This window comes from Dama dama, chromosome 17, assembly GCF_033118175.1.
Source record: "Dama dama isolate Ldn47 chromosome 17, ASM3311817v1, whole genome shotgun sequence".
NCBI lineage: Eukaryota > Metazoa > Chordata > Mammalia > Artiodactyla > Cervidae > Dama > Dama dama.
The window spans coordinates 30,666,968-30,811,146 of NC_083697.1; the positions used below are offsets into that span (position 1 = coordinate 30,666,968).

The window sequence follows — 144,179 nt, forward strand, 5'->3', positions numbered from 1 at the left end:
TGTATATATGTAGATAGCTATATATATATTGTGTTTGTACTTTCTGTTTTATGCCATTGATCTCTGTAACTTGTTGCAATCACCACTGCTTCAACAAATTATTTTACTTTAAAAGTACTTTCTCATCAATTTAAATGAAACTGGCCCACCACATTACTCCTAGTTTTCCAATTTTTTTTTTTTGGCCAAGCCATTTAAAAATGTATTTCTCAGATTTTGTCTTTATTTTTCTCAACTACAGGATTTATCTTTTAAATATACCTAATTTTCTATTATTAAGCTTTCTTGTCATAAGCATCTAATTTTTTTCATGGAAATGCCTTGCAGTCAGGCATCAAAATCAAAAAAATAAAAATATTGTTGCATCCCTGCAGCAATGATTTTAACCAACAGAATCAACCATCAGAATTGACCATGTGTGCTAAAAACGCCAGAGTTAAAACAGAGCAAGGAGCAGGAAGTGAGGTAATGTGAAGTCTCCACTGTGAGTTCTTGGCCACACCCAATTTATTTCTGGAAAGTGCATGTGACATCTATTCATATACATTGCTATCTTTATACTGTCCAGGATATGCTAAATTGAGTAACAACTCCAAAGGCAGTCTGTTTTAGAAAATTACTTAGAAGGGAGAGTAAAATTAGGTTTTATACACAAAATAGACACTTGGAGGCTCTTCTGGGACTTGGTGTAGCTTAGGATAAAATAAGCTAGTGTTTTATGGTGTTTTGATCAGTGACTTGTTCTAACCACTCTTGTCATGAGTCCTGCCCAGCACCGTGCATCAGTGAAATGTGTGTTCTCCTTATGAACAGGTAGAGTTGTAATCTGGGAATAGTTTTATTGGTGGAGCAGATGAATTAGTATTGATCCATTGACACTCTTTTGTCCACAGGGCTTCATGCCTGAAGATATATAAAAGGATGATTGGCTGAGATTAGATGTGCAGCCTGTGACTGGGAAGAAGTGTAGAATTACTTGGCACACACAGGGATTTTAGCCAGGACTGTGACTGCATTACATGTTTTAATCAATTGCTGCTAACATCAAAGAGATCCCTGATACACTGAAGATCTTGCCTGATTGGTATTCTGGTCCAAGGACTCCATCTCTCTCAACCTCACTGATTTGTTACAAGAGCATTCTACCCACCCCAATGCCTTTTCAATCACATTTCCTAGAGAAGAGTATCTGTGGAGTATTATAAGTAATTTTTCCTTTTCCTTCATCAGATTCCAACAATAAGACTAGGAATGACCAGTGGGCTTTCACATGATTTTACTTAATTCTATGAGAAATATCCTGAAAAACCTCCTTGGCCATTAAATAAGAAGTCTTTTCCCTTACTCAGAGCATGATCTACTTTCATAACGTTTTGCGTTTATCTCCAGAAGGTGGTCTTTACTAATTTGGCTTTCAAGTTGGGAAAAGAGAAGTCGATTCCTTGTGAATTCTGTTTTAAAATTTAACCCTCAGGCAGTTAAAGCCTCTTTATCCAAACCTAGTCACTGTTTAATGAGGCCCCTTTATAATCACTCCAAAACACACTTTCAAAACAAAAGTTAGAAAGCCTGTATGATCCATTCTCAAGAAAGATCTCTTTCTGTTCAAAACCCGTCCTGACCTTTTTGTTGAAGAAGAACAAAATAATGTAGTAACAAAAACACAAATGGCTGCCAAAGGAAGAGGAAAAAAAAAAAAAGAGTTCCTGTAAGGGACTGAAACAATAAATCTCCTCTCTGTTGAACTCCCAAAGGGAGTGTGCGCATTTCCTCCCGTTCTTTATCAGAGCCCCCGAAATAAGTAGGAATGGGCAGCGGCTGTTCACATCCAGCACACCTTTTCCATTTGCTAAGAAGGCCCTGCCAGGCTGGGAGGGTGTTGTCCCTGCCTGACTCTGGAGAGAGGAGCTGCTGTGACCATCCTCGGGCACTATGAAGCTGCTTCAAGGCCCCATCTTTTGTCTTCTTCTGGCCAGTATTTCTAGAAGTGCGCAAAACACAGGTACGGATTTCTCTTGTTTTTCTGATGGTGTGGATTAGAAATCACCTGTCAGGCACTCTGAGCCTCAGTTTACCTTCAGGGAGTTTGCCCTGAAATGCAGATGCAGCAGTGCATGTGCTGAACTGAGCGTGTGCGTGTGGCTGGAGAGTGCATGGAAAAGGCACCACAGAGAGGATGCTTGTTTTCACTGGAGGAAAACGTTTGCTGCGGCAGCGGCCTTCCAGTGTGTTCCATGGCATCCAAAAGGTGCTGGGAATGTACAGTAGCCTTTTTGGAAAGTCACAATCTGAGGATTATATGCTGGTTAAAAATGGGCTATTTCTCAAAAATGTACTCTTTTCAGATGTAAGTCTACATACAAGAAGGTTGTCATGTATGGGTGAAAGGCTATAATAATCAGAAATGTTGTGTTGCAGTTGCTGGTCAATTATTTGTCCCAACTGTTTTCTGCCTCTGATAGAGAGGTTGGATAAAGTTCCCTGGGGAGGTGAATCTTAAAATCTTGAGAGGGGAGGGTGAGAAAGGAGGAGAATCACTTTAAAGTGTAGAGATGCTTGCTTTAGAAATAAGCACATTTCTACACATATATGTACAAAATTTTGTGTAACATTTCAGGGAATTTATAGACATAAAAACCCTACTGATTGACTGCAGGTTCTGAAACTTAGATAAAGGATATATATACACCTATATAAGCCCTGACTATATTAATAACTATTTGCAAGTAATGATTACATTTGACTTTTAACCCTTCCAGAGAGATATACTGTAAGTAATTAAATTTAATCAATTTTTATTAGGCTCCCACCATGTACTCAGCGTACAAGGTATGCACAAATGAGTAAGACATTGTCCTTGCCCATAGTGGTAAATACACCACTGGGAGAAATAAACATGCAATTCTAACACAAGACAGATTTAATAAGTGCAAAAACCAAAATACAAAATACTATCATAAAAGAACACAGTTGGGACACATTAATTCTGACTCTGAGGAGCCCTGGAAGAAAAACAATTCTAATTTTATTTTTCCATGCCCTTCTCTAGGGGATCTTCCCAACCCAGGGATTGAACCCAGGTCTCCCACATTGCATGTGGATTCTTTACCATCTAAGCTACCAGCACAGCCCCTAATTTTATTTTGCATGTTCTCTTTTCAAAAGTCCACTGATTACAAAATTCCAATTTGCAGTGATTATGTAAGAAAAAATAAACACACTCCTTTTTGAACAATATTTATCATTAATTTCTCAAAATATGTGTATACATTTAGGACAAATATCCAAACACTACAAAATCAAATTGATTACAACCCATCTGGGAGCTTCCAGATTTAAGTTGCAGTGGGTATTAAAATCAAAAGTTAGCTTAGATGATTTACAAAGTTCTGATTTTTTCAGAACAAAAATTATTCATGAGGTGACACAGAAATCAATGTACTAGCTTATAAATAACTCTGCAGTTCGCATGGGGGAGATTGATCAGAATTGGTGCTATGAGAAACACTGCTCATAAACACGTGTCAAGTCAATATAAATTCTGAATGTCTGAGTTCAATTGTTTGGCATCCCAGGTCTGCAAGCATCAATAAGTATACTACTTCCCTTGCATTGTTAAACTCTGAATGGATTACATGTATTTCTGAAAGCAAATTGGAATAGAATCCATAGAATCAGGCTGCAAAACCTGACTGTAAGGAAGATGGAAAGGTGAAGAATAACCCAGAGATGACCTGGCAGATTTTTTCTGTTATGGTCATGTTAAGAAAATACCGAGGTCCGTTAGCTCACTGGCAATGATCCCAAACTCTCTGTTAGTAGTATCTTCTTTCTAAGGAACTTTTAACCCAGCTGAAATAATTTCTCATTTGAGCAGAGACAACAGTTACATAATGACTATCTGCTTCAGCCTCTGTCAATGAGCCTTTGTTAATTTAAGGCAAGTGTCTGTAAAATCCACCCCATTTATCCTAGAAAAAGGAGCATTAGCTCCAGAGAGCATAAATTGACCAGCTGAGTGAGGTCCAGAAGGAATTGGAAGAGATTTTCCCATCCACGTATATGATTTTGCTGCACCTGGTTCTGCCTGTTTTATGTTTTCCTTCCCAGATATGGTACAGGAAATGAAGCATTTCCTAAGCTGATTTATTAAGTTCTTTTCCTAATCCCCTGTACCGGAAACACATTGATTTCAAAGCTTTATCCAATGTTCCCCAAGCTTAGAATACTTAACATACTTCATCAGCAGAGTTGATTATAGGGGTACTGTGGGAGGCATTTCATCTGCCTTAAATTCACAAGTTGTCAAGAAGGTCCATGCTTTTTTTTTTTTTTTGGCATGGTAATTTATTCCTAAATAATGATCTTTTAGAGAAATTACTACTTTTTCTTTCTGATTTTTTTGTCAGTCTCAGATTTAAATAAATACAATATAGTCTTTTGTACTCTTCATGAAAATCAAGGAAATCTTTCTGCATGGCAGTGAGTGACTTTTTCTATTACTTTGTTGGTGGTATAATATTTTATAATCTGTAATTTGGAGAGTTGTTCTATTGAAATATGTATGGGAGCTTCCTGAAAAGGAACTGTCATTCTTTCTCAAGGTTTTCTAAATTGTATTTAAAACTGAACAGACCCCTACAGTGACTTTTAAGCTCCTCAGGCTTTTATGTCTAGATCGATGAGTTTTTGACTGTCAGGAATGAGAAAAATTAAATGAAGAAGGATTCCAAGAAAAAGGAGGCCCTGGAAGTAATTTATTTCTCCAGTGTCATTTGCCTCTTTGAACTTTGCATTAACTTAAGAAAGATTAAAATGTTTAAGGCTTTTGCAAGCAGGAGCAAACATCACATTATTGGTATCTGAAGATGAATTTAACTGCTTGTTGAAATTTATTTGTTAGGGGTTGAACATTCTATTTCACAGGGAAAAAATAGATTGAATACACTATAAGACAGATACTATGCTAGACACTGTAGGTTTATAGAGATCAATAAGACTCAATTCTTACCCTAGAAGAGGGGAAAAGGAGGATTAGTCAAATAATTGGCTCATCCTCCAACCTTAACTCTAACCCCAATTTATAAGTTTGATTATATTGGAAGTCTTAAGTAGTAGTAATGTTTATGGAGAATTCACAACTAGCTTAGTTTGGAGTGTAGCAATATCAACAAAGCCTTCATATAAAAATGGAAATTATGATAAACTTTGAGACTTGAAAAACTGGAGATCCTGGATGGATGAAATGTCTTGAGTAGGAACTTTAAAGCACTATGTTCTAGTCTAGAAATATAAGGAGGTGACAGGTTGGACAGAGGTTAAGTGTTGGAAATATAGTCTCAGAATATGTTGAATGCCAAGGTTAGAAACACTGACTCAGATAGTTAACTATTTTGAAGACTCTAAATGTGTTTGAGCATGGGAATTATGTATTTGGGGCTATCAATTGAGAAGATTAATCTGTCAGGAGGATAAAGATTAGACTATTATAGTCAGGAGAAATAAAAACTAAAGAAAATGGTGCAAATGTTATTACAAATCAATAAAATGAAAAGAAGGGCCAGTGAAGAGCTTTAAGGAGGCAGGCAGTTTGTGATTTGACATATTATTGACTGATTATGAGAGAGAAAATAACTGAGATGTAGAGAAAATGTTATTTGAATAACAAATAGGGAAATAGATTGGCACCAGGGCTGGGGAAAGATAGGAGGAAACGGTTTAGGTGAATTTGATTTTGGACATGGTGAGTTTGAAATCCTAATAAAATACTCAAATAGAGATGTCCAATGATAGATTAAATTTGTCTGGTGCATAGTTGCCCACCTGTGCCTGGAGGTGATGGTGAGGAATGAGTGTTCTTTACACTTGTTTCCCAAGAGTTTTTAGTCTTGTCCTGCCCAATGGAAGATTAGTAACGTAGAGAAGCAATTTATTTCTCTTCTGGATGTTGATATTTATAACTGACTTGTGGCAATTATTTTCATAGTCATTTGTGTGCATATCTCCTCTACCAGACTATAAGCACCTTGAAAGTAAAGGTCACATTTATTATAATTTGTGTAGTAACAGTTCTAAATATAATAAGGATATAATAAGCTGAATGAATACATAAATGCATGACATATTATTCCTTTTTTTTTTTTTTCATTTTTAATGTCTTCATTGGATAATCACATTGTTTACTACCTTATCTTTGAGAAAGGTAGTAAAGGCTCAGATGGTAAAGAATCTGCCTCCAATGTGGGAGACCTGGGTTTGATCCCTGGGTTGGGAAGATTCCCTTGGAGGAGGGCATGGCAACTCATTCCAGTATTCTTGCCTGGAGAATCCCCAGGGACAGAGGAGCTTGGCGGGCTACAGTCCATGGGTTCACAGAGTCGGACATGACTGAGCAACTAACCACACATCTTATCCTTGTGAAAAGATTATGGACAGGTATGAATCATAGAACATAACATGGAAACAAGTGAATTATTTTGATTCCTGGCTATGGAAGTGAGCACCAAATATAAGGAAAGGGGCTTCTCATCAAAGTAAGTCTTTTCCAAACTGTAGCAGAGTAGATGATAGGGATAGGTAGATGACCTAGTATCAGGTGATAGTAATTTACAACAAATCTGGAAGGATAAGCTATTCTGACCATAATCACTGGGAGAAAGAATATCTAAATAGAATTGATTCTGTTGGGTGGGCCAGAAACTTCATTTGGATTTTTCTGTAAGATGTTATAGAAAAACCCAAATGAATTTTGGGCCAATTGAATACTTTGTCCCTTTTTTGGATGTCAAATATTTTATGTAATATTTTCTTAAAGTTATACATATTCAAGGAGAAACCTTGCTCCTCACTTCTCAAGCCATTACAAAATGGCTTTCTTTTTTCTTAAAGCAAAGTTCACAAAAGAGAATTTGGAAGAAAATCAAATAAATATCATACATCATTAATTCATATGTTATTTTAGGTAATATATGAGTTACTTCAGAGCAGATTATCTTACTTATTACCTTCTCTTAGACACTTACCGATAGAACTTACCTGAGATGGGTGACCTACTGTAAAAAGAGTGAACCAGTGTGGAAACAAATTAAATGGGAAAAGTATTCAGTTTCCAAGCCATTTATTTTGCATTTTTTCTTTACTCCACTTTTTTTTTTCATCAGTGATCTCTGTCTAAAAATAGAAGTGGTCATTCTAGAATTTTTATTTTCAAGAGATTCATAACAGTTGTTAGCAAATTGTCTGGCAGTTTTATCTTGCTGATCGTAATTATTTATATATTGAGGGTAAAAAGATAAACATTTGAAGGTTTCAGAGAGCTTCTAATTTACTGGATAATTGCCCATCCTTTCCTTTTCATTGATGAAGTTGTATTTCAAGCTTCAGGGAAATACTTTAACTTGCGAATAATTGTCTAACCCAAGTTCTTTATATTCTTTTTGTCTTGGTCATTACTTTCCAACTTCCTCTTCACCTTTGAGAACAATTTGAGATATGCTTTTCTAAACACTGAATGTCAAAGCAGGAATTTACTCTAAGCGACATTCCATTCAATTCCAGTGTAATGAGTGTCTCCTTTCCTGTTACTGAATTCCTGTGGGTCACTATAGCTCTATCAGGTTAGGATGATAATGCCTGTTGAGTGTTTAAAGAAGTTCTTTTAGTTGACAAATAAGATCTTTTTGCACCCACATCAGCAGTAGCAAGGGGAACAGTAGTGATGTCAGTTACATTTAGAGAGGCCACTATATGATTCCCCAATTTCAGCAACCATAAAAAAGTAGTTTTCTAGACATCAATAGAGGTTTTGTGTCTTGTAGCATACATATCAGTAGGGATAATCACAACCAGTCTCTAAATAGAAGCAGCCACCTACATCCTCTCCAGATGTGTTTAGTCTAACCATTGCTATGGCAACCTGTCAGGTGTAGCTTGACAGTATCTTGTCTCACATGAATGAGTATCTCTTGCTTTCCTGTCTGATGTTGTTCTGATCCTAAGGCATGCTTCACTTACAGAACCGTGCATGGCACAGTTATGTATCTGAGCTAGACGTATAAGAGCCTTAGCACTCTGCTGCTGCTGCTAAGTCTCTTCAATCTACACTTTACCAAAAAGAAGAATGGGACCAGTGAATAAATGCTTTCCTCTTCTATGGCTGCTCCGATTTCACTGTTTTAGTCCTCTACTCCTTTTCCTGTGAGTACTTTCCTCTACAAATTGCACACAAACCCTTGTTTGGCCCTGCTTTTTGAGAAAGCCAGGATTTATAATTTTTTAATGGGAACATTTTGGTTTGGATAGTAATGTATATAAATTATACCAGAATTTCTCTGATACTCTAATTAATATTCACTATTTTCTTCCTCTTCACTTCAAGAAAAAAAAAATCTAAAAAGCTTTTGTTGAATAAGTTAAACAGTATTCCAAGCAGGTCCTTTTCTAAGGCTATCATCTGTCTGTATTTGAGTTAGTAATGAATTATATTGTAAGGTCGATAGTCAAAATGTCAATGACATTGATTTTACTCAGAATGTGCTGCTCATCTGAAATGTGGCTACCCACTCCAGTATTCTTGCCTGGAGAATTCCATGGACAGAGGAGCCTGGTGGGCTACAGTCCATGGGGTCACAAAGAGTTGGACACGACTGAGTGACTAACACTTTCACTTTCATCTGAAATGTAAAGTGATTTGTATTCTGTTTAATCAGTCATATTCTGACCCCAACCTAAATTAGTTGTGTCAAAACCCAGAGAATGGCAATCACAACTGGGTCTGGTCTAAGTTAACCCAGATAAATATTGTCACAACATCTACTGACATCTACTGTTTGTGACGGCTGGCACTTTACATGCCTTACTTCTTCTATCACAACATTTCAAGGCCTATTTTATCATTTCCACTTTACTGATTAGAACACTGAGGCTTGAAAGTTATCATAGAGTGATCGTGCTTAAAATCAGAGAACACTGTTCTTCAAAATTTCCCTTCTAGCTTGCTATCCTCCAGTGTAGTGGAACTGCAGTAAGTTGAGTTTCTCTGACTGAAAAGATTAAGGGTAGAGACTCACTACTTGAGTAATTTAGAAGCACTGCTGCCTCTCCTAGTGCCTTCAGTACCTATAAACATCAAACTAAGACTGCAATGCAGTGAATGAATTTCTACTTGGTGATAATTAGCCTCTGAATATCTTGAATTCAATTAATTATTAATGATTGAGTTGAAAGAAATTTTAGGCATTTCCCTACCTACCCACTATTGTGTTGGTTGAAAAAAAAATGTTCTTTGTTCTAGTATAAATGTCAGTGAAGCTAATACAGGACTTAAAAGAGAAGGAAAGAAGTGAAGAGGAAATAACTATTGGTAATTAATTACCTAGTGTCACATTTATAATTCTCCTGGAGCCAGACAGTCTGGATTCAAATTCCAGCTCTGCCACTTACTATCTGTGTGAACTTGGGCAAGTTACTTAACCTTCAACTTTTTCAGCCATAAAACATGGATGAATACAGTCTTACCTCATGGGGACATTAGAAAGATCATGTGAGGTAATATATATAAACACCAAGAATGCTATCCCAGCATATAGTGACTCTATGTTTTGCTGAACTTGAGAACTCAGAATCCTACAGTTTATAATATCCCATTCCTTAGATAAACTACTTCATTGCCAAGTTGATTTCAATCTAGGATCAGCAAATATTTAAATAATTACAATGTGGATTCTCACAAAGAGAAAAATCAGCACACAAAAAATGTTCACAATAGAACTCATGTTGGATTGGAATATGATTGCCAGTTCTGTTCTTAGCCACATTATATACAGGCATAATTTGACATATACAGAGTAGTGTATTATCTAGTATCCCTTTAAGGTTTGTAAGTTATTTAACTCCATGTACAAACTAATCACTCAAATTAATAAGCAAAATTGTATATGTATTTAATGAAAAGTCTAACTTTTCAGACTGAGATTGTCAACTTCCTCAAATATGATTTCCTGTTTTAAAGCATTGAGCATTGCTTACTCTGAGAGGTGGGATATGTTAGTGGAAGGAACTTTGGTCTTAATGTGAGAACCAACTTTGAATCCAGCTTCTTAGTACGCTAAAGTTGGCCAAGATCCTATATGCTTGTTATCCTCAGTTTCTATATCTAAAAATGAGAAAAACAATCATTTGCTGACAGAATACAGGTGTTAAATGCTAAGTGGAAAACAGATTTTAGATGCTCTGTAGGTCATATATCACTATTAAAATTTAGTTATTAATATGCAACCTAATATTTAACTCATGGAATCAACAGATGAAGAACACATTTAATAAATTTGAGAATTCTTTCTAACTGGCTGGGCCTTTAACTGCCAACCCATTATAACTGTTTGACTCATATATCTTTAAATATGTTTATGGCTGCTACACATTCAAATTACCATGTGTTGAAATCATACCCGAGTTATAAAAATCACACACACAAAACACAGGAAATCATTTGTATCACACATTGAACTTATTTTTAACTGAAGTGGGAAAAGAAATGATTTTGTGTGTGTATGTGTGTGTGTTTGTATATGTGTGGTTTGAACTGTGAAGTAGGCCCTCCAGGGAATTTAGAAAGTGTCAGGACATACATACTGAACTCTTGGACACTTTCCCTGGGGAACTGAGGCCACTCCTGCAGTTGTCAGCTCAAGGCTATTGTGACTATCCCTCTATCCCACAATGAGGCATCCCCTAATTATCCCTCCTTCCAAAACTCCAGTGTTTTTTTTTTTTTAATTTATTTTTTATTGAAAGATAATTGCTTTACAGAATTTTGCTGTTTTCTGTCAAACCTCAACATGAATCAGCCATAGGTATACATATATCACCTCCCTTTTGAACCTCCCTCCCATCTCCCTTTCCATTCCACGCCTCTGGTTTATACAGAGCCCCTATTTGAGTTTCTGAGATATACAGCAACTTCCTGTTGCTATCTATTTTACATATGGTAGTGTAAGTTTCCATGTTACACTTTCCAAACATCTCACCCTCTCCTTCCCTCTCCGCATGTCCATAAGTCTATTCTCTATGTCGGTTTCTCCATTGTTTCCCTGTAAATAAATTCTTCAGTACCATTGTTCTAGATTCCGTATATATGCGTTAGAATACAATATTTCTCTTTTCTCTTTCTGACTTGCTTCACTCTGTATAATAGGTTCTAGGTTCATCCACCTCATCAGAACTGACTCAAATGTGTTCCTTTTTATGGCTGAGTAACATTCCATTGTGTATATGTACCACATTTCTTTATCCATTCATCTGTTGATGGACATCTAGGTTGCTTCCATATTCTAGCTATTGTAAATAGTGCTGCAATGAACAATGGGATACATGTGTCCCTTTCAATTTTGGTTTACAGGGTATATGCCTAGGAGTGGGATTGCTGGGTCATATGGTGGTTTTATTCCTAGTTTTTTAAGGGATCTCCATACTGTCTTCCATAGTTGGCTGTATTAATTTACACTCCCACCAACAGTGCAAAAGTGTTCTCTTTTCTCCACACCCTCTCCAGTATTTATTGTTTGTAGACTTTTTGATGATGACCATTCTGACTGGTGTGAGGTGATACCTCATTGTAGTTTTTTTTTTTTTTTTTTTCATTGTAGTTTTTATTTTCATTTCTTTAATAATGAGCACTGTTGAGCATCTTTTCATGTCTTTGTTAACCATCCGTATGTCTTCTTTGGAGAAATGTCTCTTTAGGTCTTTTTCCTACTTTTTGATTGGCTTGTTTGTTTTTCTGGCATTGAGTTGGATGAGCTGCTTGTATATATTGGAAATTAATTGTTTGTCAGTTGTTTCATTTGCTGTTATTTTCTCCCATTCTGAGGGTTGTCTTTTCATCTTGCTTACAGTTTTCTTTGCTGTGCAAAAACTTTTAAGTTTAATCAGGCCCCACTTGTTTACTTTTGCTTTAATTCCTATAATTCAAAACTAGGAGGTGGGTCATAGAGGATCATGCTTTGTTTTATGTCATTGAATGTTCTGCCTATGTTTTCCTCTAAGAATTTTATAGTTTCTGGTCTTACATTTAGGTCTTTAACCCTAAATTTTGAGTTTATTTTTGTGTATGGTGTTAGGAAGTGTTCTAATTTCATTCTTTTACATATGGCTGTCCAGTTTTCCCAGCACCATTTATTGAAGAGGCTGTCTTTGCCCCATCGAATACTCTTGCCACCTTTGTCAAAAATAAGGTACCCATAGGTGCATGGGTTTATTTCTGGGTTTTCTATCTTGTTCCATTTGTTCACATTTCTGTCTTTGTGCCTGTACCATGCTGTCTTGATGACTGTAGTTTTGTAGTATAATCTAAGGTCAGGAAGGTTGGTTCCTCCAGCTCCATTCTTCTTTCTCAAGACTGCTTTGGCTATTTGTGGTCTTTTATGTTTCCATATGAATTGTGAAATTTTTTGTTCTAGTTCTGTGAAAAATGCCATTGGTAATTTGATAGGGATTGCATTGAATCTGTAGATTGCATTTGGTAGTATAGTCACTTTTGCAGAATTGATTCTTCCTACCCAGGAACATGGAATATATATCTCCCTATCTATTTATGTCATCTTTTATTTCTTTCATTGGGGTCTGATAATTTTCTGTGTACAGTTCTTTTGTTTCCTTAGGTAAGTTTATTCCTAGATATTTAATCCTTTTTGTTGCAATGGTGAATGAGATTTATTCCTTAATTTCTCATTCTGATTTTTCATTGTTAGTATATAGAAATGCAAGTGACTTCTTTGTATTAATTTTGTATCCTGCAACTTTACTAAATTCACTGATTAGCTCTAGTAATTTTCTGATAGTGTCTTTAGGGTTTTCTATGTACAGTATCATGTCATCTGCAAACAGTGAGAGCTTTACTTCTACTTTTCCAACCTGGATTCATTTTCTTTCTTTTTTCTTCTCTTATTGCTATAGCTAGGACTTCTAAAGCTATGTTGAATAATAGTGGTGAAAGTGCACACTATTGACTTATTCCTGATCTTAGGAGAATGCTTTCAGTTTTTCACCATTGAGAATAATGTTTTCTATAGGCTTATCATGTATGACCCTTAGTATGTTGAGGTAGGTTCCTTCTATGCCCATTTTTTGAAGAGTTTTAATCATAAATGGGTGCTGAATTTTGTCAAAGGCTTTTTCTGCATCTATTGAGATTATCATATGGTTTTTATCTTTCAATTTGTTAATATGGTATATCACATTTATTTATTTGCATATATTGAAGAATCCTTGCATCCCTGGAATAAACTCAACTTGATCATGGTGTGTGCACTTTTTGATGTGTTGCTGAATTGTGTTTGCTAAAAGTTTGTTGAGGATTTTTGCATCTATGTTCATCATTGATATTGGCCTGTGGTTTTCTCTTTTTTGGGGGGTGTCTTTGTCTGGTTTTGGTATCAGGGTAATGGTGGCCTCTTAGAATGAGTTTGGAAGTGTCCCTTCCTCTGCAATTTTTTGAAAGAGTTTTAGAAGGATAGGCATTAACTCTTCTCTAAATGTTTGATAGAATTCTCCTGTGAATTCCATCTGATCAAGATGGAATCTGATCCATCTGATCCAGGGCTTTTGTTTTTTGGGAGATTTTTGATCATAGCTTCAATTTCAGTGCTTGTAAATGGGTTGTTCATAATTTCTATTTCTTCCTGGTTTAGTCTTGGAAATTTGAACTTTTCTAAGAATCTGTCCATTTCTTCCAGGTTATCTGTTTTATTGCTGTATAGTTGCTCATAACAGTTTCTTATAATCCTTTGTATTTCTGTATTGTCTGTTGTAACCTCCCCTTTTTCATTTCTAATTTTGTTTATTTGATTCTTCTCTCTTTTTTTCTTGATGAGCCTGGCTAAAGGCTTGTCAATTTTGTTTATCTTCTCAAAGAACCAGCTTTTAGTTTTATTAATCTACTATTGCTTCTTTCTTTTCTTTTTCATTTATTGCTGCTCAGATCTTTATGATTTGTTTCCTTCTACTAATTTTGGGGTTTTTTTGTTCTTATTTTTCCAGTTGTTTTAGATGTAAAGTTAGGTTGTCTATTCAATGTTTTTCTTGTTTCTTGAGATAGGATTCTATTGCTATAAACTTCCCTCTTAGAACTGCTTTTGTGGCATCCCATAGGTTTTGAGTTGCCATGTTTCCATTGTTATTTGTTTCTAGACATTTTTTTAATTTCCTTTTTGATTTCTTCACTAAACTGTTGGTTGTTTAGAAACATGTCATTTAATTTCTATGTGTCTGTGTTTCTTACAGCTTTTTTTCTCATAGCATTGTGGTCAAAAGAAGGTGTTTGATATGATTTCAATTTTCTTAAATTTACTGAAGTTTGATTTGTGACCCAATATGTGGTCTATCCTGGAGAATGTTCCATGCGCACTTGAGAAGGTGTATTCTTCTGCATTTGGATGGAATGTCCTGAAGATATCAATGAGATCCATCTCATCTAAGTATCATTTAAGACTTGTGTTTAGTTATTAATTTTCTGTTTTGATGATCTGTCCATTGGTGTGAGTGGAGTATTAAAGTCCCCTACAATTATTATATTACTGTCAACTTCTCCTTTTATGTCTGTTAGTGTTTTATGTATTGGGGGTTTCCTATGTTGGATGCATAGACATTTACAATTGTTATGTCTTTCTCTTGGATTGATCCTTGATCCTTATGTAGTGTCCTTCCTTATCTCTTGTAATATTCTTTATTTTAAGGTCTATTTTGTCTGATATGAGGATTGCTACTCCAGCCTTCTTTTGCTTTCCATTTGCATGGAATATATTTTCCATTCTATCACTTTCAATCTGTAGGTGTCTTTAGGTCTGAAGTGGGTTTCTTGTAAACAGCATATATATGGGTCTTGTTTTTGTATCCATTTAACCAGTCTGTGTCTTTTGGTTGGAGCATTTAATCCATTTACATTTAAAGTAATTACTGATATATATGTTTCTATTGCCATTTTCTTAATTTAGGGGGTTTGATTTTGTAGATGTTTTTTCTTCTCTTGTATTTCTTGACTATATAAGTCCCTTTAACATTTGTTGTAAAGCTGGTTTGGTGGTACTGAATTCTCTTAACTTTTGCTTGTCTGAAAAGATTTTTATTTCTCCATCAATTTTGAAGGAGATACTTGCCGGGTATAGTGATCTTCATTGTAGATTTTTTCCTTTCAGTACTTTAAATATATCCTGGCATTCTCTTCTGGCCTGCAGAGTTCTGCTGAAAGATCAGCTGTTAAGCATATGGGGTTTCCTTGTATGTTACTTGTTGCTTCTCCCTTGCTGCTTTTAATAATCTTTCTTTGTGTTTAGTCTTTGTTAGTTTGATTAGTATGTGTCTTGGCATGTTTCTCCTTATGTTTATCCTGTATGGGACTCTTTGTGCCTCTTGGACTTGATTGACTATTTCCTTTTCCATGCTGGGGATATTTTCAACTATAATCTCTTCAAAAATTTTCTCAGACCCTTTCTTCTCTTCTTTCTGGGACCCCTATAATTTGAATGTTGCCATGTTTGATATACTCCCAGGGGTCTCTGAGACTTTCTTCAGTTCTTTTCATTCTTTTTACTTTATCCTGCTTTTCAGAAGTTATTTCCACCATTTTATCTTCCGGCTCACTGATTTGTTCTTCTGCTTGGGATGTTCTTCTATTGAGTCCTTCTAGAGTATTTTTAATTTCAGTAATTGTGTTGTTTGTCTCTCTATGTTTATTCTTTAATTCTTCTAGGTGTTTGTTAATTGATTCTTGCATTTTCTCCATTTTGCTCTCAAGGTTTTTGAGCATCTTTACCATCACTATTCTGAATTCTTTTTCATGTAGTCTGCCTATTTCCTGTTCATTTATTTGGACTTCTGTGTTTCTAGTTTGTTCCTTCATTTGTGTAGTATTTCTCAGCTTTTTCATTATTTGTTTTTTAACTTATTATGTTTGAGGTCTCCTTTTCCCAGGCTTTAAGGAAAATTGAATTCTTTCCTTGAAGAAGGTTGAATTCTTTCTTCCTTTTGGTTTTTGCCCTCCTAAGGTTAGCACAGTGGTTTGTGTAAGCTTTGTATAGGGTGAAATTTGTGTTGAGTTTTTGTTTGTTTGTTTGTTTTTCCTCTGCTGGGCAAGGCTGAGTGAGGTGGTAATCCTGTCTGCTGATGACTGGGTTTGTATTTTTGTGTTTGTTGTTTAGGTGAGGCATCCTGCACAGGGTGCTATTGGTGGTTGGGTGATGCTGGGTCTTGTATTCAAGTGGTTTCCTCTGTGAGAGTTCTCACTATTTGATACTCCCTGGCACCCCAGTCCAGTACTCTTGCCTGGAAAATCCCATGGACGGAAGAACCTGGTAGGCTACAGTCCATGGGGTCATGAAGAGTCGGACACGACTGAGCGACTGCACTTTCACTTTTCACTTTCCACTTTCATGCATTGGAGAAGAAAATGGCAACCCACTCCAGTGTTCTTGCCTGGAGAATCCCAGGGACGGGGGAGCCGGGTGGGCTGCCGTCTATGGGGTCGCACAGAGTCGGACACAACTGAAGTGACTTAGCAGCAGCAGCAGCAGCAGGGTTAGTTCTTTGGTAGTGTTGGATCTTGGAATCAGTGCTCCTCCTCCAAAGGCTCAGGCTTGATCTCTGGTCAGGAATGAAGATTCCACGAGTGGTTTGTTATGGTATTAAGTGAGATTAGAACAAATATTCAAAAACGAGAAACCAAAGATGAACCCCAGACAAATGGCAGTTACAAAATCAGGCAAATGATAATTAAAATAATGAAATATACACATATACATATACACCCATGAGCAAAGTCAAAATAGTCCAACAAAAATAAAGTACAGTAGATAGACCAGGCAAACAAAGAAATAAAAAATTATATTTACAAGTTAAGAACAAAACTAACTAAAGCACAAACTGGAAAACAAAACTAAACAAGGTTCCAAGTGGGGAATAAAACAATGAAAACAATCTAACAAATATGTTGAGAGGAAAGAAAAGAAAGAATAGATATCCAAAGTTAAGTAGAGGTAGATGAAGAAGGTTTATCTACATTAAAGATTAACTGCAAGGGGGAAAGAACAGTAGGAAAGGCAAATAAAGGAATAAATGTAGAAAAAAATAGGTTTAAAAAAATTAAAGTTATAAAGAAAAAAGAAAAAAAAGGAGAGGAAAGAGAAAAGCGGAAAAAAAGGAAAACTCCACAGAACTGCAGAGTGCAACGTAGAGGCAGAGGTTTATAACAACAATAAAAAGTGTTGACTGAATGTACACAGATACATATATACCCATAAGGAAAATCAAAACAGTCCAGCAAAATTAAAGTATAATAGATTGACCCAGTGAACAAAGGAAACTAAAAATTATATCTACAAGGGCAAAATTGACTAACGCACAAACTGGAAAACAAAACCAAAGCAAGGTACCAATTGGAGAATAAAGCAATGGAAATAAAAGTAATAAATATATTGAGAGGAAAGGAGAGAAAGAAAAGAAAGAATAGATATGCAAAGTTAAATAGATGTAGATAAAGAAGATTTATATACATTAAAGATTAACTGCAAGGGGAAAACAACAGTAGGAAAAGAAAACAAAGGAATAAATGTAGAAAAAGTAATAGTAGGCTTAAAAAATTAAAATTAGAAAAAGAAAAAAAGGGAAAACTCTGCAGAACTGCCAAAGTCCAACATAGAGGCAGAGGTTTATAAGAAGTATAGAAATTGTGACTAAGGAGAAAACAAAAAAAGCTCAAAAACGTAACTGGATTTCTCAGTGCCAATAAAATTGACAACTACAATGGGCGGGGGGTGGTGAAGGGGGAGAAAATGCAAAATAAGCTACACAATAAGTCAAAAAATAAGAATAATAAATGTTTTTCTTGAGTCACTGTTTTCAGAGTCCTTTTGCTTGCTGGGAGTCAGAGTCCACCTCACCTCCCTTGGATGCCCTCCAACACTGTGCTGATCTCTGGACCTGCTGTGGGGGCAGCTCAGATTCTAATCTGGTCCTACCCCTGTGTGTTCTTGCCTCCAACGTCTGCAGCTATCAGAACCAGGGTGTTTTCTTTTGTGGGAGCTCTCAATGCCCTTTTATATGTTCCATAGGCACAGAGTCTGCCCAGTTCATCGTGTGGATTTAATCTGCAGCTTGTACAGCTGGTGGGAAGGTTTTGGGTCTTCTTCCTTAGCCACACTGCCCCTGGGTTTCAACTGTGGATTTATTTCCACCTCTGCATGTGGGTCTTCCACTGGGGTTTGCTCCTGAGGCTGCCCTGGAGGACTTGGGTTTGCCCCTGAGGGCCAAGCATGGAGGTGGTGCAGCTGCTTGGGTCACAGGGGTTCTGGCAGCACCAGGTACTCAGGGGATTGGAGGCTGGGGCGGCAGGAAATATAGTGCTCTAGAAGGGTGTGATGACCATAATTGGCCAATACACTCCTATATTCTTGCCTGGAGAACCCCCTCTCTGACAGAGAAGCCTGGCAGTCCACAGTCTACAGGGTCGCAGAGTTGGACATGACCAAAGTAACCCTGTGCACATATACCCAAGACTTTTTTGCCTGTGCAGCTCTGCCCCAGTGGGAGTTGAGTGTGAAGGTGGCACAGCTGCTTGGCTTGCGGGGACCCTGGTGGCGCCAAGTGTGCAGGGACATGGACTGCCTCTGCTGCAGGAGTTGTGTCCCTATCAGAGTCTTTATTAGAGCCTCTTGTAGCTGGTGATCAGAAGGCCTCTTTGGCCAGTCTTTCTCAGTAGCTCTGCCCGTTCATGCACTTAGAGGGCTCCCTTGCCTGGGGTCTTTCTCTGTTGTTTGGCATGTCAGACACATAGAGGAGGCCCTCCAGACTGGGGTCCTACTCTGTAGATCAGCGCGTCAGCCATTTAAAGGGGCACCCTGGTGGGGTCTTGCTCTGTAGTTCAGTGCATCAGGCGTTTGATGGGCCAGCCTCTCTATTGTTCAGCTGCCAATGCTGGCGTGTGGGGAGAGAGAAGCTGTGGTGATGGCTCCACCCCTTACGTGTGATTCAGCAGTACTGCCTTGCTTCCATGGCTGCTTGGCTTTCCTCCACTGGTATTCCCCACCACAGTCTCCTCCCTCACATCCCCTCAATCTGTCTCTCTGTAGTCAACAGCAGCCCTCACCCTGGGATTGCTCCACAATCCCTAAACTCCAGCTCCCAGCCACTGCACCTTCCAGGGAACCAGGGTTCCTGATCCCGGTACATATGGCTGCAGCAAAGACTGTCTGATTCTCATTCCATTTAGGCTGCCACAGATCAGTTTTTTCACTCTCAGCCTTAAATGTTTCTCCTCTGACTCAGACAGTTGCCCCTTTGTGGGGATCATACCCCTACTTCAGTTTCCCCACCCACCCTGGGCAGGTCCAATCCAACTAATGCTCCTGTTTTTTCCCCCTAGTTCCTTTGTCCTACTGAATATTGGGTGGTTCTATATATTCTTTTCCACTGGTCAGGTACTCATTTCTGCTCAGCTGGTGTTCTGCATGCACTTCTGTGTCTGAAGGTGTATACATCAGATGTATCCATAGAGAGAGATGTACTCCACGTCCACCTACTCCTCCACCATCTTTGTGTATCTGCAAATCCAGTTTTAAAAGTGAGAATCATCTTTTTAAATGCATAGAATCAACTACTTTAAAGGTTTAGTAATAGTAATTGCATTATTGGGATGAAGATAATTAAATTATATAAGTCAATAAGCTTTTCCTTATTTTTAATTTTCTAACAGCCTCATTTGTTGGGTACAAGTTTTATATCAAAGTTTAAAACTCTATAGCTTTGCAAAATAGAAAAAAGAAAAATGACAGTGCTATTTCTTAAAAACCTGTTAATAGACTTTATTATTACAACCCAACAGAATATAGATCTCTTGAAAGCAAAGACAGCATCTACTGATTATGTTCTTTTCTGAATATCTGTCTTTGGGCACATGGGTGATGTTTACTAAGTGGTTCTTGCTTTAATTTGAAAACCTATATTTCTTAAAAAATCAGCAGAGTTGAAAATACTAAGGCATTCCTGGATTTGTTTTCAGTGACTGAAGGACTGCGTTTTTTATAATCCTTGGCCTGTGTTGGGGAGAAGCTGTGAGTGTCATTTTGGGATACTCTCTTGGTTGGCTGAATGTGTTTGATTTGCTTTATGAAGCTGACCTTCTGTATTTTTGTTGTATAAATAGCAGAAAGCGCCTGCCTTTAGTTTATATTGACTGTCCAAATCACAAAAGAATGGAGTGATTATCTGAATGCAAGTATTGAATCATTCCTTTGTCTTGCTCGCAAGAAAAAATTGATATCCAATTACTCTGGGCACCGTTCATCAGGTAATCCTGATTCATTTAGGTCAGACTTATCCTCAACCCCACTATAAAATTATAGAAATTCAAGACACACTAGTTACAGATTTCACCTTTCCATCTCTGAAGGCTTCGTTCAGAATGCTGAATAAATAACTGTCCTAACTAATCTGGTTCAAAAATAAAGTCATCCAATAATTCAGTTATCCCTAGGTTTTAAAATTATCACCGATCAATAAATAATCAAAACGCTCTGAGGGCACTTGACATAGGACTAACAGCTTTTTATTTTGTCAAGTAAAGACACAGAAGTCCTACAATGTATATACTATTTATGAGCGTATTTCATAAGGAAAGGCTGGTTGTTGTCCCATCCCTCAGTCATGCCTGACTCTTTGAGACCCCATGGACTGCAGCATGCAAGGTTTCCCTATGCTTCACTGTCTCCCAGAATTTGCTCAGATTCATGTTCATTGAATTGGTGATGCTACCTAGCCATCTCATCCTCTGCTGCCCTCTTCTTCTTTTGACTTCAATCTTTAGAAAAGACACTTTCTTCATTAGAAAAGACCCTGATAGTGGGAAAGATTGAAAGCAAAAGAATGCCTACTTTATATATAAGTCCATATACTTGGAATATAATACTGTTCTTATCCTTTTTTCTCATTGAACCCTGGCTGGTGTCACAGGCTAACTCTGTGCAGTCATGAGGGGTGCACTGTCCTCTGAACCAAGACTCACTGGTTTTAGTCACCAGTGACTATGAGTTCGCTGCATGACTGAGCCAAGCAATCTTTCAACCTATCAATGCTTTCATTTCTCCATCTATAGAATGTTTGCAGTTTGACTGAATGATACTGAAGTTCTCTTTCAGATCTCCAATTGCATGATCTTACTATAACATGCAATTTCTGTATATTTAGCCTCAAGTTATCTTGCTTCATTTGCATTCTGTTATTGCTAGATATGTTCATTCTGGAGCAAGCTGTCCAATTCTGTTCCTTAATGTTTACCTCCTTTGGGAATTTTCAGCTAGGGCTGTTCTAACAGATCTGCTTTGCATGGAGAAGAGTCAATTCTCTGCCATGAGCAACATTTCTCAGCATGCACAACATAAAAGACATTACCCCCACCATGTTTTTCTACATGGCATTATTTGTATTTGGTTTGGATGAGGGAGGGATAGAAAAAAAAAAAAAAAGGACTGAGAGAAACAGAGAGGGAAACTCAAATCAGAGAAAGATTCAGAGTAAAAAATAAGGTTAAAAGAAATTGAGAAAGTGATTGAGACTGAGAAAGAGAGCCTTTTTGAAAGAGCCTCTTCTCCTTGGAATGAAAATAAAGGTCAAGAATGACATGATTGAGAAGGAAGTTCAAAAGGGAGGAGTTATATGTATACGTAAAAATATCTACTTCTGCTTTATTGACTACACCAAAGCCTTTAAGTGTGTTAATCACAACAAACTGTGGAAAATTATTAAAGACATGAGAGTATCAGATCACCTTACTTGCCTCCTGAGGAACCTGTATGCATATCAAAAAGCAACAGTTAGAACTGGACATGGAAAAACGGACTGCTTCCAAATTCGGGAAGGAGTACGTCAAGGCTGTATATTGTCACCATGTTTATTTAACTTACATGCAGAGTACATCACGAAAAATGCTGAACTGAATGAAGCACAAACTGGAATCAAGATTTGTGGGAGAAATATCAGTAACCTCAGGTATGCAGATGACACCACCCTTATGGCAGAAAGTGAAGAGAAACTAAAGAGCCTATCAATGAAAGTGAAAGAGGAGAGTGAATAAGCTGGCTTAAAACTCAAATTTCAAAAAACAAAGATCATGGCAACTGGTCCTATCACTTCATGCCAAATAGATGGGGAAAAAAATGGAAACAGTAACAGACTTTATTTTCTTGGGCTCCAAAATGACTGCAGATGGTGGCTGCAGCCACAAAATTAAAAGATGCTTGTTCCTTGAAAGAAAAACTATGACCAACCTAGACAGCATATTAAAAAGCAGGGACAATACTTTGCCAACAAAGGTCCATCTAGTTAAAGTTATGATTTTCCCAGTAGTCATGTGTGGATGTGAGAGCTGAACCATAAAGAAAGCCGAGTGTTGAAGAATTGATGCTTTTGAACTGTGGTGTTGGAGAAGACTCTTGAGAGTCTCTTGGACTCCAAGGAGATCCAACCAGTCATCCTAAAGAAAATCAGTCCTAAATATTCATTGGAAGGACTGATGCTGAAGCTGAAGCTCCAATACTTTGGCCACTTGATGTGAAGAGCTGACTCATTTTAAAAGACCCTGATGCTGGGAAAGATTGAAGGCAGGAGGAGAAGGGGATGACAGAGGATGAGATGGTCGGATGGCATCACCGACTCAATGGACATGATTTTGAGTAAACTCTGGGAGATGGTGATGGACAGGGAAGCCTGGCGTGCTGCAGTCCATGGGGCCACAAAGAGTCAGACATGATGAGTGACTGTACTGAACTAATATGTATATGTATGGCTGATTCACTTTGCTGTATAGTAGAAACTAACACAACATTGTTTTTTTTTTTTCCATTTATTTTTAATAGTTGGAGGCTAATTACTTTACAATATTGTAGTGGTTTTTGTCATACATTGACATGAATCAGCCATGGATTTACATGTATTCCCCATCCCGATCCGCCCTCCCACCTCCCTCTCCACCCGATTCCTCTGGGTCTTCCCAGCGCACCAGGCCGGAGCACTTGTCTCATGCATCCAGCCTGGGCTGGCTAACACAACATTGTAAAACAACTATACTCCAATAAAAATTCGTTTAAAGAAAGAATGAAAATGGGGAGGGAGGTTGATGGAGAGATGGGGAGACATTCTCAATACTCTTAATGATTTGGGAAGAACTTCTCCCATAGGCCCTCTAGCCATTCTTAAGACCTGAGACTTTGTACAGAAATCTTTCTTGTCATTAAATCTCTTGCCAGGTATTCATTCCTCCACCCATTGCTTCTTTTGAGTGCTGAATTTTTCAAAACATTTTCATTGATGAAATATCTCATTTAATCCTTACCATTACCCAGGGGATTGGACAAAGCCAGTATTATTTGTGCTCATTATCAGAGGAGAAAAGCCTAAGGACATGTGCTTTGTGACTCAAACCTCAATGTTTATTACTCATAAGAATCACCTAAAGTATCTATTAAAATATTTTTTTCCTAATGCTCACTCCCAGTAATATCCAGGCTACCCCCTTTCAGTAACACCCAGAAAAATATGTTTCCAGTGATTAACTGCAGATCATTTTGGCACACTCATACATTGACACACACACTGGGAAATCCTGGAGTAGACTCAAGTTTGTGACTAGTCATCTGAACTCTTTTCACTGTCGCTTACCAGCAGGATAACCAAAAGTGTTTATCTTTCAGAAAAGTGCTAGAGTGTAGTGCCCTCAGGGAAAATTTTGGTATTAATTCAGTGTAATCTACTTTTTTTTTTTTTTTTGCTTATGCTACTTTAGGATAACAGGAAATTTGACTTGGCCAAGACAAATATTAGTGGAAACATTGAGATCTCCCTAGTCACACAGACTCAAATTTCAGCTTTTTTGGAGTATCTCTTTATAAGGAGATACTCTTCATTCTCAATTAATTGTAAGATCTTATTGCTTTCAATTCTACTATTCATCTCGCTTCTGTTTTCATTGACACCAAAAGACTATGAGCCTCTGCTGAATAGGCTGCTCAAGAAAATTAGCCTTTGAATAATGGTTTGATTACAGAAACAGATACAGTAATCCTATCGAAGTTTCAAGTGGGGTCAGGATGTGTTTGATAATCCATAGAGCCAGAGGAGTTTGAGAAAGTAGGGAGGATGAAATGACTAGCATTGGAGCATGAAGAGAAATGGAGAAGCTGTGAGGTTATGAATCTGGCCTAATTATACAGAAAAAATTCTAGCATTAGAAAATGACAAACTGAAATCTGTAAACTGGTCATTATCCTGCTGTTACTTTATAAATTAGGATAGGAAGAAGTCAACAGCCTCTCCTCCAGAGTTTCACAAACTAGAAACATCTAATATCTAACCAGCAGACGTGTGTTGTTTGGCCACACCATGTTTTGTGGCTGCATGCATGTCTGCTAAGTTGCTTTGGTCATGTCTGAATCTTTGCGACATTATGGACTGTAGCCTGCCAGGCTCCTCTGTTCATGGAATTCTCCAGGCAAGAATACTGGAGTGGGTTGCCATGCCCTCCTTCAGGCGATCTCCCAAACCCAGGGATCGAACCCGCTTCTCTTATGTCTGTGCATTGACAGGAGTGTTCTTTGCCACTAGCACCACTTGGGAAGCCTGTTTTATGACTACAGGATACTGTTTAAAAATCAACAAGTTTTACAAAACAACAAAGAAAGAAAGAGAAAGTCTTTTGGCAACTCTGGGTCTCACATTTCCTCACAGCAACATTTGGCTAAACCTGAGTCACAAGTGCCTTTTTTTAAGTTGGAAGATAGTCTCATTCCTACATACCTACATGTGCCTACAGCCAACCTGAGCCTCTCATTTGCTGCCCTGCCAAACCCCTGTGAGCACCAGGTTAATCCCTTCACTTGTTTCCTGAACCTGTAGGATTTCATCTAAGTGCTAGGTGTGCAAAGTTATCACTGTGTGTATGGTTGTTCAACGGATTTTAAAAGGACAGGGTTCTGGGACAATTTTCTACAACTAACTAGACTTGCCAATTCAGCCTCAGAATTTTAAAGACATTCTAGTCATCATTTTTAAAATTTTCAGTAAGGAATAATGCTTTTGTTACTATATGCTGTAAATAATTAACCTAATGCTGATTGCTATTTGTTTCATAGTGTTAAGAAAACATAAAATTTAGAAAATAATTTAAAGAATTTAGAAACCACAATTCATAGTATATGATTAAAATGCTACTTTATTTTTTTTCCTATCCCATCTTTACAATTTATTTGATGAACATAAAATTCCTGCCCTTGATAAAAATACTGAAGGTCCATGATTTTTTGCAAGTATATGGTTGACATCAAAACCTGCTAGGAATATTATAGGAAAGGAATACTGTACCAGTTTCATTATTTGAAAAAGATTTTAAAATCCAGTAAAATATTTTAAGAGTCCCTAACTGTCCCCAAGTTGGGATTATATCAGCAATATGAAATTGGTTTAACACTAGGACATCAATCAACATAATTTACCACACTGAGACAATGTGTAAAAAAATATATGATCATCTGAACACACACAGGAAAAGCACTTTTAAGAATTCAATATTCTTTCTTTATTAAAAAAAAAATTTAGGAAACAAGACTACAGGGGATTTTCTTAATCCGATACGGTAGCTTCAAAAGCTACAACAATTACCATGTGTAATGGAGAAATGTTAGCTTTCCCTTTGAGAATGAGAAGGAAACAATCTAGTCCAGCAATGCTACTTTTATGAAATGTTGTACTAAAGATGCTAGCTAGTGCAGTAAAATCAGAAAAATATCAATGTATGACAAAACCCACTGGGAAAAAAAAATAATAATAATAAAAATTAAAAAAGAAAAAAAAAAAAAAAAAAACCAATAATTAGAAAAATAAAGGCAGCTATTATGTATGTGTGTGTGTGTGTGTGAATCACTTTGCTGTACGCTTGAAACTAATTGAATTGAACTGAAAGTCACTCAGTTGTGTCTGAGTCTTTGCGACTCCTTGGAATTCTCTAGGCCAGAATACTAGAGTGGGTAGCCTTTCCCTTCTCCAGGGGATCTTCCCAACCCAGGGAAAGAGCCCAAGTCTTCTGCATTGCAGGCAGATTCTTTACCAGCTGAGCCACAAGGGAAATCCACTGAAACTAATACAACATTATAAATCAGTTATATTTTAATTTAAATAAATAAACAAAAGAATGACTATCCTTTGTAAATCATTCTTTCAAGTAAAAATGGTGATCTGTAGAAAAAGCATCAAGTTCAGTTTGTAACTCACATTGCATTAAGTGCTTTTCCTTGAGACACGATTGTACTTGGTATTCTGACGAAGAGTTTTATGAATACTTCTCATTTTGTCACAAATAACAATAAAAAGATGTGTATTTAACTAATAATTAATAACTTTTACTGTTCATTAAAGAGATTCTTAAGTGGGAAAAATAAAGAGAAAACCTTAAGAAGTACCAAGAAAAAGACTATGGAGAGAAATGTCAGCAACCTTCTAAAGCATTTTGTGAGAAGCACAACCTTGTTTTAGCAAATAAATCTCTGTTGTCATTAATCATACACTATTTGTGGGTTCTCCATTTCCCCTGAAACTCTGGAACACATCCCTTTATGAATAGGGAAGACAATGGATACTTGAAGTTCTAATTTAGCTGTTACTGATTTCCTCTCGGTCTCATTCTGTTACACTCTTAATGCAGGCTGTCATTCACCTTTACTTATTTAGGGCCAGAGGCCTTCCAAGTAAGACTTGCCTTTGCTCAGGTTTGTCCTCTTGAATTGAAGTAGCTTTTTGTAAAATGTTTCTACCTGGTATTATTGGGTTGGCCAAAAAACTCATTTGGGTTTTTCCCATGATATCTTACAGAAAACCCTGAAGGAGTTTTTGGCCAACCCACTATTTAGTAGTCAGAGGCATTCATCACATTTAATTGAATATGAGCGTTGATTTGTAAATCTGCCCCACTAGACTGAAGGCTGACTTGACCCGCATGTCAGTGCCCCTCAAGACCTCTGGTCTCCCCAGGCCTCTTTGTGAGGTTAGAACTGTGCTTCTGAAATCTAGATTGAAGCTTGCTCTTTATGCCTTTCGGTGATTCAGACGGGCTGTCATGAGATGAAACAATGTTTAATCCTCTTTAGGACTTAATTTCATTCAAATTCACCTTTCTCTTGTATTCATCTAATTCAGTGTAAAAGAAGTACTTTAAAAAATTTAACCATTTTGAAAAACTGATAAAACATTTATTAAAAGTACTTATGAGTAAAGTCATGTGCTTTGTTTTCTATAAAATTATTTCAGCATAGTACCACATCTGACTATATAATTTAACAACAATAATGCCGTATTTGCTTATTAATTAAGATTTTACAAAGTACTTTTTATATACGTAATCTCTATAAAACCCTAAAAGGCAGGCAAAATGATAAATGTTATTTTCAATTTATGAATAGAGTTTTAAATACTTAAGAGTTTTGTTATTGTTGTTGTTGTTGTTTAGTCACTAAGTCGTGTCTGATTCTTTGGGACCCCATGGACTGTAGCCCACCAGGCTCCTCTGTGCATTAGATTTCCCCTGCAAGAATACTGGAGTGGGTTGCCATTTCCTTCTCCAGGGGATCTTCCTGACCCAAGGATCAAACCTGTGTCTCCTGCATTGCAGGCAGATTCTTTACCACTGCATCACTGGGGAAGCCCCTAGTCATCTTTGTACTTGTAAGTAATCCAGCACATTTTGAGTAGTTTGGTAGCCAACCTCCATGATGGCCTCCAATAATCCTTCCCTCTTGTATTCAAGTGCTTGGATGGCCCAGTCTCACACTTACTTAAGATTGAATTGTGTGACTCTTGGAAGTCAGTGGAAATGTTGTGTAATTTCCAGGACAAGGAAGTAAAAGACATATGACTTTTGCCAGGGTCTCTCAGATTGCTCTCCCAGGGAGAAGCCAGCCATCATGTTGTGTTGTGGGAACAGCCAGGCAGAAATTCCCAGTGGAGAAAACCTGACCTTCCACTGACAGCCAGCACCAAGTCGTCAGCAAGGGGAGTGAAGCCACCATGTAAATGGATCTTCCAGATCCATCAAGCCTCGAGCTGATGGCAGAAACTGTGAGAGACAGTAAATAATTGTTGTTTTAAGAGTTGTGCTTAGGAATAATTTGTTGCACAGCAATGAATAGCTAATTCAAGTGTTATCCAATAAAATTTGTAATACATTCAAGGTTTTGACATAAATTTGATATTTATATGAACAGAATGAACACCCTGTATCAGGTGAATTTTTCCCAATTAGCAAGGTAAATTCTTTTCTCTTAAGCAACATTCACAGTAAATGTTTGATTAATATTGGCTGAATTTATTTATATGATTCATTATTTACTTGCTTCATAAAGCCAGAAACATGTTTAGGATTATATGCCTTGACTATTAAATTCATTAAGTCAGAGCTTTAATTTACCATTGAATAAATGGTACAGATAGAATGATGCTTTATTACCATTTTACAATACTATATTACTGCTAACAAAAATAATAGTAGTAAATTTTATAAGCATATAGTTTTTTCTATTTTTCCAGCATAGATAATTAAAAAATTATGCATTGTTAATTATGGAAGTTATCATGTTTTTTCATGGCAGATATATTTTACTAATTAATTTAGTTTATAGTTATCATTGTGTTTCCAGAGGTACTTACATGAAAATTAATTTGTTAATGAATTGCATTTTACTAACTGAATATTAGTAAAAGAATTACTGATTTTTTTCATCTAGTGAAACAAAAAAGTGAAATTTTAAGGTGAAATTCTTTTAACTTTCATTTGCCTATTGGGAAATTAAGTTAAAGAGACAAACAATATTAAAGAAATAAATTTGAAAAAGATTAAGTTAGTTTCAGATATTATTTCCTCAGATTAAACAGTGTATCATTCCAACTCCTTTTTCTTCTCCTCCCAGAATTCAGTTTACTTCTCTACTCACATTAGTTTCTGTTCTTTGACAATTTTGCTCCTACTTGTTTAGACTGCAGGGATGGAAATTGAATTTGTGTTGTAATGAGAATCTAACCACTCTTCAGCAAAATAACGATAGTTACTACTTAGTTGTATATAATGATCTCACCACACAGTTTTATTTGCAAGTATAATTTTAAGATAAAATATCATACTAATTATTCACTTCTTGCTTGGGATTTCCTTTGCCTTTACACCTTTTCTTGATGTATTTATTCTGTACTGTTTTACTAAATTTGTACATTTTTGCTTTTGCTGTTTTGTTATTCATTTTATATTTATTCCTACTAAACTTTGTCCTATAAATGAATAATAATTTACCTAGTTATTTTTCACTGTAAATTTCCTTACTATTATCTAAGATATTAAAATGTAGCTCAACACACTGTCCTTTAAAAACCTGATTTTGATTCTAACTGGATTGTGATGGGCTATACGGCTCCTTTTTTATATACAGTTGATCCTTAAACAACAAAGGTTTGAATTATGCAGATTCACTTATATGTGGATTTTTTTAAATAGTAAATACTATAGTCCTACAAGGCTTCCCTTGTGGCCCTAGTTGTAAAGAACCTGCCTGCCAATGCAGGAGACTTAAGAGATGCGGGTTTGATCCCTGGGTTGGGAAGTTTACTTGGAGGAGGGCATGGCAACCCACTCCAGTATTCTTGCCTGCAGAATCCCATGGAGCCTGGTGTGCTATAGTCTCACAAAGAGTTAGATACAAATGAAGCAGCTTAGCAGGAACGCTTGCATAGTCCTACACAATTGGAACGAACGCTTGCATAGTCCTACACAATTGGAGGTCAGTTGAATTGGCGGATGCAAATCCTCAAATACAGAGGTGAAGGAGGAACTGCAGATCAGGAGGGAAGACTATAAATTATGTGCAAACAGTACAAGGGATCAGGACCCCTAACCTCCTAATGGTTTAAGGATCAGCTGTACGGCATTTTTTCCGCATAGGCTTTGGGGACATTAGCGAATTGTTGATCACCGATTCAGTCCTTCATTTATACCTATATTATCAGTAATCAGCTTTGGGCTCTTTTGACCTTGATTCTTAAATAAAGATGGGAATAATATATGGTGGCATGAGGTTAAAAAAGGAAGGATAAAAATGGAGTCAAGGCTGACTTTCTGTCATATGGAAAAGCTAAAATTTTGTACATTCAAAATAATTCAAGACTTATTTAGTGGCCTTAAAAAACTTTCACCTACAGCAGTATTTCCAGGTACTTCAGATAATTTTAGGCATCATTGGAATTAAACAATGTTAACTCAAATCTCTATGATACTTATAGTTATGTAGGTGTATGTTTGGTGTTATGTCTTTACCGTCCAGTAACACTCACAAATTTCACTTTTCAATATAAGGAGAGCAGGACTCAAGCATAGAGACATCATAATCAATGATATCTTTATGGAATATGACTTTTGTTATGCTACTTATTTTTATAGTTAAGTTTTAAATGATTTGATTTTAAGGAAAAAGAGTAAAGAAATAATAGTAGATAAACAGTATGAATAAGCTCATAAAGGTGGTAGAGGAGTGAGTGAAATTTTGGACACAGTTTCCAAAAGATTAAAACTTAGGAGACTGCTACAGCCATTTCCTTTTGCCAGTTTCTTTTTCTCACTAGAAACCTGCTAAAATGGACAAGAGTTTTGAAGACACTTTGAAAGTTGGTAAGTGACTCTTTTGAATTTAGCAAACACATTTCCCTTCAACCTTTATCACCCATGAGAATAGGAAGTGTAATACTTTCAAATGTTACAGAAGTCTCACTGCAAATAATAAAAATGCCAAGAACATAGAAAATGCCCTACAAATTCTTCCCAGATTTTGAAGTGACCCTGTATCAGAAAAAAAACTCATAAATCCCAGTTTATGAACCATAAATTCAACACTTGAATTCACACAAAAAGCAAAGACATGTTTACAAATAGTAATAAAGCATAAAGGAATAATGATTTCCCAATAAATTTAAACTCAGAAATTTTATTTCAATGTGAAGTTTCAATAGTAGATCATATGTTCAATATAAATACAACCCAAGTTTTACTTTCTTTTTTAACTAATGGTAATCTATTTAAAGTGATAGATTATTTATAATATTCTGAAGATTCTGGCTATTCAGGTAAAACTTAAAGTTAGCATAAAAAAAAACAGCTAATAAGCACCTACTGTCAAGTACGAGTAGCAGGAGATACACAGATAAATGTTAATGTTATCTATTAGAATTGCTTGAGAATTGATTTTTCTGGTATATTTCACATAATGATTCTAAACTAATAAAAATGTTTAGTTATACCGAGCACCATATTTCTTAAGCATGTTGGCTAAACTAAGCTAATTATATATTTATAATAATGCAACATTACATCTATTGGTTTTCTTTTATTAATATTGCTGTTAGGAAAGTAAAATTTAATTGTTCTGGCATGAAGTCATCTTTAAAACTGGAAAAAATCAGTTTACAATAAATTCAACTGTAATATAATGGTAACTTTCATGCTTAGAAAACACTTTATACTTAAATACTGGTGGTATCTCAGATCTAGATAATTATCACTGCTGCACTGAAGTGCTTGCTCTATAGCTCCAAAGTCTATTCATTCTGATTATCCATCCTGCCATATTTGGGAAGCAAACGATTTATAGCCAACCTTGGATTGATTTGCTATAGAATAAATTTACAATTATCTTCTGCCATAAACACATAATTGTGACTCAGCAAATTTGATTCTGAGTCTCGTAAACAGCATTTAACAAAATAAGAATAATTTTTTATAAGAAGGATGGCTCCTGGATATATCCACCTTTAATATAAAAACATGCTCAGACTAAAGACTTACTTGCTGCTCTGGGAAAAAGTCCATTGCCCCACATTTCCTCAAATACTTCTTGTTGGAGAAAGAATTAAGTTTTCATGTTCATCTTTATTTCCACCTTCCTGCATCCTTTGAATCTTGTACTCTATTTGGTTCCTTGTGACATTTTCTTCATCTTCGCACTGGCAACAACCAAAATGTAATTCCTCATGCTTTCCTGCAGGCCCAGAAAGATCCACGTAACTAGAGTCTTGCTGGATATTTGCAGACTTCATGTGGAGTGCATTCCTGCGTGCTGCATGCGTAGGTGACATTATGCGTAGGGAGGGGGGCTTTACAACAGAGAGGTGCAAAGTTAAGGATGATTTTTAGATACCATCATTCTTAAAACGTTTTAGATGCTTCAGCTTCTTTCTTGGCCTATTCTCTCTTCTCTTCCTCTACATGTTCTGCTCTCTCACCCTCGAGGATTAAAAATAACAAATCACTTCTGCTTTCTTGGGAAGAGCAATTAAGTTCTTGCTTACATCTCTTTCAGTTTTGGGCATGCTTCTGAATTTCCAAAATCACTTCTTGCAAGTGTACCCATGAATATTTGTTCCTGTGCTAATGCTAAGTCGCCTCAGTCGTGTCTGACTCTTTGCGACCCTATGGACCCGTAGCCTGCCAGGCTTCTCTGTCTAAGGCCTTCTCCAGGCAAGAATACTGGAGTGGGTTGCCATTGCCTCCTTCTCACCCCAGGGATCGAACCCACCTCTCTTATGTTTCTTGCAGTGGCAGGTGGGTTCCTTAGTACTAGTGCCGCCTGGCAAGCCTAAATAAGATAAGAAAAACTTTTCCATCCCAGTCTTCATCTTGGCACTTGGGAAAGGAATTTGGAGAGGTTCATTCTTCTTGCTAAATTTTAATGATATTATACAAAGGGGTACTACTTTTAAATAATAAGGCAAATGTGAGTTGATTGAGAAAAAAATATATATACTTTACGTCTTGCTGTCCTACTCTTTAAATATGGATGTCCTGATTTCTTCCACTGTCAGCAAAGCAGATACTTCCCAACCAAGCTTTGAAAACATATTCTGTAAACGTGTCTGTTGCACACTATTAAATAACAAAAATCTGTTGCAGCATTCAGTGTAAGCTCTCTCTTTTTCCAAAGGCTGCATCTGTCCCACAACATGCAGAGTTATTTTTAAATGTGTTAGATTTAATTAACCCACCACAAGGGACTCCTTTGATGGCATCCTGAAGGAGTGTTCAAAATATTTTTAATTTGGAAAATATACCATATAAAAGCTAGAAAGCTAGTCTCCAAAACAAGAAAGTAGACACCATGACTTCTCCTCTGTTCTTATATAAATACATGATGGGCATCTACTGGGTATGTGGTTCCATATGAGCAAAACTGAGCAATTTTTCCATCTCCAGTGTGGAAAACTGGAGAAACAGATTCACAGAAGGAAAGATAGGCTTTTATTCTAGCACTTGGAACTGGTATGTATTGGAAACAAAGGGCTGTAAATCCCCTGCTCTATTAAGTCTTTGCTCATCTGTTTCTGATTAAAAGTATGTCATGAGTGTTTAAAGACTGTCCTTCACTATTTGCAGGGAATGAAAAGGCAAGGTATCAAATTCTGGCTCAGCTTGTAATGCTATATAAAGCCATTAGTCAAATGAACAAGATTATACTGTTATTGATACACCATGATCCACAAAGTAGTGGTCCTCCAATGTTTTGAAAATAAATCCTTCATTTACATGAAAATTGTGAACTACCTTCCCAACAAGATAATAAATGGCACCCACTAGTTGAGAAAACAGAATGCTACTAAATATCAGCATGCATGTGTCTGACTCTTTGCAACCCCATTTGTGCATGCTAAGTTTGCAACCACAGACATAACATTGCAGTTCTAAGACTAGCCAATGTAGAGGAACAGAACATGAAAGATGGGATTAGAACATCTGACTAAACTAGACTAGACTCTCACACCTTCTACTCTGAGTCTTGACAAGTCACAATCAGACCTCTATTTCTTCATCTATAAAATGGAAGTAATAGTAGTGTCTGTTCTACTGTTCTATGAAATTGTTAAAATCAAGTGATATGAAAGCAATTATTACATATGCTTAATTCTTGGAATGCCTATTATTTAAAGTTGTTTGTCTATTCAAATCATTCTTTTTAGGGCAAGAAAAGGTTGTCTTTGATTTTTCAGAAGATAGAAATAACTTTTGTCCTCTTATTTTACCCTTAATAACTGAAAATACCATCTCTCAACAGATACAAATTAAAAAGCATTTAAAATCAGCTAGAGAGTTTTTCTTTACATTTAGAGAAGACAAAAGTAAGAGTTAATGAAATAATAAATATGACGTCTCAAATTCAAGCAAATATCATTTTCTAGCTTCAAATGCAATACTGTAGACTTTTTATAAACTCAGCTGTCACTGATCAAAATTAGACATGAACACACATACACAGACCTATACATATACATTGTTGAGAAGGAGTTGTGTAGCTTATTGTATATGAGCTCTTTTCATTCATGTTGGTATTAGTTTTACCTATGTAAAATAGTCCATCATTTGCTCTTCTATGTTAAAAAAAAAAAGAACATTCCAATGCAAAGTAATCCAAATATCTATTTAAAATTTTGTCTTTCACATCTTCTGTATTTCCAGGTAGACTAACACCTAAAGGGAAATATATTTTGACCAGATAACATTTTCAGATTGCATATAGGGGTAGTCATTTTGTCCCTTGTAATATAGAATTTCTTTGGGGACTTAAATTTCTCCCAGGTGATGAGTTTATAACCCCATGAAGCCTTTGTATATAACTGCTGAAGTACAAACCTCCTTCTTGGTATGTAGAAATGCAACTTATATTTTATTATTTGCCGTAATGGGTATTTGCATTGTAATTTAATCTTAGAAGTAATATAATTTTGTAGCTGAAGAAACTCTATTCAATAGACACTTTTCACAGACAGGAAACCAAGGCCCAAAGCAGTGAAGTGGCTCACGCAGTTACATCGTTAGCTGATGTCACAACTGCAGTCTCTGTGTCCTTCTACTTTCCATGGTGTCATTTCTTGTAAGTCACTCTTCTAAACTAATGTCACCTGCTGGAGGAGAGTGTCTAGGGAGACCTTCCCTGTTCCCAAGGAAATGCCAGGAGAGCCTGTATCACAGACCCAGGATTTCAAGTGGTGACAGTCTAAGCTCAGAGGAAAGCTGGGGGTGCCATTAGGGAGAGAGAGAAGGTGCTCTCCACGGTGATTGCTGCCCCTGAGTGGAGCCCAGAGCGGGGACAGAGCAGCGCTGTTCCTCCCAGGACTGAGGGCGTCTGTGGTTTTTCCCCTTCCCAAGACAAGCCCAAGAGACTTGCTTGTAATGTTTGCTGGAGGTGACCAGAGCCTGCGTGTGAAGCCTAAGCATCGGGTTTCCCTGGGAGATTTCAGAATCACAGAATCACATGTCTTCTCTGGAGTCTGAGCAGAGCACGGCTGGAGGGGTCTCGGGATGGTTGTCTTAGAGCCCAGGAGGATGGCCAGGTCCCTCCTGTCCCTGAATACTCCCATTCTTATTAATGTTAAAATACAACCTTTGTCTTTTTATACCTCAAAGAGCTGACACACCTCAAACCTGGTACAGTATACAAAAATCCCCTTATAATAGAGTCCACGATTATGGAGCCTGATCTTTAAAGAATCACAGTTGTCTCATGAAGGAAAAATACCGGCACACTCCCATAATTTCAAACCTGACACCTGGATGAATGGAGAAAATTTGCCTTGGGAGCCTCCGTCCGTTTGTCAGCCAAAGCACCTTGGGTCCGCGGGTCCGTTTTGCAGATATTATTGTTTTCTGTTTAAGAAACTCACCAGTGCAGTGCTGCCTTCCTGTCCTCCCCAGAGGGCCAGGTGGCTGAGACACCTGTCCACGCCGGGACCTGCCGGGCCTGGCGCTCCCGCCCTCCTCACAGATGGCTGGCCACCTGAGGAGAGTCCCCTGTGGGGCAGAGCTCTCGCCCACTTATCCGCATGTTTTCTTCCTGTCAGAGATGAGATTCTCTTCTCAGCCCCCAAATTCATTCCACCTACGAAAGAGAAGCATTCTCAAACCCTTTGTGTTCGCTATAATATTTTGTTAGCCTTAATTGAAAAAATACTTTAAACTTCAAATCCCTTTTTTAAGAGTTCCCACTAGTTCTAATGCTTTCATTTAAAATGAAATTTCCCTGTTTTCCTCTCCCAAAAGATTCTACTTTTAAGTATGTAATACCCTCAATGCCCCATTTCAGGCCTTTTATTGTATAGTCTCTTTATTACTTGGCACTATTGACGTTCCCCTTCTTTTTGAATATCCTAACTGCTTTTTCTGCCATGAAACAATTTTTTTTTCTTTCCTTCTCGTGCAAAATTATCTGATTCCTCTTGAAATCTGTTCCACCAGGGGAAGGATTCTGTTTATCCCAGACACATAGAGACATAACCTTATTTTGATTTCACTGAACTGGCATACAACCAACTAAACACAGTATTAATTATAGCACCACTAAGAAATAAGTTTATTGATTTATTTTTGGCTGTGCTGGGCCTTCATTGCTGTGTGGGCTTTTCTCTAGCTGTGGAGAGTAGGGGCTACTCTTTTGTTGCAGAACACCGGAACTAGGGCACACAGGCTTCCGTAGTCGTGACCCCCCCCAGGCTCTAGAGCGCAGGCTCAGTAGTTGTGGCGCATGGGCTTAGCTACTCCATGACATGTGGGATCTTCCTGGGCCAGGGACTGAACCTGTGCCCCCTGCATTGGCAGGTGGATTCTTTACCACTGAGCCACCTGGGAAGCTCCAGCAACATTTGTATACAGCACCTTGACATAACCTTACAGTTGTTTCGTATATGTGTAGCTTGGGTATCAAAATAAAGTCTAAATTCTTCTAGGAAAAACATATTTTTAATTTGCTTAGCTTCTATTAAAATAGACAAATGTTTGTTGAGGTGAAAGTCTCATTGGCTAGTAGCTTACTTATGCACTTCATATAGAAAATCTTGAAATTATCAGACCAACGCAGATAGAAGAAATCATCATGAATACATCATCACGTAATAATTGTTTTCTTTAAATTGAGGGAAAAAATTTACTGTATTTCATTTGGTTGGAAGTAAGCCAAAGTGACCTTTGCTGGGCCAAAGGGCAATGTGTTGATATGACACTGATAATTAAAAGGAATCAGTCCCTTATCTTTCATGAAGGTTCTGTTTTGATGGGAATATAGAAAGTGGTATCATATTTCACTTATTTATTGTTGTTATATTAATATACAAATATATTTTACTTATCCATGTATAAATTTATAGTATACTATATTATATAATTAATATTTTAACATATTTTCATGTGTGAGGGAAAATTGAAATTTTCCACTTAAACTTTATTAATTCTTTGTTACTTCTTTTCAGACAAAGAAGATATAGGGTACAATACTGAGCAAAAGTTATTCTAGCCATTACTGACAAAGTACTACAAAAAAGGACCTTCTTACTATTTATAACATCCAGGTTTATGCATTTCCATCACATATAAATATAAGAAGTGGATCTGTATTCATTATAAGCTGCAATACATAGTGGAGAAGCAGTTGCAAGTGATAAATGAAAATTGACAACCACTTTATTTCAATATATAATTTGTAAAAGTTTCTAAAAGTCTAAGGGATGGTATTTATAGGAAGTGGCATTGCATGAAGACAATATAAAATAGTGGAAGCAATACAGTCTAAGTTTTTGAAATATAAAATCTATTTTACCTTCAGTTCCATAAAGCAATTAATCTAGTTTGTGAAGTTATTGCCTAATAATGGTACTTTGAAGGTTTATAAAGAAACCATTCTGTTTCCTTAAAGAACTTAAAACCTTCTGAAGTTGTCTTTATGGTTAAAATTGGCTAAAAAATATGTTTTCTCAGATAGTTCAAAGGAAAACTTCAGCAGTGTCTCTGCCACAAGTGCATTCCACATACACAAATAGTAGAATTAGAGAAGGAATTTAACTAATTGGTGCCGTGATCTTTGAAACTCCCTTAAACTCATACATTTTCTAAGTTGTAAAATGTATGGATTCTATTACATTAGGGTATTTTTGAAAAGTTCTTTCCAGGTTTCAAGTTCTAGAATTTTAAGTTATTGTCATTCAGTGTTTGTGCTGATTTAGAAGAAGCAAGATCAATCATCTTTAGTAGTGGATTTTTGGTGGACTTTAGATACAAACTTGGTAGGGGAGAAGGTAGATGGGGAAATAGTTTTGAAACAGAGCAGAACCCTATGGTCCTTACTCCCCCACCCCCACCCACTGGCCTGCCTTTTGTCTGTGGAAAAACTTTAACCAAACAATAAGTTCAATCAGAGAAGTGAGAACATGAAGAAACAAAGGAAAGCAGTCCAATAAAACTAAATAATAACAGTTTAGTCATTAAGCATAGTTAAGGACCTCTGGTTCCTCCTCAAGGGCCATAGATAATATTCTGAGCCATATCCTGTGAGCTGTCTTATAGATACTGAAACCCCCACCAGGTAGGAGAAGTTAATTACATTATGACCAGATTGTAGCCATGGTGTAAGGTGCCACACTCTTGAGAACTGGCCTCAAAGAAATCAGAACAAACAGACCCTGGAACTGAAGAGTACCTGTACTTAAAACAGTCAAGATGACACTGCTCAGACCACCAATGACCAATTTCAAGATGACTGTCAGAGTCAGCCATGCTGTTTCTGTGCGTAGCACATTTCTTCTGTCTATAAAAGCACTTCCCCATTGACTGTCAGTGTGCAGGGGGGTGGAGGGGGTAGTCGACCTTTGGACAGGAGTCCACCTTCCCCTCACTGAAGGTTGCCAGCATCCGAGATAAAGCAAACTTTCCACCAACCTTGCGTCTTTATTGGCTTTTGAGCGGCAAGCCACTGGACCCCCTTACTTCTGGTTACAGCTGCTCATTATGAGGATGGATGAAATTCTAACTCTCAGAGATGATTTGTGAGTTACCTATAAATGTAATTACAAAACATGTTAAGAAGATTGGAGTCAATGACTTGATCATTTGAAAACAGGAGAAAATATGATACCTGGTTTCTAGCCATAAACTGAATTCTCAAAGTTCTTATTTCATAATTAAAACAGTGATTGTCATTAAAATCCCAATAATGCTTCATTCTTTCATAATGTAGGAAGCTGGTGCTTTGCATCCCTTCTGCTCTCTCAGCGTAAGCATAATGGTATAGGAACTAAAGAGTCTCTTGATAAAGAGGAAAGAGGAGAGTGAAAAAGCTGGCTTGAAACTCAACATTCAAATGCTAAGATCATGGCATCCAGTCCCATCACTTCATGGCAAATAGATTGAAGTCCATGTAGTCAGTCAATCTTAAAGGAAATCAACCCTGAATATTCATTGGAAGAACTGATGATGAAGCTCTAGTACATTGGCTACCTGGTGTGAAGAGCTGACTCAATGGAAAACACCCTGATTCTGGGAAAGACTGAGAACAGGAAGAGAAGGGGGAAGCAGATGATGAGATGGTTAGATAGCATCACCGGCTCAATGGTCATGAATTTGAGCAAATTTCAGGGGATAGTGGAGGACAGAGGACCCTAGCATGCAGCAGTCCATGGGTTCACATAGAGTCACTTAGTGACTTAGTGACTTAACAGCTCAAATATCTCAATCTTACTATGTTAATTATGTGGTAGAAATTTGTGGCTAGAAATTTGCCTACTAGTTTGCCTCAAACTATACATGTGAACTTACTGATTTCACATGATGACTTCAAGAGGGCCAACGACATTGGAAAACATAAAAATGGGAGCTTTTAGTTCAAGCTCAACTAGTGGCTTCTCATTCTCTGCCCTTCTCATTCCCCAGTCATGCTTTCTACAGTTGAATTTCCTTTTGGTCTCTTCCCATTGCTGCAAACAGACTTATAGGTAAAGTCCCATGTCTCTGGGTTGGTATTCAAAGTTCTTTGTAATCTGGTCTCCAGAATTTTACCAGATACATCCACCATGTCTTGTCATAGCAATAGCAGTTCAGCCAAACAGAACTCTTTGCCATGCCCTCAAATCCCTCTCATTCCCCCATTTCACACCTTCACTCATCTTCTTTCTTCTTTCGGTGTGAACACTCTTCAAGTTCCAGCCCCTGTCAACTCTCTCATGAAGTATTCCTTACTCATGCCAGAAGAGTGGTCATCTTTGATAAATTCTTGCCTCAATTTTTTCTTGCCCCACAGTTTTCAAATTTTTAGCTGGAATCACTGTTAAGAAATACATTTTGCATTGACACACATTTCATTCAGACATACACACCACACACACACACACACACACACACACACACACACACACACTCCTAAGCAAAAGCTTCATGAAACAATACTTACTCTCATTATTTACAAAACTACACTACAATATTGTAAAGTAATTAGCCTCCAACTAATAAAAATAAATGAGAAAAAAAAAGAACTTTTCAAACTTAAAAAAAAAAAAAAAAAAACTACTCTAATGTTGTCTCTTTTCTCTTTCATTTGGGGAAAAAGCTCTGACTGCAACGCATTAAATAGATTTAAATTTCTCTTTAATTGTTAATAACCCAAAGTTTGAGAAACACTGTTATACACATCTCAGAGTATTCTTTGTTGTTTATTGTGTACAGACATATTCCCTACCATATAAAAAGCTCCTTAAGTGTGATACTGTTTGGTGCAACATAAAGTCTTCCACTGTATTTAACTGTGCTTTTCATATTAGCTACCAGTAAGTGTGTGGAAGCAAAAAGGAAAGAATGAAGTAAGGAAGGGAGAAAAGAAATATGAAAAATATCTCTGGAGTTGTGGCTTATACTCAGAAATTAAGGCTGTTTTCTATTTAGCAAGTCAAAGATAGAAATCATTCAAGCTATTTACAGATGAAGTTCCCATCCAAGTAGTATTCTTTGAATAACTTCTTCAATCTCAATTTAAACTTAGAAATTAGTATTAAATCATGGACTCTAGGACACAAAGAAAGATAGCAAAAACAAAATGACTAATTAATAGAGTGAAGGTAACTTCATATGTGCTGTGTTCCTTTTATCTGCTAGATATTGTAAGGCAGGAGGGGAAGGTAGTAAGACCAAGGGTGTGAATGTATCTCCAGAGGTGAAAAAACCTTTGATTTGGTTTAGGTAAAGCCTGTGAAAAGGCAATGCTGTTCCTGTGTGCGCAGAACAGGTCAGTATATGCTGAACATGTCAAGCAATTTCTGTGAGCTCTTTGTAAACAAAGACAGAGCTAAGCGCTGACTCTCCCAAGCCTCTCAAATCTACAAAATGAAGCGTGAAGACACGCTTATCTCATGACATCTCAAATATTGCTTTTCACTGACTTTCAAGATTAGTGTTTTTTCCTCAAATTCAAAGAGGAAAATTTTGGACGAAATTTAAATTTGACAAATTATACGAATGACATACATTTACTGTGATGACATACCCAATTTGACTGGAGTTTGAACATAAATTTTTGTTATTCAGAGTGCACCCTCTTATCAACATGTGTTTCTCTGACTCTATATACAACTGACCTTTGAACAAAATGTGTCTGAACTACTTGGATCCACTTATATGATTGTATGTTTGTGTGTATGTGTGCTCACTCATGTCCTACTCTTTGTGACTCCATGGACTGTAGCCCACCAGGCTCCTCTGTCCATGGGATTCTCCAGGCAAGAATACTGGAGTGGGTTGCCATTTCCCTCTCCAGGGGATCTTCCCGACCAAGGGATCAAACTCACATCTCTTGTGTCTCCTTCATTGGCAGGCAGATTATTTACCACTGTGCCACCTGGGAAACCCCATATGCTTGTATAAATGTTAAAAAATTACAATAATATTATGTGAAACAAATCTTTCCATAGATCACTGAGAAGTCCTACATGTTTCCCTTTAAAAAATAATATTGCAATGGAAGTTTTAAGAGTTACTGTAAGATAGTGACTTTCTATTGCCAAAAAATAATTATTAAAAATAAATATATAATATATATAATGTTGTATTGTCTTCACTTCTGTGCTTTTGATTATTACAACTGAGAAAAATAAATCACTTTAAAAGGCAGATTTATGGTGGCTCTATTGCCAAGAATTTAGGCTTGTAGCAATTGTTGAATTTTTTAATCTATTGTCTACTAATATATTCCAAAGAGACAATAAATTTACATATATAGTTAGACACACACACATATATCTATATCTATATATAGAGAGAGAGAAAAGGAGGGAGGAGAGAAAGAAAGAAGAATGTATGTCCCAGGTAGAAATGAATTAATACTGAGATTTTAGTATTTAGTAACAATAACTTGCTATAAAAACACTTGGTAAAATATTCACTGTCCAGAGAGTATTTGTTTAATTATTTCACCTGACAATGTTACTTTAGTTGCTTAATTAATTGTCAAACTTACACATGTATTCCTCACTAGTTTTGTAGGCTATTATTTTCTTTCAGAACCACAGACTGCTCCTGCAACCATCTTAAAAATTCATGCCATCAGTGAGAAGCTGATGGAGTTAATGAATGAATACTGAACTCAAGGTTGAGTTCTTTTACAATTAGAAAATTAATTCCAAAATCATACATACAGTTTATTTTGTTTAAATATACTATAATGTTGATTAGCAAAATAAATGTAAATTTTAATGAAGCTACTTTAATGCAATTTATTTTTTTCTGAAGGCCCAACTGCATCCACTCCACTATCAACAACTAATGAAAGAAGCACAACTGCACCAGCAATAAACTCAACAGCATCACCAAGTGTTGAGAAATCAACAGTTGGAATATCTATTAAAGGTAGGATTAATTTTTCATGAACTTTATTCTAACTTAAACAATAAAATTATCACTCATATAATTTAATCACAGGAAACTAATTTGGGAATCTTGTATCTATGGTATGAAAGTCTGGGTTATTTCCTTATTTTGAAATGTATGTGTTATTTTGGGTTGAATACAGAACTCTGAGATCATAGTGGACTTCTTTTTGTGGCTCACGTTTTGTTTGAGAATGATCTTATTGTAAGGGTTATGCATACAAAGTTTATTTTTAGAGAATAAAAAATTATCATTTCTCAGTCACAAAAATATCTTTCTAACTATTCCAGTTCCCCAGTTAAGCAGCACAGCTAACATGGTGGAACTGTATTAATAATAGACTGATTTTATTAGTTACATTGGGCTGATAGTAGATTTAATCAGTAAATTTCAGTAGCAGTGTCATCATTATGGTTACTGGACTGAGTGACACCTGTATCATGTTTTATGGCTCTTGGTATTAAAGAGAATTACCTTATCATCCATGAAAAATAAAATGAGCCATTAGTATCATTCAGCTAAAAACTCAAGAGATTATTAACCCAGCACATAATGCATTTCCCATCCTGAAAAAAAACATAAAATGAGGCATATCATTCAGGTCCAGTAATCAGTGGAGCAGGGGAAATAGAAGTGTTTGTTGATTATCTATGGGCAGAAATATGATTAGCATGCTAAGGTCACAGAAATACCTAAAAATCATGTACCCTAATGAACTGAAATCTCCACTACTGTCTTTCTTGCCCTCCTATTCCTCATTTAACTTCCATTCGAAGACATACAGAAGATTGATAAAGGCTAGTTCACTGGACTTGAATGTGATGTTGATACTCAAGAGAAAAGGAGTATTGTGAATATAGTTCATTGTTTCCAAACTGTCTAATTCTAATGTGAAACCAAACCAACCCTTAGAACTTCTTTACCAAACTGAGAGCATTACATTGTACCTTGAGGGCAGCACAGGGGATTTATTCTCAAAATGTGGTACAATCTACATTACCAACTAGGGGAAACTCCAAATGACCGTCAGCGAGCCAGGGACCATGAAACCTTCAACCAACACTCCACAGGTTGAATTATTTCATTGTTTATTTTAATTTTTACAAAGCATATCTCTTTCTCTCTCTCTCTCTCTCTCTCCCTCCCTCTCTCTCTCTCTGTATATATATATATATACACATTTATATATATATGTATATATATATACATATATATAAAAATGTGTATATTTTTATATAAAGGTATATAATATAATATCTCTATCTCTATCTCCCTTCAATCTCTGTGAGTTGCCAAATGAGTCCTTAGCATAAAATTATTTGATTTTGATAAAACATATTACTTTTGCAAACGATAGTGTGAAAATGTTAGTCACTCAGTCATATCCAACTCTTTGCAGTGCCATGAACTACACCCCGCCAGGCTCCTCTGTCCAGGCTAGAATACTGGAGTGGGTAGCCATTCCCTTCTCCAGGGGATCTTCCTGACCCAGGGATCAAACCTGCACCTCCCACATTGCAGACAGATTCTTTCCCATCTGAGTCACCAGGAAAGCCCTTGTAATCAATTATATCACCCCCAAAGAACCAGAAAACAGAGAAGGCAAGTGTGGATGTTACATGAAGCCCCAAAGAGTTAAAGTTCCACAGTTTTTCTGTTAACTACTTGGAACGTATGCTTTCTAAGTGGGACGATCCCTAGCCTGCCTACAATGGTCTATGATGAATAACACTGTCTAAATAATAACACAAGTCCTGACCACTATGGTAAATGATCATGAAAGGGTGGAGGTGGAGGTTTCACTGAAAAAAATCCAGAGTTGTAGTTTGTGATACCAAGAATTCATCTTACCTTTTTCACTTGAAAGAGAAATTTTATACCTACTCTTGTGAAACATAATGGGGGAGACCTTTACATCAACTTTACCTTTGGTGGCTCCTGTTGAGGGACACTTGATAGAACAGTTGAAATCATGTGTACACACACACACACACACACACACACATTTCTCCTAATTCCTTTTGAGGGACATTTTTACTGTTTTATATTACCTATGTAAAAAAAACTAAGCTACTCTGTCTGTGTTTTTCAAAATTTGTCCAAGTAAGTTTTAAACTATTCACATCCAATTATAAAAATGGTAATAGACCAGAATAGTTTTTCTTTTTTTTAATTTTCATTATAAAGATGTCCATATGTACCCACAAATAAAGAATACTGTAATTCATCTCAGAATCAATAATCATCAAGCTTTTACCCCATTTGCTTCATTTTTCTTTTTCTTTCTCCTTCTTTCCATCCTCCTGCCGTCCCTTCTTTCCCTCTTTCCTACTTTGTACCTCCCTATTTTCCTTCCTTCCTGCTTCTTTTCTTCCTTTATTCTCTCTCTCTCTCTCTCTGTATTTTGCTTTTGGAAATTTTTTAAATATAAATTTATTTATTTTAATTAGAGGCTAATTACTTTACAATATTGTAGTGGTTTTGCCATCAGACTTTATTCCATTTTACCTCTGCACACTAAGAGTGCATCACAAAAAATAAGAATAATTTATTACAAAGCTACAGTGTCATTATTAAATTTTCTGAATTAATAGTAACGAATTAGTATCATTTAAAATCCATTTCAAAGGGCTTTAAGGGTTAAAATCTAGTAACCATGTATAGAACAGTGGGAGAAAGAAGGAAATGAGCACATTCTGGGGTCATGATGAATGAACGATGATGGAGAATGATGAAGATTGATGGTGGAGAAAAGATGAAAAAGAAAAAACAGCTTCTGATGTCCACAAACTCCTTGGATCCAGGATGAGAAACAGAGAGTCTGGCATGGTGGAAGAGATGGGTGAAGACATCAGGCAGCCGGGGGTCCATTGCACTTGAAGGAAAACGAGGGAACAACAGTGGAGGAGAGAAAGGAACTCCTTATCTGATTTACTTGATCACCACTTATATATTAAGGGCATAAGTTAGTTGAACTTAATATATGGATATTGCCTGTGTTCCTGAAAACAATATACTTAATACACAGATGAGGAATATACATCAGAAGGACTGATGCTGAAGCTGAAGCTCCAATACTTTGGCCACCTGATGTGAAAAGCCGACTCATTGGAAAAGACTGATGCTGGGAAAGATCGAAGGCAAAAGGAGCAGGGGGCAACTGAGGATGAGATGGTTAGATAGCATCCGTGACTCAGTGGATGTGAATTTGAGCAAACTTTGGTAACTAGAGAAGGACAGAGAAGCCTGGCGTACTATAGTCCATGAAGTCTCAAAGATTGGGACACAACTTAGTGACTAAACAACAACAAAGAAGACCATGGAAAATTTGCCTCAAATTCTCATACTCTAACCAGTGTATCAGGATATATGGCTTTCTCTTTTCAGGCTTGTGAGGAGTTTTATATGTTGTCTCATTCTTCAAAGTAACCACTTTTAAATTATATAATAATACCATAAAAATATATCTATAGTGAAATCATTTTTATTCCCCATTCCTCATGGCCACCAAGGTCATTTTAGACATAAAGGATTTACCAAAAAATACAACATGGAGAAATATTTTTATTTTCATTTTAAGTTGTCCCAGTCAGATTTTCTTCTTAAAGGTCAATAGATAGTTGATTTAAGTGTTCATGTTTATCTAAAATATGTACATTTTCCTCCTTATGACAATGGCAGAAATTTTATCATCAGAAAAATGGAAAATATGCAGCCAAGATGGGAATCCTTGCAGTGATGTAGTCACGGTGGCACAGGTGCTGGTAGAACTTTGCCCAGAGCAGGCTTGTTTTTAGAAGTTTACTCAATTAGAGAGATGGGATTTGATCCATCTCTAGATGTGTATCACATGCTCTGCCCATTTTGTTCAAAGGCCAAATGGCTAGGGTTAAAATCAACATTTGGTCAACACTGAATGTCATCATTATAAACGGAACTTTTAAAAATAAACCTGCAATTTCATTATTAAAATGTAACTATTATTCAACATTTTAAAAACACTTTATAGTCAGATATGTAAGCTGAATCATAGTGCAGAAATAAAAATTCTCAGCACAGATACTTCAAATTTTTGATTCTAAATAAACATTCAGTTTGAACTGAGGTCAGTAGAAAGACCAGGGATTTTTGGCCATTTCTTCCCTATAGGAGGCCAGTTGTGGTGGTGTTTAAGATGCATTTTCACTCTAGAAACAAAGATAAAACTATAAAGAACAGACTTTTAAAAGGCATTCTTGTAAATTTTCTTGTATGATTAATGGGGAAAAAATAGGCTTGGGGACCACATTTTCCTCCATATCCTTCTCCTTTATCCATAGTCTTTGTATTCTTTGTGAAGTTTGAATTTAACTTGAACTACTTGGGATATCTCTGTTACCTTTTTTTTTCCTTTTTATAAAATTTCAAAGTGGTAAAAGTGACATTTTGCTTGTAGTTTATCTTCACAAGTTATGACATGTTCCAAAATTAGACAGTTTCTTGAAACCCTTGTGTTCTAAATGGAATTAAATACAACTCTAAAAGGTTATTTTGGAAAATATTATGGATGATGATTTACTAAACCACTTTTCACAGAGTAGAATTATATTCTTACGATTTAATCTTTTATAAACATTTGTTGACTCAAAATGATGTATCTCTAAAAGATATATATAGCTATGTGTGTTAAGTCATTTCAGTCATGTCTGACTCTGCTACCCTGTGGACTGTAGCTGACCAGGCTCCTCTGTCCATGGAATTCTCCAGGCAAGAATATTGGAGTGGGTTGCCTTGTCTTCCTCCAGAGGATCTTCCAGGGAATCTTCCTGACCCAGGGATCAAGCCCATGTCTCCTGCATCTTCTATACTGCAGGCAGATTCTTTACCCACTGAGTCATCTGGGAAGCCCCAAATATAGATATAATCTGTTAATGTTCATATTAAATTCAGTCTATTTCTTTGGTTAACTATTATATAGTATTATTAATTTTGTGCATGTAATTGACAGACATAACAATCCTCATTAGATATTGCAACACTTCAATTTTGCAATAGTAAAGATGCATCTGTACTTCAGGATTTTAACATTCTTAGCACAGGAAAAGAATTTTACCTAAAATGCTTACCCATATTTGAAAATGAATATTTATGTGTTAATAATAAATCTAAAATACACTAAGCTTTTTTATATCATGGCTATTGTTACAGTGACTGTATTTAGAGATCATCAGCTTCATTACAAGATCACTGTTCACACACAAACAAGTCCAGGAACATCAGAAATGTACAACCACTTAGCTCTCCTATTTTCTAAAGACCAAGATGAAACAGAAGCCGAATAGATTTCTGATGAATACTTGAGCCAAAGCTCAAATTTGTTCCATCTCTCCCCACTATCAAACATGATAGGTATAAAATGAAAAGATCCAGAACTTCAGAAACTCAAAGATGATACACATTTTTTCTATTTACCATTATGTGTCCTAATTATTTCCTATAATCATCTCTATGTCTTGGATTTTCAAGCAGTAAATGAAATATATGCCAATAAAACATAATGACACAATGATAATCATTGTATAAAAATTAATTACAAAAAAAATTAATTACAGGAGTTTGCAGATTCCTTTATTATTTATGGTAAGAATTTAATTAAGGTTATTATTGGTACCAAGAATAGTGATGAAGTGAAAACAAAGGTACTATGTTTGGCTGGAGGGGACACTTAATTTATATTTTTAACATCTTTACCTTAAAAAACACACTAACAAAAAATCTTTACCTTAAGATATTGAGATCATGTGAGTGGACAATGCAAAATCTCAAACCTAACTTTCAGCGATAACATTTCTGTTGTTGGTTTCTTCTTTTACAGTTATAACCACATATGAGTGTAGAAAACTTTTAGATAGTCTCAGTTGCTCTCCACATTATAATGCACAGAATCTGCGTATTACAGTCACCTTCCGTTGCTGCTGCTGCTGCTGCTGCTAAGTTGCTTCAGTCATGTCCGACTCTGTGTGACCCCATAGACGGCAGCCCACCAGACACCCCCCGTCCCTGGGATTCTCCAGGCAAGAACACTGGGGTTGCCATTACCTTCTCCAATGCATGAAAGTGAACAGTGAAAGTGAAGTCGCTCAGTCGTGTCCGACTCTTCACAACCCCATGGCCTGCAGCCCACCAGGCTCCTCCATCCATGGGATTTTCCAGGCAAGAGTACTGGAGTGGGTTGCCATTGCCTTCTCTGTTTCCATTGCTAGAATAACCTATATCCCCTAATAAGCAGTGAAGAAAGAGGAATGAGCAATAAACCAAACCTTCACCACCTTCATAGAAGTGTTTGTCCTCAGCAACCCTCCCAAGATCTTATCCTCCTCTTATGGTTCCCTTGCGTATTCCAATATACAGCTCCAGCCAGCTTAGCCCTGAAAACTTTCCCCTGACCAGGGTTGTAAAGTATCATGTAAACTGTGCAGAGCTAAATAATTCCTCACTCAAACACATCATGCATATATAAATAAGAACCAAGATTTTATATATGTCACATAGTAAAAGTAGAGCCTGTGCCCTATTTGCAAAAGGACATTCTAACATGCTTTAAGAAAAAAGGGAATGCTATTATGAATAGCAAATCAGTCAGTTGTGTTCACTACTTAAAGGGGATCTTTATCCTTTGGTTAGTCCCTCTATCCTGTATAAGTGCCATCTTCCCTGAAACAGCATTTACTACATGCCTATTCTGTGCCAGGAATTGTTCTTCATGGTAACACAGATTACAAAGATGACTAATGGCCTGCTAGAGCACGTGGTGGCTGCAGGGAGTGGGAGGAGGAGCACGGAAAAAACCAAAATGACTAAGAGTCAGATACTGCCCTCCAAAGCCTTGGAGATGGCCTTGAACAGAGTGGGAATTCAATGTTTCATAAATGAAAAAAAATTAATTACAGGAGTTTTCATATCCCTTTATTATTTATGGTTATTAGAAGTTTCAAAGTCACAACTAAGTCAATAAAATTAAATCTTATTTTGGAGAAAAAAATCACATTACTCCTAGGTCCTATTGACCAAGAAGTTTTTCTCACAAGGAAAAATAAAATTATTTTAAATCATTTAATTTTACAACTTTGTTGCATGTTTCAAAATACCCAGGTAGCAATCTGCAATAGAAATCTGCTTTGGAGGCCTGTCATACAAAAATGTGTGTGAAATGTGTGTGTGTGTGTGTCTGTGTGTCTGTGTGTGTCTGTGTATATGTGTGTATGTGTCTGTGTGTGTTTACTGGGCCACCTAAGCATTCAGTAATTGTATTCCTTATGGTGGACAAAAATGGGAAAAAGTAAAGCAACACAGAAGTTTCAGTTCTGTTCAGTCATTCAGTCGTGTCCAACTCTTTGCGACCCCATGGACTCCAGGGCATGCCAGGCCTCCCTGTCCATCACCAACTCCCGGAGTTTACTCAAACTCATGTCCATTGAGTCAGTGATACCATCCAGCCATCTCATCCTCTGTTGTCCCCTTCTTCTCCTGCCTTCAATCTTTCCCAGCATCAGGGTCTTTTCCAAGGAGTCAGTTCTTCGCATCAGGTGACCAAAGTATTGGAGTTTCAGCTTTGGCATCAGTCCTTCCAATGAACACCTAGGACTGATCTCCTTTAGGATGGGCTGGTTGGATCTCCTTGCAGTCCAAGGGACTCTCAAGAGTCTTCTCCAACACCACAGTTCAAAAGCATCAATTCTTCAGTGCTCAGCTTTCTTTATAGTCCAACTCTCACATCCATACATGACTACTGGAAAAACCATAGTTTTGACTAGATGGACCTTTGTTGGCAAAGTAATGTCTCTGATTTTTAATATGCTGTCTAGGTTGGTCATAGCTTTCCTTCCAAGGAGCAAGTGTCTTTTAATTTCATGGCTGCAATCACCATCTGCAGTGATTTTGGAGCCCCAAAATAATAAAGTCTCCTACTGTTTCCACTGCTTCCCCATCTATTTTCCATGAAGTGATGGGACCAGATACCATGATCTTAGTTTTCTGAATGTTGAGTTTTAGGCCAACTTTTTCACTCTCCTCTTTCACTTTCATCAAGAGGCTCTTTAGTTCTTCTTCACTTTCTGTCATAAGGGTGGTATCATCTGCATATCTGAGGTTATTGATATTTCTCAATATCAATATTGAGTCTTGATTCCAGCTTGTACTTCATTTTTCATGATGTACTCTGCATATAAGTTAAATAAGCAGGGTGACAATATACCACCTTGACGTACTCCTTTCCCAATTTGGAACCAGTCTGTTGTTCCATGTCCAGTTCTAACTGTTCAGAACAAGACCCAGTTTCCATCCACTTCAGTCAGTCTCTCCCTTCAGGAAGCTTCCATAAGCCTCTTATCCTTCTCCATCAAAGAGCACACATACTGAAAACCACAGTCACAGAAAACTAATGAATCTGATCACATGGACCACAGCCTTGTCTAACTCAATGAAACTATGAGCCATGCCGTGTAGGGCCACCAAAGATGGACAAGTCATGGTGGAGAGTTCTGACAAAACGTGGTCCACTGGAGAAGGGAATGGCAAACCACTTCAGTATTCTTGCTTTGAGAACCCCATGAACAGTAAGAAAAGGCAAAAAGATAGAACACTGAATGATGAACTCCCCAGGTTGGTAGGTGCCCAATATGCTACTGAAGATTGGTGGAGAAATAACTCCAGAAAGAATGAAGAGATGGAACCAAAGCAAAAATAACACACATTTGTGGATGTTACTGGTTATGGAAGCAAAGTCCAATGCTGTAAAGAGCAATATTGCATGGGAACCTGGAATGTTAGATCCATTAATCAAGGCAAATTGTTTATTTCCAAGGCAAACCATTCAATATGACAGTAATCCAAGTCTATGCCCTGACCAGTAATGTTGAAGAAGCTGAAGTTGAATGGTTCTATGAAGACCTACAAGAACTTCTAGAACTAACACCCAAAAAGGTGTCTTTCATTATAGGTGACTGGAATGCAAAAGTAGGAAGTCAAGAAATACCTGGAGTAACAGACAAATTTGGCCTTGGAGTATAGAGTTTTGCCAAGAGAGTGCACTGGTCATAGCAAACACCCTCTTCCAATAACACAGGAGAAGACTGTGTTCAACACAAGAAGACTTGTCCACACATGGACATCACCAGATGGTCAATACAGAAATCAGATTGATTGTATTCTTTGCAGCCAAAGATGGAGAAGTTCTATACAGTCAGCAAAAACAAGACAGGGAGCTTACTATGGCTCAGATCATGAACTCCTTATTGCCAAATTCAGACTTAAATTGAAGAAAGTAGGGAAAACCACTAGACCATTCAGGTATGACATAAATCAAATCCCTTATGATTATACAGTGTATGTGAGAAATAGATTCAAGGGATTAGATCTGATAGACAGAGTGCCTGATGAACTATGGATAGAGTTTCGTGACATTGTACAGGAGGCAGGGATCAAGACCATCCCCAAGAAAAAGAAGTGTAAAAAGGCAAAATGGCTGTCTGAGAAGGCCTTACAAATAGCTGTGAAAAGAAGAGAAGCAATAGGCAAAGGAGAAAAGGAAAGATATATCCATTTGAATTCAGAGCTCCAAAGAACAGCAAGGAGAGATAAGAAAGCCGTCCTTAGAGATCAATGCAAAGAAATAGAGGAAAACAATAGAATGGGAAAGACTAGAGATCTCTTCAGAAAATTAGAGGTACCAAGGGAACATTTCATGCAAAGATGGGCAGAATAAAGGGCAGAAATGGTATGGATCTAACAGAAGTAGCAGGTATCAAGAAGAGGTGGCAAGAATACACAGAAGAACTATACAAAAGTTTGCCCAGTAGCTATAGAAAAATTTTCACCTTCAAATTAGACTTACTTTTATTTACTGCTTGACCAGCAAGATGAAATTGTAACTAATAATAACATTATCTATCTTATCAAATTAGGAACCTCCGGCAAGGAAGCCACACAAATGCCTCACCTATCAACACAGTCTCCAGTAAGCCCAAAAGCTAAAGGTGATGGTGAGTAATGGCCATTTGTTTTGCCACCAATTTTCTTTTATCATTCACATACCATAATATTCAGTATTCCATTCAGTGCATTTTAGTATATTTACAAGCTTGTGTAATCACCTGGAACATTTTCATCACCCCTAAAAAAACTCTAAATCTATCACAATCACTCCCCATTCCACCCTTCCTTTAGTCCCTGGCAACCATTACCCTACTTACTAGTTTTACAGATTTACCTATTCTAGAAGTTTCATATAAATGGAATCATATAACATATGATCTTTTGTGTCTGGCTTCTTTCACTTACTATAATGTTCTTAGATTCATCCATGCTATGACATGTATCTGTAGTTCATACTTTTTTATGACTAACTAGATTTCATTGTGTAAACAGATCACATTTTCTTTATTTATTAGTTGATGGACATTTGGATTATTTCTACTTTTAACCTATTGTAAATAATGATGCTAAGAACATTTATGTATATGTTTTTGTGTGATCATGTGTTTTCATTTCTCAGGTATTGTCCAAATTTAATAAACAAAACTTGAATATTTTAAATAGAGTTGATGGGCCAGAAGAGGGCCCATCAGAGGGGGTCAATAGCAGAGCCCAACAGGAAGAAAGACCCTCTTCTTTCCTGGCAATTACTCAATGAAAAGCCATACACTTTTGTTTACTATAGCCATTCGCAATTCTTCTTCCCCTCTATAAAACTGTTGTTTCCCTGCTGTGCGGTAGCTTGCATGTGGCTCACCATGGTCGCAGACTCTGAATTGCAGTTCTTTTCTGATCCCAAATAAATGCATCTTCACTGGAGAAATATCTGGCAGTCCGTTTGTTTCAGGTCAACAATGAACAGCTTGATATGTAATTGTGGAGTCACGTGGTAACACTATGTATAACTCTGAGGAACTGATTTCCAGAGCAGCTGCATTATATTAATTCCCACCAGGAATGAATAAGGGTATCAGTTCTTCATTTTCTAGCCAATATTGTTGTCTCTCTTTTTTGTCATACCTGTTCTAGTGAGAGTGAAATGCTACCTCACTGTGGTCTTGATTCACATTTTCCTAAGGACTGATAATGTTGAGTATCTTAGATGCTCATGGACCATTTATATACCTTGTTTAGAGAAGTATCAGCTCTGTTTGATTCTTCACTATATTTTCCAGCTCTTTATTAAACTTCTCACTGTGATTCACTCCCAAGTTCATTGAGCTTGTCATTCTTCTCCCAAGTTCATTGACCATCTTCATTATCATTACCTTGAGTTCCTTATAATGTAAATTGCTTATCTCCACTTAATATCTTTAGTTGTGGAAAATCTTTTCTGCTAGTCATTCAGAGATGGTTTCTCTGTAAATAGTTGTAATTTCACTGTACCTGTAGACAGAGGTGAGCTCAGGATCTTCCTAATCCATCATCTTGTTCACACCTTAGGTTGTATTATCATTTTTAAAGATTATTTTAAAATTATTATTTAAACAGAATGAGTTTCAGAGAGGTTAAATGACTTAAAACAAAAGTGCAAATTCATAATAACAATTTGGAATTTGAAAGTCAGTCTTTTAATTTCAAATTTTTTTCTCCATTGAACTAATTCATAGTCAAATATTATCTGATGAATGAGTATTATTATTTGACCTCAACTATTACACTTGGATATTAAATAATGAGCCTTTCAGGTATTAACTGCTTATATAGCTTACTTTTCTTACAACACTAAATAGTCACATAATTTTATAACTTTTTCTTTTCTGTTTTTAGTACATGTTCTGATTCTTTCCCTGCTTATAGGATTCTTTTCCCTTTGGGTGAGATTGCTAGCCTGCTATGAATGGTTATTTTAGGTTGCTTCTTTAAGTGGATAACATGTATACACATACATAAATACACACAACAAACTTATTAGAATTGTGTTTCTAAAAGGGTAAATACGTCCAAGTAAAAGGTGATATTCCTGGGCAATGTGTAGAAATAGTAATAGCATATCAATTTCATAATAATGAAAGGTCTTATTACTTCTGCCTACTTTGATCTTGTTCATCTGACTTTCAGTGTGGACAGACAAGGTCTGATTTTAGGACCCTCATTATTAAGGCAATAGTTGTCTAAAATTGTTTGTAATTAGCAGAAACATTTCCTCATAAAATCTTTTGAGAAAGTCCAAAATGTGAATATATCAAACAAATAGAAGTTGAACTGCTGAGTTTGAAGCCGTGTAGTGGTGGTAAGTGCAGAGTGGACTGCTGGCTATTTCTTTCTCTTACCATCAAAGACAGCCTGCAGGGCTTCCCTACAGAGCCCTTCAGGCTTTAGTGGTACAGTTAAAATTTACTGAGGTAGTCATCATTTTGTTTACTTAAGTTCTATTTATAGTAAAATAAAAAATGAATGTGTTCTGCAACTGGAAAGCAAAGCAACTCTTTTTCACCCGTCACCTGACCTGGGAATGACCTCATTGGGAATCATGAATTAGAGTCTTCCAAAGGGGCAGCTCAAGTGTTGAGAAACTTTTAATGTCCTCATAAACATGATTGCTGATTTTTCATATGTAATACTTTATGAGTAAATAATATCAATAGATAAGAAAAAATAAAGAAGAAACTCCTACTAGTATTTGCTATGGCTCTAAGAAACACTGTGAAAATAGAGTTTAAGGAAATAGAAAGTCAACATCTATTTGTCAGTGAAGTCTCTAAGAAAGAACAAAGAGATGAGAAAATTACGACATTGCTCCAAGGTCACCAAATATCTCAGCCCTCTTGAGTTGGGTGGTATGCTATATGTGCTTAGCCTCTCAGTTGTGTCCAACTCTTTGCGACCCCACGGACTGTAGCCCGCCAGGCTCCTCTGTCCATGGAATTCTCCAGGCAAGAATACTGGAGAGGGTTGCCATGCCCTCCTCCAGGGGATCTTCCCAACCCAGGGATCGAACCCAGGTCTCCCACATTACAGGCAGATTCTTTGCCATCTGAGTCACCAGGGAAGCATACAATGCAGAAAGCCACTCTAAGTACAGATATAAGTTTATTCCTAACCTAGGATCAGTGTCAAGTTCCTATAAGCACTTACCTTGGTAAACTGGGTTAGAGAATAGATAGATCTGGAGACACCTAAACACCCCATTAGGCCAGTCCTAAGCAACAGGGAGCTCTCAGCCATCTGCTCAGCCTACTTTTCTAGGGTTACTCTAGGTGGTACTTGATGGTTTGGCAAGAGACGTGCTAAACACACCATTCAAAAAGACCCTTAATGCCTACCTTAGTCCAGCCTCTAAATAATATGGACAAGAAAAAGGAAATATAATAGTTACATAAAAAGAGACATTCTCCTCTTCCTGTATTCCCCTGGAAGCTGTATACATTGCTTCCTCGCCACCATCCTGTGCTTCTCTGGAATCTTTGGGGACCCATCAGAGTCTCGTTTCGTTATCTGAGTTCCTCTTCCTTTGGCGTGGGTATTAGAGGACATGCCATCTTACTTTTTCTCTGAATTGTTCAGATATCTGGACAACACTCCACATCTTTTTTCCCCTTGGACTTGGCATTTTCACTTATTTTCATTCTGAGATATTCTTTTCCACTCCAAGGGAGGTGTTCTGAAGAGACTGAGCAAAACCTCAAGAAGCTTCTTTTCCAGCCTTCGTCACTGCTTTGGCATATCTCCCTAAGACCACTGGTACAAACATTTAGGCTCCTCAGCACCCGTTTATGGGCTCCTCAATGTTACCTCAGAAATCACTTAAATGAATCACGATCAATTAGTTTATCCCAGACTACCCTCATTGTTACGGGTACAGAGTTTCTGTGGGGCAATAGTCCATAAAATGATCTGTGAAAATGGAGTGGCTTGGGTAATTATTTTAGAATATGCTACCATCTTAGGGTTTTACAGTGTGTAATAACATTTATAAAAATTCTTGGTAATCCAGTTGATGTTTTTAAAAAAATCTATGCAGCTCCTAATAGTTAGACTATAGAAGTATTTTTTAACATAAACAAAACATACCAGAGTACTAGTATTCTATAGCATATGTTTCAGTAAATGTTAACTGTCAAAAATTCATTGATCCCATATTCTATTTCTGAAGACAATGTGACCACACAAAAGATTTTGTGCATTGGATACTGTAAGACAAATTATGTAATTTCAAAGGAATAAAGCTGCTTAATCCCCTTCCCTGCACAAGTTAACTCCATAAATCCTCTCTCTCAAGTCAGTCTGCTATAAATACACCTTAAATTCCTAACAAGATTAATGTCCACATTTATTGTTTACTTCCCCAGATTTAATCTCCCAAAATATACAGAATGACTCTCACATTGATAATACCAAAACAGATTATAAAACAGCCCATATTCCTCACACTCATTCTACTTAGTTCTAGTCAATGGTCTAACATAAGACTCTGGTTGGAGTCAAAGTCTCTTCTCTACTCCTACCCTCTAGTACTGATAAGACTTTCTCAAGTATCTGTTACATTAGATTCTCTTTATCTCTAGTTAATTATTGTATAAAAATTTCTTATATTTTGTCTTCCATGCATTCCACATATTGTTGTTGTTGTTGTTCAGTTGCTAAGTCATCTCTGACTCTTTGTAACCCCATGGAAAGCAGCATGCCAAGCTCCTCTGTCCTCCACTCTCTCCCTGAGTTTGCTCAAACTCATGTCCATTGAGTCAATAATGCCATCTAACCATCTCATCTTCTGTCCTCCCCTTCACTTTCTCCCCTCAACTTTTCCCAACATCAAGATCTTTTCCAATGAGACGGCTCTTCGCATCAGGTGGCCAAAGTTTGTAGCTTAAGCTTCAGCAGCAGTTCTCCAATGAATATTCAAGGATGATTTCCTTTAGGATTAACTGGTTTGATTGTGCTGTCCAAGGGACTCTCAAGAATCTTCTCCAGCACCACAATTCAAAACATCAATTTTTTGGCTCTTGGTCTTCTTTGTGGTCCAACTTTCACATTCATACATGACTACTGGGAAAACCATAGCTTTCACTATATGGATCTTTGTCATCACAGTGATGTCTCTGCTTTTTAATACTCTGTCTAAGTTTGTTATAGTTTTCCTTCCAAGAAGCAAGCGTTTTTAAATTTTCATGGCTGCAGTCACCATCTGCAGTGATTTCAGAACCCAAGATAATGAAATCTGCTACTGCTTCCACTTTTCCGCCTTCTATTTGCCATGAAGTGGTGGGACCAGAGGCCATGTTCTTCCTTTTTGAATGCTGAGTTTTAAGCCAGTTTTTTTCATTCTCCTCCTTCACCCTCATCAAGGGGTCCTTTAGTTTCTCCTTGCTTTCTGTCATTAGAGTTATATCATATGCATATCTAAGGTTATTGATATTTCTCCCAGCAATCTTGACTCCAGCTTGTGATTCATCCAGCCTGGCATTTCTAATGATGTACTCTGCATATAAGTTAAATAAGCAGGGTGACAATATGCAACCTGATGTATTCCTTCCCAATTTGGAACCAGTTTGTTGTTCTATGTCTAGTTCTAACTATTGCTTCTTGACTTCATACAGCTTTCTCAGGAGATGTGTATGGTGGTCTGGTATTCCCATCTCTTTAAGAATTTTCCAGTTTGTTGCGACAGACAAAGTCAAAAGACTTTCTCGTAGTCAATGAGGTAGAAGTAGCTGTTTTTCTGGAATTCCCTTGCTTCCTCCATCTCCATGATCCAGCAGATGTTGGCATTTGATCTCTGGTTCCTCTCCCTTTTCTAAACCCAACTTGTACATTTGGAAGTTCTTGGTTCTCGTACTGCTGAAGCCTAGCTTGAGCATAAATTTGCTAACATGAGAAATGAGTCCAATTGTATAGTAGTTTGGACATTCTTTGGAATTTCCCTTCTTTGGGATTGGAATGAAAACTGACCTTTCCTAGTCCTATGGCCCCTGCTGAGTTTTCCAAATTTGCTGACATATTGAGTGCAGCACTTTAATAGAATCATCTTTTAGGATTTGAAATAGCTCAGCTGGAATTCCATCACCTCCACTAGCTTCTTAGTGATGCTTCCTAAGGCCCACCTGACTTTGGACTCCAGGATATCTGGCTCTAGGTGAGTGATCACACCATTGTGCTTATCTGGGTCATTAAGACCTTTTTTGTATAGTTCTTCTGTATTCTTGCCACCAACTCTTAATATCTTCTGCTTCTGTTAGATCCCTACCGTTTCTGTCCTTTATTATGCCCATCTTTGCATGAAATATTCCGTTGGTATCTCTAATTTTCTTGAAGAGATCTCTAGTCTTTCCCATTCTATCATTTTCCTCTATTTCTTTGCATTATTCACTTATGAAGGCCTTATCTCTCCTTGCTTTTCCCCGGAAATCCTCATTCAGTTGGATATATCTTTCCCTTTCTCCTTTGCCTTTCGTATCTTCTTTCCTCAGCTTTTTGTAAGGCCTCCTCAGACAACCACTTTGCCTTCTTACATTTCTTTTTCTTGGAGATGGTTATGGTCACTACCTCCTGTACAATGTTATGAACCTCTGTCCATAGTTCTTCAGGCACTCTATCTACCACATCTAATCCCTTGAATCAATTTGTCACCTTCATTGTATAATAGTAAGGGATTTGATTAGGCCAAACCTGAATGGCCTAGTGGTTTACTCTACTTTCTTCAATTTAAGTCTGAATTTTGCAATAAGAAGTTCATGATCTGAGCCACAGTTAGCTCCCAGTCTTGTTTTTGCTGACTGTATAGAGCTTCTTCATCTTTGGCTGCAAAGAATATAATCAGTCTGATTTTGGTGTTGACCTTCTGGTGATGTCCATGTGTAGAGTCGTCTCTTGTGTTGTTGGAAGAGGGTGTTTGCTGTGACCAGTGTGTTCTCTTGGCAAAACTCTGTTAGCATTTGCTCTGCTTCATTTTGTACTCCAAGGCTTAACTTGCCTGTTACTCCAGGTTATCTCTTGACTTCCTACTTTTGCATTCCAATCCCTTATGATGAAAAGGACACCTTTTGCTGATGATAGTTCTAGACAGTCTTGTAGGTCTTCATAGAACCATTCAACTTCAGCTTCTTTGGTATTAGTCGTTGGTGAATAGACTTTGATTATTGTGATGTTGAATGATTTGCCTTGGAAATGAACTGACTTCATGCTGTTGTTTTTGAGATTGCACCCAAGTACTGAATTTCAGACTCTTTTGTTGACTATGAGGGTTACTCCATTTCTTTGAAGGGATTCTTGCCCACAGTAGTAGATACAGTGGCAATTCTCTTAAGTAAAATTTTTGGCATTGTAGCCCAGTTAGTCCATTTTCTGCTCTTCTCTTTGTATTTATATACTGGTAGCTCCTCTCATCTTTCTTAGCTACATATTCTTTTTCCCCCCATCACCAAGACTATTGAATCTGCTTCATACTAGAAAATTCTTTAGGCCATCAGGATAGCTTTTTCAGGGTTTCCAGTTTTAGCTCAGGAGGAGAATTCTCTGAAGATTTATGAAGAACTCCTTTTCTGATGTTTTCCACGCATTTTTTTCTTGTAGTTCAGTGAAAAGCAAAATCTTTATCCCCATGTTCCTCCATCCTCAAGCATTGAGTTTCTATACCTTTCCACTTCCATGCTATGGCAAAGATCAATTTCTGCTTTCCTGCTATAAGAATAAGACATTCTTTACTTCCTCAAATATTTCTCTCTCAATTTAATACTTCAAGATTCCTCTGAAGTTTGTGCCCATTTTCACTCTTCTTTCTCATATGCAGCATTAATCCTTAGCCTAAGTTCAAATTTTTTCACTTTCTTTGACATATCAATTCCTAAAGGCTATTTTTGCCAGAAGACACAGTTACCCATCATCTGTGAGGTCTTTCTACAAACTATCAACTTCTCCAGCATGAATCTCTTAAGTGGAGAAAGAATTTGCAGTACACTATTCATGCCTGGAAAATCCCATGGACTGAGGAGCCTGTGGGGCTACAGTTCATGGGCTCGCAGAGTCGGACACAACTGAGCAACTTCACGTTCACTTTCACTTTCATAGATGCTTAATGCCACAGAATGAAACCTGACTGATGCTTCTGGAAGTTACCCACAATTCAGGCTTCCAGACCTCTTTGTGATAGAAATCTATTAAACTGCTTTCCCCTCATCTCCAGCCAACACCATATCTAGCTAACACCAACACTAGTCCTATGCCGGACTTTGAAAAACCTGGAGGTCATTGATCATTTTGTTTATAATATTCATGCAAATATAGATCATTTAAAATAGCCCAATGCTATTTTTGAAAACTCAGCTTATTTTTCTTTGTTTCTTTGTTGTTAAATTTCCTTCCCCCACTCCCCTAAATGAATTAAATATAAATAAAAGTTTATCCTATTCACTTCCTGTCATCTCTTTCCTCCTAGCTACCCCACCTACCTGAAAATTCTCTCCTAGACAGCGTGAGAGCCATGGTACCATTTTCAACTACTACTACTGCCTTACCTTCCCTTTTCTAGGGTAGCTGAGAACTAGTTCACATCGGGAAAAATTTGGCTTGCTCCTGTTATGTGACTGTGGGAAAATTCTATAACTTTTCTGAGTCATACATAAAATTATGATCATAGTTACTACTTAATTCATAGAATTACTATTGTGATCAAATGAAATAACCTGTATCAGACAAATAAGAGTCTAATCTCCCTCCACTTTAAAAAATGTAAGTAACTGACTCACCAAAAGGTAGACATCAAAACACTGAATTTCTATACCTTGATCAGAAGACTTTAAGTAGCTAATCTTCAAGTTGTAACTAGATGCTTATATTAATATTAATGATACAATCTAGTGATTGATTACACCCCTGATGACTACTCATTCTTTTTTCATAATTAGGAGCTAGAACTGAAAACACCACGGAGACCAAGTTGAGTACTACAAAAGCAACAGTGATAAGTCAATCACTTTCAAATGCTGTTTCCACATCACAAAGTTTCAACTCCAAGAGTAAGTACAAGAATCTGTGCTGAAATGTTAAGCTAGTCTATTGGATAGAACTAAACTGAGAAAGTTTTTCCAGCCCACACTTACCAAAGAGCCATGTCTCACTTATATTCTTCCCTTGTTGTTGTTGCTTGGTTGCTAAGTTGTGACCAGCTCTTTTGTGACCCCATGCACTGTGGCCAATCAGGCTCCTCTGTCCATGGGATTTCCCAGGCAAGAGTACTGGAGTGGTTTGCCATTTCCTTCTTCAGGGAATCTTCCTGATCCAGGGGTCAAACCCACATCTGTTGCACTGGCGGGCAGGTTCCTTACCACTGAGCCACCAGGAAAGCCTGTGTTCTCTCCTAATCGCTACAAATAAGACAACAATTTGGCAACTTTGCTTTGTATAGTGACACTCTACCCCTCCATAGCTACAAATAAGTGGATACCAAGGAGGATCAGTTCAAGCCTGGGTGATAATCTATGATATCACCTAACACTAAAAGGTAAGGTTGGCCAAAGCATCAGACAACTTTGATGAAATAGGAAAAAAAATTAGGAACAAATTGCTAAAACTGACTCAAGAAGTTAGGAAGACTGAAAAGACCTAAAACAATTAAAGATTCTGTATTAAAAATTTTAATGAAGAAAGCTCCAAGCAGAATGGCAAAAATTGTGAATTCTATAAAAATATTCTCAGAAGTAATATTAATTTTTCTCAAACTCTTTTGTGACATAGAGGAAACTTTGCACAAATAATTTTCTGAGGCCAGTATTGCCATAACACCAAAGATAGAAAAGAATGAAAAGAAAATGCAAATAAAACTATAGACCAATATCCTTCATGAACACAGACACAAATATCCTTAATACAATATTAGAAAAAATCAGTAGCATATGAAAAGAGATAAAAACATAGACAAATAGGATTTACTTAGGAATGCAAAGTTGGTTTAAGATATGAAAATCAAGTGATGTAATATACCATCTTAGTAGAATCAACAAATGCAGAAAAAGCATTTGACAAAATAAGATACCGACTCAATTAAAACTCTCAATTAACTAGAAATAAGTAAAACTTCCTCAAACTGATCAAGGATCTCTATAAAAAATATATAGTAAATGTCTTACTTAATAATGAAAGACTAAATACTTTCCTCTTAAAATCTGAAACACAACAAAGATGTCTACTCTCACCAATACTATTCAAAATTATAACCAGAGGCTCTTTATACTACAATAAGATTATAAATAGATGGGTAGAGATAGAAACATTCATCCAGATTGGAAAGGACAAAATAAAAGCGTTTTTCTCAGCAGACTACATCACTATCTATATAGAAAACCTGAAGATTTCACAATAAATCTATGAGGACTAATAAAGAATATTCTATACCATTCATACTATATTCTATACCACAGGAAATAATTCCATTCATAGTAGCATCAGAAAGAATAAAATATTTAAAAGTAAATGTAACAATAGAAATCCAAGATTTGTACACTAGACTAGAAAACACTTCTTTGAGAAATTAAATATCTAAATGGAAAAATTTCCGAGCTGGTGAACGTGTGACCATTTTTTTCACAGGAGAGGACATGGGAGCATCATGTCCTTTCCCATACCTTGCCCTGCGCATCTTTCATTTGGCTGTTCCTGAAATATATCCTTTTATAATTAGTGATCTAATGAGGTAACTGAAAGTGAATCATCAAGAAAGATTGTTTCCATCAGTAGGGCTAGTGGGTACCAGAATTAACAACTTGGCATATCTGATTACTTGCCCTGTGTTCTTGTCTTTATTCCATGCTGCTACCTCCTTAGGTAATTTTGTTGTAGATCAGATAGTCACATGAGCACAGTTGAACTAAGTAAGACTAGTCAGTGATACCTAGCACATCATCTGGAGGGGCTCTAGTGGGTTCTAGGACTCTAAAATGGACACATGATGGGATCAGTTTCCGGGCAAGAGGAGCAAAAGGACTAAGGGACCCCCAAAACCCACAGCAGAGCTGAACCCCTTCTGATCACGATCTCTGAATATTCACACTGTGGAGCCTGGCATCAGAGCACATCTGGGAGACATGGCACATATGAGCCAGCAGGCCAGACACAGCAGGACACAGAGGGGAAGGCAACTTCTGTGCTTTTGGTGTGACGCACACATGATTTAAAGAATTCATTTATTCTAGCATTATGTGAAAAGACCACTTGTTAGTTTTAGTGATTTAGACAAGCCCACTAAGCATCAAAATAGAAAGATTTTCATTAGTACTTGAGCAAAGACATCAGATTTTAAAACATTACCGCCAGTGTGAAAGTGCTAATGAGATGCAAAAGTGGCATCATTTTGATTCTGACTTTAGCCACACAAAGCCATTTCCAGGGTTCAAAAGAAAGAAGAAATTGTGGTGGGGGTGTGTAAAATGTGATTTTAGTTGCTGCTGTATGTTTAAAAAATTTTTAAAGCCTATGATATGTGTTTTGAACATTTTCTTGTTTTATACCATAATAATCTACCATCAATTTTCAAAACAAATGTATTTGTTTCTAAGTATATAACCACAAACAAAGACAGAAATAGAAAATAATTAAATGCAAACAGAAGACACTTTACCTAACCATATGTGAGTTGTTAATAAAGCACACAAAAAGATGCAAAAAAGTCCAAGTTCTTTAAACTATTTAAACAAATAGTCTTAACTGCACACCCTCCCCAGAAGAATGGATAAAGAGAGGGAGGGAAATGAAAATCACTGAAAAGAAACTTTGAACTTCACTTGATGAATTTGTTTTATTGAAATGAATATATTAGCTCTAAATACTTGATACAAGTGAAAAAAACAGATGTGTTCTCAAGGTGAAAAGGGGAGATACAAATACAGAATGGGGGAAAGAAAGTTAAACATTGCACTATCAGATTGAAACTGAAGACATCAGCATAAATTCATGATTAAAATATAAATATGTAAAATTGCAAAGAACATAAAATAAATAGACACTACATGTTCATAGATTGGAAGACTTGATGTTTTAAGATGGCAAATCTTCTCAAGTTGATCAGTAACTGATAAAATAGTCAGTGCAATTCCTATTAGAATACCAGAAAGCTTTTTTTTCTAGAAATAGATAGGCCAATCCTAAAATATATATGGGCTTCCCTAATAGCTTAGTTGATAAAAAAATCCGCCTGCAATACAGGAGACCCCAGTTTGATTCCTGGGTTGGGAAGATCCGCTGGAGAAAGGATAGGCTACCCACTTCAGTATTCTTGGGCTTCCCTTGTGGCTCAGCTGATAAAGAATCAGCCACAATGTGGGAGACCTGGGTTTGATCCCTGGGTTGGGAAGATCCCCTGGAGAAGGGAAAGGCTATCCATTCCAGTATTCTGGCCTAGAGAATTCTGTGAACTGTATAGTCCATGGGGTCGCAAAGAGTCAGACACAACTGAGCAACTTTCACCTTCACTTTCAAAATATATATGGAAATGAAAGTGACCTAGAATAGCCAAAACTTTTGAAAAAGAACAGTGTTGGAAGACTCAACCACCCCCAATTTCAAAACTTACTCTAAAGCTATAGTAATCAAAACAGGGTATGATGAGTTAATGAGTGTTAAGAGTAGCATTATTCATAATTGTCAAATGCTGAAAACAACTCAAGTGTCCATTAATTGGTGAAATAGAATATCTCATTGGATTTTCCATTTGAAATGAGTTTGGAATGTTCCAAAACATGGGATATCCATATAAGACAATACCATTCAACAATTTGAAGATACACAACACTGATGCATGCTGTAACAGCATGAATCTCAAATACATTATGCAGTGAAAGAAGTCTTTCACAAAATACAACATATACAATTCCATTTCTGTGAAATATCCAGGATATTTTTATAGGGACAAAAAGCAGATAAGTGGTTGCCTACACCTGGGGACCAGCCCAGGTTCAACGACTCTATAAATTTACAAAATATTATTGGGTTGTATACTTACAATGAGTGGATTAAGTGGTGAGTTTTCACCACTTAAATATAAATATTCATTTAAGAACAAAAAGAAAATGTTGATCTAGGCCAATCAAATTTCCTTCCTGGGTAATCTGAACTGAACTAGAAAACCCAAACAAACCAAAAAGCAGGGGGGACTGGAGCAACACAGTGTTAGTAGAGAATCTGAAATGGCCATGGTGATTTGTGCTTTTGCCTCTGGCTTCAGAAGGCTGAGTTGGCAGAGTCAGTAGAGAAGACTACTGACTATAGAGAGACTATGTGGGGAAATGGAGAGATGAGTAAGGTTAAGTTGTTCAAGAGACATGGAAAAAGTAGCAGGACCTGGAGATCTTCTGATTCCTGACAGATCTTTAGTTCCAGTCCACACATTTCTCCACAAGTACTTCCCTTAGTCTGGCCTCCGTGATTTGAAGTAATCTGTGTTTAGTCGAAATATACTGACTAGAAAGGCTACTAATCATCTATAAGAGCCTTATCAAATCCCGCTCATTATACATACTGGATACAATTTTGGTGTACCCATAGTCCTTAAATGGAGAAGGGCATGGCTACCCACTCCAGTATCCTTGCCTGGAGAATCCCCATGGACAGAGGAGCCTGGGGGTGCTACAGACCATGGAGTAGCAAAGAGTCGGCCACTACTGAGCAACTGAGCACATAGTCCTTAAAAAGACATCTCTACAGCTGACTCTCATTCTCCAAGTCTCTTCTTAGGAGGCCTCTAAGATAGAAGGAGACAGCAAGTGGGAACTGTGGACATTCAAGGCTCACTCTTGTCTAGAAGCATGTTGGGAACATCCATTTTCCCCCTTTCTATTGTAATCATCTTAGACATGACATGAAGAAGGTTATTTAGAAGTCTGATTCCACACCATAATTGTAAGCTAATAATTGTATATAATTAGTTGCCATGTTCAGAAATTTGAAGAGGAGGGTCATTTTCCCTTCATAACAAGAACATTTCTCTGTGACAGTGTTTTGGGTTCTGATAAGTAGAATTTATATTGTAGACAAATATGTGTCTGAAAAGTACCTTTGGCAAACCAAAACCTCATGCATTTTATAATATAAGTGCCCCAATACAAACCAGAATAAAAGTGACTATGCGTCTGCCAAATGTGTAACAGTTGATGATTCATCTCCCTCTTAAGCATATGAGCAGTGGGTGCTTGAATACTGACCCTCAGATAAAGGCACTGTGGGGACATTATCTCAAATGCAGGCTTGATTTTAGAGTAGAGAGGAGTTAGTGAGGTCTATTGACAGGGAAAGAGAGATTATTGATTTCTCCTTCTGGTGGATTCTGACTTAGCTAAGGAGAATATGTATAATAAGATTATAGGTAGGAGACATTGAGATGGGCATGTACCAGTACATAATTCTACTAAGGCAACTGTGTGGGTGGGATGAAAGTGAAAGTGTTAGTCACTCAGTCATGTCCAACTCTTTGTGACCCCGTGGACTGTAACCCAACAAGTTTCTCTGTGGAATTCTCCAGGCAAGAATACTAGAGTGGGTTGCCATTCTCTTCTCCAGGGGATCTTCCCAATCCCAGGATTGAACCCAGGTCTCCCACATTGCTGGCAGATTCTCTACTGTCTGAGTCATCAGGGAAGCCTCAAGTGTGGGTAAAAATACTTCTAAATAGTTTGCCATGTCAGAGTCTCTGCTACTGCAGAATATATAATATTACAGACTTGAACTCTGAAGGGAAAAATCTGACTTTTGTTAATTAGAAATAAGTAACATTTATAAGAAATTAGTAGGTTATTTAGTCAGGGTTAATAACATTTATCTGTAATAAATAATTTATCTTGTATGTTTCCCTTCTGCATAATCTATCCTGGTTTAGGATAGAGTTTGTTTTTAATACAGAAAGCATATATAATTGTATAAAGACAAGTACACCACTTCAGATATACTACTGGTTGAACATGAGAATGGCTTCGGCACAAGCCTGTGCTTTTCAAGGCACCACACCCTTCTTAAAAGAAATGGTCACTCCACTTATGCCAAGAGGAAGTTGGCTTATTGTTTACTAACAATGATTCTGAAATCACGTAAGAAAGTGAAAGTGTTAGAACACTTACTTAGTTTCGTTTGACTCTTTGTGAACTCATGGACTGTAGCCCACCAGGCTCCTTTGTCCATGGAATTCCCCAGGCAAAAATACTGGAGTGGATAGCCATTTCCTCCTCCAGGGGATCTTCCCGGCCCAGGGATTGAACCCTGATCTCCCACATTGCAGGTAGACAATTTACCAACTGAGCCACCAGAGAAGCCCTTGAAATCAATTAGCTTAGATTCAAATAATAGCACAACCATTTATTTGAACTTTGCCAAATCAAGGCAAATTGGAAGTGGTCAAACAGGAGATGGCAAGAGTAAATGCTGACGTTATAGGAATCAGCGAACTAAAATGGAGTGGAACAGGTGAATTTAACTCAGATGACCATTATAGCTACTACTGTGGGCAGGAATCCCTTAGAAGAAATGGAGTAGCCATCATGGGCAACAAAAGAGTCCGAAATGCAGTACTCGGATGCAATCTCAAAAATGACAGAATGATCTCTGTTCCTTTCCAAGGCAAACCATTCAATATCATGGTAATCCAAGCCTATGCCCCAACCAGTAATGCTGAGGAAGCTGAAGTTGAACGGTTCTATGAAGACCTACAAGACCTTTTAGAACTAACACACAAAAAAGATGTCCTTTCTTTATAGGGGACTGGAATGCAAAAGTAGGAAGTCAAGAAACACCTGGAGTAACAGGCAAATTTGGCCTTGGAGTACGGAATGAAGCAGGGCAAAGGCTAATAGAGTTTTGCCAAGAGAACACACTGGTCATAGCAAACACCCTCTTCCAACAAAACAAGAGAAGACTCTACACATGGACATCACCAGATGGTCAACACCAAAATCAGATTGATTATATTCTTTACAGCCAAAGATGGAAAAGCTCTATACAGTCAGCAAAAACCAGACCAGGAGCTGACTGTGGCTCAGATCATGAACTCCTTATTGCCAAATTCAGACTTAAACTGAAGAAAGTAGGGAAAACCACTAGACCATTTAGATATGACCTAAATCAAATCCCTTATGACTATACAGTGGAAGTGAGCAATAGATTTAAGGGACTAGAACTGACAGACAGAGAGCCTGATGAACTATGGACAGAGGTTCGTGACATTGTACAGGAGACAAGGATCAAGACCATCTCCATGGAAAAGAAATGCAAAAGGCAAAATGGTTGTCTGAGGAGGCCTTAAAAATAGCTGTGGAAAGAAGAGAAGTGAAAAGCAAAGGAGAAAAGGAAAGATATTCCCATTTGAATGCAGAGTTCCAAAGAATAGCCAGGAGAGATAGGAAAGCCTTCCTCAGTGATCAATGCAAAGAAATAGAGGAAAACAACAGAAGGGGAAAGACTAGAGATCTCTTAAAATTAGAGACACCAAGGGAACATTTCATGCAAAGATGGGTTCAATAAAGGACAGAAATGGTATGGACCTAACAGAAGAAGAAGATACTAAGAAGAGGTGGCAAGAATACACAGAAGAACTGTACAAAAAAGATCTTCACGACCCAGGTAATCATAATGGTGTGATCACTCACCTAGAGCCAGACATCCTGGAATGTGAAGTCAAGTGGGCCTTAGAAAGCATCACTATGAACAAAGCTAGTGGAGGTGATAGAATTCCAATTGAACTATTTCAAATCCTGAAAGATGATGCTGTGAAAGTGCTGCACTCAGTATGCCAGCAAATTTGGAAAACTCAGCAGTGGCCACAGGACTGGAAAAGGTCCGTTTTCATTCCAATCATTCAAGGCAATCCCAAAGAATGCTCAAACTACCACACAATCGCACTCATCTCTCACGCTAGTAAAGTAATGCTCAAAATTCTCCAAGCCAGGCTTCAGCAATACATGAACCATGAACTTCCAGATGTTCAAGCTGGCTTTAGAAAAGGCAGAGGAACCAGAGATCAAATTGCCAACATCCGCTGAATCATCGAAAACACAAGAGAGTTCCAGAAAAACATCTATTTCTGCTTTATTGACTATGCCAAAGCCCTTGACTGTGTGGATCACAATAAACTGTGGAAAATTCTGAAAGAGATGGGAATACCAGACCACCTGACCTGCCTCTTGAGAAACCTGTATGCAGGTCAGGAAGCAAGTTAGAACTGGTCATGGAACAACAGACTGGTTCCAAATAGGAAAAGAAGTACGTCAAGGCTGTATATTGTCACCCTGCTGTTTAACTTATATGCAGAGTACATCATGAGAAATGCTGGGCTGGAAGAAGCACAGGCTGGAATCAAGATTGCCAGGAGAAGTATCAATCACCTCAGATGTGCAGATGACACCACCCTTATGGCAGAAAGTGAAGAGGAACTGAAAAGCCTCTTGATGAAAGTGAAAGAGGAGAGTGAAAAAGTTGGCTTAAAGCTCAACATTCAGAAAACTAAGATCATGGCATCTTAGTTTCCCATCACCTCATGGGAAATAGATGGGGAGACAGTGGAAACAGTGTCAGACTTTATTTTTTGGGGCTCCAAAATCACTGCAGATGGTGACTGCAGCCATGAGATTAAATGACGTTTACTCCTTGGAAGGAAAGTTATGACCAACCTAGATAGCATATTAAAAAGCAGAGACATTACTTTGCCAACAAAGGTCCGTCTACTCAAGGCTATGGTTTTTCCACTGGTCATGTATGGATGTGAGAGTTGGACTGTGAAGAAAGCTGAGAGCCTAAAAATTGATGCTTTTGAACTGTGGTGTTGGAGAAGACTCTTGAGAGTCCCTTGGACTGCAAGGAGATCCAACCAGTCCATCCTAAAGGAGATCAGTCCTGGGTGTTCATTGGAAGGACTGATGCTGAAGCTGAAACTCCAGCACTTTGGCCACCTCATGGGAAGAGTTGACTCATTGGAAAACACCCTGATGCTGGGAGGGATTGGGGGCAGGAGGAGAAGGGGACGACAGCGGATGAGATGGCTGAATGGCATCACCGACTCGATGGGCATGAGTTTGAGTAAACTCCGGGAGTTTGTGATGGACAGGGAGGCCTGGCGTGCTGTGACATGGGGTCACAGAGTCGGAGACTCTGAGTGACTGAACTGAACTGAACTGAACTGAAGCTATTTAACTTCTCTGTGCCTTAGTTTCCTCATCTGTCAAATAGTTGTAATGACTACAGTTTTACAGGATTCTTGTGAGGATTAAAAAAGATAAAATAATATGAAGCTTAAAACAGTGTCTGAAAAGAAAACAATACATCTTAGCTATTAATATTATTTTGCTAATGATAATCGTTACAAAAGCCAAGCAAAGATGGTATTTATGATATCAGTTTCACAAATAAGGAAACAGGTTTGAAAGATTAAATGACTCACCCAATGTTACATTAAAAGATGTAATTCAAACCCTGTTTTTCTTGCCTCAAACTCCTTAAATATCAATATATCACACTTTATCTCATTACAACTATTTCACATAAAGTGTCTAAAGGAATTAAAAAGCGAGTAGCTTTTAATTGGATGCATCATATGCTTGACAAATAGGAGTTCAATCAGTGTAACACTGACCAATTGACTGAATATAAACCTGGGATTCTCACCAGAACCTGGGATTCTCACCAGGGTGGTTCTCATGTTGTTGCCAACCATGCCAGATTTATACCTGACTGTGTGATTTGTTCAACCTGTCTTCCTCATCTGTATGGTCATTCCTTCTTTCCCTTGTCCTTCCTCCAAGTGATTATTAAAATTCTACACAACCATACAGAGCCTCTACAAAATATCACCTCAGTATTTCCCACAACTTAATGAGGTTACCAGCTATATGTATCATCTGCACTATTATTCATTTAGTACTTTATTTAAATGGATGCACTTTTTAATTCTTAAGTTTGTTTGAAAAGGAAACCATCATAAATGAAAAACCAGTTTGAATTGGCATAAGCAGAAGCTAGAAAGTCGCTGTGATGTAAGCAAAATAAAATTCTAGCTAGAGTTTGTTGCTTACCAAAGGCTCTGAGTTTTAGCCTTGCTTAATAAATAAATCAAATACTTACCTGGCAGGGGAGATACTGGGATGATGAAGATGATTTTCACACCCCACCCGCCGCCCACAGCGTGGCTTATCTATCACACTCCAGATGTGCTGACCCCTGCAATTTCTGCAAAACTTGACTGCATAATTTGTGGTTGTGGGGGACTGCATTTGCACTTCTCCCTGTGGGGTGTAAAATAAGACAAATACATTCCAGGTATTAATGACGTATTTGCATCAAATTGAAATTTTGAAACTTCTTCATTGAAATAATTAAACTTACCCAAAAAATGGAAAATAATTACTTTCTCACTGAGTGTTTCAATCTTATTTAATGCCACTTTCCAGTATAGAGTCTCTCATATAATGCTATGCATCTCATGCTTTGGAAAAGTCTAATTTTTCTGATCAGTCAGGCTCATTATTTCTTTTGTGAATGGCACCATTTATCTATGACATTTATCAGGGAACTTAATTGCAATGTTTCTTACATGCTATTTAATTAGTTTGTATTATTTCATGTGGGCAGATAAAAGAGGAATTTTCAGGATAACAAAGTCTTAGTCACACATCACAGTTTATCCAAACCAGAACTAATCTTTTGTACGATGACTCAGTCAATGCTTTGTTGGGGGTATGGGGGATGGTATGTATGAGGAGGAATGAGAAGGAAATTTTTAATTGGCCATAGTGAATTATTTTTAAGCAAATCAGTAAAATATTATATATGGGAATAACTATATTTTTTTCCTGGGCCTTTTAATGATAAATCATATTCTGTAGGTAATTATATACAGCTATATATAGCTGGAAATACAGTGGCTTTTGTAAGATAATATTTAGCAAAGTTACGTGTATTATTGCTTAAGCTTTCTATCTTAAAAGCTGATAGTTTAAGCAAAGTTTAGTTTGGGATTAAATTGTGGATTAAAGTTTAGCATTTCAAAGTTCATTTGCATTTCATAAGACTTCAGTTGCAGTTAGAGACTCAAACTCAACCAAGAGATTTAAGTTGCCAAACACCCTGATTAAGGATTTGGTCTTTATCCAACAACTAAGTTTGAGACTAGGTTAACAGAATGCACTACACTCACTACACTCGTTTCTGTTTAACTTCCACTTACTCAGCAGATAAAGAACCTGCCTATAATGCAGGAGACATGGGAGATGCAGGTTTGATCCCTGGGTTGGGGAGATCCACTGGAAGAGGAAATGGCAACGCACTCCAGTATTCTTGCCCGGGAAATCCCATGGACAGAGGAGCCATGCAGGCTACAGTCCAAAAAGGTCGCAAAGAGTCGAACACAACTGAATGACTGAGTGCACTTGCTTCCTCTCCAGATCAGAATTTGGTCTTTTCTTAAAACACATTTGCATTATGAAACTTAAAAAAAAAAACACACACACACAGGAATAATTACAAATGTCTTCACTTTTCATTAGTTTCCACAACTTTAGCCATATTCCATAGCATTCATCTCTATTAAGATTTTATATTCACAAAACTGAGTCATAGTTTGAAAATAGAATGCTGTATGAAAATGTTTTATTATCTTCAAAATAATACATCCTTGATTTCAGGATAAAAAGGTATATATTTCCCAGTACTGACTAAGTATTTAAGATTTACAAAATTTCCTTCTCAGAATAACAATGTATTCATTCACATAGAAATATCTGGACCTCTGAAGACTGAAGAAAAGGATTTTTAATTGCTGTTCTTTTTTTTTTTTTTTTACTATTCCACTACATCTTAAGGCATAGTCATTTTTATTTTATGTAATATGTTCCTAAGAAGTCATTACGCATTTTTGAAAAATGAAAAAAATGCAAAAAAGGATAGTCAGGAGGCTTTGTCTTATATGAGTTTAAAATTTTTCATTCTCAATAAAGTCTATCAGCAGGAAAGATTATGACCTTATATTAAAAGCAGAAGGAACAAAAAGTTTTGATTTCGTTTATATTCTAATCCTCTGGCAGCTGATAAATATTTTAACTGCATCCTCCAAATACAGCATTATGCCATGTCCAAAATTATTTTAACTAGTTATGAAAAGTAGAAATTAATTACATAAGCTTTCCACTCAGAACAGTTTAGTGGGAAAAAAAGCTGTCTCTTAGTAAAAGAAGATGGACCTTAGAACCAACGGACCTGAATTATAATCATGGTCCTCCCTTTGAGAACATAATTTCACTTCTTTCAACTAATATTTGCATATCTGCAAAATGAAAATAATAACATCTTTCTCATAGACATCAATGATTAATATATGGAACTGATCAGAAGAGTTGCTTCAAAAATAGTAGCTATCATTATCCAACTAGCAATTTTTAATAACACATTCATTTTGCCTTAAAAATTGAATTCAGTAGGTAGAATTAGTTTTTATTTTTATTATTATTATCAATTATTACTTTATATTATTATTTGTTCATTCCCTATGTTTTTACCAGAGACCTAGTCTGGATAGTAGATGCTAAAATTATGACTCTGAGTAAAATAAGAAATCTCTGTCCTCCTGGACTTACATTCTAACAGAAAACAAAGCCATTTTAAAAAATTAGTGTCCCTGGAGTGATAAACTGTTGAGCAAAAGAAGCATTGTGGTGGGCTGGGGTGGAGGGAAATGAGGAGAGAGTTTTCAATAAGGTGGTTGGAGAAGACTTCTCTGAGTGGTGACACCTTAACAGAGTCATGAAGGGTAAGAAGGAGCCAGTGTAGGCCTGAGAGCATAGCCCAGAGGCTTAGGAAAGGCCAGCAGGCCGCCTGAGGCAAGAGGGTCCCTGGGACATTTATCTACCATGGAGAGGCCAAACAGGCTGAGAGAGCTGGAGTGAACTGAGGAGCAAGACAGGAGCCATGTCCTATGGAGAATTGCTAGCTCTAGTGAGGAGAGGAAAAAGGAGCCATTGGAGTAATGAAATTTAAATTAAAAATTATTTTTTCTAGGTGGCTATTGCACGTACTAAGGAGAGAGATATAGGTGCTAGATGAATAGTAGTCAATTGAATGGTGAGGCATATGTGGAATATATTTTGAAGCTAGGGCTGATGAGGTGAGAAAAAAAATGAATCAAGAAAGGCCACTACTTTTTGGCTCATGCACCTGGGAGGCAATGGTATGATGCTTTGGTTCAAGAAAGTGAAGGGGGAGGTGTGTTTGAGGACACAAGTCAAGAGTTAGGACTGGATAAAGAAGTGTGGTGTATAGATACAATGGAGTATTACATGCATGTTAAGTCACTTCAGTCGTGTCCAACTCTTTGTGACCCTGTGGACTGTAACCTGCCAAGCTTCTCTGTCCATCAGATTCTTTAGGCAAGAATATTGGGGTGGGCTGTCATGCCCTCCTCCAGGGGATCTTTCTGACCCAGGGATCAAACACATGTCTTTTATGTTTCCTGCACTGGCAGATAGATTCTTCCCACTAGTGCCAACACATTAATCAGACATAACAATGAATGAAATAATGCCACTTGCAGCAACATTGATGGACCTAGAATATATCATGCTAAGTCAGACAGAGATAGACACATATCATGATACTACTTATATGTGGAATCTAAAACAAAAAGATACAAATGAACTTATTTACAAAATAGGAATAGACCCCCAGACTTAGAAAACAAAGTTGTGGTTACCAAAAGAGAGAAGGGGGAGATAAATTAGGAGTCTGGGATTAAGATATATATACAGTATTATATATAAAATAGATAACCAATGAGGATTTGCTGAATAGCACAGAGACTTATGGGCTTCCCTGGCGGCTCAACAGTAAAGACTCCACCTGCAATGCAGGAGCTGCAGGAGACACGGGTTTGACCCCTGGCTCAGGAAGATCCCCTCGAAGAAGGCGTGGCAACCCACTGCAGGATCTTGCCCGGGAAATCCCATGAACAGAGGAGCTTGACAGGCTACAGTCCATGGGGTTGCAAAGCAACTTAACACTCAATATTTTGTAATAACCTATAAGGCGAAAATCTGAAAAAGTATATTTAGATATACTCAGATATACACAGAATCCCTGTGCTGTAGGCCTGTAGCTAACACAGCATTTTATATCAACTCTACTTCAGTTTAAAAAAAAAGAGTTCTGTTTTGGGCATGCAAAATTTAAGATGCTGTTAAGACAGTCAAGAGAAGGAACCAAGTGGATATTTGTATTCACCATCATTATTGGGCTTCTATTTATCTCAAATATTTCTATATTTTTTCATGTGGAATATCTTGATTCATGGTGCAAACACTCAAGTTTGTTGAAATGATCTTTGATTATAGTTTTCTCAAGCAATTTTACTTGTAGAAAGCTCTTCTGAGCTCTATTCCCTTTAAGGAATTTCTTAAGTTTCAAAGGTATCTGTCTGAACCATTCTGAATCGTCCTCAGATCAGGAGATGCACAATATCTTAGGAGTATGGCAGTACCACTCATGAAGCACCCACCGAAGTTTCTGTAGTCTTCTGGATTCTCCTGGCATATTCAAGAAGTGGCGTTGTACCAGATGCCCCAAAGGAGGATGCAGCAAACTTTGGCTCACAGGCCAAATCCAAGCCCCCATCTATTTTTGTAATTAAAGTTTAATGGAAATATTGCCATACCTATTCTTTAGATATTATATATGGCTGTATTCACACTATGATAGCAAAAGCTAAATAGTTGCTAGAGACTTATGGCCCACAAAGCTTAAATACTATCTGTCCCTTTAAGAAAGAGTTGACTGACCCCTGCTCTGAAGTTTCTTCTATTCAGGAAGCCTCATGATTTGGTGACTTGAGTTATGAACTAAGATCTCTATGCATTTACCACCTGAAACAATTGTGAGAGTTGATATTTGATAGTCAGTGCTTAATTTTAGCAATTTTCTTTCTTTTCTCTAAAGCTGAGACTTGGAGTTCCATCAAAGCAACAGAAATACCAGGTAAGTTCATTTTCTTTTCTCTGAGAATATTCCTGAGCAAAATCCCAAGAAGGAGACAAAGTAGATCAATCAGTTTGAGGACAGGGTGAAATAGTATAAAAGAAAATATTACAACAGTAACTAAAATATTTAGGAAACTTTGTATTAAAAAAAATGCAGACAAGGAGAATATGCAACAGTGTGCCTGAGTGCTCTTGGGCTTGGGTTAGCGGAACCGGCCCTGGGAAATGCATAAAGCTTGTGGAATTTTCCTCTCCCCAGAACCTACTGTTCCTGGTCTGTTTGTGTGGTCAGCTTGCCGTCTCCCAGAAGTATAGCGTGTGCTTTTGCTGTCGTCTCTACTTTCTAACATAGCCTGGTCCTGGCATCCAAAGAGATGATGTTATAAACCACAGTTAACAGTCTAAAATGCTATCACTTTGAGAAGCGCTCATGCTTTGCCATCCTTAGTTTTAAGCTGAAAATATTTTGGATGATGGAGCAATGGAAATTGGAGAAGATTGTTGGCAGAGGAAAATGGTCATGTTGAATCTTCATAATGTTTTGAAATTATAATTATTTGAAGATTTTTATTTTCCTAACTCCTATCTGGTACATGTACAAGTGACAAATCTCTTAGGTTATCAATATTAACCACCTTTGCTATATACAAAATGAGAAATACGTGAAATAAACCTAGGAGATCATGAAACTTTTTTTTTTTTTTTTTTTGACCAGAGAAAGATTTACTGCAGGGCTGAGCAAGGAGAACAGGTGGCATGGAAATACAGAGATAATGTAGCTTTTTTTTAAAAATGGAAAAATAAAGCCATGAAAATTATGAGTGACTCTAATAACATTTTCACAGCAAATGTCCTCAATAGTCATCGTGGTCTACCCTCAAGAATTAGAAATGGGAATTATATGCTTTTAACTTTTAATTATTTATCTTCTACATAATACATCAAATAATAAAGGAAGTTATTTTTATATTGTTAACTCTCTCTATTTCACCTCATCACCATATTTTTTATCCTTTATTTCCATCTACACAGTCTAGAAATGCACTGGAAAAAGCCCTGGGAAAAACAAAACATAAAAATAGTGCATCCAGGCAAAGAGGGCAGCTTTGCGTTGGCTGATGCTTTGCACTGTTCTGGAGAAATCCTGTCCCCTGTTTCATGGATTGGTTATCAAGGAGGAGTTACAGATGGAGGAGAATCGGGAGGCTGCCAAATTGTCAGCTCTTTTTAAGGAGAGACCAAAACATCTTTTATTTTGTTTAAAAAATAGTATTTACAAAATGCCAGCTTAAACTACAATTGATTTTTACATGTAATAAAAAGCGCATTTAGATTTTAATTTTGAGTTATAGAAACTAATTCTCCTAAAACAGATAATAGATAAACCATTGATTTGAACAGTGAATTAGAAAGAAATAAGGCTGATTCTATCAACTGCAAGAAAGGTCAGTCTTAAACTTCTGATATATGGTAGGGCTAAAGTCTAAATCCAGGTTCACTCAAAAAAAATTAACAAATATCCCTCATCTTCCTTAAAATAATTAGTATTTTTCTTTTAGGTAATGTTGAGCCAAATGTCTAGCCCAAAGAATTTTTAGCCATGCTTACTTCTGAAAAAATGAGCTAATACACATTTAGTCTCTGACTAGAACATTCATAGCTCTCACATTTGACATTTTCTTTCATATAATGCATCTGGCTTTAATTTCCGTGAAAAATTGTGTTTTTACCACTCTCTTCAAAAATTATTATTAAGGGTCTAGAAACTGGTGATTGTTTTATGTAGAATCTTTTTTTGGAATTCAGAATAAGGCAACTGTATGTAAAATGTGAATTATAAGCAATTATATGTAGATATGGACTTCCCTGTTGGCTCACAGGGTAAAGAATTTGCCTGCAGTGCAGGAGACCCAGGTTCGATGCCTGAGTTGGGAAGATTCCCTGGAGAAAGGAATGGATATCCATTCCAGTATTCTTGCATGGAGAATTCCATGGACAGAGGAGCTTGGCAGGCTATAGTCAATGGGGTTGTAAAGAGTCAGACACAACTGAGCAACTAATACTTTCTTTTTCTTTTCTATATGAGGATACGACATTCAATTTTATATAATAAACATCCAAGAAAGATAGTCACAGTTAGAGGGACCTGATTGACCAAGGTCAGAAGACATGTCCATTCATTCCATTCAATAGAGCAAAGGTTGTACGAATGGACAGCTCTGTTTAGTAATGCTAAGCATGAGAAAGAATTCACACCCAATATCTAAAACATGTGGGAAAGCCAAACTTCAACTGCCCACTGTAACGTACCTCGTAAGATTCCAAGTTTAGTATAATCCCTTGCTAAATATACAGAAGGATATATTCAATCAATCACTACTAACCAAGACATTCAATCTTTGTTCTGTTCCATCACATGTAGCACTAGCTAAGATTTTGAGTGATACATGGAGCCTGCCATGAAGGATTACTAAAGACTGTAATAACTCCAGCAGCCATGTAGGTATAAAGTGATGTGTCATCAATAAGCCTCAGATAACCTTATGTTAGGATCAGAGGAGGGAAAGAATTTTTTTCCCTTTATCTGTGGTTGTAGCATACATTGGGTGGGATAAAAGCAGTTTAAGAAAGACGAGAAAAGCGTTCATGAAAAAAGTGGTCTTCTAGCTGCCAGATTTTTGTGCCTACTTGATTTTTAGCTCTGAGTTCAGAGCTAATGAGGATAAGGAAAGACCCACTAAAAAGTGTTGAAAGACTGTTTATTCCCTGGAGATATATGCAGACATTATGTGGCCATTACAACAATTTAAAGCAATGATAGAATTCACTTTTGTTTAGCCTTATCATTTTCCCACAGACAGGCAGAGCTAATAACTTGTCCTTGAAAATTAACCTCTTGATTTCTTTGTTAAGAGACCTCATCTTAAAGAAAAATGGGCCAATATGCCTCAATATATTGGAAAAGGAATAAACCATTTGCCCATAATTTCCTGAAGATATAACTATATTTGTCCAGGTTTTCCAGAGAAGCAGAACAAAGAGAATATGCATATATAAATATGTATTTATATAAACATATGGAAATCTCTAAAGAGATGTATTATAAAGAATTGGCTCACGCATTACAGAGTCTGAGAAGTCATGAGACCTCAGTTAGCAAACTGGAGGCCCAGAAAGCGGGGAGAGTGCATGGTGCAGTTCTAGTCCCAGTCCAAAGTGCTGAGACCAGAAAAGCAGATGGTGTAAGTTCCAGGCTGAAAGCTAGAAAGCTCAAGATCCAAGAAGAGCCAATAGCTCAGTTCAAAGGCATGGAAACACTGATACCCCAGCTCAAGGCATTCAGGCAGAAAGAATTCCTTCTTACTCCAGGGAGCCTTACTCTTTGTGTGTGAGTGCATGTTTAGTCATGTCCATCTCTTTGCGACTCCGTACAGGCCTTCAACTGATTGGATGACAGCCACCCTAATGGAGGTAATATATTTCACTCATCTACTCATTTGAATATTAATCTCATCCAAAAACACATTCACAGGCACACCCAGAATAATGCTTGACCAATACCTGAGAGGCAAGTTCAATACCTGGGTTGGAAAAAATCCCCTGGAGAAGGAAATGACAACCCGCTCTAGCACTCTTGCCTGGGAAATTCCATGGACAGAGGAGCCTGTCAGGCTACAGTCCATGGGGTCACAAAGAGTCAGGCACAACTTTGTGACTAAAAAACCATATCAACTATCTGAGAACCCCATGGCCAAGTCAACACAAAAAATTAATCATCACAACATGCTCACTGTGACCAGCACAGCTTGTGAAAACTCTTGTACACATCTTCTTTAGTTTCTCAACTGTGTTTCAGGGCCTCAGTTGTTTTTTAGACATTAATTTTTTTATGGAAAATCAGAAGCTAGTACAGACAACTGCCGTCAAAGCTGACTACTAGCCTTTGGAAAGGAGGATTCTCTGTCCTGGTGCATTCATTGTACATGACATCTTATGCAATGCCTCGAGTTGGTTACTGGCCTCTCGAAATTCATATAATGTGAAACACGAACTATTTTATACAGAGGATTACTTACCTGAATATTCTAACTTTGAATGACAGAATCTTGATACTATTGTTCAGTTAGAATGTACTCAAACTAGAAATATAGCCATAGCAAATGATATCCTGAGTTGTTTTAGTAACTTGGAAATTTTATGATGTTTAAAAATTAGTTGAGAATAAAATAACTCAGTTATGGAATGAGAAATAGAAATTAGCCTTGGGCCTGGCATAAGCTTCCACTTGGGAAATTATATGAACCTGTAAATCTAGGTATGGCTAAATGGTTTCTCCTCTGGTTCAGGGATCTGATAAGTCTCTGAGAAGTGCTCGACACTGTTCTTGAGACTCTCTAGTCTATACTGAAAGGTCATAAAAATTCACAATCTTGGACTTCCCTGGTGGCGCAGTGGATAAGAACCCACCTGCCAAAGCAGGGGCACAGGTTTGTCACTTTCCACTGTCTCCCCATCTATTTGCCATGAAGTGATGGGACCGGATGCCATGATCTTAGTTTTCTGAACATTGAGCTTTAAGCCAACGTTTTCACTCTCCTCTTTCACCTTCATCAAGACGCTCTTTAGTTCTTCTTCACTTTCTGCCATAAGGGTGGTGTCTTATGCATATCTGAGGTTATTGATATTTCTCTCAGCAATCTTAATTCCAGCCTGTGCTTCATCCAGTCCAGCATTTCTCATGATGTACTCTGCATATCAGTTAAATAAGCAAGGCAACAATATACAGCCTTGAAGTACTCCATTTCCTGTTTGGAACCAGTCTGTTGTTCCATGTCCAGTTCTAACTGTTGCTTCCTGATCTGCATACAGATTTCTCAGGAGGCAGGTCAGGTGGTCTGATATTCCCATCTCTTTCAGAATTTTCCACAGTTTATTGTGATCCACACAGTCAAAGGCTTTGTTTGGCATAGTCAATAAAGCATAAGTAGATGTTTTTCTGGAACTCTCTTGCTTTTTTCAATGATCCAGCAGATGTTGGCAATTTGATCTCTGGTTCCTTTGCCTTTTCTAGAACCAGTTTGAACATCTGGAAGTTCACGGTTCATGTATTGTTGAAGCCTGGCTTGGAGAATTTTGAGCATTACTTTGCTAGCATGTGAGATGAGTGCAATTGTTCAGTAGTTTGAGCACTCTTCGGGATTGCCTTTTGTTGGGATTGGAATGAAAACAGACCTTTTCCAGTCCTGTGGCCACAACTGCATTTTCCAAATTTGCTGACATATTGAGTGTAGCACTTTCACAGCATCATCTTTTAGGATTTGAGATAGCTCAATTGGAATTCCATAACGTCCACTAGCTTTGTTTGTAGTGATGCTTCCTAAGGCCCACTTGACTTTGCATTCCAGGATGTCTGGCTCTGATTTGTCAATAAGGAGTTCATGATCTAAGCCACAGTCAGCTCCCAATCTTGTTTTTGCTACTGTATAGAGTTTCTCCATCGTTGGCTGCAAAAAATGTAATCAGTCTGATTTTGGTGTCAACGATCTGGTGATGTCCATGTGTAGAGTCGTCTCTTGTGTTGTTGGAAGAGGGTGTTTGCTATGACCAGTGCGTTCTCTTGGCAAAACTCTATTATCCTTTGCCCTGCTTCATTCTGTATTACAAGGCCTAATTTGCCTGTTACTCTAGGTGTTTCTTGACTTTCTAGTTACATATTAAAAAGCTTCTCTATGTTTTTGGGTCATATTATCCACATTGTGAATTTAAGGTAAGACGATGTATATATTTGGGGGAAAAAAAATGAGAACATTCTAAAGCTTTCAGAATGCTGCAAAAAAAAAATTCATTTGTCTCATTGATAATGATGACATTAGCAAGTAAAATATGAACTCAACTCACTTAAAATCTGTTGGTTGCATGGCTTCATGGAAAGGAAACAGAAACGGTTTTGAGTCACGTTTGCCTTATGTTTTAGCTCTTCCGCTTCTTGTCAGATGTGTTACCTCATCTCTGTAAGTCACAGTACCTCTCATTTTTACACCACAGGATAAAAATGTTTAAGAATAAGGTAAGTTAGCATGTATGGAAGTAATTTGCACAGTGCCCCATTTATTCATTATATATGGTGTATAATTTTCTGGAATTTAATAACTATATTAAATCACAAAAGAAAAATATGTCCTCCTTCTACATATATTTCTTCAGTTACTTAAAGTAAACAAATCTCTAGTCATGGTTACTACTGGGTTTTAGAGGGTACTATTACCTCTGCTTAGTTCTGCTGAGGACCCAAAGCAAAGTGAACAAAATTTGAGATAAATTTTTTTTGCATAGCTTGAAGAATACAAGTAGGTCAGAATGTTAAGGTCCGATGATAGCAAAAATTAATTTTTATCATGTGAAGGCAGGAAAGTTTCCTTTAAATATTTTGCCCATTGAGTACATGGGGTGTTCCTTTAAGGGTGAAAATGCAGACTAGCAAGGACAAAATCTGGCTTAGAAGGAACCCTGATAAAAACGACTCTAAAATCTTAAAGCTAAAAGTCACCTCAGTGGGGGTAAAGAAAAAGAGCTACTTCTGAAAATCACATACAGGCTATGCAGGTGAAGGAACAGCAGACTACAAAAGTAACATAATTTCAGGGAATCAAGAATAGATTGAAGGAAATCTGTATTTTGTGAAGACAGTTTAACTCTGCTATCAGAACTTGAGATAAGTGACATAAAACAAAACCACACACCAGTTTTACCTGCTACTCTTGGCATCAAAATCCTAACTTATTAAAATGCTAATTAATGATATATGAATAGTTGCAGAGACATTTCCCATTTCTAAAAACGCTTAGGTTTGCTCACATTTTTGTTCTTTTAAAATAAGTGAAGTTCTTCAGTATAAGCAGTGCTTGCTCCAGAAGATGTGCTGTATATACAATGGAATATTACTTAACCATAAAACAAATGAAATAATGTCATTTGCTGCAACATGGATGGACCTAGGGATTATCATATATGTGAAGTAAGTCAGATAGAAAGAAGCAAATATCATATGGTATGATGTATATGTAGAATCTAAAAAAAAAAAAATGATACAAATGAACTTATCTACAGAAGAGAAGTAGAGTCACAGATATAGGAAACAATCTTATGGTTACCAAAGGGACTAATGAAGGGTGTGGGGAGAGGTAAATTAGACATTTGGGATTAACATGTTCACACTACTATATATAAAATAGGTAAACAACAAGGACCTACTGTGTAGCATGGGGAATTATACACAATATCTTGTAATGACCTGTAATGGGAAAGAATCTGAAAAAGAATATGTATTTGTGTCTGTGCATGTGTATAACTGAGTCACTGTGCTGTATACTTGAGACTAACCCAATATTGTAAATTAAACACATGTCAACATAAATAAATAAATGAAGTTAGAGGAAAAGCATTAAAATAGTAAAAGTGACCTCAGGGATAAATCAGCATATTGCCTCTCAAAACACAGGGTGGGACCAACTATACTCATAGCATTTGTTGACTGAACTGCTGCTGTGCCGCTTACTTATATAATAGATCATATTCCGTTCTGATAACAAAAGCCTAGAGTAAACCATGCTCTCCTTCCCTGAATGTCAGGAGGCTCAGAATCAATTCTTATGGCCAACATCAGCAACCGTATTGATGTTTGGTATTAACTCTTAGAAGGAGCTTATTTGTTTCTTCCATTTGTCATTGCTTTGATTTCTTATTTCTGTTTTATTCATCTTATGCTATATATCATTACTTAACTAAAGTTAAGAGTTCGAGAAAGCCATAAGGGACTCCTCCAGCTCAAGTCCCTCCTCAGAGAAGTCCACAGTTCCCAGGGGGGAGGACTGCTTTCATATCCTTGCCAGGCTCAGTCATTGGCTGGGAGCTGCCTGCAGGAAGTATGAAACCAGTAAAAAACACAAGATGGAATTCAGAGAGCAAGTGGAGAACCTCAGTCAAAATTTACACTATTGGTACTTCGCCTTTCACGACGTGCATTCTCATAGTCACCAGAGTGCCCTGGGGCAGCAATAAGGTCTTCTGTCTTAAAAACTTTCCATAATTTATCTAATAAGTCGCTTTAGTCGTGTCCAACTCTTTGCAACCATATGGACTGTAGCGGGCCAGGCTCCTCTGGCCATGGGATTCTCCAGACAAGAAGACTGGAGTGAATTGCCATGCTCTCCTCCAGAGGATCTTCCCAACCCAGGGAGTGAACCTGCATCTCTTTCGTCTCCTGCATTGTCAGACGGGTTCTTTGCCACTAGTGCCACCTGGCAAGAGCCAAATGTGTACCACTGTCAGATGCCAGTCGGGTAAATTTGGATATGAATTATTACAATAGACTTGACTCTGCAGGTCTCTTTATTACAACAGAGTTTGTTCCAAGGGTCTCTGCCTCAAACAGTCTGCTCCAAGTTCTAGCTTGAAGTATGCAAACTAAATTTAAGTCATAACTTATCGATAATTTGATACTGAATACAGTCAACAAAAGTAAAAGTCTAAGAGAAAATTTATATCATCTAAAAGCACCATACACTTAGGTTTCTCCAGTTTCTGACCAGAGCAAAGAAGCTTCTGGAAACTTTTAAGTGTCTGCAGGGTCAAATACCTTTATACTTAGAAAGTCTGAGAAAATTAGATAAATTGACTTTGGGAAAGACACAACTCTCTAGGTGCCTAATCACAATATAACAATTGTACTTATACTATAAATATTATGTTATTATACTATTATAAAATAATATGGGCTTCCCTGGTGGCTCAGATGGTAAAGAATCTGCCTGCCAATGGAGAACCCTGCATTTGATCCCTGGGTCGGGAAGCTACCCTGGAGAAGAGAATGGTAACCCACTCCAGTGTTCTTGCCTAGAGAATTCCATGGACAGAGGAGACTGATTGGCTATAATCTATGGGGTTGCAAAGAGTCGGATACCACTGAGCGACTAACACTTTCACTTTCATAAAGTAGTATATTAATATAATATAAATTAACATGTATACTACACTTCTATATTAATTATATATATAATAAATATTAGTATCAACACTTCTAAAGAATTTTAATTTATTTTTACTCATTTAATTTTCACAACACTGTGATGAAGTAAAATTATAATCACCATGTTTTTATTTTGAAATCCAGTTTTATTATTAATTTTTCTGATCACAGAAATAGCACATGCTCATAGTAAATATTTTTTTTTCATTTATTTTTATTAGTTGGAGGCTAATTACTTCACAACATTTCAGTGGGTTTTGTCATACATTGACATGAATCAGCAATAGATTTACACGTATTCCCCATCCCAATCCCCCCTCCCACCTCCCTCTCCACCCGATTCCTCTGGGTCTTCCCAGTGCACCAGGCCCGAGCACTTGTCTCATGCATCCCACCTGGGCTGGTGATCTGTTTCACTATAGATAATATACATGCTGTTCTCTCGAAACATCCCACCCTCGCCTTCTCCCACAGAGTTCAAAAGTCTGTTCTGTACTTCTGTGTCTCTTTTTCTGTTTTGCATATAGGGTTATCATTACCATCTTTCTAAATTCCATATATATGTGTTAGTATGCTGTAATGTTCTTTATCTTTCTGGCTTACTTCACTCTGTATAATGGGCTCCAGTTTCATCCATCTCATTAGAACTGATTCAAATGAATTCTTTTTAATGGCTGAGTAATATCCCATGGTGTATATGTACCACAGCTTCCTTATCCATTCGTCTGCTGATGGGCATCTAGGTTGCTTCCATGTCCTGGCTATTATAAACAGTGCTGCGATGAACACTGGGGTGCACGTGTCTCTTTCAGATCTGATTTCCTCAATGTGTATGCCCAGAAATGGGATTGCTGGGTTATATGGCAGTTCTATTTCATAGTAAATATTTTTAAAGTGATCTAGGTTTAGAGAAGTATATAATATTGTAGACAGTTAAAATCCTCCATAAATGTTATCACTTATTCTCAGAATACTTTTTAACAATTTGATATATCTTCTTGCATATTTTTTGGAGAAGGCAATGGCACCCCACTCCAGTACTCTTGCCTGGAAAATCCCATGGACGGAGGAGCCTGGTAGGCTGCAGTCCATGGGGTCGCTAAGAGTCGGACATGACTGAAGCGACTTAGCAGCAGCAGCAGCAGCTTGCATATTTCTATATTCTTTGGTAACATTTATTACTAATATTGATATTTTATCAAATGCAAGATTAGAGTACATGTATTTTTAAACATATTTTTTCACTTACTACTGCCGTAAGTGAAACCGTAGATGTGGAAACTCAGACACAGAGTTGAAGTGCCTTGCCTACGATTCCACAGTAAGTAAGTGCTCAAGTCACATTTGAGCCCAGGGGCTCAGCCTTCAGAATCGTGCTCTCAGCCATCCACTGCACCTCTCTTGTACCTCCTCTGCTGATAATGTTTTAGGAGTAATGTGGGATAATAAGAGTGTCAGTGAGATCCACAAAAGTCATCAACTCTGCACATATCATGGCTCCCTCCATCTTAATTGCAGAAAGAATCACATTAAACTGACAATTGATGAATTTAGCCAAGACCTGTCATTTTATCAGTGTGGTCATGCTAATGGACAGGGTTTCTCAAGCTGTAAGTTAATTCCCTTTAGTGGGTCATGACTAGTATTTTTAAAAATGAAGTAAAAGAGACTAGAAAACATAAGAAGGCATTCAATGTAATAGAGGTGAAGTGTGTGTGTGTGTGTCCTGGATTCAGAAATTATTTTTTAACTAAAGGTTGTGGTTATAAGAAAAAAAATAACTATTTATTCAAGGAGCCACCATATCCTCTTTTAAAAATAATTAATTCTAGGGACTTCTGTGATGGTCTAGTGGTTAAGAATCCGCCTTCCAATGCAGGGGATTCGGATTTAATCCCCGGTTTACCAACTAAAATTCCACATGCCACAGAGTGGGGCAACTACTGGACCCCTGTGCCATGTGCCAAATAAATAAATATTTTTTAAAAAGGGTTAATCCTATTGCCCACCCGTGGATCTTTAGCAATAACAGCACTGGATAGTCAACACATTTTAAGTAGAAAAGTTTGGAGTTTCATCTGATCCAGATAGATTATACTCAGAACTGTAGCCACCACTTAGCCTGCCTATGAGAAGGTAATAAGGTAGAATGTGGAGTGTTAAAAATTACTGCTACTGCTACTGTTAAGGCACTTCAGTCATGTCCGACTCTGTGTGACCCCATCCTTGGGATTCTCCAGACAAGAACACTGGAGTGGGTTGCCACTTCCTTCTCCAATGCATAAAAGTGAAAAGTGAAAGTGAAGTCGCTCAGTCATGTCCAACTCTTCGCGACCCCATGGACTGCAGTCTACCAGGCTCCTCCGTCCATGGGATTTTCCAGGCAAGAGTACTGGAGTGGGGTGCCATTGCCTTCTCCGTTGGAAAATCCCAGGAGGATTAATGCCTTTGGTTATTTAATCAGGCATCTCATTCTCTACCAACACAACCAAAAGAGCACTCATCTTTACTAGAACACTTGACACTGGTAAAAGCAGCTAAGTACCAAGCTTTCAGCTAGTTCCTACTCTTATCTTTAAAATTCCTTTTTCTGCCTGCTTAGTGCACTAGCCTGACATTTTTCTTTGTTCTTATGGGCATATATCTAGCTTCCTCCCACAGATCTCTTGCATAGAAAGAACTGTACAGACTCTTAACATTTTTCTTCCTCCACGGATGTCAGAAATGCATAAGCATGCAGTGCGTGCTGGGCTGTGGGTGGCAAAGAGAGAAAGATCCCAGGCAGTCACAGGCAACATCTATTTCTTTTATGTACTTATCCATGACCTTCCTCTTACATCATCTAAGCAGTCACTTATACTTTATTGCACACCCACTGTAGTCAGAGCTTCATGTGAATGGTGGGAAAGATGGCCCTCACACTCCAGGAACTTGGAATGCATTGTAGAGACAAGGCAAGCAGGTGTGATTAAAAGATACTACTTCATGCTTCAAGAAAAATAGAATGATTTTTCAAAATCCTTTCCAGATGCAAATTACATTTTATTACAGATTCACGAGAATAAATGCTGTACACTTAGAAAACATTTAATTATCTATATTTCCTTGAAATTTATTAAGATTTATGAATTTTGAATAATACATTTTTAATTATTATTTTTTTGTTTGAGTCCTTCTGATGAAAGATGGCAGATATTGACCTAAGCCAACAAATAATAACAGTCAATTTAAAAATAACGTTTTCCATGGAAAAAAAGAGCAGTGGACATGCATCCAAGAAGCAGTTGCTCTGGACAAACCAAACAAATATAAATCACTGCTGAGCTTTCAAGATAAAAATGAAGGGCTCTTCCATCATTTTTTTCCCCAGTTCTTCCAGTCAAAGCCTCCATTGCAGTCTTTCTCTCTGACCATTAAAGAACAATATAAACTGCATTTCTGTCCAGTTTAAGTATTTATAGTAATAAAAAAAATCAGTATCACTCAAGATTGTAATATCTAAAATGTGATGAATGCTTTTGCTTTGATTTGCGTCCCATTCCTTGGTGGCTCAGACAGTAAACAGTCTGCCTGCAATGCAGGAGACTGAGATTTGATTCCCTGGTCAGGAAGAAGCCCTGGAGGAGGAAATGGGCAACCCACTCCAGTATCTTCTATCTTGCCTAGAGAATTCCTTGGACAAGGGAACCTGGTGGGCTATAGTCTGTAGGGTCACAAAGAACGGGACACGACTAAGAGACTTATACCTCTTACAGTAGGTATACCGGCTATAGCCTAAAATGTAAAAACTTGCTCAAGTTTTATTTTTGACCAGTTCTTGAAGATATAATACTAACACCCAGGCTTTGTCATTCCAAATTTAATCATCTATACAGGAGGAACACATGATTTAATGTGCAGTTGTATGTATCCCATATTCAGTGATAAACGGTTTTTACAGATCATCTGAAATGCAAATGTTTTGAATCTGCAAAGAAATCCAGAAAGAAAAGTAAATACTATAATCTGACTCTCACTCTAGATTTATTGTTTTCCTACAGTTAACACTTCATCACCAGAAGACTCATCTTTCAGAACCACTACATTATCCTCAATATCAGTTACAAGTCCAGAAAACATCTCCCTGTTTCAAGGTATGAATTCTGTGTGCATGAGTGGAAGCTTGCTTTGCTTAACTACTCCTCACCTAGAAAACATCACCAATTAAAATAAACAGATTACTGAGATATAACTGATATAGAAAAACAGACTGCACATTCTCAGAAAGGGAGGGGACATGAGGAGACTTTTGAAGGTGATGGCTATGTCTGTTACCTTGATTGTGGGGATGGTTTCACGGGTATGTGCTTGTGTCCAAACTCTTCAGACTGTATACATTAACTCCCAACCAATCCTGAGTCATAAACAGAACTCTTTCAGAATGAGATAAAATGTTTTCACTTGAAGCTTCATACCTATCCATCACAGAGGCTACCTAAATAGAGAATGGGGAGGTGAAGGAAGCCTTATGAGGGCTGGCACACATTAACCTAAGATGACTTTTTTTTTTTTTTTCTTAAAATAATAGGCCTTGAGAATGCAAAAAATGCAAGCGCTTCTACAACCAGCCCCTCTTATTCCAGTGAGTAACACATATATCTTCATTCAATGCAGTAAGTAGATGTGCAGAATGTGTGAATGTCACCAGTAAGGAAAGGGATTCAACTATAAACAGCCTTTTCGAAAATTTACTTAACCTGCAATCCCATTATAATCCCATATAACTGCTTTAAAAGTTTTCTTCTATTGAATCTTGCTCTAATAAATACACTATGAGCATTTTTTTCCTTACCGTCAGTTCAGTTCAGTCTCTCAGTCGTGTCCGACTCTTTGCAGCTCCGTGAATCGCAGCACTCCAGGCCTCCATGTCCATGACCAACTCCTGGAGTTTACTCAAACTCATGCCCATCAAGTTGGTGATGCCATGCAGCCATCTCATCCGCTGTCGTCCCCTTCTCCTCCTGCCCCCAGCCCCTCTCAACATCAGGGTCTTTTCCAATGAGTCAACTCTTCCCATGAGGTGGCCAAAGTACTGGAGTTTCAGCTTCAGCATCAGTCCTTCCAATGAACACCCAGAACTGGTCTCATTTAGGATGGACTGGTTGGATCTCCTTGCAGTCCAAGGGACTCTCAAGAGTCTTCTCCAACACCACAGTTCAAAAGCATCAATTTTTAGGCGCTCAGCCTTCCTCACAGTCCGACTCTCACATCCATACATGACCAGTGGAAAAACCATAGCCTTGACCAGACGGACCTTTGTTGGCACAGTAATGTCTCTGCTTTTTAATATGCTATCGAGGTTGGTCATAACTTTCCTTCCAAGGAGTAAGCGTCTTTTAATTTCATGGCTGCAGTCACCATCTGCAGTGATTTTGGAGCCCAAAAAAACAAAGTCTGACACTGTTTCCACTGTCTCCCCATCTATATCCCATGAAGTGATGGGACCAGATGCCATGATCTTAGTTTTCTGAATGTTGAATTTTATGCCAACTTTTTCACTCTCCTCTTTCACCTTCATCAGGAGACTTTTTAGTTCTTCTTCACTTTCTGCCATAAGGGTGGTGTCATCTGCATATCTAAGGTTATTGATATTTCTCCCAGCAATCTTGATTCCAGCTTGTGCTTCTTCCAGCCCAGCATTTCTCATGATGTACTCTGCATATAAGCTAAACAAGCAGGGTGACAATATACAACCTTGACTTTCTCCTTTTCCTGTTTGGAACCAGTCTGTTGTTCCATGTCCAGTAAACTGTTGCTTCCTGACCTGCATACAAGTTTCTAAAGAAGCAGGTCAAGTGGTCTGGTATTCCCTTCTCTTTCAGAATTTTCCACAGTTTATTGTGATCCATACAGTCAAAGGCTTTGGCATAGTCAACAAAGCAGAAATAGATGTTTTTATGGAACTCTCTTGCATTTTCAATGATCCAGCAGATCTTGGCAATTTGATCTCTGGTTCCTCTGCCTTTTCTAAAGCCAGCTTGAACATCTGGAAGCTCACGGTTCATGTATTGCTGAAGGCTGGCTTGGAGAATTTTGAGCATTACTTCACTAGCATGTGAGATGAGTTCAATTGTGTGGTAATTTGAGCATTCTTTGGGATTGCCTTTCTTTGGGATTGGAATGAGAACTGACCTTTTCCAGGCCTGTGGCCACTGTTGAGTTTTCCAAATTTGCTGGCATACTGAGTGCAGCACTTTCACAGCATCATCTTTCAGGATTTGAAATAGCTCAACTGGAATTCCATCACCTCCACTAGCTTTGTTCATAGTGATGCCTCCTAAGGCCCACTTGACTTAATGTTCCAGGATGTCTGGCTCTAGGTGAGTGATCACACCATTATGATTACCTGGGTCGTGAAGATCTTTTTTGTACAGTTCCTCTGTGTATTCTTGGCACCTCTTCTTAATATCTTCTGCTTCTGCTAGGTCCATACCTTTCCTGTCCTTTATCGAACCCATTTTTGCATGAAATGTTCCCTTGGTATCTCTAATTACTTGAAGAAATCTCTAGTCTTTCCCTTTCTGTTGTTTTCCTCTATTTCTTTGCATTGATCGCTGAGGAAGGCTTTCCTATCTCTCCTGGCTATTCTTTGGAACTCTGCATTCAAATGGGAATATCTTTCCTTTTCTCCTTTGCTTTTCACTTCCCTTCTTTTCACAGCTATTTGTAAGACCTCCTCAGACAACCATTTTGCCTTTTTGCATTTCTGTTCCATGGGGATGGTCTTGATCCTTGTCTCCTGTACAATGTCACGAACCTCTGTCCATAGTTCATCAGGCACTCTGTCTATCAGAATTAGTCCCTTAAATCTATTGCTTACTTCCACTGTATAGTCATAAGGGATTTGATCTAGGTCATATATGAATGGTCTAGTGGTCTTCCCTACTTTCTTCAGTTTAGGTCTGAATTTGGCAATAAGGAGTTCATGATCTGAGCCACAGTCAGCTCCCAGTCTTGTTTTTGCTGACTGTATAGAGCTTCTCCATCTTTGGCTGTAAAGAATATAATCAGTGTGATTTCGGTGTTGACCATCTGGTGATGTCCATGTGAAAGTCTTCTCTTGTTTTGTTGGATGAGGGTGTTTGCTATGACCAGTGTGTTCTCTTGGCAAAACTCTATTAGCCTTTGCCCTGCTTCATTCCGTACTCCAAGGCCAAATTTCCCTGTTACTCCAGGTGTTACTTGACTTCCCACTTTTGCATTCCAATCCCCTATAATGAAAAGGACATCTTTTTTGGGTGTTAGTTCTGAAATGTCTTGTAGGTCTTCATAGAACTGTTCAACTTCAGCTTCTTCAGGGTTACTGATTGGAGCATAGGCTTGGATTACTGTGATATTGAATGGTTTGCCTTGGAAACGAACAGAGATCATTCTGTCATTTTTGAGATTGCATCCAAGTACTGCATTTCAGACTCTTGTTGACCATGATGGCTACTCCATTTCTTCCAAGGGATTCTTGCCCACAGTAGTAGATAGAATGGTCATCTGAGTTAAATTCACCCATTCCAGTCCATTTTAGTTCACTGATTCCTAGAATGTCGACATTCACTCTTGCCATCTCCTGTTTGACCACTTCCAATTTGCCTTGATTCATGGACCTAACATTCCAGGTTCCTATGCAATATTGCTCTTTAAAGCATGGGACCTTGCATCTATCACTAGTCACATCCACAATTGGGTATTGTTTTTGCTTTGGCTCCATCCCTTCGTTCTTTCTGGAGTTATTTCTCCACTGATCTCCAGTAGCGTATGGGGCACCTACCCACCTGGGGCGTTCCTCTTTCAGTATCCTGTCAATTTGCCTTTTCATACTGTTCATGGGGTTCTCAAGGCAAGAATATTGAAGTGGTTTGCCATTCCCTTCTCTAGTGGACCACATTCTGTCAGGCCTCTCCACCATGACTCGTCCGTCTTGGGTGGCCCCACACGGCATGGTTTAGTTTCACTGAGTTAGACAAGACTGTGGGCCTGTGATCAGATTGGCTAGTTTTCTGTGATGATGGTTTCAGTGTGTCTGCCCTCTGATGCCCTCTCGTAACACCTACCGTCTTACTTGGGTTTCTCTTACCTTGGACGTGGGGTATCTCTTCACAGCTGCTCCAGCAAAGTGCAGCTGCTGCTCCTTACGTTGACCTTAGTGCCAAGCAGTTACCACCAGAGGTCAAGGTGAATTGATGGGCCTAGCCTCAAATAAGCCAAAGTACACAGGCAGAGATCTCCATAAAAATGAAAATTCACTTTTACAGAACTTTATCTTAATGTTAAAAACAGCCTTTTAAGAAATGCTCCATTTTAGCAAAAACATATATATGTCATATAACATACTGTATATACTAACACTGAATAGAGAGGGTATTCATGAATTTCCCTGGAAATTAAGAATAAGATGAATATATATATATATGCAGCTGTGATGATAAAAGATTATCTTAGGTTTAGGTAAAGTCATCCCATTCAAGAAGTCAGCACTGCATTTATGGAGCTGCTGTGTTGTGGCGCCTTCATTTCAGGAGGCACTACTGATCTCGTGCAAGATCTAATATGAACCCAGAAAGACCTACTTAAAACAATTATTTAACTGTAAGAGTGAAGTGTAACCCACCCTACAAATGAATTGGAGAGCTAATCTCAACCCCTGATAAATATAAGTATTATGTACACAAGTAGATGAGAACACCTAACTGATTAGTAACTGTAACTTCTGTATCTCTACTTAAATTCCTATGACAGCTTTTTCCTTTCATCACTCTTGTTTTAACCTGGGAAATCACTGCCAGAAGAGAAGGCAAATTCTAAAACACACGGCAAGACCCCTCTGTTAATAACAGGAAAAACTCACCCTACTTACTACTTACTACTTACTTACCCTACTTACTACTACTTACTACAGCACCATACCCACAAGTAGACATTCATAAATACACACATATTTCTTAGACTATGTTGTTGCACTGTAATATCCATTTATATTCAGTTATGTTCTAATTTAACAATATTATTACAGAAAGGTATTTGTGATTTTCTTAGGAAGTCAACTTTATGACCAGAATATTTTCAATAGAACCAGTAAGAGATATATCTTTTTTTCTTTCAGCTTTATTGAGATACAATTGACATACAACACTGTATAAGCTTAAACTGTACTTACATCATAAAACTTATCACAATAGTGAATATCTATCATCTCATATAGATATAAAATTAAAGAAATATTAAAAAATTGTGATGAGAACTCAAGATTTTGTTACTCTCTTAACTTTCATATATAACATTTGTTGTTGTTGTTCAGCTACTTAGTCGTGTCCAACTCTTTGTGGTCCCATGGACTGCAGCACACCGGGCTTCCCTGTCCTTCATCATCTCCCAGAGCTTGCTCAAACTCATGTTCCTTGAGTTAGTGATGCCATTCAACCATCTTGTCCTCTGTCATCCCCTTCTCCTCCTGCCTTCAGTCTTTCCCAGCATCAGGGTCTTTTCTAATACGTCAGTTCTTCGCATCAGATGGCCAAAATATTGGAGCTTCAGTTCCAGCATCAGTCCTTCTAATGAATATTCATACATACAACAGTGAATATATAACATACAACAGTGTTAATTATTAATATGTTTAGCAAGTTGTACATTATATCCCTAATACTTTTTATCTTCTAATTAGAAGTTTGTGCTTTTGACTCCCTTCATCCAAGCTATACATTAGTAGCTTCATTATAAAGTAATGAAGAATATAAACCATGTATATGGATCTGGCTCTACGGGACATCGTCTGTGTGGTCAGTCTCCCACTTCCTCATTCCTTTAGTCACCAGGAGAGTCTTCCTTAGATTTTGAGTTTTATTTCAGAAAGGCTACAAGACTGACATCAAGTGGGTACATCAGAAATAACAACTAAAGCATAACCCATGAATCAGATATATCTTCTTTGCTTAAAATGTAATGTTTCTAACAGAATGGTGTTTAAAGAAGAAAGGAAGCATGCATGCTTTTTCTCAGTTCATAAACTATGTGTTGTGAGATTCAATACCCACTCTAACTGACACTGTCTCCAATACTTTTTAGGTATTATTTTGCCTGTGGTTATTGCTTTGATTGTAATAACACTTTCAGTCTTTGCTCTGGTGGGATTGTATCGAATGTGCTGGAAGACAGACCCAGGTAGGTAACCATGTTTTGTTTCATTTTGTTTTCCTAAAAGGAGAATATGCTTGCTCAGCCTAAACTTGAATTTAAACTCTTGGTGAGAGAGAGGAAATTTACTCAGGAACAAAATGCTATATTGGTTGATCACAGAAATATAGGGAAAGGGCAAGAATCAACTGAGTGCTGGTGAATGTAAGAAATTAACTACTAATGGCAGGTGGGGGGTTTCCTGATGGCTCAGATGGTAAAAATTCTGCCTGCAATGCCGGAGACCTGGGTTCTATCCCTGGGTCGGGAAGATCCACTGGAGCAGGGAATGGCTACCCACTCCATTATTCTTGCCTGGAGAATTCCAGGGACAGAAGAGTCTGGCAGCCTACAGTCCATGGGGTCGCAAAGAGTTGGACATGACTGAGTGACTAACACTTCCACTAATGGCAGATATTATCGAATATGGGCACAGTCTTTTTAATGAAAAAGCCCTAGTTTTGTGAATGGTTGGGGAGTATGGTACTAAAGATGTCATAAAATGACATGCCTTAGCTATAGTGAAGACTTGTTCCATTACCATGTAACAGAATAAAGAGAAATACTGGGACCCACAATTTCCCTTTGGGGCCCATAATTTCAAGAAGAGTGCTTTGTGTCTTACTTCCCTCTTGGGAGGCACAGCTTCCTTCCTATGAAGGTGTTTTCCAGGACTGTTGTGTTCTGTTAATTTAATCAGTTCTTCCAGATTGAACACTATTGCCATTTTTAGAGGGATTCTATTTCCACAATTCTTTGTGATCCGTCTTAATGAAAGTCTTAATGAAAAGTCTTGCTTCTTCTGTTTGAAATGACACTGCCTTCTTTTATATCCTCACTGTTTGTTTTCTTCTTTTTGTTGTTTCATCATCTCCTCCCTGCCTCTTGAATATTTATGGTTCCCCTAATTGCATTTTACTTTAAAGTGTTTTTTTAAAATACACTTTTAAACTTAAGGATAGATTTAGGTTTACAGAAAAGTTGTGAAGATAGTTACAGAGAGTTCCCATATACCCTTTATGATTAATATCTTAGATTAGTATGATATAATTGCCACATTTAACCAAAATTGATATATTATTAACTGAAGTCCTCATTTTATTCAAATTACTTTCAATCTTTATTCAGTCTTTTTTTCTGTTCTAGGAACTTGAGCACTCTTCATTTGATGCTTGTCTAAATCCCCTTTCAGTTCCCAGGAACTTGCTTATGTTTCCTTAAACTTTAATCTGTCTTTTCATTTCAGAAAAGACACTGGTTTTTTAATTAATACAACACTTTCCTGGTTGTATTAATATAATGGAGCACCATGTATTCTGCTTCATCCATGTTATTCCTTCTCCTAGAATGTCCAGCCCTCTTCTTAACTTTTATAATACACCTAATCTCCATCTTATTCACTAGGATTTACCTTAAAAGTAGATTTAATCTATACTTTTTTTTCAACAGCACATCTCTTTAAGCAGAGTGGAGTGTTTTGACGCTATAGAATTTAATGATATTATTTATCACACTATAGTGTAGTTACTTCTGTATAGGCCTACTTGCTCTGCAAGTCAAACACCTTATTCTATTTAGGCTGTTGTAACAAAAATGCTGTCGACTAGGTGATTTAAAGAACAAAAATTTATTTCTCACAGTTCTGGAGGCTAAGTTCAATCAAGGCACCATCAGATTTGATGTCTGATGAACACACTCTTCCTGGGTTTATACCTGCCTGTGTCTTCACATGGAAGAAGGGACAAGAGAACTCTCTGGGTCTTTTTGAAAAGGGCACTAAGCCTTTCCTGAGGACCCTTCCCTCATGACCTAGTCGCTTTCCAAAAGCCCAGCATCCTAATACCATCACATTGAGCATGAAGATTTAACATATGAATGTTACGGGGACACAAACTTTCAGTCCATAGTGTCAGGCAACCCCTCCAAGTCACAAACTACATATGACTCAAGTTGTATTGTGGGTAACATAGAGCAGAGAGAGCCTTATTGAATCTTGTAATTTTTAGTGAAATAAAACCTTTCCTTTCCTCACTTTAATTCTAAATAGTTCACTAATAGAACTCCCCCTAAGACTCATATGCTGTTAAAAAAGTAAAAATCAATCATTTTTATAACACAGATGAGCCATGCTCTTTTTTTTTACCCTGTGGACCGTGTGCCCCAGGACACTGATGAATGCTGTTCCTGAGGCCGATCCCTGACCCTGCAGGGTGTGGACAGTTTGGCGCCTGTGCATGACAGTGTGAAGGGAAGTAATGAGATGAAGACAGCAGTGTTCACTTTAGCTCTTGCTGGAAAATAAGAAGAAAACAAATCAATGTCTTTCCCTTTGGGAGTTAAGTGAATAAACTTCTTAATAATGTCTGAAATATGTTTCCTCACTCAGTTTCCAGAGGGGAAGTAGCATTTTTATAAATCAGTTTGATTTCTCTAAGTTCCTAAACCACCAATCAGGAAATCAACCAACCAAGTGGAAAACAGAGAGTGCTGAGTATATAGAATAGGGAAAAAATTTGTGGACTAAATCCATTTGTAAAAATACTGTGTACTGAAAAACTGCTTTGCATAGGGAGATTTGTAAATAAATTATTTGAAAAGTTGGTGACGATGAAACATACTATTTAGGAAAAAAAATGTGTAAGATTCCTACCGCTATGAAATTGTTCAATAGTTTATAACCAAGTTGGGTAGTTGGACAATTAGCCAAATCTATTTGATTGTTGTCAGCTTTGTTTTCTACACAGAGTTTACAGCATTGTTATCATTAAATTAGCACCATAAAACACCTGCAGTTAATCGCTCTTCAAGTATGTGGGTGAGACTTCATTAAGTTCAGAAAATTCGTAAACCCACTCTGCTCTCTGGAAGCCAACATGAATCAGAGGTTTTTGTATGAAACTAAGCTTAACTGGATAATTCTGACAGTAGTGTGAACCTTAACCCTATTAAGAATGGCATATATGCATAAAGTAATCTGCTGGTGTGCATCTATCTGCTAGTGAACCCATATTACAGTCTTCTAAGGAAAAATATGAAAGCAAGCATACAAGAAAACATCTGTTCATCCTGCAACAAGGCTATGAGCATTACAGGTGATATCATATGTAACAGTTATAGTGGGGATTTTTTATTATTGTTAAAGTATTTAACTGACGGTAGGCAAGATGAGGTTAGATCTAGTTGGTAAATAGCTTATGTTGGAGTATCTTAGCCAAAGTGACAGAAATAGAAGTAGCCAAAATTTGAGTGGAAATCAAGGTCTTTATAAGACAATAATGGTCAAAGTCAGGAGTATAATAATCAAAGGCATATCCTGATGACCAGAGCTATCTTAGATGTGAAAGGAAATCCAAGAGATAAGAACCAGTATCCATGGAATAAATCACAGCAAAATCCGGAACAAAGCGAGGACTTTAAGCAATTCTATTAACTATTTTGACTAATAGATTAATGCAAGTTTTGACCCCACGAGGCTATGGTCTTGTGCAAAATGAATCACCCTGTGTTCACACTCTAACCAAATGCTTGTGGAACAGCCTGGCAAAGCGGGTGGAAGATTAGTTGCAGTTAGTAGCCTCAGTGACATTTTTCAGGGTACTTTTGAGAGGCTGAATCAGTGGGCTTCAGATATTAGAAGCAATATCTGCCTCCTCGTGGCTCACAATAGATATGGAGATTTGGGTCCCCAGAAAGAGCAACGTACAAAGAAAAGCCAAAAAATCAATTCTCAGTTCTAAAAGGTAATTCAAGACTCTGAGGCTGATTTGTTTTCAGTGATATTAAAATAAATGGATACAGTTCTTGGTGTCTGTGGAATTTGTGATAATGGATAATATTCCACACTGTGGTATGAAACTATAAGGTTAAAATCAGTCCAGAACTGAGTTCAGTATATTTGGCCTAGTTGAGACTATACCGTGAGTGTATTAGCCATGACTGAGGAATGAGTGGTAATCATCTCCGAGGAAATGATCAGTGGGACAGGGAATAGGGGGAGAGATTAAAAAGTTAAGAACTGGCTTTAGAAGCATCTTTGCATAGAAAGTGGCGGGAGTCTCAGAGATTTTGTAGCCAAGCTCTTAACAATTCTAATAAAAATTTCCTTGTCTCCTAGGCACACAGGAAAATGGAAATGAACAGTAAGTAACTCTGCATCATTTTTCTTATCTAGAAGCTCTATTGTTTACATAAGGAAAAGCATTGATCCTCTACTCATACTTTTGTTTTTTAAAGCGTTTGTGTAGAAGGTACAATATCTGGGATTTGGCCACCTATGTATCAGGGAACTTTCTCTATTCAAAAGAGAAATTCCAACAGCTAAAAGAGAAGATTCCTCTTAAGCTTGGATAAAGCAGTAAAATCAGAGATCAAATGTTGAAAAGGAAGATAGAGGAGTGAATACAACCATGAGGAAAAAATCATAGGCAAACATATCTAGATTTTTAAAATAGCTTTCCCATAGAAATTTTCAATATGCTTTTCACAGTTAGGTAAAATCATGCCTACACCTTGAGAGGGCTCTGAGTGGCTTTACTGTAACAGCAAATGGTTACCCTGCTTGATCTTTATTAAAACAAACAAAGCAGTCCTTAGCAATCCAGCCAAGTGCTACTATCAAGATGCGGCAAAGAGACACACTATTTTAATGTCAAAACCAAATTCTATGGTTAAGTTTTCTGTGTTTACCTGTCTTGGTAGCCTGCTTTATTGTGGGTGTTTTTGTATATTCATTGGGTCGTGAACTTTAAGAACAATGTCCTTATACGACCTGGCCTTCTGAATTTAAAGTAGAGGTTCTGGAGATGTCCAAGGAGAGGAACTGGGGTTTGAAACTATTTTGAACTGAGAAGGGGTAGGTGGGAACTCTTGTTGAAATAGACAGTTCAGACACTGCACTGCAGTATCCACGACCCCATGAAAATGAATGTCCCCAGAACTCAGACCAGTCTAAAAGGTTCGGAAACTCTTCTATGTCTTCCCCCTCACAATTCAGAAATGAAGGCGTGTGTAATATGGACTCTGAGACAAGTGTTTCATATGATGCATTTTGACATTTAATTTATCTGATGATCATCACTGTAACAGAATGACAGAGATTTATTGACTTGATTCCGGAAGTGAAAGTGCTAAAAAAGTTTGTGTCTATATCTGAAGAGACACAAGTTTTGCAATAGAAACACCTAAAAATATATATGCACGTGTATCTTTGTCTTTCTGTTTCTATAGTGTTTTCTTTCTTTCACAGATATGTAATACTAATTACTGTAGTGTTAACTTAATGTTTTCTGTTTCAAATAGACCTCAGTCCGATAAAGAGAGTGTGAAACTTCTCACTGTTAAGACAATTTCTCATGAGTCTGGTAAGCTCCCAATATGTTGATTAGATGAAAAATGATTATTTCAAAATCTGACTTGAATTTTGTTCATGTTACCACAATAAAAAAGCATAACTTCTTTAGAAATAATTATTAACCCCAAGAAATAAATTCTCCTATGAAGGAAAAGTGAGCCCTAGAGATACCATTTGGGGTAAGATATTAGACTATCTGATTTTAATAGGTTGCATGTGGATGTATTCTAAAGAATGAGTGATGACTAGAGGCATTTTCTATCCTGCAGTAGTGGCAAAAAAAAAAAAAAAAAAAATTAAGCATGTCACAGGGTTTTCTAAAAAGTATTGTTGTTGTTTTGTTATATTTTTGGTAATGGCTGTGTATAACCACTTGGAACTTGGATTCATCAATTAAAATGTAAATCATATCTTGTATCATTTCACATCATTTTAATTGAGCTTCTCAGTGAGGACAAAACACAATTTTCTATTGATATAGTTTATATTTCTTTTTCCAGTTTCTTAGGTTTTGATTTTGTTTGGTTTGAAATGTAAAGGTTTTCAACATATAGATATGATCTGTATGAGTTATATTTGTATCAAGAATAATGAAAAATGGAATGCTAGATAGCTTTTAAAAATTAAAAAAAGGCAAATTCCTTTTTTGTACTGAGCAGACCAAATATTTAAAAATCCAATATTCCAAAACAAATAAAAAGTAATTTTAGTTTTACAAAACAATCTAGGTGGCTCTAACAAATATCAAGTTATATCCAAGACACTTAAAATATTCAATCACCCCAATTTTACCTATACAAAGTAGTCCCAGAATACATATGTTATGTTAAAGTGAAAGAGATCAGATGATAAACATTGTAAATATATTGCAGAAAACAATTTTGTAAAACCAAAGACTAAATATAGTCCCAATTCACGAGCAATATATCAAAGACTGATTGGGGTTCGAATTTCAGGTAGAGGATTCAAACTAGAACAAATTACAAACAAGAACTGAGAAGCAAGGGCACCCGAGACCTGCAGAGACATGGCCAAATCCCTCACGTGAGCCATTTTCTTGAGAACTTCAGTCTTGTATCTTTCTGTTCTTTATTCCCACACTGTTTTCTTAAAGGTAACCATCTGAATGAGTGAAAGAGTAAAATTCATTCACAGGATAATTGGAAACCACTCACCAGTTTCTCCTAGCTGTTCACCAGCTTTGACTAAGTAGCCAAGCCTATTCTACTTGGTCAGGAAGGGACAGGCCAGAAGCCTGAATGGGAACTAATCTTGAGTAAGCTCATGGAGGATCTGGAGCATGACCACACCGTTTATCAGGAAAAGTTCTCAGAATCTGCCTATATCTTGTAAGCTGCATCACAGTAATTTCATGCACTCTCCTTCATTTCCTGGGGAATTTAACCAAATGCTCAGTGGCTTCTGGGGCTCTCCAAGCTCTGAGCTAGAAGCCTCTGGAATGAAGCCCGTGGCTGTTCTGGGGACGAGGGGGCTGGGATCAGGACCACCTGCTCTACCAGGGAAATGATAATTGACACCAGAATCAAAACTTTTGGGAGGGGAAATTGCCAGAGAACCTTGTGTTTCTTGCTTGCAAATTTTCTGATTCTTCTTTAAAGCCCAAGGATAATTCTGTATAAGCGGATATTGCTTATATAGTAACTGCAATAATAAGTGGGTAAACCATGATGGGATGGTTCAGAAGGCCCTTAACTCTCCAAACTTCCTTTTCTTCGGAAGTAGCTTTTCTGGTCATAGGTCTAAGGGGGAAATATTACTATGGAAATAAAAAGGTCTAGTCTCTGGTACTTTTATTTCTGCCAAACTTCTCAAAGGTCAACCTAGCTGATTATAGAAAATATTTGGTAATAGAGCTAAAGTGAAATTGGTGACTCAGAGTTGATTTTCAATAATCTAGAACTGATAGTCTAAAACATACTGCTCTCCAAATGCTCTTTGGACTACCACAGTTTTATTAAACTTGATTAAAGTCTCTCCACCATTAACAGGACTTGATGTCTTCTGAAACATCTGAAAACAAATCTCCTTCCATCTCTTCCCATCTTTTGAGACTTATTTGAATATGCTTTCTTTATAAAATTATTCTCACCACACTCAAAGGAAGTTACAGTATCATAATTATTTTTACTTAAATATGCCTTCCCTAATAGTTACATCTTTCTTAAAATATAACTAGAATAAAGTCTGAAATAATTTTAAAAATAAAGTCTAAATTTCTACTATCTCATATATAAAAATTTTTAAATAGTTAAAAAATAGAGAAAAGAATTTGATAGACCAAATATGTGACTACCCACCACTCAGAATTTATGGTTGTTACATTTCATGGTATTTGCTACATGGCCTAAGAAATGTACCAACAAGCATACGTTAATTAACGCACCAAGGTTAGTAACATGAAATTTGAGCTTCAGTGGTCTTAAGAATTAATTGGATTAGTCAATAGGTCAATTTATAAGCTCCAGTCTTGTATCTCAAAATAAATTTTGCCATTTTAGAGGTCAATTAATCATGTTTCCAAGGAAACAGAGCTCTATAGCAACCCACCTTCAGGGAAAATGCCAGTGGATGCTAAACTTCCTGGGTTTCTATAAGCCTCTATGCTTAATGGTTATTGTTCGGAATGTGTTCCCTGAAAAAAGCAGTTCCTTGCCCCCAATTTTCCTCCTCTGATTGTCTTGATGTTTATCTGTCCATATTTTCTGATTCCTCTAAGTCTGATCTTTCTCAAGCAGATGTTTTTGTTGAAAATATAGTCCATAAATGTTTAAAGTTTGATTATTTCAATTGGGAGCTTTCTTTATTGTAAAAGAAAAAGCCTGAGTATACATGAAAATGTGCTTTCAGAAAAAAAAAAAACAAGCACCAAACACAGCAGATCATAAGTCCTTTATAAGAACATACAAGATGCCTCTCAGATTTATTAAAAATCTTGCCAAATTAAACATCACCATGATTGATTGCAAAATATACATGTGACATGAGGCATTTTAAACATGATTCCTACTTACACCATGTGTCATAAAGTTAATATAGGGTATCTCATTTTTAACATGTGAGGTTATAAAAATATGAACAAAATTGCCTAAATTAAGGAATACATGATTCCACAAAAGAAAGAAAACACGGTAATGCTGAATTTAATTTCAAAGTATTACTTGATTTTGAACCTTTTGAAGGGAGAAAAAGCAGATCTGAATTTATTATAATTTTCCTTTTCTTAGGAATCTATAATAAATTTGTATTACCTTATATTAAGTTCCAACATTTTATCATGTCTACAAGGCCTTCCATGATGTGCCAGACTTCTCTTGCTCGATTTTTGAACCACTTAATATTAATAACAAAAACTCTTCAGGTGTCACTCATCTCCTATCCACTGTCCTCCTCACTGAACTAAGGAGGAGACAGCACCTTGGTCTTTTTTGTGATTCCTACCTTCCCCTCCTACCCATTGTGGTAATTACACATTATTCATATATTGTTAGTATATTAGCACTAGTTGGTATGTTATTGTAATTACTCATTAAATATACACTTTTCTGTTTATTTTTACAAATAAAAGTTCATTTATAAGTAGAAATGAACAAAATGATAAAGATGAGCAAAAGATTCATAGATATATAAAGCCATACAGAGATGCAAAATCTATCTTTTTAGCCCTTCAATTTTGACTCAGTCTCTGATGAAGGTGAAAGAGGAGAGTGAAAAAGCTGGCTTAAAACTCAACACTCAAAAAAAGAAGATAATGACATCCAGTCCTATCACTTCATGGTGAATAGATGAGGAAAGAGTGGAAACAGTGTCAGATTTAATTTTCTTGGACTCCAAAATCAATGTGGACGGTGACTGCAGCCATGAAATTAAAAAGACACTTGCTCCTTGGAAGAAAAGCTATGACAAACCTAGACAGTGTATTAAAAAGCAGAGACAGCACTTTGCCAACAAAGGTCTGTATAAGTCAAAGCCATGGTTTTTCCAGTAGTCATATTTAGCTGTGGGAATTGGACTATAAAGAAGGCTGAGTGCCGAAAAATTGATTCTTTCAAACTGTGGTGCCGGAGAAGACTAGCACCCTCTTGGACCCTCTTAAGGGTCCTTTAGAGAGCAAGGAGATCAAACCAGTCAATCCTAAAGGAAATCAACCCTGAATATTCCTTGGAAGGACTGATGCTGAAGCTGAGGCTCCAGTATTTTGACCACCTGGTGTGAAGAGCCAACTCATTGGAAAAGGCCCTGAAACTAGGAAAGACTGAGGGCAGGAGAAGAGGGCAACAGAGGATGAGATGGTTGGTTGGCATCACTGACTCTATGGACCTGAGTTTAAACAAACTCTGGGAGATAGTGAAGGACAGGGAAGCCTGGCATGCTGTAGTTCATGGGAGTGCAAAGAGTCAGACATGATTTAGGGACTGAACAACTGCCTTTGCACTGAGGCTTCCTTGCCTGTCCCAGATGTACATGGTCTTTCCACTAACTGTTGATTTGGCAAGTCAGCATGCACTACTGCCTTGGAATATTTCTTAATGGCTTAAATTGCCATTTTAATTTGACCTCAATATGTATAATGTAGAATGGAGAAAATAGAGAACAGAAAAAATTAAAAATTACTTATAAGAGACAACCTGGCATCAATACTGGCATTTCCTTCCAGTTGTGTTTTTCCAGGTATAATTGTATTTTGTTTGCTTTTACCATATATGTCATTTTTATAAGTATTACTAGAATCATATAATTATTTAATCTCTCCACACTTTCTCTTCCCAGCTAGACAGACTGTGTCTAGTTATTAAGGGAGATATTAACAACTGTAGTAATTTTCATATGAATTGTTTATGTGACTTCTGGTGGATGGTAGGGGTTCAATAAATGTTTCTTTTGTTTACTTCTTATTCCTGTACTTTATAGCCATGGTTTCCAGGAGGTGCTGTGCCTTTTGTAAAATACTCAATAGTGAGCAAAAGGGTTGTGCTGGGCCGGGAGCTATGAGGGCTATTGCTCAGAGCCACACATTTCTTGAAACACAAAGTTTAAGGAGCTCTTGAAGGATAGCCCCAGGTTTGTTCTTCTTAGCTCTCTGGTACTATTATCCCCATGACAGTGCAGGTAAGAGATGACGTCAATTGAGTCCCCAGAAGATGGTCCTAATCGGCAGATAAAAGCTGGAGCAAAGCAATGACATTTATTCTCAAAGCTGGAGACCTTGACCCATATTGCTTTTATAAAGCATGACTAATGTTGATACCTGAATCTACATGAAAGACACAGGTAATGTGAAAGGCTTTGACCACAGATCCAAGAGCGCATGAAAATGCTCATGGTCTTTCAGCTTCTCATCATCCTAAGTTAATATTTATCTTTATATTGGATGATGGAAAAACGCTGTTATTTTGAGTAATGTTCCCTGTGCTGCTTTGTATGTCATCAAAGGATTCGTGTTGGCCTATAAATTCATTTTCACAAAACTCTCACTGAATTATTTAAACAGAGGAACCTTGAATGTTTTTCCGATAAAATGGCACTTTAAATATATGACATAGTTTTGCTTAGGCAGAGCCAGCTCATGGACCAAGCAAAATTCAATAACTCATTCTCTTGCGTGCCTCTCTTGCTATCATCTCCCAGCTCACACCGTCTACCCGCAGGGAGCGAGTTAGCATCACTCCTCTAGGGTAAAAATAAACAATGGCCAAAAAAGCTCATAAATCTTTGCCAAGGATTTCCAGGCAATAAATACCAAGAGGTAAATTGTGGCTCTGATGACATTCTTGAGGGGAAATTGGACTTTCCTTGAAAAAAAAAAAAAAAAAGCTGAGAAACTTTTATTTTCATCCTTATTCACTCTCTGAGCAAAACATATCTTCTGTTTTTAGGGGAGCACTCTGCACAAGGAAAAACCAAGAACTGACAGCTTGATGAATTCTCTCCACACCTGGGCAATAAATATGTAAGTTTCCTAATTTCATTCACTGAGATACTCATTAATATCTGTTTTGTTAGCTTGATGCAGCTCAGTTATTTTTATACTTTTATAACCTGAAAAGTTAATGGCTTGTGTCAGTGAAACCATCATTTTCTATTTGTCTAAAAACAAACAAGAAGAACACTTGCCAGAGAAATAAATGTCTTGGGGGTTGTAGAAGATTTCTTCCAGTTGTCCTGCCTGCCTCAGGGACAATGCAGTTCATTCTTTCTGCCTTTTGGTAGTGTTCCCTCATAGATGCTATTTGCCTCTGCCTGGGTCAGCATATGCATACTTCCAGTGGCGGGTAGACAGGGTTCTGTTGCTGAGGAAGGATTGCAGGACCCCAGATAACTGTACTTAAAAATTTGTAATTTATTGTGAAAAAAAAAATTTGACACATCAGCTGCCTAAAGGTAAAGATACACATCACAGTCAAAGGTTGGCTCAGGGCAAGGGGTCCAGAGATGCCAGATGGGAGATTCAACTGTGCTTCCTCTGTAAGGACCACACCGAGGTGTACTTTCTCTTTGGGACCAGAAATGATGGATGTGCCCACAAAGCACCTCAAACAAGGTGATCCAAAACATGCTCTCAGCTGGGCTTCCTTATACCTGGGTATTCAGGAAGGCACATTCTTGCTAAATAGCTGAATGAGTGACAGAGCCTTCCAGGTGTCTCAACAAGACCAGTGCAAAGTCTTCGCCCTCATTACACTAATTGCTAATCAATGAATAATTGAAAGCTCTCAAACCTCTGGTTATGAGCAACGGTCATTATGTGTGACCCATGCTTTGGCCAGGAGCCCATGCAATGCAAGTATATGTCTCATTGCAGTAAAACAACTCAGTCCCATTTCAGGCCTGCTGGAGTTGACCTTTCCAGCTTAGCGTGGGATTGCCTTTCGCTTTTCTAGAATTGCATAAGAAAATTTTCTTCTGACTTTAGTTTTCACAAGAAACATTAAGTACATGCCCTCACAGTGTCTTATAATTTTTAGAATCTGCAGAAAAATTTACTTTTTGGTAACTAATAGTGAAAAAAGCAAAAGGACAAATAGGTATATGCCCTGAATTGGCCTGACCACAATGGTAGTCACTCTGGGTAGTGTCCAGGGGAGGCGGGGATATCACTGTTACGCCCACTATCTATGTCTACTTCCTAGCACAAGTACAATGCTGTTATGGATACTTAGCCAGTGTTTATTGGGTAAATGATGCTTCTTTGGCTAGGAGCAGGAGACATACACAAAGGAGTATCATCCAGACATATGCATCAGGGTCAGAATTTCATCCGTCTCTAGTCAGCCAAAGGTAGGTTAGGATGAGAGAGGACTCTCCTTCAGATGCAAGATTCGAGAAGCTGAGAAGTTAGAAATTCATGGAGACATGTGTTCAAGCCCTCACTAGTGCATGGAAAGCTTCCTCCCATACCAGCTATGGTTCCTTTGCAATCCTGTGCCTATTGAAACACAATGCCTTCCAGATTATTAACATGCCCAAATCTTGGTAACTAATCATCCACTTTGGAGGAAGATGAAGTGTTCAGCTGGAAAGAAAAAGAAATAAAAGTCTCTGTATAGGAGGCAGCCTCAACAGTCTCTGTACAGAAAATAAGGACAAGTGCTTATCCAAACAAGCTCAACAAAATGAATTATCACCCAATTCCTATTCCTTTCCACTTTTGTACTTTAACAATTATTGCTAAAAATATCCGTAGCCTCTAATCTCTTGTCTTTGGATTCGCAGAGGTAAATAATTTCTCTTGCCTTTCTGAGTAATTGTGGAATTACATAACAATGTTCTGACGAGTAAAGATGAAAGTAATGAGAAGAAACATGCTTGACATTGGTCAATTCTATTGTCTATTTGTCTTACCCTTTTTCATTTTATTTCTCTTGAATGGTTGAACTTTAAATGTGGTAACCAATAATTGCTTTCTAAGTATCAACTACAAATCAAATATCGGCTCAGAAATTCAAGATAAATAGAATACATTTGTGGCTCAGAGGTTAAGAATCTGCCTGCAGTGCAGGAGACACGGGAGGCGTGGGTTTGATCCCTGGGTTGGGAAGATCCCTTGGAGAAGGGAATAACAATCCACTCCAGTATTCTTGCCTGCAGAATCCTATGGACAGAGGAGCCTGTGTGTCACGGACATGCTTCAGTCACGTCCGAGTCTTTGAGACCCCCATGGACTGTAGCCCACTAGGCTCCCCTGTCCATGGGGTTCACCAGACAAGAACACTGGAGTTGGTTGCCCCACCCTCCTTTAGAGGATCTTCTCAACCCAGGGATCGAACACACGTCTCCTGTGGCTCTTGCATTGCTGGTGGATTCTTTACCACTGAGCCACCAGGGAAGCCTGGGCTACAGTCCACAGGGTCACAAATAGTCAGACACAACTGAACTGACTTAGCACACACATTTGAACTAGAAGTGGAAAAAAGAAGCTGAGAAGTCTTTGGATCTGCAGGTTAACAGCAAACACTTATCTGGAAACATTAACTCCTGTTAAAAATGTTCATCTCAGTATAAATTTCTAGATGTATTTAATGCCTGCTGCTTCATATAATGATCATCTATTTAGTGCAGAGTATTATATTTAATGGAATTCCAGAATACCTTTCATCTATGATCATTGCCCTCTCTGTGAAGTTTGTCTAGTGAGAACATGAAATCACACACAAGAAATAAGAAAATAATTAAGAGAAAAAGATTTAAAACTACATAGCATGACTGATACACTTCATCACTTCAGTCTAGTTCTAAAATCTGAGACCTTCATGTCAACAAGAGGAAGGTCAGTAAGAGTTTCAAAAAATATTATCCTTTCATTGCATATTTATTGCTACATTTAGGAACCATAATTTTTCAGAATAAGAAAATGATTATTTTAGTTTAAACTTTCCCTGTATAATTTACTTTGCTCACAGATATTAGCTGATACCACCCTTAAAATGGCTATTAGTGCAAAAACAACTTTTGTTAAATTTCAAATTTTAGAAATATATTAGTTGTATGTATTTCTATACATATTTGTGCTCTTTTACAGTGCAAATATGCTTTGTTATCTTCTTCTTATATTAATTTTCTCATGATTAATTAGTAATGACAAGGGTGACATAGCTAAAGGAATTGATTTGCTGTTATATAGAACTTCTACTTAGGTAGAATTTCTATGCAAAAATGCAGAGCAGAAAAGCACATCTTTTTTCTTATTGATGCTGACAAATAGTCTGAAAAAAAACTGGTTAATAATGAGTGTGAAGGATCATTAGCTAATATTACTTATGAAAGTGAAAGTTGCTCAGTCGTGTCCGACACTTTGTGACCCCATGGACTATGCAGTCCGTGGAATTCTCCAGGCCAGAATACTGGAGAGGGTAGCCTTTCCCTTCTCCAGAGAATCTTCCCAACCCAGGGATTGAACCCAGATCTCCCACATTGCAGACGGATTCTTTACCAGCTGAGCCACAATTGAAGCCCAAGAATACTGGAGTGGGTAGCCTATAGCTTCTCCAGTGGATCTTCCTGACCCAGGAATTGCACCGGGGTCTCCTGCATTGCAGGCAGATTCTTTACCAATTGAGCTATAATGGTATCTACACGTTGCTGTTAGTTGCTCAGTCGTCTGATTCTGCAACTCCATGAACTCTAGCCCACTAGGCTCTTCTGTCCATGGAATTCTCCAGGGAAGAACACTGGAGTGGGTAAGCCATTCCCTTCTCCAGGGGATCTTCCTGACCAGGGATCGAACCTGGGTCTCTGACACTGCAGGCAGATTTTTTACCATCTGAGCCACCAGGAAAGGCCATATATATATGGGGGAAATGTATAAAGAACTTAATGTAAAAGAAAGACAGTAGAAGAAAATTTAGTTAGGTTTTATTATGTGTCTGATTAAGAATTTTCAAGCCATGAAATGATATAAGAAAATTCAATTTCCAAGACAGAAATTTCTACTACATCATGACTTAATTTTCAAACATAAAAAATTATCATAAAGAAGACTATACTTTGGAAAACATTTGCCATAAATATGAGACCAATTAATTAATATTCTAAATACCCAAAGATATTTACACAAATTGGAAAATTTTTAAATGAGCCAAGGCCATGAACAGGCAATTCATAGAGGAGGAAATAGAAATGGTAATATAAAACTATAACCTTCAATTTACTTGAGCTTTCTTTTTCCAGTATTTAAAAATCATACTGGTGAAACAGATAATTTCATATGCTGCATTTGACAGCTTAAATTGGATAAATTGGATTAATCTTTCTGAAGAACAGTTTGGTAATTTTAGCTAAGAGACTTAAAATATTCACATTTATCACCTAGTAACTTCACTTTAGGAAATTTTCATAAGGAAATTATTGAAACATTATTAAAAATTAGCATACAGAGAACAGTAGCAAACATTTAGAAACAGCATGTCTAATGGTATGGAAATTTCAAAATTATTTTTCATCCTATTGATGACATTACACAGATAACAAAAGCAAACAACTCTCAAGACAATTTTTTAATTGCACATAAACATGTCTTTTGAACTGTGGTGTTGGAGAAGACTCTTGAGAGTCCCTTGGACTGCCAGGAGATCCAACCAGTCCATCCTAAAGGAGATCAGTCCTGGGTGTTCATTGGAAGGACTGATGCTGAAGCTGAAACTCTAGTACTTTGGCCTGCTGATTCAAAGAACTGACTCTTTTGAAAAGACCCTGATCATGGGAAAGATTGAAGGCAGGAGGAGAAGGGGATGACAGAGGATGAGATGGTTGGATGGCATCACCGACTCAGTGGACATGAGTATGAGTAAACTCTGGGAGTTGGTGATGGACAGGGAGGCCTGGTGTGTTACAGTCCCTGGGGTTGCAAAGAGTTGGACACAACTGAGTGACTGAAATAAACTGAACTGAAACAAACTGAAACATGTCCAAGATATAGGGCTCCCCAGATGGCTCAGTTGTAAAGAATCTGCCTGCCAATGCTAGAGACACAGGTTCAATCTCTGGGTTGGAAAGATCTCCTGGAGAAGGAAATGGCAAATCACTCTGATTTTCTTGTCTGGGAAATCCCATAGACAGAGAAGCCTGGCAGGGCTACAGTCCATGAGGTCATAAAAGAGTCGGACACTACCGAGTGACTGAACAACAGTGTCCAAGATAAATCTTAAATGAGGGGGAAAAGATTTTAAAACTGAACTGCTGCTGCTGCTAATTCGCTTCAGTCATGTCTAACTCTGTTGGGACCCCATAGATGGCAGCCCACCAGGTTCTGCCATCCCTGGGATTCTCCAGGCAAGAACACTGGAGTGGGTTGCCATTTCCTTCTCCAATGCATGAAAGTGAAAAATGAAAATGAAGTTGCTCAGTCATGTCCGACTTTTTGTGAACCCATGGACTGCAGCCTACCAGGCTCCTCCATCCATGAGATTTTCCAGGCACGAGTACTGGAGTGGGCTGCCATTGCCTTCTCCTAGAATTGAACAGAAGTCCTTTTAATTGTTCTGAGACCAGTCCTATGCTGTAGAAGGCAGGGGACTGGCTGCCACCTGGTCACTCCCTTGCTGGTAGTTCTCCTGTCCATTCTGTTGTGAGTCACCTGCCCATTTAAGATATGAGGGCAATTTCAGATCAATAAAGAACCAAGAATAAGCAAGACCAGTAACTTCTATGAAAATCTCATCCCACAGATCCTCAACAAAGTGGAATATTACCCGTTTCTACTTTTCTCCCAGATATAATTCACTGTACTTCTGTAATTTTCTAAATGACACCCTTGATAATCTAAAAGCATCTTCATGAACTTCCAGAAGAGCTTAATATGCTTTTCAATTATTTTTCTTACATTTAAAATGAATGATGAGGGCTAAAAAGAAAACATCACAAGTAAAAAGAGATTTATATTCCAATCCTAGCCTATAGCCCTGAACGAATTTCTTCATAATGCTTTACACTGTGTTCAACATCTATAAAACCAGGACAGAATGGTCTTTTCTCCTAAAACCATTGTGCTCCTTTGTTTATGGTTAAAGAATCTAACATGATACTTTATTAGTAAAGCAATCATTAATTTTTTAAAGAATCACAAATGTACAATATTTAGGGTTATGAAAGAGTCCATGATCATAAAGTTCTGTATTATCATTGAAGCTGACACATTGAATTTTAGAGGGATTATAATGTCGGAAAGAAAGTTTATGCTGATATTGTATAGACATTCAAACTGGAACATCAACTAATGAATAAAATCATTAACGAAGCAAGCAAAATCTGTTTCTTGAGAAAGAAAGACTGTCAATGTGGAATACACTCTGATGAAAACCCCAGTTTGTTCCTATTGTTGATTTCTTATCTTTAAGGAGAAAAAATTATCAGTACCGTATTCATCCTGACCGTTATCCTACTCACACAAATCAAAATGTTTACCTAGCTGATTTATGTTGCAAACACTTAGCTTCACTTGGAAGCTCATCTACAGAGGATTATGGTTCAGTTGAAGAAAAAGTGACAGAAATATTACTCTGCTAAGTACTAGACCAGATATTAAGAGGAACGTGACATGGTTGCTGTCCTGAAGGAGCTTAGACTAGTGGCGAGATATACAAATAAGATCATTTTAGCAGAATATGATAAATAAGATAGATGGTAATGAATCTGCCCTCAGTGTGAGAGAACAGGGTTCAATCCCTGGATCAGGAAGATACCCCAGAGAAGGGAATGGCAACCCACTCCAGTATTCTTGCCTGGAGAATCCCATGAATGGAGGAGTCTGGTAGGCTATAGTCCATAGGGTCACAAAGAGTCAGACATGGCTGAGTGACTTTCACTTTATGTAAAGATAGCCATAGTACTTTGAAGTTTAATGATAAATTTCTTAGAGAATTTAGTATTTAAGTTGAGACTTACAGGATAAAAAAAAAAGTAACCTAGATTTTTCTAGACACAGGGAACAGCATGTGTAAGTGCAAAGAATTGTGAAGCTGCACGGGGTATGGAAAATTTTATAGAAAACTGTTTACCCTAGAGCTGTTCTTTATGTATGTGCTGCAGAGTCAGTGAACCGTTGATTCTGTTCCACAATGAGATTAAGTAGACTCTGAGTGTAAGCATTTAAAATTGTTATAGTGATCTGATATTGCTTCAACATTTTACTCATGCGATTTTATTTTGGAAAATACCAGTTTGCAACTGATTAGAAATGTTTAAAAAAGCCAACCTGTTCCACAGATAATGTGGGAAGCACAGTTCTAGAAGACAGAGCTCAGTGCCAGCAGGGCTGATAAGTGAGGCTGAAGCAGTTGAGGGTACCAGATCATAAGAGGAGTTGGCTAAGCTGCAGTGTACAGGACTCCACATGGCGAGAATGAAATGTTTTCTTTTCCTAAGTAGAATAAAAACAGATTCTTTCCTTTTTATTAATGCCATCAAGAAGCCATTTATTCATTTCGGGAGACTCTCTGACCCTGAATGTAGAAGACACCCAGGAAATTAGTCCAAACTCTGAGAGTGGGGACTGTTCCTCAGTCATCCCAGTAATCACTATGCTTCTTCTAGAACTACACCATGCTCTTGCCTGGGCTGGCCCATCGTCAGCCACAGGTGCTCTGGGAGGACATTAGAAATGCCCTGCTTTACAGTCATTTCCCAGAGAAGGCAATGGCAACCCACTCCAGTACTCTTGCCTGGAAAATCCCATGGACGGAGGAGCCTGGTAGGCTGCAGTCCATGGGGTCGTGAAGAGTTGGACAGGACTGAGCCACTTCACTTTCACTTTTCACTTTCATGCACTGGAGCAGGAAATGGCAACTCACTCGTGTTCCTGCCTGGAGAATCCCAGGGACGGCAGAGCCTGGTGGGCTGCCGTCTATGGGATCGCACAGAGTCGGACACGACTGAAGTGACTTAGCAGCAGCAGCAGCACAGTCGTTTCCACAGACTAAGGCTTGACATGGACCCTCTGTCCACTCTCTGCTCTTCAAAGCGTCCCCCACACCATGGCAGCTAGTGGCCATCTTCCTCCCAGGCAAGGCAGCAGTGCACTGGTTCCCACTAAAGGCCCTGCCTGCATCAACCACACCACAAGAGAGTAAAATGCAGGTCTCCACCCTGGTCCGCCTGCCCACCCACACCCCCACTTTGTCATTCTCCTCCCACATTCCAGCAAACCACCAGCACTGCCGCCAGCAGCATGATGGCACCAAAGCCCTTCCATGTGGGGGCCGGGTGCCCTTTTCCCAATTAAAGCACAGAAACTTCAGGCTCCTGCTCCTTTTCAGACCAACACAGAAAGTTGTTTCTGTACTGCAAATGAGAAAACCCAAAGTAATAAATTAAAGCCCTGGCTCTCCTTCCTGTGAAGGAGAGGTGGAGAGTGCCCCTTTGTTCTTCTCCCTGATAAGTACACAGCAGCAAAGCATGAAAGTTGCCAATAAATTTCATGATGACTTACATTGTTACCCCAAGCAACAGACCTTGAATGATGTCCCATTAGTGATAGGGTACAGCGAAGTGCTTTAATCAGAAGACGAATATGGTGAGATTTGTGCTTGAAACACATCACCGAGTACTTAATGTGGAAGACTAATTCAAGAGTGATAAGGCTAGAAGCAGAGAAGTCAGAGGGCTCTTGCAGTTCTGACTATCCCAAGTCTGTAGCTGGAATGGAGATGAAGCAGCAGTATGGAATAGAGAAGTGTCTGGAAAATAAAATTCTCCAGAGGTGGTGATTGTGTGAATGTAAGCATTGTGGGTGAGGACTATTAAGGGTATAGATTATGGCCATGCTTGTAGCATGATTGTCTGCATGGATCGTGGAGGTAAGAGAAAAGATTGGAATTACTGAGCAAGAGGGAATGGGTTTGGGAGGCACTCTAGTGGGTTTCCTTTCAGAATTGTTGAGGTTGAAGTGCATATGGGACATTCCAGTGACTCTATATGTGTGTATGTTAGTTGCTCAGTCGTGTCTGACTCTGCAACCCCATGGACTATAGCCCACCAGGCTCCTCTGTCCATGGAATTCTCCAGGCAAGAATACTGGAGTAGGTTGTCATTCCCTTCTCCAGGGGGCCTTCCCAACCCCAGGGTCGAACCCAGGTCTCCCACATTGCAGGCAGATTCTTTATTGTCTGAGCCACCAGCGAAGTCCCTTCAGTGACTCTACTGGGTGGAATAATTCAGCTGTTCACTAACATTTCTTACCAAGTGATGGTCTCCCTCCAGCATCTCTACTTCTTTCCTTTCTTATAATCTGAACTTTTTTGTTTTCCCCCAACAGGCTTACTCTTCAGCTTCAATGCCCCATGGGGAGAAAGCCCTGTGGAATCAATCCTTACTGCCAATCCTGCTCGCCGGTCACCTGTCCCAATGAAGTGATGTCCAGATGACGTGCAGTAATCTAATAGAATCAGAAAGAATCATGCGGCTCCCCTATCCTCTAGGATGTGAAGAAGTGCATTACCACATTTTATAGGAATACCATATTCCTAGGAGAGTGGATTTTAGGAGGGGCATCTGTGAGCAGTTAGCCTGACAGACCAGCAGGTGGTTTCACTGATGGAATCTGTCCCTTGAGTTTAAAGTTTTCAGAACCAACAGTTTTCATCCATGGAGACTTTTCTACTTTTTCATTGTTCTTATATTACCTAACGTTTGTATTTATTGTTTTCCACTATGTTAACACAGGGAAGATTCGCAAGTGTATTATTAAATGTTGGGTCAAAATCCTGCCTTGCTACTTTGTACATAAAGACATTTTATTCATACTTTCATGTGTTGCTGTTAACAAATAATTACTGTACTCAACACACTAAAAATATCATAATGTGACTGAAAATGGCAATAGTATTGTCTTCCCATAGTCATGAATATTTGGGGATTGATGATTAGACTATGAGAACTCACTAATGAAAGGCATCTAAAAAGTGAGAAAGCGACAAAGGATTCACACACTAGACCCTGTTCACGGGAAGTCAATTTCCTATCTCTTTGGTATTTCTCTTTGTAATTCACACTGTTGCAAGGATGTAAGGGCATTTATGACACTCTGTACTGCATTCATTAAGAAGATAACAAGCCTGAGACTTCTCATACTTCATTTAATTGGATACTATCTCTGTGCATATTTTATTTCTTTTAGAAATGTAACGATTTGTTCTAGCAATCATTGTTAAATCTCCAGTTTATACCAACATTTCATAAATACATAATTATGATATTATTTTTCAGAGTATCACTTTCCTAAAAATACCATATGATTATAGCTACCACTCCATTGGGGTATATTCTTCAGTTGAAAGTTGAAAGCTGACTGATTAACCTTGACCACTCCTTGGACACAAGGGATCGAAACATCATGTTGGTTGAAGTCCTTTGGAAAGCTGTGGAATGCACAAGTTGTCAGTGGCAGTTAACTTTTATGATTACATAAGCTGATTTCCCAATGGCTCAGCAGGTGAAGAATCCACCTGCTAATGCAGGAGACGCAGGTTTGATCCCTGGGTCGGGAGGATCCCCTGCAGGAGAACATGGCAACCCACTCAGTACTCTTGCCTGGAGAATCCCATGGACAGAGGAGCCTGGCGGGCTACAGTCCACGGGGTCACAAAGAGTCCAACACGACTGAAGCAGCTGAGCGCACACAACACAAGCTTACTTCAGTGTTAAATTATCTTAGTGATATGAGGACAGTGTAGCAGAGAAAGAAGAGTATATCTAAACCTACCTTTTACAATTGATTTCGTTGCAGTGTACTTTAAAGTGGTCAGCATTAAGGATTATGTAAATAATCATTTTGGTTTTCACCTCTCAATGTCTGGGCAGCTTCTAATCAAGGACATCAGAAAGCATACTTGTATTTCTGACTGGTGTCTCTTTACGTTTCTTTGAGAAGAAAAATGAAGTAAAAAAAGTAAAAGAAAAGCAGTAGGGTGTGCATGTGTGCTAAGTCGCTTTAGTTGTGTCTGACTCCATGCAACTCTATGGACTGCAGCCCGCCAGGCTCCTCTGTCCATGGAATTCTCCAGGCAAGAATACTGGCGTGGGTTGCCATGCCCTCCTCCAAGGGATCTTCTTGACCCAGGTATCAAACCCGTGTTTCTTATGTCTCCTGCATTGGCAGGGGGGTTCGTTATCAATAGCGCCACCTGGGAAGCCCGATCGAGTATAGAAAAAGGCAAAGATCTCCAATGCATACACTTTCCTTTGAGAGGTGCTTTGCCCATGCTCAACTCTAATCTAGAAGTCTTCAAATGGGTGCAATAGTGACTACAGCATGCCAAGTGTGGAGCATTTGTCTTTAAAAGGAAAATATTCCAACACCCCTAGAATGCTTTACAGAGCTCCTCAGCAAAAAGGTACAAACTCTTCTGCAATTTAAATGACTACAAGTGATATGTTATTCTGGCTTTTATAAAAACCATTTTCTTGACCTTTAATAAAGATTGTTGGAAGAGAGTTTATAAGGATCAGGAAAAGGGAAAGCTTTTTAATCATAATGAAAGGATGAAATTTATTCTAGTTCAAGAATTATACATAAAGAACATGCTTTATACTTACAACTATAGCGTTAAATCTTTAAAAAGTCAAAGTGATAAGAGGATTGAGGAATTTGCAGAGATATTCAGGGCATTTTATAATGTCAATCTCAGAGGTAATGTCTGCATTTTTATAAGTCAACTTGAACTTCTGTTGAAGTAGGATATTTGGTTTTCAAGCCAAAATTATCTTTAGTCATATGTTTCTCAATTATATGATTTAGATCAAAGGCAAACCTTTCTGTGCATTTGTTCTGCACAACAATATGAATATAATGTAAGTCTGTCAGTAATCAAAACATAAACAAGAGCTAATTAACTAGCACGGCTACCATTTGAGAAGAAGCGGTGTTGTTGGTGGACACACTGGTTGTGATCGGCCAGTAGAGAAAGACTTCTAACTTCCCCCTGACTGAGCTGAAATATCCCCTTACAATCTGACAGATCTTGAGGATCATCTTTGGACAATGATGAACCGCATGCTAGCTTTTCCTGGTTTTTCTCTACAATGCCCTTCTTGTGATCATACGAGATTTTATGGGGTTCTAAAAAGAAAAGTGGATAAGTCCTTTAAAACTTGTGCTTTGAGGGACAGTCTAAGAACTATGAATCTGTTCATTCTTGCTTGGAATTGAAGATATCCATCACTGGGAGTAGTTAACTAGTGTGGACCCTGAACTGAGAATATATCACGCATTACCTACAAATCTTCCAGTCAGAATTTCCCCACAAAAACAAACAAGACTTCTCATGTACCTTTGAATGAGTTTACTTTGTCTTTTCTTCAAGGGGATTTATCCTATGGGCTTGAATACACATTTTTCCTGTTCTGGATACTTTTTAAAGGAAAAACAGTTTTGATAAATAATGGGAAAACATCTATCTTGTTCATCAATATTACTTTCCTGAACTTGAATTCAGAAGTCTACCCAAGTATCATTGGTTGGTGTCTGAGGCACTGTGCTAAAACCTTCACATTCATCATCTCAGTTAATATATCAACAGTAGTAAGACACAATTTCTAACATTAAATTGTTACTTGCCTTATTATTTTTATCAGCATCAGCATATTTGTGTTATATATGTAGAAACCAAGACAGAAGAGTAGCTTCCCCAAGGTTGTACAACTAGTAAACAGTAAAAATTTGGATTCCAGCCTAAACCCCAAATCCCTTCTCTTCATGACTTTACCACTCAATCTTTCTAATCTCAATTTACTTATCTATAAAAGGAGTGAAAGCATTATGCTCCTAGATATAGTTAAAACAGGGGCCACTTTATCATTCTTTTATAAACAAAGATGACGAAGTCATGCATTAATCCTAGCAGATATCCAAAACTGCTACCAAAATTAGGAAGCTAATTTGTAACAGTTGCAGAATATAAGATCAATATACAGAAGCAACTGACTTACTTAGTAGCCAAAAAAAATGAAAATTAACATATATCATTTACAACATCGCCAAAAATATTAAGACTCTGAAGGATAAAGTTTACAAAATAAGTTCACTCCCTGTACACTTAAAACTGTCAAATTTCTAGGGGAAATTAAAGAATAGTAAACCATGGATTATAAAACAATATCGTTAAGATGTTCTATTCAAATTGATCTACAGATTTATTTTTTATTACAGTTTCAGAACAAATCTAGTTTTCTTCTTTGTAGAAATTGATGACTCCAATGTTTATATGGATAAATAAAATGGACTTAGAATAGTTAAAATATTTTTTAAAAGCATAAAGTTGAAAGACTCACACTACTGGATTTAAAGACTTATTTCAAATCAAGACAGTTTAGAACTGACCTATGAGTTGAATTTAATCAATGAAACAAAATAGAGATTACAGAAAGAATTAAATGTATGCCTTCCCCCTATATACACATGAATATATGATCAACTGTTTTTGACAAGGATGCCACAATAATTCAATGGGAAAGGATAGTCTTCTCAACAAAATGTTCTAGAATTCAATGTGCAGAAAAAGCAAAGCTCAACATTTACCTCATACTGCAACTCTAAATGTGTCATAACCTTAAACATTTAATCCAGATCTATAACACTGACCAACCTAGATAGCATATTAAAAAGCAGAGACATTACTTTGCCAACAAAGCTCCGTCTGGTCAAGGCTATGGTTTTTCCAGTGGTCATGTATGAATGTGAGAGTTGGACTGTGAAGAAACTGAGCACCGAAAAATTGATGCTTTTGAACTGTGGTATTGGAGAAGACTCTTGAGAGTCCCTTGGACTGCAAGGAGATCCAACCAGTCCATCCTGAAGGAGATCAGTCCTGGGTGTTCATTGGAAGGACTGATGCTGAAGCTGAAACTCCAATACTTTGGCCACCTCATGCGAAGAGTTGACTCATTGGAAAAGACCCTGATGCTGGGAGGGATTGGGGGCAGGAAGAGAAGGGGAGGACAGAGGATGAGATGGTTGGATGGCATCACCGACTCGATGGACGTGGGTTTGAGTAAACTCCGAGAGTTGGTGATAGACAGGGAGGCCTGGCGTGCTGCAATTCATGGGGTCACAAAGAGTCAGACATGACTGAGTGACTGAACTGAACTGTACTGATAACATTTGCATTCTTTAATGTTGGTAAAGATTTCCTAGACAAGGCCCCTAAGGCCAAAATTAAAGACAATATGGTAAGTCAAACTTTATCTAAACTAAAAATTATGCTCTTCAAATGAGCATTAATAAGCTGAAAATGCAAAGCCAAAGAATAGGAGAAAACATTTACATTATATTTGTCTGACAAATGGCTTACATCTAGGACATAAAAGGAGGCTCAAAAAAAAGAAGTCAATCCACTGAAAAACAGAAAAAAATTATGAAAAGACAATTCACAAAAGAAGATTATATGATTTCCTGATAAGCACAGGAAAAGATACTCAGTATCATTTAGTCATCAGGAAAATGCAAATTTAAAACTACTTTGATAGAAACTAAAGCAGTATGGAGGGTAATCTCTAAGGAAATTAATAGATTATAACAATGTTTATAGTTTCTTTTCCAGCCTTGTTTGTTGGCTGATCTGTCGTGTCCAACTCTTTTCGACCTCATGGACTGTAGCACGTCAGTCTCCTCTGTCCCTGGGATTTTCCAGGCCACAATACTGGAGTGGATTTCCACTACATTCTCCAGGGGATCTTCCCGACCCAGAGATTGAACCCATGTCTCCTGTGTCTCCTGCACTGCAGGCAGATTCTTTACCCACTGAGCCATCAGGAAAGGTTGTTGTGGCATAATTGACAAATAAAATTTGTATGTATATATTTAGAGTGTATAATTTGATGATTATATGTGTGTGTATGTGTGTGTGTGTGTGTGTGTATGCATGTGTGTTTGTGTGTGTGTATAGTATATAGGGCTTTGGTTTCTGGTAAGAACACTTAAGATGTAATCTCTTAATAAATTTCAATTATACAATATAGTATTATTAACTATAGTTACTATGCTGTCGGAGAAGGCAATGGCACCCCACTCCAGTACTCTGGCCTGGAAAATCCAATGAACGGAGGAGCCTGGTAGGCTGCAGTCCATGGTGTTGTGAAGAGTCGGACAGGACTGAGCGACTTCACTTTCACTTTTCACTTTCATGCATTGGAGAAGAAAGTGGCAACCCACTCCAGTGTTCTTGCCTGGAGAATCCCAGGGATGACGGAGCCTGGTGGGCTACCATCTATGGGGTCGCACAGAGTTGGACACGACTGAAGCGACTTAGCAGCAGCAGCACTGTGCTGTACATTAGATCCCAAGATATATTCATCTTATGCCTTAAAGTTTGTACCCTTTAACCAACATTCCCCATTTTCCCTACTCCATAGTTTTTTGTAACCACCATTGTACTCTCTGGTTCTATGAGTTCAACATTTTTAGATTCATTATATAAGTGACATCACACAGTATTAATTTTTTCATTATTGTTTTCATTTAAAAAATAGATTTAATGGATTTATGAATAAAAAATAAAACTGTAGTAAGATACCACTATATATCCACAGAAATAGCTAAAATTACAAAGGCCCATAATGCCAAGTGTTGATGGAAATATGGAGAAACTAGAACTCTCCTACACTGCTAGTGGGAATGTAGTCATTCAACAATCTGGAAAACAATTTAGCAGACTCTTCCTGAAAGAAAGTTTAAAATTTAAATGTATACTTCTCATATGACACAGCATCTCTATTCATGTGTATTTACCATAGACAAGTGAAAACATGTGTCCTGGCTATTCAAAGATCTGTAAACAAATGTTCATATTAGATTTATTCATAATAGCCAAAAGCTTCCAAACAAACTATGGTATGATCACACAATGAAATACTACTTAGAAATAAAATGGAACAGTTTACTAATACAACAAAAGCAATATAAAAAACATTATGCATTATGCTGTAAAAAAAGAAGCCAGATATAGTGGAGTGCATACTTTATGACTCCATTTATATAAAGCATTAGAAAAAAAATCAGATCAGTGGCTGTCTTGAGCCAGAATATAAGGGAAATGCCAACAAAGAGGGAATTTTTTGAGATAAATTTCCGTAGTTTGATTTTGGTATTGATTATATGTGGGTACGTATTTTCCACAACTCAAGCTGTAGACTTAAAATGGGTGTATTTTATATGTAAAATATACCTTAATAAAATAGACTTTAAATTGTTTAATTATTTTTAATAATTAGAGATATTATGCATCTTTTCATGTGCTTTTTGGCCATCTGTATGTTTTCTTTGGATAAATGTCTATTTATCCAAATCTGCTTATTAAAAAAATTTTTTTTTAATTGAGCTGCTGACCTGTTTGTATATTTTGGAGAAAATCCCTTGTCGATCACATCATTTGAAAATATTTTCTCTCATTCTGTGGGTTGTTTCTGATTTCCTTTGCTGCGCAAAAGCTTTTAAGTTTGATTGTATCTTGAGCAGACTTCTCTAGTATCAGGTTTTTGTGGTATCTCTGTACCCCCTTGTTCAAGGTCTGTGTGTGTGTGTGTGTGTGTGTCTGTCTGTCTGTCTGTCTGTGTAATAAAGGAGAGAGTTTCTTCAGTGTGTTGGCAAGATACTATCAGAGGGCTTCTCATCCTGTTTTTATAATACAGCACATTAATGTGTTCATTTAAATTATAAATTTAAGTACAGTTCAGGATTTATAGCATTTTTCTTGGAACTAAAACTGAAATAAAGGCATTTAAAACAAAAACTGTCAGCCACTGCATTGCCATTCCCATTGCAACGCCATTTAATTATCTCAAAGAGCTTGGATGATTTGATTGATTAAAAGAGGCACAGATGAGATTTTTGTTGGCTTTGCAGTAGAACCCACTTATTTGCTGAGTGTGGTACCACTGTTTGTGATGTGTGTGTTTCGAGAGGCAGGTTTTAATTAATATGTGTATTATCTAAGAACTGTAGTTTAGGAAAGTATCAAACTTCACTTTGGCATCCTTGGCAGATGTGTCCAATCTCAGTTCCTTATTGTTGCTAGGATATAACCCACTTCCTGAGACTGGCATGTGTTTTTATTTCAAAAGAAGACTAGTTCCTAAAATCTGATAGCTGAGCTTCCCACTCTGTGGAGGTTCTGGGTGTGAAGTATAGAAATGAAGTTGAACTGCCTGGATAGAAAAATGTGGGAAGATTTCAAAGGTTGAAGTTTTAAGAAGTGTGTGTGGGAAGAGAAGAGAAATTGAAATCACCTCTTAATACCAAATGTTAATAGTTATCATTATCATCATCATCCTCAATACAGCTTTTTTTACCACCTATTAGTCCAAGGTATTTTTTTTTTGACACAGGAGTTACCATAGACACCATAAGTGATAATTCTAGGTGCATATTATACAGAAGAGGGGTTCCCAAACTCCAGGATCTAAAGCCTGATGATACGAGGTGGAGCTGATGTAATAATAATAGAAATAAAGTGCACAGTTTCTGAAGTTGAACAGTTCTATGAAGACCTACAAGAACTTCTAGAACTAACGCCAAAAAAAAAAAAAAAAAAAAGATGTACTTTTCATTATAAGGGACAGGAATACAAAAATAGGAAGTCAAGAAATACCTGGAGTAACAGACAAATTTGGCCTTGGAATACAGAATGAAGCAGGGCAAAGGATAATAGAGTTTTGCCGAGAGAATGCACTGGTCAGAGCAAACACCCTCTTCCAACAACACAAGAGATGACTCTACACATGGACATCACCAGATGGTCAATACCAAAATCAGGTTGATTGTATTCTTTGCAGCCAGAGATGGAGAAGCTCTATACAGTCAGCAAAAACAAGACCAGGAACTGACTGTGGCTCAGATCATGAACTCCTTATTGCCAAAAACAGACTTAAATTGAAGAAAGTAGGGAATAGCCCCATTATAGTGGAGCTATTTCAAATCATAAAAGACGATACTGTAAAAGTGCTGCATTCTTGAGATTTCCAAGTTTGCTGGCATATTGAGTGCAGCACTTTCACAGCATCATCTTTCAGGATTTGAAATAGTTCAACTGGAATTCCATCACCTCCACTAGCTTTGTTTGCAGTGATGTTTCCTAAGGCCCACTTGACTTTACATTCCAGGATGTCTGGCTCTAGGTGAGTGATCACACCATCGTGATTATCTGGGTCGTGAAGATCTTTTTTGTACAGTTCTGTGTATTCTTACCACCTTTCTTAATATCTTCTGCTTCTGTTAGGCCCCTACCATTTCTGTCCTTTATTGAGCCCATCTTTGTTTGAAATGTTCCCTTGTAGCTCTAATTTTCTTGAATATTCAATTTATTTCTTGCTTATTCAACTTATATGCAGAGTACGCCACAAGAAATGCTGGGCTGTATGAAGCACAAACTGGAATCAAGATTGCCAGAAGAAATATCAATAACTTCAGATATGCAGATGACACCACCCTTATGGCAGAAAGTGAAGAAGAACTAAAGAGCCTCTTGATGAAAGTGAAAGAGGAGGGTGAAAACATTGGCTTAAAACTCAACATTCAGAAAACTAAGATTAAGGCAAATGGTCCCATCATCACTTCATGGCAAGTAGATGGGGAAACAGTAGGAACAGTGACAGATTTTATATTTTTGGGCTCCAAAATCACTGCAGATGGTGACTGCAGCCATGAAATTAAAAGACATTTGCCCTTGGAAGAAAAGTTATGACCAACCTAGACAGCTTATTAAAAAGCAGAGACTTTGCCAACAAAGGTCCGTCTAGTCAAAGCTATGGTTTTTCCCATAGTCATGTATGGATGTAAGAGCTGGGCTATAAAGAAAGCTGAGTGCCAAAGAATTGATGCTTTTGAACTGTGGTATTGGAGAAGACTCTTGAGAGTCCCTTGGACTGCAAGGAGATCCAACCAGTCCATCCTAAAGGAAATCAGTCCTGAATATTCACTGGAAGGACTGATGCTAAAGCTGAAACTCCAATACTTTGGCCACCTGATTTGAAGAACAGACTCATTGGAAAAGACCCTGATTCTGGGAAAGATTAAAGGCAGGAGGAAAAGGGGATGACAGAGGATAAGATGGTTGAATGGCATCACCGACTGAATGGACATGAGTTTGAGTAAACTCCAGGAGTTCGTGATTGACAGGGAGGCCTGGTGTGCTACAGTCCATGGGGCTGCAGAGTCAGACACGACTAAACGAATGAACTGAACTGAAAGTGCACAATAAACGTAATGTACTTGAAACAACCTGAAACCTTTCCCTCCTCCCAGTCCGTTAAAAAACCATCTTCCACAACACCCATCCCTGGTGCCATAAAGGTTTGGGACTCACCACTGGATAGAAGATGATACACATAGCTTAAGAGGGGAGCTCTTTGACTTATTGCTAACGTATATGGGCAGGTGAAGTGAAGTGATTAAACTGTAAACTAAATATTATGTGGCAGTGCCTGTTCTCCAAGCTGTGTACATTGGTCACAGAGCACAGGCATGGAGTAAACGATGAGCTCTGCATGAGAGAGGAGCTGGCTTTCATCAGTCATCCTCTCAATTCAGAGATGGTGACATTAAGGTTTGGGAGACGATTAAGCAAAATAATGCATGCAAATCGTTTAGCACAATGACTAGCATATAAACAAGCATGAAAACAATAACTTCAAAACAGAATGAGATTAAATGTAGCAAAGGATGAATACAGACTAATAAGTAAGTGTATGAATCTGGAGCATAAATATAAGGCCCATCTTGGAAAAGTTTGGCCTCTCTTTCTATAGGCACGGAAGAAACTACAAATGTATTTCAGCCAAGTAGAATCTTAGGGAGGCAAGAAACAGTTAAAGGATGATACAGAATCAGATCTTCTTATTTTGCTTTTTAAATTATTTTTTAATGTGGAAAGGAAGGGAAAGAGCACAGTCAAAACATTTCCAAAAGAATATATGTGATTTTGATGCTTAGAATAGCTTCTTTGAGTAGCACAATTTAACCACACGAGATTATACTTTCTTTTATTGATTTATTTTAGGGGATAGTTTTGGCCAAAATTCAAGAAAGGCTATCTTCTCCTTGCTGAGCCTAGTTAATTAATAAGGTATTTTACTAAAGAAATAAAAGGTTCACACCATGAAGATATAAACACCATTATATATAAACATATATAAACAAATATAAATCTCTAAAGATTTAGAGAAAAGGCCCCTTTATTTGCTATTCAATTCAGTATTAGCTAATAGTCAACTACTACTCACACTTGATTCTCAAATTTCAGTCACTTGAGTCTCCCTCCTTAATTGTTTCAAAGGCCTGAGATTTACTGTAACTCACCCCACTCTACCTCCATTTTAAAGGGGGTGGATTTTTAAAAATTGATTTATCCAGGATCAAGTCACTAGATATGTGCTTTAGGGTAACTGCCAGCTTCTTTTATCCCAAGGCAATGGACAACAATAATAACCAATTACAATCTGTACTGGCCCTTTATGGGCTTTGGGAAGGAAGTTCCCACTATTCTTTAAAAAACACTGCAAAGTTTCTTATAGGCCAAAATTCTTATGAACGTGCAGGCTATAACTTAAGTGCATCTTGTACTGTAATTATCATCTTATACATAAACTTGCCACAATAACCTTGGAGATCAATTGGGTTGCTATTACCATTTTCCCCCTTTAAATATATATGGAAACACATTGTTGAATTCCAGCAAAATAATTTATTACTGGAGAATATGCAAGCTGTTTATAAGTGGCCAAGAAAGCTTTGGCCGTAATCCGGGTCTTCTGACTTCTAGTTCAAAGCCATTTCCATCACAGAAGCTGAAATTTATCTTTCCCTAGACTTGAAAGATCAGTTAGCCTCCTGCCCTTGCCTGAAATGTAACTGTGACAGCTAGGTTACCAAAATTGTCATTACATCAACAAAAAGTCATTTGGTCAAAGACTTAAAGAGCAAATTTTCTTAACAAAACTTTAGCTTCACGAGAAAGAAAAAAAAAAATTTAATAGGTACTTATTTGGAGATACGTATTATCAGAATGTTCTGGGCTAATAGAATAATTAAAGCATACCATATTCACTGACATCTAAGCAAATTATATCACTAGACTCACAAGCCTGTGACAATTTTTCTATACTCTAAAGCAATACTATTCAATAGAAATATGAGTCACATTATTTAAAACTTTCTAGTAGTCACATCAAAAACTAGAAAAAAATGAAATCAGCTATTTATACATATGTATACATTTAACTATGACAGAAATATGTTCTTTTTTTAAAATGAAGTCTTTGAAATCAGATGTGCATTTTACACTTACAGTCCATCTCAATTAAGACTTGCCACATTTCAGAGGTTCAACAACTACCACGTTCCATGGCTACCATATTGAACAGCACAAGTCAACAGAGTCTAGGGCCCCCAATCCTGAAATCTAGTAACTCTAATAACCAAAACTGAACAGGGGGATCCAGGAGATAGAGCAAAACTGTAAAATATCAAATAATTCAGAACCAGTGCTTAGTGACAGAATTAAATGTTTGTCAAGTTATACAGTTCTTCAAAATAAAGTATTGTCTATATGATCTTTATTAAAGGAAAACCATGTTAATTTTTTTATTAAAGGAAAATCACAAATCAGTTGCCTTACTGGATACGCCTATTCTTCAGTTTTCTTCTCAAAAACATTACAACTAGGTTTTTAAGTTTAATATCCTGCTTTTGGACCCAGCAGGTATTTCTGCTTGGTATCAATAGTGAGATAACTATTAAGAATATAGTTAGAGAGCGTTCCCTAGTGGCTCGGTGGTAAAGACTCCACCTGCATTGCAGGAACTGCAGGAGACACAGGTTCGATCCCTGGATGGGGAAGATCCCCTGGAGGAGGAAATGGCAACTCGCTCCAATATTTTTGCCTGGGAAGTTATACAGACAGAGGAGCCTGGTGGGCTATGGTCCATGGAGTTGCAGAGAGTGACTAAACAACAGTAACAAGGTAAGACCATTTTCAATTTTATCACCCATTCAGCATGTTGCAAATTCTTAAAGAACAACCACCCGTGACTTGACAGGGGCTTATCATTCTTTTTCTCTTACACATGATAATGCTTCCTCTTACACTCATTTGTGTATTCTGTATTCAATTATTTATATCTGCTTTGAATTTATGAATCTTTTGTCAGTGCATGCACAAATTAGGCAAACCAAAAAATCTTTCCCAGTCATTATCACTCTGGCTTATGGTCTACCACCAGTCTGAATCTAGTACTGTCCATGAATCCTAGGTGAAAGTTATCATCAGTGACCCATGCATGGGTAACTGAATTTTCAAAACCCTTCCAGTAATTTTCCATCCTCCTTTTTCAATCACAATTAACTACATGCAAATCTCTGACCATTTCAGACCACGGCTTTTACTATCTTCCCCAGAAACGCTCTTTCTTTTAGATCACCATTCTCCATAACTCTTAGTCTTTATTCTCTTAAGACCCAAAACATAACTTAAATATCACTCTTTCTGTGTCTCACTGTACATTTTATATAACTCCATCATATCTCAAATTGATTGCAATTATTTTAATATAAAATATATTTGTATATTTAATCTGTGCTCTTCACATTTACATATGTATGTACATACATTTAGTCACTCAGTAGTGTCTGACTCTTTGTGATCCCATGGACTATAAACCGCCAGGCTCCTCTCTGTCCATGGAATTTTCCAGGCAAGAATACTGAAGTGGGTTGCCATTTCCTATTCCATGGTATCTTCCTGACCCAGGGATTGAACCCACGTCTCTTGTGTCTCCTGCACTGATAGGCAGGTTCTTTACCACTGCGCCACCTGGGAAGCGCTGGTGGCTCATTCAGTAAAGAATCATATTTACATAGCCACTTCCAAATCCTCATTCCTCATGGGACTGGAAAGAATCCTACCTTGGCATAGAACCAACCTAAATTGGTACATACAATGTATTCCAATGTGTACGTGTGGAATGAATGATTGACCTTAATACAATTTCTGGCATATCAAAGTTCCCAGGTCAAGTCATTAGCCTATGTTATAATTTTAGCCATCTTACTAGGTGGGGAAGAAATAAAATTGACCCTGAGATTTCCGATTAAGATAGGAAAGCCTAGTTGAAAATTTCCCCTGGCTAATTGTCCTTGATACATTTTTTCCTAATACTCCAGTAATGTAACAATGGTGACAGGTATACACTTATTAGATTAATTACTTATTGGGAACCTAAGATATTACAGACACTGTCATAAGTAAAATTGCAAAACATAAATAGTTATTGCCCACTTAGAGGTCAGAGAAAAGAAGAAAACTCAGACATTCGCTGAAAATTAGAATTAAAATGATGAAATGAGACTGGAAAATGTCCCCCCCCCCCACACATTATGCTTCTAAAAAAGAGAGCAGACCTGTTTTTCTGAAAAGCAAGATAATGGAAGGAAAAGTATATTTTTATTCCCTCACTGCTTGTCCCACTCAGAAAGAGGATATGACCTAACTAAACACTGAGCATGAATCCTGCATCTGCGTGGATTCTATTTTTTGAAGCCAGCAAGATGGTATTCTCATCTTTTCTCTTCCCCAAGACATCTTGCCTCTCTTTCTATAATGCCTCCCTATTCTCTATATAGAGGTTGCAACACTCAGAGAACAACAGGCTTAATAGGAAGAACAGGTCTTAAGTGCATGCATAAAAAGAGTCATGGGAATTTCTGAGTGTTCTCTTTTTCATCTAGCTTTGTGGATTCAAATTCTTACAGAAGGAATTTGGAGTGGGGAGCTGGAGGAGGGGTGTCACAGGATTAAACCTCAACAGGGTTCATCAGGCAGAAGACTGCCAAACTCCAGAAATGGAAATGGGAACCGTATAACAGTTTGTTCTCTTGTCATGCACATGAGAAGATTGAACAAACACTCAGGTACATGGTGAGTGAGATGAAGTTGGCCTATATATTGGATGTGATTATAAAACCCAGGTATAGATCCATTTCCTTCAAGGAAGAGTAAACATAAGCTAGTAAAATACAGCCTGTGAAGAAAAGCTGCGGGACAGAGAACAAGATGGTGGAGAAGTAGCTGCACGTGGAGTAGATCTTCTCTCCACGGATACATCAGGAATACACCTTCTGACACAGAAGTGCATGCAGAACACCAGCTGAGGGTGGACTGGAATACCTGACCAGAGGAAAAGAATATATAGAACCACGCAAAAGTTGGTAGGATGAAGGAACTCGGGGGGAAAACAGGAGTGTTAGTAGAACTGGACCTGCCCTCGGCAGGTGGGGCAACTAAAGCAGGTGTCCAGTTCCCGAAAAGGGGCAACTGAGTCAGACGAGAAACATTTAAGGCTGAGAGTGAAACAGCTGACCTGTGGCACCTTAAAGGGAATGAAAATTAGACAGTCCTTGCCACAGCCATACATACCCCCAGACAGGGATGCAAGTCCCCGAAAAGGCACAGCAGTTGGGAGCTGAAGATTTGGGACTGTGGAGCAATCCCAGGGCAAGGGCTGCTATTGACTGTGGAGAGGTGGATCGAGGGGATGTGAGGGAGGAGACTGTGGTGGGAAATGCCTGGGGAGGAAAGCCGGGCAGCCATGGAAGCAAGGTGATACTGCTGAGTTACAAGTAGGGGGTGGAGCCATCAACATAGCCTCTCTCTCTCCACAGGCCAGTACCAGCAGCTGAACAATAGAGAGGCTGGCAGATCACACTGGGAACTACAGAATAGGACCCCACCCAGGGTGCCCCTTTAAGTGCCTGACATGTGGATCTACAGAGTAGAACTCCAGCCAGGGGGGCCCCGCTAAGTGCCTGATGTGCGGAACAACAGAGAAGGACCTCAGGCAAGGGAGCCCTCTAAGTGCCTGAATGTGCAGAGCTACAGAGAAAGACTAGCCAAAGAGGCCTTCTGATCGCCAGCTACCAGAGGTTCAAATAAAGCCTCTGATGGGGCCCTAACTCCTGCAGCTGAAGTGGTCCATGTCCATGCACAGTGCTGCCATGGTCCCCGCGTCACAAGCAGCTGTGCCATCCTGATGCTCAACCCTCCCTGGGCCAGAGCTGCCACAGGCAAAAAAGTCTTTTGTCTATGCACACAGGGTCCCTTCAGTCGTTTTCAACTTTTTTGCGACCCAGTGGACTGTGGCCTGCCAGACTTCTCTGTCAGAAGGGGGGAGTTCTCTGCCCCCACAGCAGGTCCACAGATCAGCAGTGTTGGAGGGCATCCTAGGGAGGTGAGCTGGACTGTGACTCTCAGCGAGGGAAAGGACTCTGACAGCAGTGACTCAAGAAAAACATAATTCTTATGTTTTAACTTGCTCTGTAGATTCTTTTGGATTTTTTTTTTTTTCATTTTTTCTTTTTCTTTTTTTTTTTCCTTCTTTTTTTTCCCCCTGGCTGTGGCAATTGTCAATCTTACTGGCACTATGAAACCTAATTAAACTTCTGAGTTTCTTTTTTTTTTTTTTTTTTTTTTTATTATTATTATATATATTTTTTTTTCCAGTGGGTTTTGTCATACATTGATATGAATCAGCCATGGATTTACATGTATTCCCAATCCCAATCCCCCCTCCCACCTCCCCCTCCACCCGATTCCTCTGGGTCTTCCCAGTGCACCAGGCCAGAGCACTTGTCTCGTGCATCCCACCTGGGCTGGTGATCTGTTTCACCATAGATAGTATACATGCTGTTCTTTTGAAATATCCCACCCTCACATTCTCCCACAAAGTTCAAAAGTCTGTTCTGTATTTCTGTGTCTCTTTTTCTGTTCTGCATATAGGGTTATCGTTATCACCTTTCTAAATTCCATATACATGTGTCAGTATGCTGTAATGTTCTTTATCTTTCTGGCTTACTTCACTCTGTATAAGGGGCTCCAGCTTCATCCATCTCATTAGGACTGGTTCAAATGAATTCTTTTTCATGGCTGAGTAATATTCCATGGTGTATATGTACCACAGCTTCCTTATCCATTCATCTGCTGATGGGCATCTAGGTTGCTTCCATGTCCTGGCTATTATAAACAGTGCTGCGATGAACATTGGGGTGCACGTGTCTCTTTCAGATCTGGTTTCCTCAGTGTGTATGCCCAGAAGTGGGATTGCTGGGTCATATGGCAGTTCTATTTCCAGTTTTTTAAGAAATCTCCACACTGTTTTCCATAGTGGCTGTACTAGTGTGCATTCCCACCAACAGTGTAAGAGGGTTCCCTTTTCTCCACACCCTCTCCAGCATTTATTGCTTGTAGACTTTTGGATAGCAGCCATCCTGACTGGCGTGTAATGGTACCTCATTGTGGTTTTGATTTGCATTTCTCTAATAATGAGTGATGTTGAGCATCTTTTCATGTGTTTGTTAGCCATCTGTATGTCTTCTTTGGAGAAATGTCTGTTTAGTTCTTTGGCCCATTTTTTGATTGGGTCATTTATTTTTCTGGAATTGAGCTTCAGGAGTTGCTTGTATATTTTTGAGATTAATCCTTTGTCTATTGCTTCATTGGCTATTATTTTCTCCCAATCTGAGGGCTGTCTTTTCACCTTACTTATAGTTTCCTTTGTAGTGCAAAAGCTTTTAAGTTTCATTAGGTCCCATTTGTTTAGTTTTGCTTTTATTTCCAATATTCTGGGAGATGGGTCATAGAGGATCTTGCTGTGATTTATGTCGGAGAGTGTTTTGCCTATGTTCTCCTCTAGGAGTTTTATAGTTTCTGGTCTTACATTTAGATCTTTAATCCATTTTGAGTTTATTTTTGTGTATGGTGTTAGAAAGTGTTCTAGTTTCATTCTTTTACAAGTGGTTGACCAGTTTTCCCAGCACCACTTGTTAAAGAGGTTGTCTTTTTTCCATTGTATATCCTTGCCTCCTTTGTCAAAGATAAGGTGTCCATAGGTTCGTGGATTTATCTCTGGGCTTTCTATTCTGTTCCATTGATCTATATTTCTGTCTTTGTGCCAGTACCATACTGTCTTGATGACTGTGGCTTTGTAGTAGAGTCTGAAGTCAGGCAGGTTGATTCCTCCAGTTCCATTCTTCTTTCTCAAGATTACTTTGGCTATTCGAGGTTTTTTGTATTTCCATACAAATTGTGAAATTCTTTGGTCTAGTTCTGTGAAAAATACCGTTGGTAGCTTGATAGGGATTGCATTGAATCTATAGACTGCTTTGGGTAGAATAGCCATTTTGACAATATTAATTCTTCCAATCCATGAACACGGTATGTTTCTCCATCTGTTTGTGTCCTCTTTGATTTCTTTCATCAGTGTTTTATAGTTTTCTATGTATAGGTCCTTTGTTTCTTTAGGTAGATATACTCCTAAGTATTTTATTCTTTTTGTTGCAATGGTGAATGGTATTGTTTCCTTAATTTCTCTGTCTGTTTTTTCATCGTTAGTATATAGGAATGCAAGGGATTTCTGTGTGTTAATTTTATATCCTGCAACTTTACTATATTCATTGATTAGCTCTAGTAATTTTCTGGTAGAATCTTTAGGGTTTTCTATGTAGAGGATCATGTCATCTGCAAACAGTGAGAGTTTTACTTCTTCTTTTCCTATCTGGATTCCTTTTACTTCTTTTTCTGCTCTGATTGCTGTGGCCAGAACTTCCAACACTATGTTGAATAGTAGTGGTGAGAGTGGGCACCCTTGTCTTGTTCCTGATTTCAGGGGAAATGCCTTCAATTTTTCGCCATTGAGGGTGATGCTTGCTGTGGGTTTGTCGTATATAGCTTTTATTATGTTGAGGTATGTTCCTTCTATTCCTGCTTTTTGGAGAGTTTTAATCATAAATGAGTGTTGAATTTTGTCAAAGGCTTTCTCTGCATCTACTGAGATAATCATATGGTTTTTATCTTTCGATTTGTTAATGTGGTGTATTACATTGATTGATTTGCAGATATTAAAGAATCCTTGCATTCCTGGGATAAAGCCCACTTGGTCATGGTGTATGATTTTTTTAATATGTTGTTGGATTCTGTTTGCTAGAATTTTGTTAAGGATTTTTGCATCTATGTTCATCAGTGATATTGGCCTGTAGTTTTCTTTTTTTGTGGCATCTTTGTCTGGTTTTGGAATTAGGGTGATGGTGGCCTCATAGAATGAGTTTGGAAGCTTACCTTCTTCTGCAATTTCCTGGAAGAGTTTGAGTAAGATAGGTGTTAGCTCTTCTCTAAATTTTTGGTAGAATTCAGCTGTGAAGCCATCTGGTCCTGGGCTTTTGTTTGCTGGAAGATTTTTGATGACAGTTTCGATTTCCTTGCTTGTGATGGGTCTGTTAAGATCTTCTATTTCTTCCTGGTTCAGTTTTGGAAAGTTATACTTTTCTAAGAATTTGTCCATTTCATCCAAGTTGTCCATTTTATTGGCATAGAGCTGCTGGTAGTAGTCTCTTATGATCCTTTGTATTTCAGTGTTGTCTGTTATGATCTCTCCATTTTCATTTCTAATTTTGTTAATTTGGTTTTTCTCTCTTTGTTTCTTAATGAGTCTTGCTAATGGTTTGTCAATTTTGTTTATTTTTTCAAAAAACCAGCTTTTAGCTTTGTTGATTTTTGCTATGGTCTCTTTAGTTTCTTTTGCATTTATTTCTGCCCTGATTTTTAAGATTTCTTTCCTTCTGCTAACTCTGGGGTTCTTCATTTCTTCCTTCTCTAATTGCTTTAGGTGTAGAGTTAGGTTATTTAATTGGTTTTTTTCCTGTTTCTTGATGTAAGCCTGTAATGCTATGAACCTTCCCCTTAGCACTGCTTTTACAGTGTCCCATAGGTTTTGGGTTGTTGTGTTTTCATTTTCATTCATTTCTACACATATTTTGATTTCTTTTTTGATTTCTTCTATGATTTGTTGGTTATTCAGAAGCGTGTTATTTAGCCTCCATATGTTTGAGGTTTTAACAATTTTTTCCCTGTATTTGAGATCTAATCTTACTGCACTGTGGTCAGAAAAGATGACTGGAATGATTTCAATTTTTTTGAATTTTCCAAGACCAGATTTATGGCCCAGGATGTGATCTATTCTGGAGAATGTTCCGTGTGCACTTGAGAAAAAGGTGAAGTTGATTGTTTTGGGATGAAATGTCCTATAGATATCAATTAGGTCTAGCTGGCCCATTGTGTCATTTAAGGTTTGTGTTTCCTTGTTAATTTTCTGTTTAGTTGATCTATCCATAGTTGTGAGTGGGGTATTAAAGTCTCCCACTATTATTGTGTTATTATTAATTTCCTCTTTCATACTCGTTAGCGTTTGCCGTACATATTGCGGTGCTCCTATGTTGGGTGCATATATATTTATAATTGTTATATCTTCTTTTTTGATTGATCCTTTGATCATTATGTAGTGTCCTTCTTTGTCTCTTTTCACTTCCTTTATTTGAAAGTCTATTTTATCTGATATGAGTATTGCGACTCCTGCTTTCTTTTGGTCTCCGTTTGCATGAAATATTTTTTTCCAGCCCTTCACTTTTAGTCTGTATGTGTCTCTTGTTTTGAGGTGGGTCTCTTGTAGACAGCATATATAGGGGTCTTGTTTTTGTATCCATTCAGCCAATCTTTGTCTTTTGGTTGGGGCATTCAACCCATTTACATTTAGGGTAATTATTGATAGGTGTGGTCCCGTTGCCATTTACTTTGTTGTTTTGGGTTCACGTTTATACAACCTTTCTGCATTTCCTGTCTAGAGAAGATCCTTTAGCATTTGTTGAAGAGCTGGTTTGGTGGTGCTGAATTCTCTCAGCTTTTGCTTATCTGTAAAGCTTTTGAATTCTCCTTCATATCTGAATGAGATCCTTGCTGGATACAGTAATCTAGGTTGTAGGTTATTCTCTTTCATTACTTTCAGTACGTCCTGCCATTCCCTTCTGGCCTGGAGGGTTTCTATTGATAGATCAGCTGTTATCCTTATGGGAATCCCTTTGTGTGTTATTTGTTGTTTTTCCCTTGCTGCTTTTAATATTTGTTCTTTGTGTTTGATCTTTGTTAATTTGATTAATATGTGTCTTGGGGTGTTTCGCCTTGGGTTTATCCTGTTTGGGACTCTCTGGGTTTCTTGGATTTGGGTGGCTATTTCCTTCCCCATTTTAGGGAAGTTTTCAGCTATTATCTCCTCGAGTATTTTCTCATGGCCTTTCTTTTTGTCTTCTTCTTCTGGAACTCCTATGATTCGAATGTTGGGGCGTTCCACAGTGTCCCAGAGGTCTCTGAGGTTGTCTTCATTTCTTTTGATCCTTTTTTCTTTTTTCCTCTCTGCTTCATTTATTTCCACCATTTTATCTTCTAACTCACTTATCCTATCTTCTGCCTCCGTTATTCTACTCTTGGTTCCCTCCAAAGTGTTTTTTATCTCATTCATTGCATTATTCATTTGTAATTGACTGTTTTTTATTTCTTCTAGATCTTTATTAAACAGTTCTTGAATCTTTTCAATCTTTGTTTCCAGGCTATTTATCTGTAATTCCATTTTGTTTTCAAGATTTTGGATCATTTTTATTATCATTATTCTAAATTCTTTTTCAGATAGATTCCCTATCTCCTCATCTTTTGTTTGACTTGGTGGGCAGTTTTCATGTTCCTTTACCTGTTGGGTATTTCTTTGCCTTTTCATCTTGTTTAGATTGCTGTATCTGGAGTGGGCTTTCTGTATTCTGGAGGTCTGTGGTTCCTTTTTGTTGTGGAGGATTAACCCAGTGGGTGGGGTTAGACGATTGGCTTGTCGAGATTTCCTGGTTAGGGAAGCTTGCGTCAGTGTTCTGGTGCGTGAAACTTGGTTTCTTCTCTTTGGAGAGCAATAGAGTGCCCAGTAATGAGTTTTGAGCTGGGTCTATGTGTTAGGTGTGACCTTGGGCAGCCTGTATGTTGATGTTCAGGGCTATGTTCCTGCGTTGCTGGAGAATTTGTGTGGTATGTCTTGCTCTAAAACTTATTGGCTTTTGTGTGGTGGTTGGTTTCAGTGTAGGTATGGAGGCTTTTGGACAGTCACTTATTACTTAAAGTTCCTTGTAGTCAGGAGTTTTCTGGTGTTCTCAGGTTTTGGGCTTAAGTCTCCTGCCTCTGGATTTCAGTTTTATTCTTCCTGTAGTCTCAGGACTTCTCCAACTATACAGCACTGATAAGAAAACTTCTAGGTTAATGGCGAAAAGATTCTCCTCTGTTACGGACAGCCAGAGAGGTTCACAGAGTTACATGAAGAAGAGGAGAGGGAGGAGGGAGATAGAGATGAGCAGGAGGAGAAAAAGGGGACTCAAGAGGAGAGAGACAGATCTACGCAGCTGTCTGTTCCCAGAGTGTTCTCCGTAGCCCAGTCATATACAAAGATTCACAGAATTGGATTGGGAAGAGAAGGGGAAAGGAGGAAATAGAGGTGTTCTGAGGTAGAAAACAGAGAGTCAAGATTGGGAGAGAATAATCTTCAGTTTAAAAATAGGGCTTCTCTTCTTTTTTTTTTTTTTTTTGTAAGGTTATAGTGTATTGAAAATGAAAATTAAGGAGTAGTAGAGGAGTACTAGAGGACTTTAAAAGAAATAAGAGAAAAAGAAAAATGGAAAATAGAAGAGAAAAAGGAAAGAAAAAAAGGAAAAAAAAAGAAAGAAAAAGAAAAAAAGAAAAAAAAAGAAAAAGAAAAAATATCCCCCCCCCCAATTAAAAAATCATAAAAGTCTATGGAAATGAAAGTTAAGGAGTAATGGGGGAGTAATAGGGGATTTTAAAGGAAAATAAAAGAGAAAAAATAAAAAAGAAAAAATAAAATAAAAACAAAAAAAAGAGAAAAAAGTAAAATTCTATCTAGGAGTTTCTCTGGAGCTGTTGCGGTCAGTGTGGGTTCAGCTCAGTTTCAGATAGCTCCTCGTTCCAGCTTACGCTTCTCGATATCTACAGGCTCCTCCGGTGTAGTCAATGTTTCCTAGAGGGATTTTAATCTGTTGCACCAGTACCTTCTGAAGCGGTTCCCTTTGTTTATTTGGCTTCTATTTGCCGGTCTCTTCAGAGCCTCATTTCCGCCCTGACACAGGCGGGCGGAGGTGAACTCTTATTCAGGTAGCTAGTTCCGTGGCTCCGCGGGGAGGGGCTTGTGCTGCACGGAGAGGCCGGCGCTGTAGGGACAGGCCTGCGCCGCGGGGATGGGCTGGGGCTGCCGGGAGGGGCTGACGCTGCTCTCTCCGTCCGCGCTGCTCAGGCTCCCGGCTGTTCTATATGGAGCGCGCCCCGCGCTGCGCGAGGTTCCAGCCCTCGGGTGTTCCACAAAAGCGCGGAAGGAAAAGCTGCGCCTGCTCTCTGCGCCTTCCCCGTCAGAGCGGTCCAGGCAGCCAGGGGCTTGGTGGGCGCACTCTCCCCAGGTGTGGCGCGCCCCCTCCCTTCCGCGGACCCAGTCTCAGTTTCCGCTGGCGCCAGTCGGGTGCGCGCGCGCGCGCGCCTTCTGCCCTCCGCGTCCCCAGCCCCAGTCCCCGCCCGCGCCGGTCGGGTGCCTGCGCCCTGTGTCTCGCCGCGACCTTCCCCTCCCCCCTGCCTCCTGCCTCCGGCGGAGCTGGGCCGGTCCGCAGCCTGGGAGCTCCTCTCTGGACCCTCTCGGTCTCTTTGTTCTGCGAACGGCCGGCAGTGTGTTCGGGCCGGTTAATTTACTCTCTCTCTTTTGGTCTCCCACAGTTCATGTTGGCAACTCACAGAAGCGCCCTCCGATTGTCCTCAGGGCACTCAGGCCCGGACCCTACCCCAAGCAATGCCGCCTAAGAGCTCCCGGGACGGATCTCCGTCCTTAGCTCTTTTGTCTCACTTTTTATCTTTTATATTTTGTCCTACCTCCTTTCGAAGACAATGGGCTGCTTTTCTGGGTGCCTGATGACCTCAGCTAGCGATCAGAAGTTGTTTTGCGAAGTTTGCTCTGCGTTCAGTTATTCTTTTGATGAATTTGTAGGAGAGAAAGTGGCCGCCCCGTCCTACTCCTCCGCCATCTTGGCTCCTCCTCCCCTTTTTTTTTTTTTTTTTAAGTCACACTTTTTATTGTTATAAACCTCTGCCTCTACGTTGGGCTTTTGCAGTTCTGTGGAGTTTTCCTTTATTTATTTATTTATTTATTTTATTTTCTTTCAAATTTTAATTTTTTAAAACCTATTATTATTTTTCCCATATTTATTAATATTATATAAATATTATCATATTTCCTATATTTATTCCTTTGTTTGCTTTTCCTACTGCTCTTTTCCCCTTGCAGTTAATCTTTAATGTATATAAATCTTCTTTAACTACCTCTATTTAATTTGTACATCTATTCTCTTTCGTTCCTTTCCTCCCAACATATTTGTTAATTTTCATTGCTTAATTCCCCACTTGGCACCTAGTTTAGTTTTATTTTCCAGTTTGTGCTTTAGTTAATTTTGTTCTTAACTGGTAGATATAATTTTTGGTTTCCTTTATTCACCAGTCAATCTACTGTACTTTATTTTTGTTGGACTGTTTTGATTTTGCTTATGGGTGTATATGTGTATATTCCATTATTTTAATTATCATTTGCCTGATTTTGTAACTTCCATTTATCTGGGGTTTATCTTTAGTTTCTCACTTTTGGGTATTTGTTTTAATCTCACTTAATGCCACAACAAACGACTTGTGGAATATTCATTCCTCACCAGAGGTCAAGCCTGAGCTTTTGGAGTAGGAGCACTGATTCCAAGATGCAAGACTACCAGAGAACTAACCCTAGGGAGTATCAAATAGTGAGAACTCCCACAAAGGAAACCACTTGAATACAAAACCTGGCATCACCCAACCACCAGTAGCACCCTGTGCAGGATGCCTCATCTAAACAACAACAACAGAAACAAAAATACAAACCAAATCATCAGCAGACAGGATTACCACCTCACTCAGGTTTGCCCATCAGAGAAAACAAACAAACAAACAAAACACTAAGCACAAATTTCATCCTATAAGAAGCTTACACAAGTCACTGGACCAACCTTAGGAGGGCAGAAACCAAAAGGAAGAAAGAATTCAACATTGAAGCCTGATAAAAAGAGACTATAAACACAATAAGTTAAAAAAAAAACAAAAAGGCAGAGAAACAGTGCACAAATGAAGGAACAAACTAGAAACACAGAAGTCCAAATAAATGAAGAGGAAATAGGGACACTACCTGAAAAACAAAATCAAAATAATGATAGTAAAGATGATAAAAAACCTTGAAATTGAGGATGGAGAAAATGCAAAAACTGAATGGAGAAAATGCAAAAAATCAATTAACAAAGACCTAGAAAACTTATGGAATAAACATACAGAGACAAATAACACAATTGCTGAAATTAAAAATACTCTAGCAGGAATCAATAGCAGAATATCTGAAGTAGAAGAAAGAATCAGTGAATTGGAAAATAAAATGGTGGAAATAACTTCTGAAGAGCAGAATAAAGTAAAAAGAATGAAAAGAATTGAGGATAGTCTCAGAGACCTCTGGGACAATATCAAATGTACCAACATTCAAATTATAGGGGTCCCAAAAGAAGAAGAGAAAAAGAAAGGGTACAAGAAAATTTTTGAAGAGATTATAGTTGAAAATTTCCCCAACATGGAAAAGGAAATAGTCAATCACATCCAAGAGGCACAAAGAGTCCCATACAGGATAAACCCAAGGAGAAATATGCCAAGACACATACTAACCAAACTAACAAAGATTAAACACAAAGAAAGACTATTAAGGGCAGCAAGGGAAAAGCAACAAGTATTATACAAGGGAAACCCCGTATGATTAACAGCTGATCTTTCAGCAGAAACTCTGAAAGCCAGAAGGAAATGACAGGATATATTTAAAGTACTAAAAGGGAAAAATCTACAACTAAGATCACTCTACTCAGCAAGGATCTCATTCAAAATTGATGGAGAAATAAAACGCTTTACAGACAAACAAAAGTTAAGAGAATTCAGTACCACCAAACCAGCTTTACAACAAATGTTAAAGGGACTTATATAGTCAAGAAATATAAGAAAAGAAAAAGATCTACAAAATCAAACCCCCCAAATTAAGAAAATGGCAATAGGAACATATATATCAATAATTGCTTTAAATGTAAATGGAGTAAATGCTCCAACCAAAAAAACACAGACTTGCTGGATGGACATAAAAACAAGACCCATATATATGCTGTCTACAAGAAACCCACTTCAGACCTAAAGACACATACAGACTGAAAGTGAGAGGATGGAAAATATATTCCATGCAAATGGGAAGCAAAAGAAAGCTAGAGTAGCAATCCTCATATCAGACAAAACAGACCTTAAAATAAAGAATATTACAAGAAATAATGAAGGACACTACATAATGATCAAGGGATCAATCCAAGAGGAAGACATAACAATTATAAATATCTATACATCTAACATAGGAGCACCTCAATACATAAGACAAACACTGACAGACATAAAAGGAGAAACTGACAGTGACACAATAATAGAAGGAGACTTCAACACCCCACTCACACCAATGGATAGATAATCAAAGCAGAAAATTAATAACTAAAGACAAATCTTAAATGATACATTAGATGAGATGGATCTCATTGATATCTTCAGGACATTCCATCCGAATGTAGAAGAATACACCTTCTTCTCAAGTGCACATGCAACATTCTCTAGGATAGACCACATCTTGGGTCACAAATCAAACCTCAGTAAATTTAAGAAAATTGAAATCATATCAAGCATCTTCTCCCACCACAACAGTATGAGACTAGATATCAATTACAAGAAAAAAACTGTAAAAAACACAAACACATGGATATAAAACAATACATTTCTAAACAACCAACAGGTTACTGAAGAAATCAAAAGGGAAATCAAAAAATTTCTAGAAAAAAATGACAATGGAAACACGAAAATTCAAAACCTAAGGGATGCAGCAAACACATTCTAAGAGGGAAGTTTATAGCAATACAATCTTACCTCAAGAAAGAAGAAAAACATCGAATAGACAATCTAACTTTACACCTAAAACACCTGGAAAAAGAAGAACAAAAAAACCCCCCCAAAATTAGCAGAAGGAAAGAAATCATAAAGATCAGAGCCGAAAAATTGAAAAAGAAATGAAATAAGCAATAGTAAAGATTAATAATACTAAAAGCTGGTTCTTTGAGAAGATAAACAAAATTGACAAAACTTTTGCCAGACTCATTAAGAAAAAAAGAAGAATCAAATCAATCAATTAGAAATGAAAAAGGAGAGGTTACAACAGACAGTAAAGAAATACAAAGGATTATAAAAGACTATTACGAACAACTATATGGCAACGAAATGGATAACCTGGAAGAAATGGACAGATTCTTAGAAAAGTTCAAATTTCCAAGACTGAATCAGGAAGAAATAGAAATTATAAACGATCCAATTACAAGCACTGAAATTGAAGCTATGATCAAAAATCTTCCCAAAAACAAAAGCCCAGGAACAGATGGCTTCACAGGAGAATTCTATCAAATATTTAGAGAAAAGCTAATGCCTATCCTTCTAAAACTCTTTCAAAAAATTGCAGAGGAATGAACACTTCCAAACTCATTCTAAGAGGCCACCATCACCCTGATACCAAAACCAGACAAAGACAACAACAACAGAAAAGAAAACTACATGCCAGTATCACTGATATTGTGCAAAATTCCTCAACAAAATTTTAGCAAACAGAATTCAGCAACACATCATAAAGCTCATACACCATGATCAAAGTTGAGTTTATTCCAGGGATGCAAGGATTCTTCAATATATGCATCAATAAATGTGATATACCATATTAACAAATTGAAAGATAAAAGCCATATGATAACCTCAAGAGATGCAGTAAAAGCCTTTTACAAAATTCAGCACCCATTTATGATTAAAACTCTTCAAAAAACCTACTTCAACATAGTAAAGGCCATGTATGATAAGTCTA

At 37.8% G+C, this 144,179-nt stretch overlaps 1 protein-coding gene and 1 non-coding gene across 6 annotated transcripts; both read left to right on the top strand.

The window, feature by feature from the left end:
* The first annotated feature begins 1,765 nt into the window (after nucleotides 1-1,765).
* Nucleotides 1,766-117,049, top strand: EMCN (endomucin). Of its 5 annotated transcripts, XM_061164332.1 has the most exons (13): nucleotides 1,769-2,002; nucleotides 30,691-30,736; nucleotides 42,647-42,763; nucleotides 52,726-52,803; nucleotides 61,639-61,749; nucleotides 76,679-76,717; nucleotides 89,785-89,877; nucleotides 90,312-90,365; nucleotides 95,840-95,935; nucleotides 100,062-100,086; nucleotides 101,246-101,307; nucleotides 107,192-107,265; nucleotides 116,563-117,049. In XM_061164332.1, exons 2-12 carry the CDS (start codon nucleotides 30,703-30,705, stop codon nucleotides 107,224-107,226), a joined length of 744 nt encoding a protein of 247 aa, XP_061020315.1. In that variant the 5' UTR covers nucleotides 1,769-2,002; nucleotides 30,691-30,702; the 3' UTR covers nucleotides 107,227-107,265; nucleotides 116,563-117,049. The 5 variants fall into 5 exon arrangements, with proteins under 5 accessions (XP_061020318.1, XP_061020316.1, XP_061020317.1 ...); XM_061164335.1 differs by lacking the exon at nucleotides 52,726-52,803 and having other exon boundaries at nucleotides 1,766-2,002; XM_061164331.1 differs by lacking the exon at nucleotides 30,691-30,736 and having other exon boundaries at nucleotides 1,771-2,002.
* Nucleotides 71,814-71,983, top strand: LOC133071994 (U1 spliceosomal RNA). Its single transcript, XR_009696606.1, has one exon. It is a non-coding gene; the product is annotated as a U1 spliceosomal RNA (small nuclear RNA).
* Nucleotides 117,050-144,179: the final 27,130 nt, after the last annotated feature.

What these genes read in the sequence shown, in the direction of transcription:
- EMCN (XM_061164331.1), top strand. Translation starts at nt 1,933, where the DNA reads ATGAAGCTGCTTCAAGGCCCCATCTTTTGTCTTCTTCTGGCCAGTATT. An exon ending in AGTTGGAATATCTATTAAAG is followed by an intron (nt 42,764 to 52,725) that starts GTAGGATTAATT and finishes TTATCAAATTAG; the next exon opens with GAACCTCCGGCAAGGAAGCC. An exon ending in GACAATTTCTCATGAGTCTG is followed by an intron (nt 101,308 to 107,191) that starts GTAAGCTCCCAA and finishes TTCTGTTTTTAG; the next exon opens with GGGAGCACTCTGCACAAGGA.